Here is a 144,179-nt window from a genome sequence, read left to right on the forward strand (position 1 = left end):
GATGCAACTGCCCAAGAAATTTGGGCTATTTTGGAAGATTGCTACAGGCCCGTTTCAATTGAATCTTCATATTTGCTCATGTCTGAGTTCCATGGTTCGAAGTTGAAACCTGGTGAACGAATTGGTGGACATTTGACCAAACTGAAAAGAATGAGAAGTGAATTGAGACAAAATGGCCATGTAATCGATGATATCCAAATGATTAGCATCATCATTAACTCATTGAATTATGAATGGAAAGATGCTGTTGCAAAGATTAACTACGTGCCTATTGCTCAACGCACAGTTAACCACGTTTGCAGACTTTTAGTGGAAGACGAAGCTATCAGGTTAGCTACACCACATCTGCAACGACCTCCAGCGTCGAAGGCTCCAGCCAGACGTCCCTTCCGAGGAAGAGGCTACGCTCCAAGGATGCCAAAATGCTACACCTGCAACCGTGTGGGACATGACACCCGGGATTGTCCCCAACGAGTTCCAGCTCCCGCCACGTACCAGCCCAGAGGAACAGATTCCAGAGGCAGAGGTAGAGGCGGAAGACAAGGTCGTCGTGGTCCAAGGCGTGATTCACAAGCTCCACTTGTGACACTGGCCATAACCAACGTTCCACAACCTGATCCAAAGTTCGACAGACGTCTTTTGTGGACTTTAGATAGTGGAGCAGCTGTGCACGTTACCCACAGAAGGGAACTTTTCACAGAGATGGGCGAACCAGAGCCCGAGTATCGAGAACTGTATTCCTTCACCAACCACACTTGCAAGGTCATGGGAAAAGGAACTGTTTACATTGAAGAGCTCGATACACACATCCCTGATGTTTATTACATACCTTCAGCAACCAGTAATTTGCTTAGTCAAAGTCACTTGTCTAGAGATTTAAAGTTCCAGGTTCACCACCTCGAAAAAGCAAGTTACTTAGTTAAAGATGGTGATATTGTTGCTGAAACCATGCTGATTGGTAGTGTTTATTACTTAAAGCCAAAGCCTAAAGGGCAAGCACAGGCAAGTATGCAAACTCCAAAAAGGCACAACGCAGACCCAGAGAGAGTTGTCCCAGAGAGAGAAAACGTTACTGTGCCAAAGGCTCCTAAAGCCAACACACAAAGAAAACAGAAACAGATTGCTCAGAGCAAGCCTGAGGGTCCTCATGAAACTGTTAATGTTGAGAATTCACTAACTGGTAAACCTTTACATTCCAGGTGTATTCACAAGTGGCACAGAAGATTGGGGCATGCCAGTTTCCGTGTTCTTAGAAAGATGCCGGAGTTCGCAAAAGGTTTGGATCTAAAGGGGTGTAAGGTGTTTTTGGATTGTGTGGTTTGCAAAAAGGCTAAATCCAAGGCGGCTCCAATTCCAAAACACGCTACACGCCGGTCAACACGCATTTTTGATTTGGTACACACTGACATAGTGGGTCCTTTCCCACCAACACTTGGTGGCAGAAAGTATTTTTTAACAATTGTAGATAATCATTCTAGATATGGATTTGTATATCCTATGAGAGAGAAATTTGAGACCTTTCAGATCTTTAAAGACTTTGCAGCTTTTGTTTCTACACAATACCAAGTTCGCATCGCCAGAATCCAGAGTGACCGTGGTGCAGAATTCATGTCTCAGAGTTTCCAGGACTGGATGCGTAAGAATGGAATTCTTCATCAGACATCTGCTCCATATACACCGGCTCATAACGGAGTTGTAGAAAGAAGACAAGGGGTTCTACAAACCATGATGCGTTGTCTTCTAGAAGATGCCAATCTCAGTAACGCATACTGGGGTGAAGCAATCAAATATGCAAATTACATTGTCAACCGTACTTGGAGCAGTGTAATCAATCAAACTCCTTTCTACATGCTGTATGGCTACAAGCCCGATCTCAAGAACCTCCATATTTTTGGTTCATATGCTATGGTGAACACTCCCTTAAGTCAAAGAAGAAAGGGAGGTACAGTAGCAAAGAGACTGAGATTTATGGGTATTGATGATAATTCAAAATGGTACAAATTCATTGATACTAAACATGTGATTGTCATTTCACAATCTGCTAATTTTGAGGAAGATATTGACTGGTCCAGGATTCATTCCAATGATCCTGAAGTTTATTTTCCTAGAGATGGTGTTCCAGATGCCACGCAGCCTGATGACAATTCACAGGCAGATATTCCTTCTACCAGTTCTTCACAACCTGATGTTCCGTCTTCGCGAGCCGCGGATACTGATGCTAGCGACGAACGTGAGGACGAGGATGATGATGATGAAGAAGAAGAAGACTGGACTGTTGCTCCTAGACGCTCCAAGAGGGTCACAAAAGGAATCCCTCCACAACGATATTCATGGCAACTGACAAAAACACCAGTACCTTTGATTTGCAACGTTACTCTTCCTCCAGAGACATTCACACAAATCAAACAGCTTCCTGATTCAGAACAAGACAAGTGGTATGATGCAATGCAGGATGAAATGGACAGTTTAAAGAAACTTAATGTATTCACACCTGCAAAACCTCCAGCAAACAAGAAAGTCATTGGCACCCGATGGGTCTACAGAATCAAGAAGAAACCGAATGGTGAGTCTTTATACAAAGCCAGACTTGTAGCTCAGGGTTTCGCTCAACGTTATCCTGAGGACTACACAAACACTTACTCACCAACAGTCAGAACTGAAAGTGTAAAAATTGCCTTAACCACTGCAACTATTCTTGGTTTAGAAGTTTTTCAATTTGATGTAGACACAGCTTATCTACATGCAGACCTAGATGAAGAGATCTACGTGAGAAGCCCTCCAGGATTCCGAAGGCAAGAAGGGGATACCTGGTTCCTGAACAAAAGTCTTTATGGTCTGAAACAGTCAGGTTTAATGTGGTATTTATGTCTTACTGACAAACTAAATTCAATGGGCTTTATTAAGTCCGAAACTGATGAATGCGTGTTCACAAAAAGATCTAACAATGCATATGAGATAATTCTTGTTTATGTTGATGATATTGTTTATATTGGTCCAAATAAGAAAATGAGTGAGATTTTTGCTAAAAGTTTGCAGAGATACTTCACACTAAAATCTTTAGGACACATTAGCACTTATTTAGGTGTTCAAATTGAAAAGACACAGAAGGGGTTTAGTCTTTCACAAGAAGAGAAAATTGACCACATTCTACATCATTGCAACATGAAAGATGCTAGCACAACAAAGACACCCATGCAAACAGATTTTCACAACTTAACACATGAACCAAGTCCTGAGTTCGAGGATCAAACACTTTATCGTTCAGTCATTGGTTCACTATTATACATTAGTAGTTGGACCAGACCTGACATCGCACTTAGTGTTAATCTTTTATCACGACACGTAGGTAAGGCAACACAATTTCATTGGTCATGCATTAAGAAGTTATTGAAATACCTAAAACACACTAAACACATGAAGTTATTGCTAGAACCAACACACGCTGATCAACCAAAGTTGATTTGTTTTGCTGACGCCGACTGGGCGAGCGACAAGAAGTCACGCAAAAGCACTTCTGGTTACATGATGTTCCTAAATGGTTGTCCTGTTTACTGGCAAGTGAGAAAACAGAGTTTTGTTTCATGTTCATCTACTGAAGCTGAATATGCTTGTGTTTCAGATGCTTGTAATTCTCTAACGTGGTTTGATGCTTTGATCACAGATATCTGGACACGTCCGATTCGACCAATCACCGTGATGGAAGATAATGTATCTGTGGTTTATATTTCTGAGTCACATTTTACAGGTTCTAGGTCCAGACACATTGACATTCGTTATCAAAACACAAAGCAATTAGTTAAGCAAGGTTTTGTTAAATTGCAATATGTTTCTACACATGATCAGATCGCAGACATGCTTAACAAACCACTTGCCGCAAATCAACACGAGTATCTGCGAAAGAAGATGTGCCTTAATTGATGATTTGATGACGTCAGCCCAGACTAGCAAAAGAAGGGGTGTCACGATGTTAAAAAGTTTGCTAGGCCTGAACTGAATGAATTGACACTCAAGAGTTAAACTAAGAAAGAGTTATTGCGCAGGTCATAAAAGTTCTTATCTGAAAGTGATTTATTGCGCATGCGTTACACATTCCAGAACTAAATTCCTTTCTTCTTTGTTCGGCTGCCAACTTGGCAACCGGAGATTTTTCATTATCAAAATGTAACAATTAGTTATTTTCTGTTTTATTTTATTATTAAAGTTTGTTTATTAATTAGAATATTTGTCAAAGACTTTTATTTTATTTTTTTAATATCTCAAAAGATATGCGGAAGGGAATCAGCCTCGGTCCATAGACCTCATTTTCTACAGGGTGTTTTTCCCCTGACACCCCCCTCCCCCAATCCTGTCCCCACCCTCCCCATCTGTAATTGGATTGTAGCATCTGCAGATGTTAATTGGTTTGTGTGTGTGTGTGTGTGTGTGTGTTTTGTTACAAGCTGCCCGGAGTTACGGTGTGATAAAATGGACAGCTAATTAAGAAAAAGGAAGGAAGGAAGGAAGACCACAGCATTTGTTTTACGACTGCTGCAGAAAAGATAAAATTGGGCACAGTTGTGATGACCCATTTAATAACTGGCACAATTTCTGAACTCAATTACGGTCATAAGTCGAGGACTATCTATAGATGTAGACTTATTAGACATGTATAAGGAAATATGGGACTCATACAAAATACAGTAATTTAAAAAAAGATGTATAAATGTATTATAAATATACATACTTGACTAATATTTGCATTAAATATAATATATATAGAATTGTAACTTACATATTTTTCTCTCATTTTTTCACTTTTTATTAGAGCACTTTCTGTTTTGTTTTCTCTTTTTGATAGTATACGTACTTCTATCATTATCTTTACCTTTTGCTCTTTTTCTTTCTGTCATTAATTAATTAATTATAAATACATAAATAAATATCAATCAGAAGTCCAGTTTTTCAGCAGTCATAACTTTGAACTGTCATTGAATGAATAGACATTAAGTGAGGAGTATCTTAAAAACCACTCTAGATAGCTTCAGCAACAGACCGGGGATGATATGGAGCAGCAGACTGAGTGGGATATCATGGGGACTTGTCCTTCAAAAATAGTAGTGTCTTCAGACTGCAGCAAGCAGGATGTGAGAGGTATTCTCAGAGAGACAAGTGAGGCAAAAGATAATACATGGATAATGATGTAGTCATGCAAATGCCAAAACTTATGTATCTGCATGCAACATCTTCAATTACCTATTGCTGGTGTAGTAGAATTTTGTAGGGAACAAAATACCAGGATACATTACATTGAAGCATTAATTCACTTATTGAAGTACTGGAGGCAAAGACAAGCCAAAAGAGGATGCGGTTAAAGCCTCAGCTTATTAGCATTCTTTGGGCTTCTAATGTTATTGTGATTGAGTTGAATTTTAGTTGCCCTAGGAAATTGCTTTTTTGTAATTGCTTTATTTTTTTCAGGAAGATGCATTTGGGTTAGGTGGCTTTTAGTCTGGACCTCTAAATTCTCCTTCAGTTACAGTCATGTTATTATGTAGTCATGCACATGTTATTATATTTGTGTTATTGTGGTTTCCTGCAGAATACATTAACTAATTGTGACAATTGAATTGAGTTCATGAACATAGTATAGCAGTGGTTAAATGTCAAACAGTCCAGAGCAATGAGTTGTGCTTGGCTTACCTGTACTAATTGTATGTCCCATGTCACCTGAAGACAATCTATCTATCTATCATCTATCTATCTATCTATCTATCTATCTATCTATCTATCTATCTATCTATCATCTATCTATCTATCTATCTATCTATCTATCTATCTATCTATCTATCTATCTATCATCTATCTATCTATCATCTATCTATCTATCTATCTATCTATCATCTATCTATCTATCTATCTATCTATCTATCTATCTATCTATCTATCTATCATCTATCTACCTACCTACCTACCTACCTACCCACCTACCCATCCACCCACCTACCTAATTTATATGTTGCTCACCTTACTGTGCAAGATAACACTCAGTGGCTTAAACATAATAAAACATATGGAAGTAAAAACAAATATAAATATAAAAATGATTGAAATGACAAGAGATCAAAACAAACTAAAAAACCATGGGTCTGGAGCAGAGAGGTGGTGGCGGCTTCTCTGTTACTATACTAGCCATCTCCAGCCAACATCTTCCTCCTTCAGGGCCCCATGTTAGCCAGCATAGATAGCCAAGTTTTAAGGCATTTCCTGAAGCCAGAAGAGTGGGGATAGACTTTATTTCTTCCATCAAGATGAAATGGTGAAGACATTTCACTGTCTTCAGTACTGACAATGCATATTGACAACACTGAAGCTCAGTGTTATAAGTCAAGTTATGATTTGTTGTTCCAGATTGTTAACCACCAAGTGTGTGCAGCAAAGTACCAGCACTTTATTTCAGACAGCATTGTGATTTTTTTTCTTCACCTGCTATAGGATAAAAAAACAGGTGTCATGAATCTCCCATACCACCAACTTGGTATTAAAATAAAAGAACAAGGTATCTTACATATTGTGCATTTAAAGGCATGACTGCTATCATGCTATGCTTCTGTATAACTATTCATCTTACATCCATCTTACAACAACTTGCAGCCATTTGCTTAACAACTTTCAAAGGTACAAGAGCACTGAAAAAAGTGAGTTATGTGGTCCTTACACTTATAACCATAACAACATCCCCTGTGATCACCTGATTAAAATTCTGGTGCTTGGCAACCAGCATGTACTTATGATGGTTGCAGTGTCCCAGGGTCACATTATTGCCATTTGAGACCTTCCCAGACAGTTTCCAATAAGCAAAGTCAATGGAGGAAACCAGATTCACTGAATGATGATTCATTTGAGAACCACAGTGATTTGCTTAATGACCATGGCAAAAAATGTAGTAAAATCAACCATGACTATAACCACCTTGTTAGTGATTGGTTCCAATTGTGGCCGTAAGTCAAGGACTGCCTATACGTGATTTTAAATTAGAAAATTGATGCCAAAGTGTAGGACCTCTCATTCAATGTGGAAAGTCTGTTTAACTTTAATAAATGACACCCTGAATTAAATGCGGAAACTGAGGACTCGTGTTAAAAGAATGAGCTTTTATCATTCTCTTTAGGAGTTTGATAACAACTGTTGTCCAGCTCACTGCTAAATTGCAGCTCCCATTCTTCATATGTCCAGTTATGAACACAGTATTAAAGGCCAAAACACTCAGATTTGAAATCAACACTGAGTTGTGCAGAAAGGCTATGGGTGTAGCACCTTTGACTTCAGAATGCCTAATACAGACAGTCCTTGTTTAACAACTGTTCACAGTTACGATGTTGAGTAAAAAGTAACTTTGTTTACTTGGCAAATTTGTATATAGCCACCCAAGGTAAAAAGATACTTTGGATGGCTTGCAAGGAAAATAATAATTCAAACCATATTACTATGAAAATCAGACATGAATTAAAAAAAAAAAATAACAATGTAAAAGAACCCCAAAATGGCAAGGAGACAGCCGTCATTTAGCGTCACTGAATCAGTTTGTAGGCTCGCCATGTGATTCTCAGGTTAATGGAAAAATCATGTTGTCAAGGTTTTACGGATGGTTAACGGATGGCCTAATCTCATCTCAGGGTGGGGGATGGTGTTCCAGAGGGCAGGAACTATAATAAAAAAGGCACATCTCCTGGGTTCTGTCAGATGGAACCTCCTTCACTGACAGGACTAGGTGGGAGCATGCCTTTCTATTGTACTTGATGGGGCGTGTAAATGTAACCAGGAAGAGATAGTCCATCAGATAATTTGGTCCCATGCCGAGCTTTAAAGATCAAAATCTGATGATTTTGATCTTTAAAGCACCTTGAATTGCGTCTAGAAGCAAACTAGTAACCAGCGCAATTTGCAGAACAGAGATTAACATGCGCCATTCTAGAAGCACACATAACTGTCTGGGCAACTGCATTCCGCACCAGTTGAAGCTCCTGGATGTTCTTCAAAGGCAGTCCCAGGTTGAGTGCATTACAACAATCCATTAAACTCTATGATCAGTCCTTGCATTTATGATCTTTGCAGGTCTGTAAAGCAAAGAAAAGCTGAAGAACGGTCAGAAGTACAGTTGCAGTTTCACTTAGCAACTGCTTTGCTTAACAACTAAGCACTGGCCTCAATTGTGGTTGCTAAATAAGGACTAGCTGTATATTGCCATTTGGGAACTGCTTCACTTTTTTTCACGTGTCAGTCTTTATCATCATGGGTGATGTTGATAATCTTTGGTGAATAATGTTCTTCCCTTCCCCTCCAGACCAATTCTCTATCATTCACTACCATTTTTCATAAAAGCATATTTTCTAAATGGGAGCAACTGAGCCTTTTCCACAGATGAAGATGAATGTTTTTTACTTCCACTTGACTGAAATGGAGCCTGAGGCCAATTCAGGCTTTGAGAAATCTAAGTTTCATTTGAGAGTTTTGTATAGTAGTCATGACAACTTTATTTACATATACTCATGTGATGATTGCAAATATCTGCAATTCAGAGTAGGATCTGAGGTTTCTCAATTTAATAAGTGCATGTAAATAGTCACCTATTGCCTCTTCTCTGTTGATGCAGCTCTAATTTTTTTCCCTTTTAATGGTTAAAAACATGTAAAGATTGGGGACAAGGAAATAAAAACTTTTTTTTTACTTCTCTAGCAATTCCTCTTTAAGATTTTCATTTTATTTATATATTGATTAATACTAAGTTCCAATTCGCTGAGGGGTAACTTTTACAACATTATTTAGTTAATACTGTTGGTTTTGCAACCTTTGGGATTGTTGTAAATTAATACCAGGTTTATAACTGAGGCATCACCCTCGCAGTTTATTCAGACCCCTACCTGCTTCTTCAAATTAGAACTTACATGGGCCATTTTGCTGCCATAAATTTCCCATCTCATCCATTGTATCAATACTTTTACTGACAAAATGTATTTTTCCAATTCTTTTGTTTTCTTTGCTATCTATTTTGGGCTTTAACAAATTGCAAGAAAATAGGTTCTAATAGGTCACATTCTCAATAAAATATTTTTTTTCTTGTTGCTAGAAAATCAAAGTTCAGGTTGATAATCTAGGAAATCATTTAGTAATCAACCTTGTGGCTATTTCGTTTAGTAGTTTAATTGCTGGTCTTAGATGTGACGTTAAAGTAGGGGCTAATGTTGTGCAAGACAAATTGCGTAGCATGCTGTCATTGTATGTGAAGTCATCAAGCAGGTAATACATGTTTTTCTTGACAACTGTAGGCATGTGTTAAAAATGCAAAAGAACATATAGGATTCAAAAGGGCAATTCAGAATTGCTAAACAAAGTAATGTATCTTAAAATATCAAACAGAACCACCATTCTAAGAGTTTCAGGAATGACATTTAGGTCTGTAATCTTGATATGTATGTATTTAAGACAAATAGACAAATTGAAATAGACTGAAATGTTTATCGAGAAAGCTTTATCACAGGAAAGGGAGACAATGTAAGATTGGTATTGATTTTAAAATAAAAGTTGTAATAAGAAACTCCACAAATTATTAAGCCATCTATAACTTAACAAAATAACATGGAAATTAGCAGCTACAATATTGTTCTTATCTTTTAGCAACTATTCAGATATTGGGTAGGTAAATTGGTAGGGATTTCAAGCCACAAAAGTAGATTTTGTGGTTTAAAAGACTTTAAATTTTTTCTCATTTCAAAGTGGAAGGCACACATTTTTCTGCCCCGTGGCAGTTTTTCTGAAGCGTGATTTTCCCACTAAAAGTAAGCAAAATGCCCTTTTAATCAAGATTTATTACATACTGTCTTCATCAATAACATGAATAGCATTATTATTAATTAATGGCAGTGCAACTGTTTTGGAATTGGATACTAGATCGACTACTTATAAGCAGGCTTGGTATTCAGTAGACTATATTAATTTCTAATAATTGTTATGTCAGAAGACAGTGTTGCCCTAATATTTTAAGGCTGAATAGGGGTATTCGTGTGTGTGTGTGTTGACATGTATATCTTAAGACTATAATAGCTCTCTTGGATCAGATCTATGGCTTATCTAGCACAGCGTTCTGTCTCTAGCAATCACCAATCAGATGCCTCTGAGAAGCCAATAAATACAATAATGCAAATAAGTTTCCTTCTCTGATAATGGTTCCCTAGTGATAGCTTATGGCCATGATGGCTAACCTATGGCATGCATTCCAGAGGTGGCACACAGAGCCCTCTCTGTGGGCATGCGTACCATGGCCAGCTGGTCTTCCGGTTTACGGCACTCTGGCACACATGCGCGTTCCAATTCGGGCACTCAGTGCCGAAAAGGTTTGCCCTCACTGGCTTATGGGACTGAAGCTGCTTTATGGCTTAATGATATCTATTGATACATTTCCAATGAATTTGTGTTAAAAAGTAGTCTAAACTACTCTCACTGTGTCTTGTGATAGCAAATTTTATAAATTATCGTATGTTGTTTCTATCTTCAATTTCCTGCAAATCAGCTTCAATGGAAGTGCCTAGGTTCTAGTTTTATAAGAGAAGGAGAACAAAAAAAAAATTCACTTTCTCTGTACCATGCACAATTATCTTCCTTACTTTCTTTCTATCAGGTTCTAAGCCATAAATGTTATAATCTTTCAGAAAAGGTATTTCTGTCCTTTGACTATTTTCTCTACATGTTTTCTACCGTTACGGTTTGTTTTTTTAAATCTTGTGCAGAATAGAGTTCTGGTTCAAGTATGACTGCACAATAGAGATGGATATAATATTGGCAGTTCAATTTTAAGACCTCTAGCTTATTCATCTAGGGTGAAAACAATATACCTGCTTAAGGGGCTTGTTCAGCACTTCCAATGGATGTTCCATTTTAGTTACTGATTTGCTTATACTTCAATTTTGAAAAAAAAACCCACTAAAGTTGTATTAGTTTGTAAGAAGCAACATCCGCCACTTCCCTTAGACATTACAGTTATGCTCTTCTCAAAGCCTTGAAAGGTCAGCAATGTGGACACTTGGCCCATTGAAAACTACCTTGTTCTCAGAAAAGCACTGGATAACTGCTCCCCCTCTTGACCTATGAACTAAGTGGAAGCAGAAAAACAGCTACCATCAAGAATTGGCTTTATTCATGGAGATGGGTAGCCGCATCACTGGCAGCAACCCAGGATTGCACATACAGCGACAGTGGGAGGTATATATATATCCCTGCCACAGTCAAAATATACAGAGCGCTGGGGGCAGGAAAGGAAAAATGCTCCTTTTGTTTAGGATACATAGACACAACTTCTGCACCGTTAAAATCAGGAAGTCTCTTTTACATGACCAGGACGGAGATATATTTTTTTAAAAAGTTCCAATGATAATGGAACGGAGTTGGCATGATTCACGTGCAAGCAAATGTACAGTGGGCCTAGTGCAAGGTCCCAGTCAAGGACATGGAATGCTCTGTTTAAAAACAGAGAAGATACAACATGCTGCTTACAGACACATGAAGTCTGGCCCTACTGCACTGGGAGGGAGACAGGCAGTAAGGCTGGGCTTTGAAATGTACACATGTACACAAACCACTGCGGCCAGGGTTTGTCTTCAGTATTCTTTCTCTTTAACGCTAAAGACCACAATACACAAAACACTGATCCTGATGAGGTCTCTTGGAGCAGAATTGGAGGAAGAACTCATGACAGGACGGGGTATGGGGGGTTCTCTCCATTACCATCTGCATCAAGGCCTTCCTTTGGAGAGATGGATGTGGATAGGGAAGAAGAAATTATTGTTATTGTGCTGCTGGTGGAAGTGTCGGGAACAGCTGTGGCCATTATGCTTCTGGCTCATATTCCTGATATTCCTCCTGGAAAGAAAGGGAAAACATTAATTGTATTAGATGATAGAAGGACATGAGGCAAAATAACCCAGCTCTAGAGCAGAGAACAGAAAAGCTTATCCTACAGATCCACTCTTCTACTTTTTACTTGCCGTCTTTATCCTATCAACTATAATTATTTACTAAACAAAACTGCCTACTTACAAAAGCCCCTGCATTTAAACATGGCGGGTAAAGTGACCGGTTGTTTGTATTTCTCAAAACTAATTTTTATTGAAAAATGTAATTATAATAGAATAAGCCAATACAAACTAAAAGAGAAAAAAGAGAGCTGGAAGAAGAGATTCAAGAGAAGGAAAAGGAAAATGTAAGAAAAAAAAGATTAAAAATATATTTAAAGAAATTACTTTTTCTTTAATCTCCACCACAAGTATAAACAAACATAATAATTTTTCATTTGTTTGTTGGAACATTGACATCTCATAAGGTTAGAAATAAATATCTATTTTTCCCAACCCATCTTTATCTATATGCTAATGCATAAATTGTCTTGCTTATCATTTGTGTTTCCATTTCAGTTTCTTCTCTGTTTTATAATCCATGCTTTTTGGGGTGGGATTTGTTTTTTATTTTTCAGTATTTCTAGTTCTAATATTTCTCCATCAGGCAAAATTTTCTCCACCTCTTTATCCTAAACTTATCTCAGCAGGTTTCTCTTTTACCTCTGCCATTCCTTTATTAACTTCTTTGAGAAACAGTCTGTCCCTAGAAGCAGACACCATTGCTGACATTGTAGGTGCTAATGTCTGACCCCTCTTCAAAAATCTGGATTATTTCAAATGTCATTTTGTAAATTCCGGTACTAACCAAGATTAAAAGCAAACTTTCACTTTTTTTCCTCTCCCTTTTCTGCCTGGAAACTTTAGTTCCCTTTAGTGTCCCAATTTCTGAAATTGTAGAGTCTCAAATTTCTATTACAACTCAGGAAAGACCAAACAATTTTCTCCACAATTATTTATATAATTATTCCCAAAACCTTATTATAAAAGTCTTAATATTCCAATTTTCTCTCATCCCTTAATTTGTTTATAACTTTCTTGGCTTAAAGTTTTATTTAGCTTTTTGCCTTTTGTAGCAATTCCTAATGTTCTTGAAAATGGTGAGCTGAAAATCATATTGTTGAAGCTGGTTGGCTTTGTTCTTCCCTGTGGAATTTGCACAAGAGAGTTTGTGATCTGTTCCATGCATTAAGGTGTCAATTTGTTTAAACAATGTGTTACCAATAAAGACATTATTGGATGCCATAAATTGGTAAATCATTCTCCTTAATTTCTATTTTCTAACTCCAGCCACATTTTCCTTACTAATTCAAATTTTGGCATTTCAGTCTCCCGTCAAACAAGCACATCTTGTTTACACGTTTGATCAATTTCAAATTCAATTTGACCATAAAACTCATCAGTCTTCTCTTTTTCTGCCTCAATAGTTGGAACATAAATTTGGAGAATCATTACATTAAAGAGTTGTTCATAAAGTCTACTTTGTATTCTTTGATCATTTACTCATTATACCTCAATACTGTCTCTGCTATGTATATCCTTCATAATTATGAAAGCAATACCTTTTTTTCATGTCCCGAATAGTAAACATGAAGTACTGATTGAAAATTCCCAATTCCACTCTGTTTCAGTTTTGTGATATCTAAGATGTCACTGTTAATTAATTTCATCTTTCACTGTTCAACTTTTCCATGTTTATGTTTCATATATTTTTTTCATATCATTTTCCCCCCCAAGATGGCGGCGCGCTTAGACGCTGCGGCTTTGAGCTCCTGGTGCCACAGTAGAGTTAGGCAAAAACTATATACCCGCAGGGAGTTATTAAAGATTGATCTTCTAGTTGACTAGATATTACCAGCGACTTCCAGCAGTCTCATAATATACCGAGTAACATAGTAGGACTGCCAGGTTCTCCATCGATCGTTGTTGGGCTTAGGAGGTGGCGAAGAAAGCGAAAGCAGAAGCGGGGATGCAGAGCTGGTTTGCTAGTTCGGTTATGGAAGCAGCCTCACAGACCAGCATTACCAAGCATTTTTCTAACCAACTCTAGATACTTTGTCCACAAAACTGATGAACTACAGCTATGGATGGCAGCGAATAAGCTAATTTGTGACTGCTGTGTGATGATCATCACAGAGACCTGGCTTCATCCACTTGTACCGGATGTGTCAATGGAGCTAACTAACCGCACCACACACCGCTTTGACAGAAACAGCAACTCTGGTAAAAGCAAAGGTGGAGGACTTTGTATTTACACACATAATAACTGATGTACTAACAGTAGAGTTGCTTATACTCACTGTTCTGCAGATGTGGAATTCTTAACTGTCATTTGTCGGCCATTTTATTTACCTAGAGAGATTTCTGTTATAGTTATCACTGCTGTCTATATTCCACCTGATGCAAATGTTAGCGCAGCGCTCTCTAAGTTACATGACGCCATCGAGAGGCAGCAGCAAACTTACCCTGAGGGCGCTTTTATCGTGGCTGGGGATTTTAATCAAGCCAGTCTAAAGTATGTTCTCCCTAAGTTTGTGCAGTATGTGCAGTGTACCACCAGAGGTAAGAATACTCTAGATCATATGTACTCAAACTTAAGACAGGCATATACAGCAATCCCCTCTCCCATCTGGGTACGTCTGACCACATCTCTCTGCTACTGTGCCCAAAGTATATCCCCCTTAGGAAAAGGATACGACCAGTCTTGAAAACTGTGAAAATCTGGCCGGAGGGAGCACTCTGCCAGTTGCAGGATTGCTTTGAGACTACCGAGTGGAGTATATTTGAACATTTGGAACTGCAAGAATTCACTGACACTGTACTCTCATACATTAAAATATGCACAGACAATGTAACAGTGAATAAGCGCATCAGAGTTTACAGTAATCGTAAACCCTGGATGTCAGCAGAGGTACAATCACTTCTGAGAGCCCAAAACTCCACCTTCAAGGCAGGAAACAAATACAAATACAATGAAGCCAGGGCAAACTTGAGAAGAGGCATTAAGGCGGCTAAACAGAAATACAAACAAAAGGTAGAGAAGTATCTGGAAGATAATAACTCAAGACAGGTGTGGCAGGGGCTACAATACCTAACCAACTATAAGGGCAATACGAAAAAAATAGCTAATGCTAATGCCCTGCTAGTAGGGGAGCTAAATAGCCTCTTCACCCGCTTTGAGGTCAAAATATCAGTCTCTGTGGCTCTAGCCCAAAGGCCCTCTGACCTACAGCCACTCACCCTGGATGAACATCAAGTGAGAGCTGAGCTGAAGGCTGTAAATCCCAACAAAGCTGCAGGTCCAGACGGGATGTTGGGGAAAGTCTTAAAAACCTGTGCTGACCAATTAACAGGGGTCCTGACAAGGATTTTTAACCTCTCCCTGCAACAGGCTAGATAGTCCCCTCATGCTTGAAAGCAACCACAATTATCCCAGTTCTGAAGAAAGCCATAAAAAGCTTGAATGACTATAGACCCATTGCACTGATGTCTATAGTGATGAAGTGCTTTGAGAGTCTGGTCCTACAACACCTCAGGTCCTGTTTTCCACCAAATTTTGATCAACACCAGTTTGCTTATAGAAGCAACAGGTCGACAGGGGACACCATGACCACTGCTCTACAAATTGCACTGAGCCACCTTGAGAAATCTGGGAATTATGTCAGAATGCTTTTTATAAACTATAGCTCGGCCTTTAACACCATCTTACCAGGAATTCTCATTGAAAAGTTGACTGACCTGAATTTCCCTCCCCTCACTAGTGAATGGATCAAAGACTTCCTGACGGATCGTCCATCTTCCATGCTGAAGCTCAGCACAGGCTCCCCTCATGGCTGTGTGCTCAGCCCATACCTGTACTCGCTGTATACATATGACTGCATATCCTCTGATCCATCCAACATCATAATAAAGTTTGCAGACGACACAACAGTGCTGGTCTCATAACTGGAGGGGACGAATCAGCATACAGGGAAGAAGTCCAGAAGGTATCCACATGGTGCTCAAGAAACAACTTACATCTAAATACTATTAAAACAAAGGAGATGGTGCTAGATTTCCGGAAGCACAGAGAGGAACCTGCCCCACTGTATATTGAGGGGGGCTGTGTGGAGAGGGTTTCCTCTTTTAAATTCTTGGGAGTGCTTATTAGTCAAGATCTCATCTGGAGAAACAACACGTCTCTGGTGATTGAAAAGGCCCAACAGAGACTTCATTTCCTTAGAGTCCTGCGAAAAAATCAGGTGGAACAACGGCTGATGACCTCTTTCTATTGGTCCACCATAGAAAGTGTCCTCACAAATTGTATTAGAGTATGGTATGCTGGTTTAACAGCTGCGGACAGGAAGGCACTACAGAGAGAGATCAATTCGGCACAAGAAACCATTGGTTGTCGCTGCTTTAGCAGAGTAAGGAAGGTACTCAGAGATGATTCACACCCTGGTCAGTGTCTCTTTGCCCTTCTACCATTAGGCAGAAGGCATCAAAGCATAGCCAGCCGAACAAACAGGTTTAAAGATAGTTTCTATCCTTGGCCTGTGAGACTTTTAAATACAACCACAATCATTCCATGCACACGCTAGGTTTTTTTTCTTTTTCTTTCTTTTTTCGTTTCTGTTATAATGTTGCACCAGTGAGATTAAAACCAATTTCGTTGTATTTAAGTACAATGACAATAAAGATTATACTTATGCCTATATATGCCATGTTCCCACTGTAATTCTGTCTTTGTAGCTTTGGGTTCCTCTCCCCCCTCCCTTTATGGCAGTATCAGCAACTAAATGCCTGGAAACCTTTAATCCACATCAAAAACATTATTAGTACTCCAAAAAGAGCTTCAACCCTTCTTCAGTAGTGAGTTGAGTACATCTAATCAGTCTGGTATATCATCAGTCATTTTATCTTGTCAACACATGTGATTTTCTTGGTAAAACATAGGAGTGGTTTACCAGTGCCTTCTTCTGCACTTTATGAAATGATTGTTATTACTGCTTCCAGTAACTTCCTATATTGCTTCTGCCCGACATAGGTGCCTGCTTGCTTTAGCTTTAGGATGATCTTCATACTCTTAGCATACACACCCAGCATTCCTGATTCAAATCTCCCAGGAAGTCCCACTGCCATGATGAAGCAGACAGCAGGACTCAGGGAGTGGGGAGATAGAAGGCTAAACTCCTTTATTCCCCAGAATTTCTCATTCCCATTTTGTAATCAGTTTGCCTTAATTCTGCTTCACTCACCTGCGGTGGCTCTTCATAATTCTCACTCTCGGGTTCTAACAGTGGCTCTATCAGTGGCTCCTCCACTGCTTCCTGACCAACCTCTTCAGGCTACAAATGAAAAATGACAGCCAATATTACTTATTTCTGCAAGAGCATTTCCAATACGTCCTCTGAAGGTTTCTATAAAAAAAATAAACTTATGAAGTCTAAATAATTGGCAAATTATTTAGGAACAAACATCACATGGATTTCAGAAAGGTATTTTTCATTGCTACATTGGGGCAAAAACATAATCTTTAAAACCATAAGAGTAAATGCCCAGGCAAAGTTATAATCAGCCTTTTTGAAACTCTTGCTTCTCACAGTACCCACTCCTGGATTGCCTCTTTTCCCATAAGCTACACTCTCATGAAAATTTCATAGACAACATATATTTTACAGGAATGTTTTAAAAATACTTAGCAACTAAAAGACTAGGTAATGAGGAATAATGACACCGGGAAAGTAATGGCTGCATTTGCACAACATACCAAACATGGTTAACAATGGTTTGCTGGAAATGTTTAGATTCCTACATGAATTATACATTAACATCCCTGGTTGGGTTTACAGTATCTAATTCACAAGTTGGCCGATCACATAGCTTAACATGTAATGCAAACCCAGCCATTGTTTGATAGATCTCCTCTGTAGTTCTATATGTTATTGTATGATGGAAGATCATTTAGAGCAGAGTTAATAGTAATCAGCAGGTATTCCACTTATCTTATGAATTGGCATTGTTAGCCAGTCACATCCTTCTTTTCACTGGGATGTTCAAGGAAGGTATAAGATTGCATGAATCTGGAATGAATGAATGAATGCTTTGCATTTGTTTTTGCTAAAAAAAAAGTTATAGAACTGATATCTTTGTTATGCAATTAAGCTTTATTAATTTCCTGAACCATGGGCAGGAAGGACAATAAAAGAAAAAACAACTGAGCCCTGCTGAAAAAAAATTAGTATGGATTCTACAAAGGTAAATTGTGCTTCATTGATATTTTAGAGTTTTGTTTAAAGTGCCAGTGGGTACATGGAAGTAAACCTATCAACAATATAATTCCTCATCAAAGGGTGTATTTAATGGGAATGGGGTGAGAGTAGGAATAAATGATCTTTTTTTTTTCAATTGGAGTCCTTCAAGGATCTGAATTAAGATCAATGCTGATTTAACTTGTTCTTAAATTATCTTTATTTAGCAGTAGAGCAGGGAACAGACTAAATTTTCAGATATGTGGTGGATAAAAACCAAAAATGACTTGAAAACAGTTCCTGAAGGATCTTTTTAAACTATGCGAGTGGTTAACCAAGTAGTAAATACTGTTAGTACATTGGACAAGCCACACCATCCCTATGCAAATTTCACATAACCTATGTGAACTAAACAGAAAAAAACAGTATGGGCTCTAGTTCAAGGGAGATGTGCAGAAGCTGTTGAAAAGGGCAAATTCTATGGTAGGGATCAGTGGGAAATGAACTGAAAATATATTTCAACATTTTAATAATCTTATATGGTTCAGTCACATATTGAATATCATAGAACATTCTAGTTGCACTTTTAAAACGCAGAGAGAAAGCTTAAAAAGGACCGAAGATGTCAACCACAGTGATCAGGGGGCTCAAATGCTCTCTTTGTGATGAAAGGCTAGAATATTTAGGATTATTTAGAGAAATGGCAGTGACAAAGCACATGACCAAAGTACATAAAATTATGCTTGGCATATGGGCCAGAGGTTTCTCCCCCCGCTTTCAAACATTAGTTCTATGGGTTCGTCTATACTGTATATGAATGCCCAACAATTTGTTGTGAGGACAAGTTTTCCACTTCCTCTCATAGAGAGCCAAGCTGTTCCAGCTCGTTAGGAGTGTTTTCCAATTAACATGGTAAAAGACTTCTCTGCAGAGATGCCCATTGCACAGAAGAAATTCATTAGAAATAAACAATCTGCTGAGCTCCAGTTGGATTATTGCAGGGCCACCCTCTGCTCCATGCCTTCAAGGCCATTTCTCTTATACTGTAGCAGCCAACAAGATAGCTCTTGTTGTGTGCATGTGCAATTTGGATCAAGAAAATATTGGTCTTGTGAATGATCAAGTGCAGTTCTTCTACGAAGCCAGTATTCCCATTTGTAAGCTCTTTGCATATGTAAAGCACCAGTTATAGGAGGAAAAGTCAATTGTTTTTTACTTTTCCAGACAATCCCTGGTTTTATTGAATGGCACAATTCTTTGTTTGTTTACAAATCTATAAAAAGCTGCATTCATTTCTGTGTTACCTCAAGTGTTCATAGGTGGTCTGGAAAGCTACAGCCCCCACCTTGCCACTGTCTGTTCAATGAGGTAAATTTAAAACAGCTGCTGCACCTCCCACGCACTGATTGCAGCCTCTCTTGCCCTCTCCACGTCATCCTCCTTTGCCTGCCAGCTTCTCTATCCCTCACGGCTAAGCAATTGTTGTCCTGAAAGTAACCCTCATTGCTTCCTGTGACAGCAGAAATAACAGTCTCATTCCAAAGCTGTGGTAACAGGTAGGCTTGTGGGTCCACAATTTTTTAAATGACATTGTTTCTTCCCATCTCAAAGATGGAAGGAAAGCATCAACATGGCTGTTGGGAAGAGCCCTGTGATTGGCAGACTGACATCACTCTTCATAGGCTCCTTCCCCGCTTGCTGAGTAGAGCAGCGTGCCTCTTCCTGCCTGAATGCACTGGCCTCATTTCATCTTTAGCTGTTGCTATTTTAAGCTAAGCTGGAAGCAAATGGTTCACGGGCAGCTCAGCTGCAAGATTCGAGAGTTTTTTTCTCAGATTGGCAGTCCTGCAGCAGCCAGACAATTTCTGTAATACGGTTTGGTTTCCTCAGCCTCAAGATGCACGAAGTTGTGCTTCTGGGCACATGCCAGCCCAAATGTATACATTCATCAAGTAAGTTATAAAAATGAAGCATAAAAAACCCCATCATCAGCATGTGATGCTGAGATAAGCTAATAACACCGCCTTTAACAGTATGCACAAATGATGGGATACATATTTTCACACATATTGTATTAATATGTTACTGCACAACTGATGTATGCAAAAACACTTGTTCTTGTACACATGCACTCCCATGGCTGCACACCATGGTTATAGGTCCTCATCCCAAAGCATGAGATATCCTGTCATGCAAAATTATTGGAATGCCATTGCATTTTTTTTCCTGCTCATCCTAACAGGTCCTCATCCCAAAATAAGAATGCAGCCTAAAATCATAACATAGCCAACCTTCAGTTTTGGGGAAATTAAATTAACAAAAGATCTTACATCAATATCAAATGTCACTCAGATCCATTGGAGATCAGCTATGCTTTTTTTCTATGGTAGCTTTGAAATTCGTCTGCCCTAGATTGATTCTTAACAGCTCTTATAGCCACCTGAAGGGTGCAGGATACCTACTTTCACATCACTGGGGAAGTCTTCTTTCTTGACCAGCCCTGTGGCAGCTGCAATATTGCCAGCTCCTGAGAAGACAGCTCCACCCAGCTGTGATGCCTGCTCCTTTGTCTTCTCAGCAACTAAGAAAACCAAAAGACAGAAAGAAAAAAAGCTCTAAGTCTTATGAGACCATACAATTAGCTCATTATACTGGATGCACAATGTGTGGCCTTTCACAACTTGGCTAAAGAAAGATGTTGACTTGTAATATAATTTGGCAGTACTGTAGAAATGTACAATTACAATACAATGATACAGTCTTTTCGTCATAGATGGATAGAAGCAGAAGCATATGTATAAGGCCATGGAAGAAAAGCTATCACTGTTAAGTCCTTCCTGCAGCACATATGTCTTTTCTGGACTACGCGGTTTCAGCGTACACTCTGTCCCGTTTTAAGCAAGCCATTTATTTTGCTCTCCAGTTCAAGTCCACTTGGCCTGTTAGCAGGAAGGCAGGATGTCTCAAGTGAAAACTTTGCCCCAAGTGAGTGAAACCTGGGGTGGTGGTGTAGTTTTGGGTTAGGTTCAAAAGGTTTGGATGGGGTTTGGTTTTTTTTTTGTTTTTGTTTTTTTGCATTTTTGGAATTATAAATGTGCTATAAAACGAGTGCCTGAAGATTTGGTGTAATTTAAAGCAGCTATTCCATCTCTTAAAATTCCTGAAATTTCCCCTCAAAAATGTGTCCTAATTCTGTCCCAATTTGAAATGAATCCTTTGATAAGAGATAAGAGATGGGGTGTTTGTCAAGCTGAATCAAGTTGCACACTCACTGTATCTTAGCCAGTCTTTTTAGCCAGTTCTGCCAACAGGTGAGAAATAGATAGAACACTTTGTCCAGCTTCAGTTATGGGAAAGATTTTAACAATATCATTATTTTATTGGCTTGTCAATTTTTTAATACAACTGCCCACTCAGGATTAAGGTTGAGGGAGAAGAAAAACAGCAATAAACATTACCTGAGGCCACACCTTGCACCACACCTTCCCGAGTTTTACTTCCTAAAGAGACAGAAAGGATGAACAGTTAAAAGTTATGTCTGAAACGGTATAGGGTTTCCTGCCTAGGCAGGGGGTTGGACTAGAAGACCTCCAAGGTCCCTTCCAACTCTACTATTGTATTGTATTAAAATTAGACAAGTGTATGCCATTTCACTGGAAATAATGATAAGCAATTCATTTTATTTACTATCTTCAGGGGATAGTTTTCCTTTAAAAAAAAGTATAAGATATCACATTTATCCAGTTCCCGGAAGGGTAGCCGCATTAGTTTCTTACAGCGAAACACAAATCTTGTAGCATTTACAGGCAAATACTGTATATTAAATCCAGTTTGCATTTCATCCATTCTATGCACATTAGCGCCCCTATTCAAGTTGCCTTCTCAAGGAAACATGGAAAGGAATTTGGTATCCCAGTCCTTCAGGCAGAGACCCTTTTCAGAGGAAAGAGATTTCAGATTAAATATGTCTGGCCAACCCCCCACATTTTATAAATTGGATAACTAGTATCCATCAATCAATGAACCTATGCTTGCAATAATTCCCTCAAATATAGAAGCTGTCAGTTGCTTCTTTGTGGATTGCAACTATTCCAAGCAGCCAATTAGGACAAACATTCCTTTGTGGACAATTTATTATTGCATTTGGGAGGAGGTACTTAAAAGTGTCCATCACATTATAAAAGTGTTACATCTAAAGGGGGGGTAGTGAAAAAAGGTGAGGCAAGGGCAACATAAGGCCTTGGGTTATATGAAAACGTTAGAGTTAAGGATGAAAGGAAGAGTTGCTCAATTCTTCTGTGCTTCTGGATAATCTAAGGCAATGTTTCCCAACCTTGGCAACTTTCCTATGTGTGAACCTTAACTCCCAGAATTTCCCAGCCAACCTCTCTTCCTACTGTAAATGGATTGCCGGAACCTGGGGCTTCAAAGCTATAGTACTAGTCTGTTTGAGTGTCCAGTTGAATTCAACGGCACTTCTAGCACCTTAAGACCCATTTATATTCCCACAGCTTGCTTATGTAAGAATGCACATCTTGCCATTCTGCTCCACCCCCATGTGACTCTTTAACCAAGATTTATCATGGTTTATTGTGTCCAAGCCTAAGACAACAATTGCATTGGATTTGTGAAAACTGAGATTTATTTGTATGCCATCCATTTTGTCTGAGGGCAACTTATACTCAAGGTCTGAATAACATATAAGCCATAATATTGGTTTTAAATTTGTGTGTGTCAGGTGAGAAAAGGGTAATGTCGGGTTGCTAATTATGCTTGCTAGGCAATTTTGTTTTAGTTTTAGAGTGTCATGTGAAGTTACTGTAAAAACACAGTCATTGGCTATTATGAAATGAGGTAGGAAGAGACGGCATGAGGTGTTACATATTCTAACAGCACAGTTACCAGTATTTTGTTTCATAAATTAACAACTTACTCAAAGCTAAAATTCAAACAGTAAGATCATGAAGATAATTTAGATTATGCCATTTCAAACTTCTTTACACATTTTTTTCACTTTTAATCTTAGCATGTGAGAGGGCTACATCAGAACACTTTTCCTCCAAGCATATAGTTCTTTGCATGAAGTAGAACAGGGGTGTCCAAACTTGGGAACTTTAAGACTTGTGGACTTCAACTTCCAGAACTCCCCAAGCCAGCCATGCTGGCTGGGGAATTCTGGGAGTTGATGTCCACAAGTCTTAAAGTTCCCAAGTTTGGACACCCCTGAAGTAGAATTACTGTGAGTGCTGTAAAGAAAATCCACTCACCTGCCTCAGTCTGCAATATAACATAGTTTAATCCAAATACAGAATTGCCATCTCAGCAACAGTTATACAGGCACTGACCAAATTCTCTCTTAAGAGTAACAAAATTGATTTTTTTCAAAAACAAACATACAAAAAGAGCTAAGTCAGTTGGCATCTTCTTCAGTGCTTTAGGGGTTGTATCATCATGAGTCATCAATTGATGCAACTGCACCTGTTGAATGTGTGTCTTTTTTTTCCCCAAAGAATTTTTTATTTTTTTTATTCTTTTACATACCATTTTAAGTATACATTCACGTGATTGTTATTCTTCTTTACATTTATCATTCTTATACATTTATTATTTCATTTAATAGGTTATGATATACACTTTTTGTTGCTTTATTTACCTCCTGTTGTAACACCTTATTTTCCCTTTCTTTTCTCCCTCCCTCCCTTCTCTACTTTTTCCTTCCTCCTCTCCTTCCCCTTCCTTCTTCCTTTACCTTTCTCCTACTCCTACTCTTCCTCTTCCCCTTCCTGCCCTCTCTCCTCTTTCTCTCCCTTTCATCCTCCTCTCACCTTTTTCTTCTCCCCCCTCATCTTCCTTTCATTCTCTCATCCTCTCTCCCTTTCTTTTTCTATTGTTGTTGGTGTATATTTCAAAACTCAGTTTTTATTTCCTTGGGATGGTATTTCCGCCAACCCAGATATAATTTAGTATCATTTCTTATTCCCTTACCTTCTCTAGTCTACCCTAGATATGTTCCCCCCTTTATATCTCGCTCTTGAATATATACTTATATATTTAATATTTTCTTTACTGTTTTCACCTTCTCCCCCCCCCCCACTTTTCCATTTAAGTGTGTCATCTTGGTACTTTATCTTCTCCCTACTTTCTTTTCTAGCTTGCTTTCTCTAGCCAATCATAAAACCCTCCCCATGTCTTGAAGTACTCTGATTCCTCTTTATCCTTGATTTTCATTGTCAACCTATTGCACAATCTAATACCTTTTTTATTATCTCTTCGTCTGTTGGTAGCTTATTTAATTTCCAATTTTGTGCAAATACAATTCTCGCTGCTGTAGTTAGAAATATCTCTGGTCTAAATTCTATTTCTTGATATAACATTTTCTTTAACCATACTCTTATTTTAGTCCAATATTTCCTTGCTTCTGCGCATGTCCACTACATATGATAGTATGAACCTATTGCTTGTTGACATTTCCAACATTTCGCTCACTTGTCTTTAAACATCTTTGCTAATTTTCCTGGTGTCATGTGCCATCTGTAAAACATTTTGTATAAGTTTTCTTTGTAAGCTGTTGACATGGTTAATTTATAATTCCTTTCCCATAGTTGTTGCCACTTTTCTAGTTCAATGGTGTAGCCAAAATCCTTTGCCCAAGTTAACATTGCATCTTTAACCACTTCTTCTTCTAGAATAGTTCTTAATAGGTAGCTATATAGTTTCTTGATTATTCTTTCTTCCGTTCCCATAAGTATCTTATCCAACTCTGAACTTCCTAAGTTAAAACCATACTCCCTTTTATCTTTTTCATATCTTGATTGTATTTGCAATTTTGAAAACCATCCTATATCAATTCCTTGTTTTTCTAATTCTTGTTTTTGTTTTAGTTCCCCCCTTTCTGTTAAGATATCTTTATATCTAATAATATTTTTCATACTACTAATATTTGGATGTGTCAATGTTTCTATTGGTGAAAGCCACATTGGTATTCTAAATAATGTTTCCCTTTCACTCTTTCCCATATTGTTAATAATCCATTCTTTACATAATGTCTTTGAAAATAGCCATGTGCCCTACTTTTATCATACCACAAAAAAGTATGCAAACCCAGTTGCAGATCATGACCCTCCAATGTCAATAATCTTGTATTTCTCAGTAATATCCATTCTTTCATCCAAGCTAGTCCCGCTGCTTGATACCGTGTTTCCCTGAAAATAAGACAGGGCTTATTTTCTTTTTACCCCCTGAAATAAGTACTTGGTCTTATTTTCGGGGAGGTCTTATTATTTTTGAGGTGCAGGAGGTGGCGAGCATAGTCACCTCATGGCTGCTGCTTTCAGGGAGGGCTTATTTTCAGGGGAGGGCTTATTTTAGCGCATGCGCTCAAAACCCCGATTGGGCTTATTATCTGGGGAAGTCTTATTTTCGGGGAAACAGGGTAGTACAATTCCCAGTTTGGCAAATCAAATCCACTTCGAATCCTTGCATATTGCAACATTTTAATATTAATTATTGCTTTTCCCCCCTGCCACATATATTTCCCCACTATTTTATTCATACTTTCAAAGAATTTTTACTCTAATTTTATCGGTATTGTTTGGAACAGGTATAGCAATCTTGGAAATATATTCATTTTTACCACTGCTATTCTTCCCATCAATGATAATTGTAGGTTTTTCCATCTTTCCAGATTTATTTGTTTTTCTCACCTTATAATAGTTGTCCTCCTTTAGTATTACACACCTTGATGTCAATTGAATACCCAAATATTTCACTTTTTTCACCACCTGTATGTCCAGTTTCCCCATCAACTCTCTTTTCTGTTTTTCAGTCATATTCTTCACCAGAATTTTTGTTTTATCTTTATTAATCTTCAAGCCTGCTATTTTTCCATATTATTCTATTATTTTAACTAGTTTTGGCCCTGTTTCTATTGGATCCTCCATAAACACCAAATCATCCGCAAACGCTTGTAATTTATATTCTTCTTTCTTGACCCTCATACCTTTTACCTCTTTATTTTGTTGTATTTCTCTATTGTCAGTATAAATAATAATGGCGATAGTGGACATCCTTGTCTAGTTCCCTTCGTAATCGCTATCTTTCCTATCATATCACCATTTACCATTACCTTTGCTGATTGGTTATTATATATCGTTTTAATCATATTTATAAATCCCTCACCAAATCCCTGTCAGCCCTTGGGCTGCCATTCAGGGGGGAACCAGTCCATCGCCACACCTGCTCAGCCATGCTTACATGCCACCAATGCTGCCACGTTGATGTTGATGTTGTTGCCTCCTCAGAAGTAACTCTTCTACTCGAGTGCAACTGCCTACTCTGACGTAACTCTTCTGCTCGGATGCAGGAAGGCGGCTATGATGACACTGAGTGGGGGTGTGGCTGAGGGTGTCGGTCATGGTGATTGGTGATGGTGGTTGGGTGTCATCTGGGTGAAGTTGTGGGTGGAGCTGGGTGGGGTAATGGTATATAAATGAGTGATGGTGTTAACTTGGTTAGAACTGACTTGGATTTTCTTATCTTTGTATCATTGTCATTAGTGCTGGTTATCACGTAATATTAGATAGAGATAAAGTTTTTCACCAAACAAACTGACTCTCTGTTTGTATTCAACGTGAACGTTGGAACGTGACAGAAAGTCAGTTCTCTACCATTAATTCTTCACTTCGCATAGTTCCTGTTTGGTCTGAATGGTTGTCCAAAGGAGCCGAGGCAGCAGCAGTGGTCCTACCTGAGGCCACTCCTTTGGTTGTTCCAACACAGGATGAGAAAATAGAGGTAGCTGTTTCACTAAGTTAGATCTGAGGGAGGCTTATTACCGTGTCAGGATCTGAGAAGGGGATGAGTGGAAGACAGCCTTTAACTGTCCCCTGGGGAGCTACCAATATCAAGGGATGCCATTCGGGTTACAGGGGGCACTGGTGTTCATGCAGTTAATATACGAGGTACTGCATGAACATCTCTATAAAGGTGTACTTGTTTACCTGGACAATATTTTAATTTACACGAAGACCATGGATCAGCACGTAAGATTGGAAAGGCACGTTCTGACCAAATTGTTAAAAGCCCAATTGTATGTCAAAGTATCTAAATGTGAGTTTCACCAGACCCGTTTGGACTACTTAGGCTATAAAGTTTCCCAGGCGGGAATAGAAATGGATCCGGAAAAGGTACAGGTGGTAATGGACTGGCAGGCTCCAAGAACTCGGAAACAATTACAGAGCTCCTTGGGGTTTGCCAACTTCTACCATCAGTTCATACCATCATTTGCCAGGGTGGCTTTATCCCTTACTGATTTATTAAAAACAAGACACCTTACAGAAAAGCCTCGTCCAAGTCAACCCTTACAGTGGGATCTGGTTTGCCAAAAACCATTTGAAACATTGAAGGGATTGTTCACACCTGAGCCAATATTGAGATATCCTGATTCTGCCAGGAAATTTATAGTGCAGGCAGATGCGAGCAATGTAGCAGTGGGAGCTGTCTTACTCCAACTAAATGAAAAAGGAGAGCTGCAGCCATGTCCCTATACCTCCCGCAAACTAAGTGACACAGAACAACAATGGGCTATATGGGAAAAGGAGGCTTTTGCGGTGCGATGGGCACTGCTTACATGGAGGCATTTACTCGAGGGGGCTATGGCCCCCTTCGAGGTATGGACTGACCATAAGAACCTGGAGGCTCTACAATCTCCCCAGAAGTTGTCGCCCAAGCAGGTACGATGGCACTCTACTTCCATAGGTTTAACTTCCAGCTGAAATATATTCTCGGTGGGCAAAATTTTATGGCAGACGCTTTGTCATGGAAGCCACAATTTAATAGTGATCGAGAGCAGACCTTCCAGCCTATGTTTCTCCAGTCGGCAAATATAGTTTTAGTGGCCAACATCCAAGGCAGAAAGCCTCCAGCTGATATCACACAGTCAATTAGAGATGCACTTCCACTAGACCAGTGGCTTTCAAAGGGGGCGGTGGGATGACTTAGGGGGCGCTAAGAGGCAAGGGGGGCGGCAGGGGGACGCTAAGAGGCAAGGGAGGTGGCAGAGGAGTGCTGGAGGTGGCCTCTTTGTTAGAGTGTTGTTTTTGCGCATTTCAAGTGCTGGGTGTCGTCTTGCTTCCTCCACAAAGTCACTGGCGGTCCGATTCCGATGTGCAAAGGCAGAAGAAATGAGTTGGCTTGTTCCATAACCCAAAGTCCAGAAATGGTATCACCCCACCGGGCGGGGGGAAGCCCCTTCCCACTAACCATGATTCGTGCTGACCCGAGAGCCTATCTATCTATCTATCTATCTATCTATCTATCTATCTATCTATCTATCTATCTATCATCTATCTATCTATCTATTTATCTATCATCTATCTATCATCTATCTATCTATCTATCTATCTATCTATCTATCATCTATCTATCTATCTATCTATCTATCTATCTATCTATCTATCATCTATCTATCTCTATCTATCTAGATTTGTGGTACCTTGCTCAATAGTAGTAACTGTGAGAGGGATCTTGGAGTCCCAGTGGACAACCATTTAAATAGGAGCCAACACAGTTCTAGGTTGCATCAACAGAGGGTGGGTGACGTCTTGCTTCCTCCACAAAGTCACTGGCGGTCCGATTCCGATGTGCGAAGGCAGAAGAAATGAGTTGGCTTGTTCCATAACCCAAAGTCCAGAAATGGTATCGCCCCACCGGGCGGGGGGAAGCCCCTTCCCACTAACCATGATTCGTGCTGACCCGAGAGCCTTCCCGTGGTGCATGTGCTGCTTTGGGGGAGGATGGGGGGTTCCATGCAGGTGATTTAAGCGAGTGGTGTGGGAATGTAGCCCAGGAGGGGGGGAATGAGAGGTAGCGATCCACCCTCCAAAGAACGCCCTCCCCCTCTGGGCTGGGATTTTATAGGGAAGCGACGTAGGGCAGGTAAATCTGGGTCAACAACCCGCAGCTCCGCATCGGAGGGTTACAGAGGGGACACGGCCCAGGGCAAGAGATCTACAGATTTCTCTTTGGAGGCTTGCTCATGCACGCACACACACACACACACACACACACAGAGGGGGAGAGAGGGAGAGAGAAGCTGCATTGGGGGTGGGGGGAGGAGAGGAACAGGAGGGGGGGCAGATTTTCTGGGTGACGTGGGAAAGAAGCACCGCCAACCTCCTTGTAGACCTGGCTGGCCTCGGTTCGTCCCACACACGCCCACGGGGCTGCCCAAGTGAACTCCCAGCCAGCATCTAAGCGGCTGTGAGGACTTGCCTGGCCCCACCTCGGCAGCTCCAGGGGCTCCGCTCCAAAGCCTTGGAACCTCGGATGCTCCGCGATCCCCAAAGCCTCGGAAGCCGGTGCCTTTCAAGTGGGCGGCCGGAGCCGAAACACTCTGTGGGGCGGTGCTCTCAGCATGCTCTTTCACCCAGAGGAAGTGCCCATGACAGTGCCTCTCTCTCAAAAGCCAAGACTTTTGGCTTCTCTTTACAAAGTTTCTCCGGATGCAACTTCTCTGACACCCCCCCACCCCGGGAGGAGATCCCGGGAGAACCAGTGAGTCTGCTTGTTCCCACGCGTCATGGGAACTTCGCCACACATTCCAAATTTGGGGAGGGGGGCTCTCTGGATCGAAGCTGGAGGGCGCTAAATTCTGCCTTGATTTTCCCTTCCTGCCTGGGGGTTGCTCCTTTCTACCTTTTCTTGAAAATTCCCTCCCTCCCTCCGCTTCCTGGTCAGTGGCCCTTCCCCTCCCTCTCCCTGATTCATCCTTCTCTGAAGATTGGGGGAAGGAGGGAAGGAAGGAGGAGAAGCAGGGAAGGGGGTCAGGAGAGTCGTAGATAGCCCCCCTTTTTTGTTTAAACAGTCTTGGTTGCTGGATGCGAAATTCCGCTTCCCGCCCCCTCCCCACCTCCCCATGCGAGGAGAGCTTTCCAAGTGGAAGGGGGAGAACCCCCTGCGAGGGGTGGAAGGGGGAGTGATGCAAGATTTGGGGCGAGAGAAGCCCATATCAAAGCAAAGGCTTGGGAACATACGTATGTGGGAGGGGGGAATTATGGTGGGTGGTAAGCAGCAGCAAGGTAGCTTGCTGCTGCTTGAACCTTCACGGTTCTGCCTCCCCCCCAACTCCCTGCTGCACATTAAACGCCCTCCCTTCCCCTCTGCCCCAGGGACAGGCTTGTAAGTCAAACCTGCTATACCAGCTCTGAACAGAAACTTTGAACATTTCCAGATTTGGAGGGGTGGTGAGGGTGGGAGAAGGAGGGAACAGAGGAGGAGATGGGGGGTCCAGGAGTTCAAGAGCCCCTCCATAACGCCTTCATTCAGATGGGCAAAAAGGATTCCGGGGGAGGGGAGGCGCAGTCCCAGAAGGTAAGAATTAAGATTTTAATCTTCCAGAAATGCGACTCCCAAGTTTGCTGGTCCAGTGAATTTCTCTGTGGGGCTGGGAAGGTTTTGTAGAGGGGGGAAGCCCCTTAAAACAGACCTCTTTTTAAAAGGCTCCGCTCCCGACAAATTGAGCGATTCTTCAGGTGGATCTTAACAGAGTGGGAAGGGACTTCGTATATCTATGACTAGATATAAAGAAATCGACTCCAGATTACTGAACATGGTGATTTAAGACTCCTGCTAAGTGACTTAAAACCAGACATTGGCAAACTGGTATCACTTCATCAAGCCCATCCATCACATTAAGAATTTATTGAACAGTGAAGTAGTTACTAAATTTTACTGAGTTTATTAAGTTACTAGTTACTAAGGTTCTTGATAAATGACTATCAGAATTTGAAAACCTGGTATCACTGGATCATGTTCAACAATTTTGTTGAATTAACATTAACTAAAAAGGTTTTTAAATTGGATTTTGAATAAATGTGAAATTAATTGTTACAGTTTTGAATTTTACTGTTAGTATCTTCCTTCCTTCGTGCAAACCGCCCAGTCACATGACCCCCAGCCACACACCCCAAGCCACGCCCACGGAACCGGTAGTAAAAAAATTGAATTCCACTACTAGGTAGGGGGCACTGAGGATCAGTTTGTAGCACCAAGGGGGCGGTGGACTGAAAATGTTTGGGAACCACTGCACTAGACCCTTGGTTCCAGGTGAATCAGCAGACTCTAACCAAAAGAGACGGTTTAGCCTGGAAAGGGTCAAAAATATATGTTCCAACGGAACAACGGACAGCAGTTTTACAGTGTTGTCATGATGCACGGGTAGCAGGACATTATGGATTCCTGAAGACACTGCACTTGACAAATCGGCAGTTTTGGTGGCCAAAGATGAAGCGGGATATTGAGGAATATGTTCGGGGTTGTAACATTTGTGCAACTATGAAAAGTAGGCCAGGAAAGCCTCCTGGCTTGTTACAACAAGTAGCAAAGCCCACTCGGCCCTGGGAAGACATAGCGATGGATTTCATTGTGAAACGGCCAGAGAGCAGGGGAATACCATTATCTGGACAATAGTTGATTTGTTCTCGAAACAGGCTCATTTCATTGCCTGTCCAGGGCTCCTGTCAGCTAAAAAATTGGCCAAACTATTCCTAGTACATATTTACCATTTGCATGGTGTACCTAAATGTATAATTTCAGATTGTGGGGTACAGCTTAATGCTCAATTTTGGCGCAGTTTCCTGAGGAGGGTAGGGTCCTCTCGGGGTTTGAGTTCTGCATTCCTTCCGGCTACCAATGGCACAGCAGAGAGGGATAACACTGCAGTGAATGGTACCTCCATTGTTATGTGCAATATCAGCAAACTGACTGGGCGGATCTATTGCCATTTGCTGAAGTTGCACATAACAATGCAGTACATAGTAGTACTGTGTATACCCCATACCGGATTGTGAATGGGTTTGATTTCATGGCTATACCTGAATGTCCCCAAGCTACTGCTGATCACGGAAGCATAAAGGAATGGATAGACTACATGCATCCAGTGTGGGAAAATGTCCGAAAAGCATTGCAAGTAGCAGCAGAAACATACAAGAGACACGCCGAGAAGAAACGTAGTCCACAACTAATGTTTCGGGTTGGGAATAAGGTATTTTTATCTACCAAGTACATACGCCTTAAAGTGCCCTGTCGTAAGCTGGGTCCCAAGTTCATAGGTCCATTCCCAATCATCAGAATAATTAATCTGGTCACTGTAGAACTAAAGCTGACTCCCCTGTTGGGGAAAACCCACCCGGTGTTTCACAGCAGTTTACTCAAACCGGTGACCACCACTGGGCTACGTAATCTTCCGATGGTGAACACCATTATGAAATCGAACAGATAGTAGATTCCTGTCGTCGTCATGGCACTTAACAATATTTAGTAGTTTGGAAGGGATATCTGGTTAAAGACGCATCGTGGGTGAGGTCATCTGAGGTGCGCACACCACGCCTGATCGCCCGGTTCCACCGTTGATACCCTGATAAACCTATAGAGGATACCGCTAATAGTGCTTTTTGTTTTCCAGAGTCCTCTCCAGTGGTAGGGGGGTGGCATGTCAGCCCTCAGGCTGCCATTCAGGGTGGAGCCAGTCCATCGCCATACCCGCTCAGCCATGCTTACATACCACCAACGCTGCCACATTGATGTTGACTCTCTGATGTTGGCGGAGCCTGTAGCTGCATGTGGCTCTGCAAGGCTTCCCTCACTATTCTGCAGAGTAACTCTTCTACTTGGGTGCAACTACCTCCTCAGAAGTAACTCTTCTACTTGAGTGCAACTGCCTACTCTGACGTAACTCTTCTACTTGGGTACGGCTAACCAGGAAGGAGGGATGTGGCTGAGGGTGTCGGTCATGGTGATTGGTGATGGTGGTTGGGTGTCATCAGGGTGAAGTTGTGGGTGGAGCTGGGTGGGGTAATGGTATATATATGAGTGATGGTGTTAACTTGGTTAGAACTGACTTGGATTTTCTTATCTTTGTATCATTGTCATTTAGTGCTCTGTTATCACGTAATATTAGATAGAGATAAAGTTTTTCACCAAACAAACTGACTCTCTGTTTGTATTCAATGTGAATGCCGGAACATGACAATCCCATCATTTGAAGTTATATTATCATAAATTGCCAGTTCACATTATCAAAGGCCTTTTGAGGGTCCAGAAACAACACCATTTGCTTTTCTGGGTGGGCTTCATAGTACTCTAGCGCATTCAATACAATTCGCATATTGTCTCTGATCTGTCTCTTGGGGAGAAATTCATTTTGGTCTATGTGCATAAATTTATTTAAAAGTCTCTTCATTCTTTCTGCCATTATTGATGCAAAAATTTTATAATCCACATTTAATAGTGAAATAGGTCTATAGTTCTTTACTTGTTGTGGATCTGACTCTTCTTTTAGTATAAGCGCTATATATGCCTCCGTCCATGTTTCTGGCATCTTTGCCTCCCTTAGTAAGTGGTTGAATAGTTCCAACATTACATTGCTTAATACTTCTTGTAATGTTTGATACAGTTCTGCCGGTAAGCCATCTGGTCCTGGTGTTTTCCCCTTCTTTTGCCTTTTGATGCCTTCTGTTACCTCCATCATTGTAATTCTTTCTTCTAGTGCCTTCTTAAATTTTTCTGGGATTTTGGTTATTGAATGTTGGTCTTAAACAGGGTAATTTGTGTAGATAGATACCTGACATTATAGCTAGCTCAGAGACAAGGTCAAATACAACTGAACTAACAGGAAATCAGAACTCCAAGTAGGAACACTATTGACTTATTAAATAAGATGATAGAATAGTGATCTAGACAGACTACCAGAAAAGGAAGACCTAGCTTGTGTCACTAGTTCACTAGTTCAATATATTCAGTACATTGTGCAAACTCAAAAAATTAATTTCATATTAAGCAATCTAGTCTAGCAATTCAGATATAGTTTAGAAGCAAAGAAATCTGAGTTTTAATCTTGCTTTAGGCATAAAAGCCAGATGGGTAATTTTGGTCCACTCCCACCCTCTGAGCTTGGTTGTTTTCTTGCAGATGTTTGATTACCCAAACTAGATAACACCATCAGGGCGCTGACGATATTAGCTAGTTTGGTAACGAAACTTCTTCAAGAAAACAATCAAGCTCAGAGAGCACCAAGGACCCCTCATTTCAACCCTGAGCTAGAAATATTCTCCTCTGTCATCATTCCTACCCTCTCAGCCTTAGGAAGGCGGCAGTGACAAAGCACTTCTGAATATGCCACCTAGGAAACTGCATGAACTTCCCATGCAGGCAGCAGTAGTCAAATTGACTCAAAGCTATCATTATATATGGCCATGATTTACTACAGTTGTGCACAGAAGATACTCAACAATGAACCTCTTTAGTGTGTATCAGTTTCTGTGGTCTTGAAATTGTCAAGTATTATATAACAAAGACCTCCTAATGACTTTATTTAGGTTAGCTATTCCTAGACCCTCATGGATGGAATTAAGAATATTCCAGACATCTCTGTGTCTGTACCCATGTGTATGCATGTATCACAAAATGTGCATAAATATGAATCATTTTGAGCTGGAATCCCTGTTGTCTGTCTTCAGATAATATGCCTCTTAATTACTGAATGCCACCTAGAAATATTGTCTCTGAGGGAAGGCATATAAATATTTAAAAATGAAGAAATACATTGCATTTTTCTTACTCATAGATTGTAATATTTTATCCCTGGAACACTATTTCATCCCCCCTAGGTAGAGCAGCCAGTGGCACTATGAGTGTTTATGCAAGCACGCTAAACTCTGTGACATTATTAGGAATCAATGACAAAATCTTCCTAACCATAAATTAATTTCCAAATCTCAAGGCATGGACTATGGACATAACACAGCCATTCTGCTTTTGAGCTAAAAGCAAAGCACAGATATCCCGAGTAACTAACTCTCCTCCACCCTTCTTTAGTTCTCCATTCTTGAGACATGAGGCCCTTCTGTAGTTACTTAGGACTCTTTGAAAAATCAGCAAAAGCCAAGAATGTTTCTCTAATATTCCAAAGAGAATATCATTTGAAGTTTGTGTGCTATGCCTTTCCAATAGTATAGCACACGTCCTTCATGATTTTTAAAATGCTGAACAGGGATTCTGCTTTTCTATCCTCAAACAAGCTTTGTCCATTTCAAGTCTATTAAGGAAGGGATACTGAGCTCTGGCATTAAATCACTGTTAGTGTTGAATAATAGCAAAACACAGATTCTGTTATTTTTCTGGAAGGTCTAGCTGCAAATTACCCATGATGCTGAGGAGAGGAGAGAAGCAATGCCCTGTTAATATGCCTTTCATAGCATACAGCTTTTTCTTTTTTCCTTTTTTTGGAAACATTTTTTTATTATTTTAATTAAACAAAAACCCACAAAAAAGTATCATTCTTCATTACATCTTGCAGAAAGCATGTCGATTGGTTACAAATAAATTTCGTGCCTTACTACCACAATAATTCTTTATACATCTTTCATATTTTTGATTTACATTTTAAATCGAAAATTTTTATGTATTTTGCCATCAATGTACCATTATTCTCATTTAGCTATAATTATTTAAACGTGCTGGAATCATTTGTATTTAAAGACACAACCACCTACTGGCATTCTTTAGCTATTCCTATTAACCTCCAATAATTACCCTTTTATAGCATAAATATCATTAAACATTATCCATTAACATTTCCTTATTATTATTGTAGTCATCTAAAGAAAAAAGAAAAATTATTTTAACCATTTATATCACATCTCCTCTCCTCCGACACAAGAAAAATTACATCTTTATAATAAAATCTAAACAAAAGTTTGCTAGTAAAGTTTATAAGTAGCCAAGAGAAATTACATCTTTATAACAAAATCTAAGCAAAAATGTATTAGTAAAATTGATAAATCTTTTTCCCAGGTCTCGATTTACAATTTATATCCATTGTTTTTACTAATTAAGATTACTATTTCATTATTATTATCATAATGAGTTATTAATTAACAAATAAACATTTTAGAGAAAACATTCTAAAAGTGTCTACAAAATCCTACTTATTAATCCCCAAAGGTTAGCTAAATTTTGGATTATCAAACTTCATTATCAACCTGTGTCTTTCCAGTAAGAAAACAACCTTATCTCTTTCGCCAGTTGTTGCGTCAATTCTCTTATGAACTTCTTTATAAAGTTTTTAAAAACTTCTCTCCGCACTTTTTTGCTTGAAAGATCTCTCATATAGTCTCGTTGCCCTTGAAGTGGTATTAAAATTAACATATCTTTGATTTTCAAAGCATACAGCTTTTTCTATAGTATTAAAAGCTTCCACGGAATTCTTGTCAAGAGACTTCCAAGAGACTTCGTGTGGCCTAAAAATTGTCACTTGCACCATCCAAGTATCCAAAAGAGTTAAATGGAGCTTATTTTATGTCACATTTTCCAAGATGAGTCAGAAGTTCCTCACTGTGAGATGTTAACAAATGCCAGGTGAAAGACAAAAATGGCAAAATATGTGATTCTATCAGGACTGACAATCTCTGTCAGAATCTGTATTGAGGATTGGTAACTTATACTGAAGTCATGAGTCATGAGGGTGTGCAGAATTGAGGTAGGAACCAAACAATGGGCAACATTGGGAACCAGCTAAATGTTTTACATTACAACTCCTATAAGCTGTAGTCACTGTGGCCAACAATCAGGATTTGTGGGTATTGTAATAGAAATATCTGGAGAGTTCCAGGTTGCCTATTCCTGGCCAAAGTATTATATTTCATCTTCTAGCTACAATGTGTTAATATGCACAAACAGCATGCTATTAATATTCACATTAATATTAATATTTATTAATATTAATATTCCCTCACAATGAGGAAAGGTGTGGAAAGATACTCCTACTTAAAAACCATATGAAACATTCCATTCGTGTATTAAGAGTTTTCATCATTAACTGCTATGTGGGAAATACAGTGAAACACTCCTCTATGAGGAGTGAAACCTTCCTCTATGAGGGGCCACCATTTTGGGCACAACTTCAATCATCTACTAATCTACATGACATTTACAATACAATACAATAGTAGAGTTGGAAGGGACCTTGGAGGTCTTCTAGTCCAACCCCCTGCCTAGGCAGGAAACCCTATACTGTTCCAGACAAATGGCTATCCAACATCTTCTTAAAGACTTCCAGTGTTGGGGCATTCACAACTTCTGGAGGCAAGCTGTTCCACTGATTAATTGTTCTCACTGTCAGGAAATTTCTCCTCAGTTCTAAGTTGCTTCTCTCCTTGATTAGTTTCCACCAATTGCTTCTTGTTCTACCCTCAGGTACCTTGGAGAATAGTTTGACTCCCTCTTCTTTGTGGCAACCCCTGAGATACTGGAACACTGCTATCATGTCTCCCCTAGTCCTTCTTTTCATTAAACTAGACCTACTCAGTTCCTGCAACCGTTCTTCATATGTTTTAGTCTCCAGTCCCCTAATCATCTTTCTTCCTCTTCTCCCCACTCTTTCTAGAGTCTCCACATCTTTTTTACATCATGGCGACCAGAACTGAATGCAGTATTCCAAGTGTGGCCTTACCAAGGCATTATAAAGTGGTATTAACACTTCACGTGATCTTGATTCTATCCCTCTGTTGATGCAGCCTAGAACTGTGTTGGCTTTTTTTTAAACATAGATCTTTTTAACATTTACACTTTATTGTGTTTATTCATCTAGATGAAATATTAATATATATTGCTTATGTATGACATGACATACCCTAAATTAATAAATAATTTAAAAAGGACTAATAATAATATACAAACACCAAACTGAGGCCCTGTTCCAAAGGTGTGTTTGAGATACTTCGATTGTGCAAATATTATCTCTGCAGTCCCTAATTCCACACTTTAATAGTTTGAACATCAAGACTGAAGTGGGTGAGGGACAATAGGCTTTGTACAGGAGTCCCCATTTTAATGTTCTTTGCTAAAATACCCTGTTTGGACAATTCTGAGGCTGCAACTAGCTAGAATAAACTTATCTAGCCAGTTTTAGGAGCAGATTTTACAAGGAGAGGACTTGAGACCACCCATAAATGCTCCAGACAGCTGCTCTTTCTATATAAAATTTATATATTTTAAATAGTTATAATACTTTCAATCATTCTTTTTAGATTTTTTTTATAATGATTGTTCTCATCTGTGATTTTGTTCAATGGTTATACACTATTCAGAGTCATGTTTAGTGAGATTGGCAGCTATTTAAATGTGCAAAATAAATGAACTCACATCAACACTTTTAAGAGGACACTAAGTTCACATACTTCCTTTTCTATTCACTTTTGGAAATTGCTTGTTAACTGCTTTTCAGCAATTGGGAACTTTTGGATCAACAAGGTGGATAGCCCTGGGTAAGTTTCCTAAATCCTTAGCGAAATAATGTTTTAAGTACAACTTTAAGAATGAAATAATAATAATTTGGAATAATCAGCCAAAGATTAAAACTTTGATTTTAGAATGTTGCAAATGGACTAGGGACCCAGATATATTTGAAATGCATTTTTTAAATTAATTACCAAGAATTCTCCCCACAGGAAAGTGCTTTTATTTTTATTTTTTAAATGTTAAGGTAAGACTTTAAAACTTGAACACCAGAGGGAACTGGAGGAACTAAATATTGCAATTAAAGAAGAACACTCAAATTCAACTTTCAATTATAGAATGAAGCAAGATAAATATATTTTTGGATATTGGAATAATATTGGAAATAGTCAATTATATTTTTAAACAACGAATCCATAAATTAAAGAGTGGTTGCTTGTATGGACAGATTGTTGAAAAGATGTTATGAAAGAGGAACAAGTTTTATCTGACAAGATTGAGACGGATTTGAAACAATAATAGGCTATGAGAATGACACAGGAAACATGTTGCATTGAACATACAAAATAAACCAGCTGATGTCTTAAAGATTAGAAGAGAGATACAGATAACAAACCAAGAGAATGGCAAGGATAATTTTTCTAGTATATTGGTTTTACAAAAGAAGCTTGTTAAAGTTTTGAATTTTTAGAAAAGATCAACAAATGAAAAGAACTCAACTTCTAGGACATTATTTGGACTAAATAATGTCCAAATCAAGATTATTAGAAGTAAAAGGAAGGAATATAAAGTTGATTTATTTGATCAAGCAAATAATATGTTGTTTTCTCTATATCTCCCCCAATGGACAACAGGACAGAAATTACTAGGTTTTATGGATACAAATAAAAGATGGGATGGGAAGAAAAAAAACATTTGTTGTATTTTAACAGGTGATGAGTTACTAAAATTGATTATATTTGTGATACAGGTCAGAAGTCATTTATATATTCCTTTTTTTCTATTTCTATTTCTCTTATTTTCTTTTTTTACTATACCTTCTATTTTTTCTTTTTCAGTTTGCATTGGTTTCTACCATTGTATTTGCAATCTTTAGCAAAATTATTATTTTAAAAAAGGTATAAAGCTATCTCAACAGCATAATAAACGGCATAATACTGACTTTCAACAGGCAGCAAAATGTCTTGAGCTGCTGTGGGTTTCCACTGGCCTTCTTCAAATCAGTTGATGTTTTCTTCCAATATGATCATATTTCACTGGTCAGTGAGCCATCCAAAAATGGAAGCTCTCCTCCATCAGTTTTCTTGCAGCATGTGGCAGCAAAGTGTGATATACCCCAAATCACCTCTAGTTCTTTCCCTCTTGCCAAGCTCCCTTGCATTTACATGGACTACAAGAAATGTGTGCCAGTTTTACGAAGTCAGTTTTATTTTGCTGGCAGCACAGCTTTCCAATTGGCCCTTGAAAATTCAGTTAACACCAAAAGGATAGGGGTATTAATTACATGCATAGTCTGTGATGATCAAAACCATTACAGGAAGCCATATTTTTGGCAGACTAAACAACTATGAATTCACTCAACACACCCTATGGGGGAAAGCCTGGATGCAGTGATGCTCCAAAGTATCACTGACTTGAGCAGTTTTTTCCATCTCTTGTTTTAAAGGGGGGGGGGAATTAGATTCTAGAGCAGTGGTTCTCAACCTTTCCAATACTGTGACCCTTTAATACACTTTCCTCATGTTGTGGTGACCCCCAACCATAAAATTGATGTCTCGGTTCCTAAGACCATCGAAAATATCTGTTTTCCGATGGTCTTAGGCGACCCCTGTGAAAGGGTCGTTCGACCCCCAAAGGAGTCCCGACCCACAGGTTGAGAACCACTGTTCTAGAGATTTTATCTACTAGCAGTGCTTCCATTCAATGATACAATTAGTGAAAAAAATGTGTTTTGGAAGCTTTCTTTTCTTTTTGCTTTGGAAACTTGCCAGTGATCCCCTGGAGAAGCAGAAACTATTTTTGGCACAGAACAAACATGCAACTGCTCAGAGGCCAAGCAATTGGCATGGAATTCACACACCTTCTCTGCGTGCCAAAAGGGGTGAGCTGGGATCAGGTAAACAACCTCCATTCCAAAGAGATTCTCCTGGGGCCTGTCTCATTTATGCAGATTTTATTCCTCAAGATCAGTAGATATTTTTCCTGTTGCAAAACAAACCTGGTGAACTATTTAGCAGACTAAGCCAATAGAAATCCATTCCCATATCCTTTTGTTTGAGATTACAGCAAGAACAAGCTGCCATTCCATTGTGTGTGTCTCTGTTCTCCATTGCAGAGCTATCTGTGATTGGGAAAATTATCTGACTATTCAGTACAGAAAAACCTCTGTGTTTTGTTTTTCTGCTCTGTCTACTTGGCACAACAGGAGAAATTTGTTAGACATCTCATCTCCTAATACTGATGCTTCCCTACCTGTTCATCTGCCAGCTGTTCTTTGAACACACAGATAAGTTCAGAAGGGTAATGTAATTATTATAACTGAGTGCTTTAAGAGATCCCACTTGCTTTCTTGGAGCATTCCAGTTAAGGAAATAGCACCATCATGATCAATAAACTACAATTCAGTTATTAAGCATGCAGAAAGCAGAAGTACTTATATTAAAATCCCAGAGTGATCCGTTGCAGGCCCAGTGGCCTTCAGTGTTTTTCTTTAATTAGTGATCTGGAAAAAGATATAAAGATGCTTGCCAATAAAATATGCCAAAACTACAAAATGGCCATAGTGATAATTAATGAAAAGGGCCCAAGACTTCCAGCATTGTGGATTGCTTGCTCTGCTGGGCCTGTTCCAAGAAACATGTTGGTGCAGCCAATTGCAAGGTCAAACATCGAGGAAAAAAATGTAAAGCAGATCTCAGCAATGGGAAACTGTCTTCAAAAGCAGTAGAGTGCAGTTTTTGTTTCCCTATTTTTCATGGCATCTACCAGCCTCCCATTTAAATCTTGGACTCACCGTGTTTGTTAGCTATCCAGTCAAGCACACTTTCACAGTCTACATGGATTAATTAAACCCCAAGTCTATTTAAGCAACCTTTTCTTCATACAGTCAGCAAAATAAAGGTGTGGCAAAATGTTGTCTCTACTATTCTGCTTGCATGCAGATGTTAATTATAATAATTAATTACTGGCAAGCAGGATAGATTTTCTGCTGTAAACCAACAAAAGATTCTCTTGTTAATCAGAGTCTTTAAACAACTTAATTCCACCCCTTAACCCATTTTCCATGTCTCACTATGCCACGTGCTGGAGGACAAACATCTGCAGTATATTATCTCCACGTGCAATTCAGAACCCGGCATTCTCTTATACAGCTTTCCTGTACTGTAGAATGAACACCTACAGTGAGGAATGTTCAAATAGTACAAGGCATTAGAAAAAGCAGAGAGCAAGCATACCTTATGCTCTCTAGCCAAGGTCTAGGGCAACTCACCACAGCCAACTTGCTATGGCCAACTTACCATGATCAACTTGCCACGGCCAACTCACCATGGCCAACTCACAGTGGGACAAGAGTTACACTAACATCAATGAAATTGTGGGAAAGAATCATTAAAGAAAAAATGCAAAATGAAATGTGAATGACAAAAATTAAAATAATGTTTACATTATTTTAAATAATTAAATTGAATTGTTCAGTTATCCGGCAGCGAGTTGTCTCATGGCAAGCCTGCAGTAGCAAATTGTCCCATTCCTTTCTAAGCACACATCACTGTCATAGAAGACCTCCAAAGGGTGATGGAGAAAATACTAATTGCAGAACAGATGCAGCCTGATCTTATGCATCTGTAATTAGAAGCCCCACTGTATTCAATGGGAATTATTCCTATAGATAATCCTAAACATACAATCACAACTGAGATCACAACTTCCATCAGTAAGTGAGGTGATTGTCAATTGAGTTGCACCTGATTTCAGACTTTTTTTGCTGCAGTTGTTAAATGAATTGCTTGGTTATTAAGTGAATTTGACTTTCCCTGTTGATTTTGCTTCTTGGAAGCCTGCTGGGAAAGTCACATATAGTGATCATGTGACCCGGGAACAACGCAACCATCATAAATACATGCCAATTGCCAAGTGTCTGTATTTTCATCATATAACAATGTGGATATTGCAAAAGTGGTAAGTGCAAGGTCTGCCCATAAATACTTTTTTCACTTGTAAGATGGAATGGTTACTAAATGAATGGTTGTAAGTTAAGAACTATCTGTATAAATGGTCACAAGATTATAGCAATAGTTCCTTCTGGGACAAATACCTGAGAAAGGCCTGGACTCGCCTATAGCTGAAAAGAAACAGAAGAATGACTTAATAGGTGGGAATACCGATATAAGTTCCTTGAGTATAGAAAGGTAGCATTTCAAGGAAAATGAAATAATTCAGTATGCTAAATTATTACATGAAGGGAAGTTTGTTTATTCTATAAAGAGGGGCATTCTAAAAAAATATTTACAGTTGCAAGTGGCATAATCACATTTACAGTTGTAAGGGGCACAGTCCAACATCTCATCAATCTACTTACATAAATATGAAATCCTTAAACCAATGTCCTGCAGTCACCCAGATACAAAATATATTTTTCACAGGTGAGTCTATACAGGTGAATCCCATTCCACATGTGAAAACAGCCTCTGCATGCAAAGACAGAAACATTTTTCTGCCTCTCCCCTGCTAACCTTATTTCTCTCTACCATCCCTTGCCTTAGCCATATTGGGAGGAAAGTTCCATCAGTCTGATCATTTCCTCTCTTCCTCTTGGAACTCCACATGGTCTCTGCAATTCTTCCTACAATTTGAAAATATATGAACTAGGCTATTATGGCTGAGTGTTGTGGATTTAAGATCTGCTGCTTGTAAATGGAACTGGGAATGGTAGAAGAGAAATGTTTTGGATCAAGTCCTGTAAGTATGATGTCCTGTATCAGAGTACTGTAAGATCTGTTGTCCAAAACATTAGCAAGTCATGAGTTGGTCAGTTTGCTATATCATTCCACTAGATAATTACTGTTCATAACCTGCTAAAGAAGCTAGGACTTCTCAGTTCCTTTATAAATACTGTTTAAAAGACTTCAAGAAAGACATCAATATCTAATATTTTTTTTAGAAGAAATATTTCTTCTTTCACAAAACAGCAGATAAATAAATTGGCTGCGACATATGTTGAATTACAATATCAATTATCGAATCCATGAATAATCTGAATATTCTAATTTCCTTTTAAAACGGGTAAGGCGGTGGAAGTATAGCAATTTTATCAAGAATACAAAAACGAATTTATTATCATGTGACTTGCCAACTACACACATCCATCTAAATTGGATCATTTTTCCAGTCAATGAATCTCCATTTTGTTATTGGACTGTAACTTTAAAAATGAAAATATGGCATTCTAAAACCTTTAGCAGTTTTCTTTGGCTGGATTCACAAGCCATAGTTTGTTTCAACATGAGTTTGTTGGATCAGCCTAAGTGGCTATTTTTTCCCCTTCCATTCAATCTTGTCCAATTCTCAGACTGCCCTGGACAAGTCCCTGCAATTTTCTTGGCAAGGTTTTCAAAGTGCTTTGCCAATGCCTCCTTCCTAGGGCTGAAAGTGACTAGCTCAAGGTCACTCATATGGCTTTGTGCCTCAAGCGGGACTAGAACTCCCGGTCTCCTGGCTTCTAGCCTGATGTCTTTACTTACTAAAAAGTAAAAAGAATTTTAAGGGATGACAGAGATGGGTGAGGGCAAAAAGGCAATAGCAATTAGATCTTTTTTTAAGGCATTGTTAACAAGTCCAATGGGGGAGAGAAAGAAACAAGAAGTAATTATTCCAGAACAGGGATATGTGGTTTATTTTCCATTTTTTAATTTTTGCTATGACAATAATTTTTGGTTTACCTTATGCCAAGATTATCTGATCACTTAGAGTTGGTACCAGGCATTACCAATGTCTGGCAGGAAATACAAAATACAAAACGCACAGTAATGTCGTTTTCCTGTTTTGTCCTGAGTGAGGAACCTACCTACCTACCTACCTACCTACCTATCATCCATCCAACCATCCATCTATCTATTTATCTATGATCTATAAGGCTCCCTAACTCAGTGGTATAGAGCACAAACACAAACAGTAAACCAAAAAAAAAAACCAAGCACCAATCAATATAGCACCCATACAGAGAAAAGAAAGAAATAGAATAGGTACTGTCTGGATACACTTTGTTGGCATCTCCTCAGAAATGGGTTGGATATGTGGTGGCATGTGTAAACCCACTTAGGCTTTAAAAACTCTAATAGTTGGATTCAAAATAATGCAAGATAAGGTGTAAAAAAAAACCTACATTATGCTTAAAGTCACAAGTGCAAAGGCACAGCAGAAGAGCAACTCTTATGGGGAAATGGGAAGTTACTTAATCTCTGGTTCTCCCAGTAGGGAGAATAAGATGAAGAATGAGAAAGAGCCAGGAGGCAGGACAAATATGGAATTGTTGCTATACTGGCTACATTCATAAGACAGACTAAACTAAGGTGCAATTTGGCCCTCTGTTTTCTTCACTTCTTTTGAGGTCAGATGGGCCACAGAGATGACTTTGAAGAAGATATGTGGAAACCATTAGCAAAACATGAACATAACCTAAGAAACCAGAAAGCATTGAGGAAACTCAAGACTGTGTATCTTGACAGATTTCCATAGACAAACGTAAAGATGTACTGGTTGGTTCATCGTATTGTATGAATCCTGAAGGGAGGCTCATTCTAAAATTAATCCTCTCTTCAGACCTCTCTTTCTTTTTTTTCAATTTTTCATTTTCATTGCACATGGACATGTAAAGAAATGAAACATGGGCAGCAAGGAGAGGCCACTTGTCATGACTCATGATCCAATATGGATTTAACTTATTTTTTTAAAAAAATAAAATAAAATAGAAGTCAAATTTCCTTTGATCAGAGCTCAAGATCTGGTTACTTTATCCAGACATATCCAGTTAGTTGTCTTGGCAACTGTGCAGAAATGGGTGGGCACTGCATTCTTTCAAGGTGCCTTTTGGACTTCACAGCCAGCACTTGGTTTCGGGCTTTTTGGTGGTCTCTCCTTCCAGCACTACTCAGGACAACAGATCCTCCTGTTTGACTAAGACTATGAAAACTAAAACCCAGTGAGTGTTGATGAGCAAGTCATATAAAACAGCCAGAATATGGATCAAAAAGGGTGCAAATCTGCAAATGTGGTTGCTTGCTTAATTGTATTGCCTGACATTTGCTAGTGAAGATGAAGCTAAGCTGGAATAGCATTAAATGGGGCTTAGCCTTTTGCTAAGAAATGTTCCTTGAGTGTGGCTCTTCTCAACAAGACACACCATGATATTTCTAATCATTTTTGGGTGTCTCCTTTATCCTTAACCCTTTTTAAATACAGGGCGCAGATTAATGTATCTTTTCTATAGTAGAACAGGAATTTATAAAAATCCCACAGATTGAAAAAATAAAGAGATCACACTCAAGAAGATATGAGGAAGAGAAATTGGGCAAGATACAGGGAACTGCTATGTATGCCTAGCACACTGAACCCCCAAATACCCCCCCCTTTTCACCCAACCATATTGCTGGAATTCATCCCAGTTGGTTAATTTGGTGTTCAGCAGTTCATGCAAAGCCAGAGAATTAAATCACTTTCACAACATGCTTAGTTAGTTCCTGGAAAGCATGTTTTGTGGACAAAGCAAAAGAATGATGGCTTAACTAAAGAAAAAAAATAAGGTTCATACAGACCTAGTTTCAAGATAACTACAATCACAAATTCTCTAATCACAAGATCTGGAAGCCTTGTTGGCAGGAAATATGGGAATTGTAGTCTAATTTATTTATAGACCACCAGGATGGAAAAAGATTACAGGACAACACCATTAGGTATTCTCATTTTTATTGTATGTGTAAATAATATACAAGATATTTGTTCTCTCTTTCTCTGTGTAATTTGATGGTACAGCTGATTATGTACCATCAAATCATAGTAAACTCATAGATAGATCTTCTCCAGGATAAGCTGTCCCAATTTGATTATCATTCTCAGTTCGTATTTAAGGTTTGGTGCTTGCAATTCAAGAGATATTATACCGTTTCAAAGACTAAAAGCCATTGCTAGTCTATAGTGCTACAGTTCAACCAGCATTTCTCTTAAATTGTGCCTGGCAATCCCCATGATGGCAGATCACAGTTGGAGACTTTTTATGATTTGATTTGGCAAAACATAGAGATTCTGGGGGAAAAGACCTGGATTCATATATAGCTCAAATCAACTTTATTGTCTGCCTTTGATGTTTGGATTGAGAGCTGATCAATTTAAGGCTCAGACTGGCTGAGGAAGACAAATTAAGAAAAGAGTTGAATTGAATGTGTCCAGGCTAATGGATAGTAGAGTCTACATCATGTTGCTTTTTCATCACAATTGTCTTTTCCCCTAAGAGTTGATTTTCAGCATTAGGTTCATTCACATCTCCCTCTCTCTCATTATTTTTTTCTGTAAATATATCTAAGAAATATCTGTTATAAATTACTATTTCAAATCCCTTCCCTTTGATCTTGGTTCAGGTAAGTCCTTGACTTACAGTCACAACAACCCAAAATGTCCATCACTAAGCAAGACAATTGTTAAGTGAGTTTTGCCTCAATTTATGACCCTTCTTGCCATAATTGTTAAGTGAATCACTGAAGATGTTAAGTTAGTTAACATCGGTGTTGAGTGACTCTGGCTTTGCCATTGACTTTGCTTGTCAGAATTCACAAAAGGTGATCACATGACCCTAGGACACTGCAACTGTCATAAATACATACCAGTTGCCAGATGTCCAAATTTTGATCACGTGACCATGAAGATGCTGCAATGATTGTGTGAAAAATGATCATGTCACTTTGTTCAGTGCTGTTGTAACTGCGAATGGAACCAAATAAATGGTTGTAAGTCGAGAACTACCTATACTTTATGGTGTTGCTGAAGATTTTTGTTGCCTTGTTTTTTGCAAATGGTATCACAATTATAATTAGTTACAACTGCACTCATTCAGTGATTATTTTATTTATATTGAGTTTACAGTTTTACAAGGAAGAGCAATTGTACGGGAAGATTGTGAATCAGCACTAGGATGATGAATGACAAAATGGAATGATGATGAGAAGTTGATAGATGATTCTCAGGAGTGAAGAATTTGGGAGTGGGTTTCATCATTTCAAAAAAGAGTGTAATATTAGTGGAGGCATGATTTATTCAAGTGTTGGTAGAATGGTTGTTCACTGATGAATTTATAAAACTGGATGAAATTAAACATTTAACATAAATCCATAATCTGTCACATCCCTGCTTTTTCCCAAGGGACTATACCCTTGGAGTTTGTGGTAGGAAAACGGCTTTGAGAGATCCCAATGTTCCCCCCTCCCCAATGAAAACATTCCATCTCATGTCTGGAGTAGCAGAAAGACTCCAGTACACTCACCTCATGAGTTGGAATTGCATCTTTACAGAAAGGAAATCACATCTCGGAACTGAAGCGGTCTCAAATCATGAAGGAAAAGGTCGAGAGGCTTTTATAATGGTTGGGTTCACACAACATACTAAACCAAAATTAAATAAACCAGTGCATTCAACCAGTGTTCTCTTAATTGGATTTGAAATCTGATCTACCACAGAGGAAAGGAGACATGATAATTGCTTGAAAATCAAACATAATCTCATAGGTAAAGGTGAGCCCTAGAAGATGAAATCTTTTGGATACTGAAGGCAATCAGAAAGCGCAGAAAGGAATCCTGCCATTGGATTCTCTCTCTCTCTTTTGTTTCTTATCTAGAATCATTGCATAGACAGAAATAATTATTGAGGAAGGGAAGCCATTGTCACTTTGGAGGAATCAACTAGAATAATGATAAAACCCTAACCAATGGAAGCCTGCCTGCCTCCTCCTTCTCTTTTAATCCTTCCTCTCTTTGCTTGGCAGATTTGTTTCCCTGCAAGGGGGGGGGCATGGTGAGAGGGGCAGCTCTGCAGCTTTGCCTGCAGCAACCTTACCAACATACAGCACGCCTTCCTTGGTCTTCTCGGCTGCCACTGCTACCCCTTCCTTGGTCTTCTCTGCTGCAGCCACAACCCCTTCCTTTGCCTTGGACAAGCCCTTCATAAACACATCCATCCCGGCACTGAGCTCTGCATGGAGACAAGACAAGGGGGGAAGATGGCTTCAGCTGCTCCTAGCCAGGATAAGATTATTGGGGGTGGGGATGAGTCAGGTTTTAAAGAGATGGGGAGTAGCTCAGACTATACTTCACAGTACAGTAGTCACAAAAATACCTCCATATTCTCCAGCAGTATCTCGTTGCAAGCCCTGCCTTCCCGCCAGCTAAGTGTGCTGGAACAGGCAGGAGACCGTCTCTCTTGGGTCTCCAAAGGAAGAGCGGAAGGGAGGGTGGGGATGTCTGGGCGCCTCCATAGCCATCGTTGGAGTCCAGGTTGGGTCCCTCAGGGAAAGGTAACCTTCGGCCCCCAATTCAACAAGTCTGGGCATAGTTATTACTGCTGCAACAGCTGGTCCCCCTCGCCCTGATCTGCCATCCCAGCCCGGGCCTACCTCGCTTGACTCAGGGGTTGCAGCCGCGGGGGCGGAAAGCAACACCTTCCGAGCCCGGGTTTTCCTCAAAAGCATCGCTCACGGTCGCGGGGAGTGCGAGAGCGCGCGCGCCAGGATGCTTTTTTTCCACCCACGAAGAAGACGAAGGGTGAAAACGAGGGTGACTCCGCGTCCTTGAAACCAGAGGAGGAAATGGGGAGGGACGCCGTGGTGGTGGGGATGGTGGTGGGGAGAGTCAAAGGAGTGGCCGTAGATTTTTTGGTGGGCAGAATACCCGCGAATAAGAGCCATCTCCTTTTCTCCATTCTGCTCCGCTTTCCAAAGGAAACGCCTGAGGAGAGATTGCAACCCTTGCGCAGACCTGAGGGCTTCACCTTCAGGGCAGCGTTATGACCGACTGCCCTTCTCCCCCCACCCCCACCCCGGCATCCTTTTCCCCGTCCGAGCGGACGCCCAGGATCTTGGGGGGGGGGGAGAGGAAGCGTGCCGAGGCGCCACTCACCTGCGATCGGCGATTGCGCTGGACTCGGGTGCGTGTCTGTCGGAAGGTTCAGATCATTCCGGGCCGGAGCGGGTTGGGCGGGCGGGGCTGCTGGCGGGCAGGCGGCGCGGTGCAGCGGGGGAGTCAGGGCAGCTCTGCCATGGAGCGGCTGGGGGAGGAGGCGGAGGAGAGGAGGCGGAGAGGAGCGAGCAGGCGAAAGACGGTGCCTCCGTTGCTACCGCTGCTGAATATTGCAATGAGCCGCCGTCTCCCTATACCCGCCGGCGAGGGGATTTCATCATAGCACGCAGATCTGGGCTCCCCGCCCCTCGGTCCTGCCCAGATGCAGCAGCAAGACCCCCCCCCCCCCGGCCTAGCTTACAGCCTGACGACTTGGCCCCCGGGTACCTGAAAGAACGCAATACACCTTCCTGCCCCTTAGCGGAGAAGGAGCTCGAGCAACGATGAGGCGAGGGCTGGGTGGGGCACCATGAAGAGTTTAGCGGGAGTGGGGGGCTCTTAGCTCAATCTGCATAAATAGAGGGAGGCAGGGAGACCCTGAGCTCAGAAGGCAGCCCCGGGTGCAAAACCATAGGCCTGGTCTTTAGAGCAGACCTCCTACCTTTCTGATTGCCAAAATATGCATTGATTTAGCTCAGGAGGAGGTTTTAGCAGATGGCCCTGCCTTACCTTACCTTTACCTTTATTTCGATTTTTATACCGCCCCCTCTCCCCAAAGGGACTCGGGGCGGTGTACAGTCAAGCCAGCCTTTTTCTCGGCTCTGAAGCCAAGTAGATTCAAGCCTGGCTAAGAAGCGGTAGGCTAGTCTGGACTGAAAGGCTGCCCTTTCACTTGGAAGAAGGTGAGAGTAAAAACAGTTGGTTGATAGAGACAGGTGACATAGTTAAGCCTACATAGGCTTCAGGGGGTGGTTGACCTTCGGGATTGAAGCATCTGATTGGCCTATGGGAACAAGCAAATTGTGTCAGCAGCTGGATTGTTGGTCTCATATGAAGATCTTTCACAATGCAACCAGAAAAGTCATGTTGATTTTCATAGGATTTACTAAGTAAAAATATATAGTTGTGTGTGTGTGTGTGTGTGTGTGTGTGTGTGTGTGTATGTATGTATGTATATGTATGTATATGCTTATGCACTGGAGACAAATTCCTTATGTGTGCTATCACACTTGGCCAATAAAGAATTCTATGCTATGTTATGCTATGATTTGCTATGCTATGCTATGCTTTGCTATGCTATGCTATGCTATGCTATGTATAACCCTCCCCTCAAACCCAATAATTTAAACCTATCATACCATGCAAGTGTGAGAAAAAGACTAAGTACAGTAAATCAATAAACTTTGATTTCACTGTAAATAAGGTTTGCACATAACACATAGCAGCCACTGGATTTATTTTATAGTGCCTTCAGATCTAGAGTTGATGAGAGTTACCTTACATTATGCATACAAATATGTATATTCACATAAAAATATAAGGCCAGAAATCTATGGTTAGTATTTTTTAAGGCAATTTATATGATTATAACTTTATGTACTTCCATGTGGTTTTCATGGCTGGAGCTGGTTGCCATTTCCTTCTCCAGTGGATCACGTTTTGTCAGAGCTCTCTGCTATGACCTGTCCATCTTGAAGAACTATGGAAGGAGGTTCACAACATTGTACAAGAGATAGCAACTAAAACCATCCCAGAGAAAAAGAAATGCAAGAAAGCAAAATGGCTGTCTGAGGAAGCCTTACAAATTGAGGAAAGAAGGGAAGAGAAAGGCTAGAGAGAAAGAGAAATATACACCCAAATGAATGCAGAATTCTAGAGAATAGCTAGAAGAGATGCCTTCTTAAATGAACAGTGCAAAGAAATAGAAGAAAACAATAGGATAGGAAGGACCAGAGATCTCTTCAAGAAAATTGGAGAGATGAAGGGAATGTTTCATGCAAAGATGGGCATGATAAAGGACCAAAATGGCAGGGACCTAACAGAGGCAGAAGAGATTAAGAAGAAGTAGCAAAATTACACAGAAGAATTATACAAGAACAAGCTTAATGTCCCTGATAACCATGATGGGGTGGTCACTGACCTTGAGCCAGACATCCTGGAATGTGAAGTCAAATGGGCCTTAGGAAGTCTGAGCAACAACAAAGCTAGTGGAGTTGACAGTATTCCAGCTGAGCTATTCAAAATCTTAAAATCTGATGCAGAACAAGTGCTACACTCAATTTGCCAGTAAATTTGGAAAACTCAACAGTGGCCACAGGATTGGAAAAGGTCAGTTTACATTCCAATCCCAAAGAAGGGCAATGCCAAAGAATGTTCAAGCTACCGCATCATTGCACTCATATCACATGCTAGCAAAGTTATGCTCAAAATCCTACAAGCTAGGCTCCAGCAGTATGTGGACCAAGAACTACCAGAAGTATAGGCAGGATTTCAAAGAGGCAGAGGAACTAGAGATCAAATTGCTAACATACACTGGATCATGGAGAAAGTTAGGGAGTTCCAGAAAAACATCTGCTTCATTGACTATGCTAAAGCCTTTGATTGTGGGGATCACAACAAATTGTGGCAAGTTCTTAAAGAGATGGGAATACCAGACCATCTTATTTGTCTCTTGAGAAACCTATAGGTGGGTCAAGAAACAACAGTGAGAACTGGACACGGAACCACTGATTGGTTCAAAATTGAGAAAGGAGTTCAGCAAGGCTGTATACTGTTGTCCTGCCTATTTAACTTACATGCAGAGCACATCATGAGAAAGGTGGAGCTAGATGAATTACAAATTGGAATTAAGATTGCCGGGAGAAATATCAACAACATCAGATATGCAGAATGGCAGAACATGAAGAGGAACTAAAGAATCTCTTGATGCGGGTGAAGGAGGAAAGTGCAAAAGTTGGTTTGAAACTCAACATTAAGAAAACTAAGATCATAGCATCCGGCCCTTTCAATTCCTGGCAAATAGATGGGGAAGAAATGGAGGTAGTGACAGATTTTATTTTCCTGGGCTCCAAGATAACTGCAAACGGGGACTACAGCCAAGAAATTAAAAGATGCTTGCTCCTGGGGAGGAAAGCTATGGCAAATCTAGACAGCATACTAAAAAGCAGAGACATCACCCTGCCAACAAAAGTGTGTATAGTCAAGCTATGGTTTCCCGTTACAATGTATGGCTGTGAAGGTTGGACCATAAGGAAGGCTGAGCGCCAAAGAAGTGAGGCCTTTGAACTCTGGTGCTGGAGAAGACTCCTGTGAGTCCCTTGGATTGCAAGGCGATCAAACCGGTCAGTCCTAGAGGAGATCAACCCTGACTGCTCTTTAGAAGGCCAGATCCTGAAGATGAAACTCAAATACTCTGGCCACCTAATGAGAAGGAAGGACTCACTGGAGAAGAGCTTAATGCTGGGAACGATTGAGGGGGAAAAAAAAGGGAACGACAGAGAATGAGGTGGCTGGATGGAGTCACCAAAGCAGTAGGTGTAAGCTTAAATAAACTCCAGAGGATGGTAGAGGACAGGAAGGCCTGGAGGAACATTGTCCATGGGGTCGCAATGGGTCAGACACGACTTTGTGACTAATAACAACAAAACAATGTAAAATTTAAAAGGTTATACTCCATTGAGTAGATGTAATATATTACATTGTAGGAGTACATTTTATAATAAATGAATTACACAATTCATGTATTTTGGAATTTGTTTTTCCGCCTGTGCTCTGCATTATGTATTTGTACCATATTGGATTGCAGATGACATGATTGACAGGAGAATGAGTTACTGTTCCATGGAGAAAAGAGTGGAAAACAAGTTAACGTTGAGTCTCCATCTGTAGGGAAAATTTTACTTCTTGAATTACAAAAAGCAGATATTATTAAGAGGGGGTTTGCACTGATTTTTCTCCTGAAGAAACTGAGATTAGATCATGGCTCACCTGAATCAATACAAATGTCAGTGAATACAGATAAAACCTATAAGACTTTCAAGTAAAGGACACAGGAATGAAACATTATTATAGGAATAAACATTTAGATTCATGAAACATTTTGGAGCTTTGCATCCAATTGGGGCAATGTACAATGTATGTAAGAACTGCAAGTTCATGGAAAATGTACACAAATAAGTCTTAGTCCTAACAACTGCAATGTTGTCATATTGGCTTAGAATGGTCAAAGCTGTTCTCTGCTTCCTCAGGCATCCCTCTGTGCGATGGTTATTATAAGGATTTCTGAAACTAGATACATATTGTGAGCTTTTTGAAAAACTTGTATATTGATTTCTGTTCCACTCTGGTGTGGTGAAGCTGGGCTAGATGCACTGCAAATCCTTAGTGACAATTCTGCTTCATCAGTCTGAATGTATGAATTCCAGAAATTCAGAGACAATAATAACACCTCTTCTGAATCTCCAGATACCACTGTTTGGTACTTTTAAACAAAGCAGATATTTTGGAGAAATGAGTCGTGAGGGGGGGGGTTCTTGGTCTCCATTTTGACCCCCAAAAAGAAATTTCTGGACAGGCAGGAAAGAGCTGCAGACAATATTGGTAAGAGACCAACATGCTTGATTATGAGGACAGACATTTAAAATGAAAGCAACTTACTAAATATATGGATAGATAGATACATCAAACATTAGTATTATAGTACTGTTGTCCACCTGAGCAAAAGAGATGTGAGCCATTAATTTGTTTGATTCATCCATAAAAGTGTTCTGCAAATTGATTAGGTATATATCTACTTCGATTTATTCACAGCAAACATGTTAGAAATGGGCTATCTTTGAAGGAGTCATTTTCTTTTCTGGACATTTCTTTTTTTCTCTTTTTAGATCTAAAAGATCTGCTCTTTCTACTATCTTTGCTATCCAAATGTAATTTAAACTTGCGTTTTCATTCATCTCAAGATGTTATAACAGTGTTTCTCAATTTTGGCAACTGTAAGATGTGGGGGTTTAGGGATGCGGTAGCTCAGTAGCTAAGACACTGAGCTTGTCGATCAGAAAGGTCAGTGGTTTGAATCCCAAGTGCTGCGTAAAGGAGTGAGCTCCTGTTACTTGTCCCAGCTTCTGCCAACCTAGCAGTTCGAAAACATATAAAAATGCAAGTAGAAAAATAGGGACCACCTTTGGTGGGAAGGTAAGAGTGTTCTGTGCATCTTCAGCGTTTAGTTATGCCGGCCACATGACCACGGAGACAGCTTCAGACAGCGCTGACTCTTCGGCTTTGAAACGGAGATGAGCACCGCCCCCTAGAGTCAGGAACAACTAATACATATGTGTGAGGGGAACCTTTACCTTTACTAAGATGTGGGGACTTCAACTCCCAGAATTCCCTAGGCAGCATGAGAAACACTGGGCTAGAGCAATGATTTATTTTCTGTCCCATCATGATGTTTGGACTTCCTAGATGCTCATATCTTCAGATGGATTCACTCCTGCAACAACTTTGAGTTCCAAGCATTTACAATTTAAGGCTTCTTCTCCACCTATCTGTTTAATCTTTTCTTACTATCTTATTCTCTTTACTCCTATATATTTGAATGCTTTATCTACCTTTCTGTTTTGCTTTCTATTACATAATCCTATGTCCTTTCTTTTCTGTATATTAAGCTGACTGCTCCGTCTCAAATATTTCCTGGGGTGTTTATTTGAGAAAGCTTGTATGAATCTCATTGTTTCTGCATTTCCTGTCATTGGTTCAGTTTCAGCCCTAAATCTGCCACTCTGTATTCTCTCTGCATAAATGGGTTACCGAGGCCTAGGCTTGTCAGGGGTCACCTGTAATAATATTCCTGTGTTTCCTTAACTATAATTTGTTGAATAAGTTCAAGTGACTGGGTTGATGAGGTGTGATGGTGCAGTGGCTAGAATGCAGCATTTCAAGCTAATTCTGCTGACTGCCAGGAATTCAATCCTGACCAACTCAAGGTTGACTCAGCCTTACATCCTTTCATGATTGGTAAAATGAGGACCCAGATTGTTGGGGGCAGTATATTGACTCTGTAAACTGCTTAGAGGATGCTGTAAAGCACTATAAAGTGGTATATAAGTCTAAGTGCTATTGCCATTGATACAAACCACTCTAAAAGTCGTGTGTGTGTGTGTGTGTGTGTGTGTGTGTGTGTGTTGTATTTGTGCTGATAAATAAATAAAGGGAGACTAGTATAGAGTATAGACTAGTATAGCTCCCTCCCATATTTGGGCATACCAGGGGTTGTAACACAAATACACACACACACACACACACACACACATATATTTATATATATAAAATTACGAAACACAATGCCAAATTCACACAACATGCCAAACAAAAGCATAGCATAGCAACACAGTGTGTGAATCTAGTCATTGTAGTTAAGAGCTAGTTCTCATAAAATCAAAAGAAATCAACCTAAAGTTATATTTGTTGGCTATGAAAACAAAACAAAGTGGAAACTTTTTAAAGATTATTTCCTGCTGTGTAAACAAATTACAATAAAGCCTTATATTTTTAAGCATGTTATTTCTGTATTAAATTTATCAGTGAAGAGTTTAGGGTGTTTGGGATTTAACAGCTTTTGAAAAAAAATGCTTTTTCTCTATTTTTGAAAACAGGAATGCACTTTTTTCCTGGCAAAGAATATATGAAGAAAGATGCAGGACATGCAAGAAATGAATGAAGCTTACCCTTTCTGCCAGTTGAATTATTGCCTTTCATGCAGTTTATAAATAATTTCAAGCACTCTGCCCATATCAAAGAAGTGCCAAATCAAAACACTAAACAGTGTTTTTTCTAATAAATATTTCTATTTATTCTATTTATTTAAATAGAATAATAATACCTATATACATATAAATATTATGCATTTCTGTTCAGAAACCTGAATATCAGATTAATCAGTTCATTGCTGGACTTTATTGATTACATAATTGAAAGGTCTATTTTACTTTTGAAAACTATTAACCATTTATTTGTTATATATTTATTTACATTTTTATGTAATCACTTGCCATCACTTTACTAAACAAATCATTCCCTCAACACTGTCAAACTATTCACTAAGTCTGCATTACTATTGTTCCTATCACCCATCATCTCCCACTTATGACTGTATGACTGTAACATTCTATTCAATTCTATTCTTATCCCACCTTTATTACTTCATAAGTACCCGCAATATTAGTGATAAATTACTTTATAAGTAATAAGCAATACCATTTTCCTCACAACAATCCTGTGAGGTAAGTTGAACTGAGAGAGAGAGAGAGAGAGAGAGAGAGAGAGCAACTGATTCAAGGTCATCCAGTCGACTTTCATGCCTAAGCATTTAAGCCATTGTCTTCCCCACTACATCAACCTGGCTATACATATGTAGAAATTCATACTCTCCTGGTTTCCAGTCCAGGCACCTTCACCACTATGCCAAACTGGATGGATAGTGGGGAGGGGGGAGGGACACATTGTTCTCTATACATAGTTACATGGTTCCAGGTTTTACTCAAAACACAGTACAAAATCTGTAGCTCCTTTTCTCAGCCCACCAAACGTATTTTGGGGGAGTACAGATCTGCTAGCTGCTGCATCGGCATTTCTAATGGGCACCAAACAGGGAAGGCACTGCAAACCCCAGGACAGAAACTATCATATTCCTTCCAAAGAATGAAAAATAGATCACCAAATCCATGAGATGCTGAGAAATAACAAGGAAAATCTGGAAGGAAAAAAGAGAGAACATCGCCAGTTCTCCAATAAAAACTACTGCCATCATCAGTGACTTACAGGTCCATAGTACTTTTCTCTCACAGTTTTAAATAATAGGCATATTATTTCCTGTAATATGTACAGTATTACATACATACCAGAGGTGGGTTCCTACTGGTTCGGCCCAGTTTGGCCAAACCGATAGTGGTATCACGGCAGTGATGTGCAGTCAGGTGAGGCAAGTGAGGCACAGTCTCACCGCTCTCATCATGAAAAGAAAAAAAATGTAAAAGGAAAAAGCTGAGCTAGTTGCTGCCTCACCGTGGATGACTCTGCTTAACTGTTTAAAAAAAGCCTCTAAAAAAGCGCCCTCTATGGAGAACGAGCCAGATGTCCCGACACAACGTGCGGTCTCGATAGTCCAAGACCGCCGTTGATTCTTTTACCAGCTGCATGGTCCGTATGGACCTAAACCGTCCCGGAGAGATGGTGACAGGGAGACAAATCCTTGCTGGTCTCAGCGACACTGCAAAGTCTCTGATCGACCCAAGGGAAGTTCTCCAAGCCAGCAGTAAACAGACAGCCCCCAGGCTGACAAAGTCAGAGACGGCTCCGGAAAGAAGACAGTGAAAGTGAGTCCAGCTGGTGAGATTTTTTTCTTTGAGAATGTTTGCCCAAAGAAATTTTTTTTAAAGATAAATTAGTCCTTTAAGCAAAAGAATAAAGCGGCAAAATTTATCTTTATTGGACTGCCTTAGAAAGTTTTTTTTCCCTCTTCTATGTAACAGCGTTTTATAATAATAATAATAATAAATTTGGATTTATTAGCCGCTCCCTTTCCAAGTAGGACTCGGGGCGGCGTACAATGGAGCATAAAACATAAAAAATACATAACAACACCAAACGTACATACATACACAACACACATACGTACACGGAGGAGGAAACAAATTACATCAATAGACAGTTAAAAATCAGCTTTAAAATACCCCAATTGTAAAAACCCAAAAAATTAATATTTAAGGACAATTTAAAAAACAGTTTGGAGGAATGGGAAAATTACGATTGCGATTGAGCCAGGCCGGATAATTGAAAGAGGTGGGTCTTCAGCTGAACACGGAAGGAGCGGAGATCGGAAGTAATCCTGATGTCACGGGGGAGGTCATTCCACAGGGCTGGGCCCATCACAGAGAAGGCTCTGCTCCTGGGTGTCGCCCCCCGACACTGTTTGGCGGACGGCACCCGGAGAAGTCCCTCTCTGTGTGCGCGAATTGGTCGTAGGGATGTGTGGGGCAGGATGCGATCCTGCATATAACTAGGCCCTGTGCCATGGAGCGCTTTAAAGATCATAATCAAAACCTTGAAACGCACTCGGTAGACCACAGGCAGCCAGTGCAGCTCGCGCAGGAGAGGTGTTACAGGGGAGTATCTAGTCCTCCCCATAATCACCCGCGCGGCCGCGTTCTGGACCAACTGTAGTCTCCGAGTGCATCTCAAGGGAAGCCCCATGTAGAGAGCATTGCAGTAATCCAGGCGAGACGTCACTAGCGCATGGGTGACTGTGCGTAGGGCATCCCGGTCCAATAAGGGGCGCAATTGGCGCATCAGGCGGACCTGATGGAACGCCCCCCTTGCCACGGCTGTTACATGGTTGTCCATGGACAGCCGGGCATCCAGGAGGACGCCCAAATTGCGCACCTGTTCCATGGGGGCTAGTTGGACGCCCCCGATGGCCAGAGATGGAAGCACCTGGTTGAACCGGGAGGCCGGAAGCCACAGCCACTCCGTCTTGGAAGGGTTGAGTTTTAGTCGGTTGCCATCCATCCAGACCCGTACGGCCTCCAGACACCGGGACATCATTTCGACGGCCTCATTGGGGTGGTTCGGAGTGGAAATGTATAGCTGAGTATCATCAGCATACAGATGATATCCCACTCCAAAACCACGGATGATCTCGCCCAGCGGTTTCATATATGTGTTGAACAGGAGAGGCGAGAGCACCGATCCCTGTGGCACTCCACATGTGAGTGGCCTCCGGGTCGAACTCTGCTCCCCTGTCAACACACGTTGCGTCCGCCCAGAGAGGTAGGAGCCAAACCACCGTAAAACGGTGCCCCTGACTCCCAGCCCCTCTAGCCGGTGCAACAGGATACCATGGTCGATGGTATCGAACGCCGCCGAGAGATCTAATAGGACCAGGATAGAGGAACAACCCCTATCTCTGGCCCTCCAGAGATCATCAACCAATGCGACCAAGGCCGTCTCCGTGCTGTGCCCGGGTCGGAAGCCGGACTGGCGCGGGTCTAGATAATCATTTTCCTCCAGGTGACGTGGGAACTGCTGTGCTACCACACTCTCTACAACCTTCGCTAAAAAAGGAAGGTTGGAGACTGGACGATAATTGACTAGGTCCGTTGGGTCCAGGGAAGGCTTCTTGAGCAGGGGCCTCACCACCGCCTCTTTCAAGGTGGCCGGTAGAGACCCCTCACCCAACGAGGCGTTCACCAGGCCCAGGAGCCAGTCGCGCGTAACCTCCCAGGATGCCAGTACAAGCCAGGAGGGACACGGGTCCAATAAACATGTGGTGGGTAGCAGACGTCCACGCAACCTGTCCAAATCCTCGATGGCAACCGAGTCAAACTCCTCCCAAAGCGGTCCCTCAAGACTCGCAACGGGCGTCTCTACTGAACCACTGAAAGGGGTCCATCCCATCCGGATTTGAGCGACTTTGTCCTGTAGATAATTCCCAAACTCCTCTGCTCTGCCCTGTAGTGGGGCTTCCCGTGGTCTCTCAAACAAGAGGGAACGGGTCACCCGAAACAGGGCGGCAGGGCGGTTATCTGCAGACGCAATAAGAGCGGCACAATGTTGACGTTTGGCCGCTCTTAATGCCACAAGGTACGTCTTCAAATAGGCTCGTGCCTGTGCTCGGTCAAATTCGGAGCGGGAGGATCTCCAACGACTCTCTAGGCGTCTCTTGTGGCGTTTCATCACCCTTAGCTCCTCGGTAAACCAAGGTGCCAGGGTGGTTCGTCGCCGCAGGAGAGGCCGCAAAGGCGCCACCCGGTCTAGGGCCCCGGTAGTCGCACTATTCCATGCGACTACCAGGTCCTCCACTCGGGGGCGGGTCAGGTCCACAGGAGGTGGCCCAAGTTCCGTCTGGAACCTATCCGGTTCCATCAGGCGCTTGGGGCGGAACCATCTAATACCTTCCAGTTCCGCCTCCTCGCGGCGGGGGGTAGCACCAGGGAAGTCCAGCCGGAGAAGTGAGTGATCCGACCATGACAGGGGAATAGTGTCTAGATCCCCTATTCCCAGATCACTCGTCCACTGGCCAGAGACAAAAACAAGGTCCAGGGTGTGGCCTCCCTCGTGAGTAGGGCCCTGAATTAACTGGGTCAGGTCCATGGCTGTCATGGAAGCCATGAACTCCCGAACCCCCTCAGACGCTTCTCCCATCGACGGCAGATTAAAATCCCCCATCACTAAAAGTTTGGGGGTCTCAACCGCCACCGATGAGATCAGCTCAAGGAGTTCGGGCAGGGCCGCTGAAGTTTTGTGGATTGAAGTGATTGGAATGCTTCCCGTTTCTCCTCTTAAGTGAATGAATTGATTTTTTCACCTAATCTGTGCTATCTTTATGTTTTGGCTGATCTAAAACTTTTTTCACTTTAATAATCCTTCCTCTTACTGATTATTAAATTTTATTAAAGACACTTAGAGATTTTTGTTCTCCTTAAGCTTGATACGAATAAGAGAAAGTTGAATCTGCCATTCAGAAGCCAGAACTTGTTTTTTTTTCTCTTTTTGAAACAAAGTATCCTTTGCTCTATTTTCTCTGAGTTTGTTGACATTGTAAGTAGAGGGTTTGCAGCTTGTCTATAGAAACTGATACCGGCTCAAGGACACGAACTGTTTTCTTGCAGGTGTCCTTGTGGAATATTTTGGACAAGGGAAGGGAAAGAAAAGAAAAGATAGAACCCTCATTTTTTTCCTTCTTGAAAAAATTAAAAGGATCTTATGTTTAAGCAAATTTAAAACAAAAATATTTTTATACATAAAAGAGATATTTAAGGCGAGAGTGGCAGTGGATTTTAAACTTTTTCTTCTCTTCTGGGAAATATGCATTCATATACAGATGAAGAAACCCTAAGCTACCAGGATTTTTTGGATGGAATTCTAAAGATATTGGAAGGATTTGAGAGGTTTGATAAGAAGTTAGATAGATTATTGTCTGGCTCAACAAAAGATGAAGGGACTGGAGCCTCAAAAATTAAAGAAGAGAGTGAAGATATAGAAGATAAATATAAGATAACAGATGAACCTAATAATGGAGCACCTATGAGTGAAAGTGGAAAGGAGGGAACATGGAAAAGTGAATCTGATTATTATTATATACTTGATGATCTGGAGCTCTACCCCACCTGTCAAGATATGGATTTGATGATGGAATTAAGAAGAGAAACAGCTTTAGAAAGACATCGGATAATTAAAGACATGCCAATTTTAATACCAATTCAAGGGCAACAAGACTATATGAGAGATCTTTCAAGCAAAAAAGTGCGGAGAGACGTTTTTAAAAACTTTATAAAGAAGTTTATAAGAGAATTGACACAACAGCAGGCTAAAGAGACAAGACAGTTTTGTTCCTGGAAAGACATAGGCTGATGATGAAGATTGATAACTCAAAACTTAGTTAACCTTTGTTGATTAATAAGTAGGATTTCTTAGACACTTTTAGAATGTTTTCTTTAAAATGTTTATTTGTTAATTAATAACTCATTATGTTAATAATAATGAAGTAATAATCTCAATTAGTAAAAAATAATTTGGATATAAACTGTAAATTGCGACCTGGGGAAAAGATTTATCAATTTCACTAATATATTTTTGTTTAGATTTTATTATAAAGATGTAATTTTTCTTGGGCACTTATAAACTTTACTAACAAACTTTTGTTTAGACTTTATTATAAAGATGTAATTTTTCTTGGGTCGGTGGGGAGGAGATGTGATATAAATGACCCCAAAAAATTCTGTTTTTTTTTTCTTTAGATAACTATAATAACAATAAGAAAATGTTAATGGATAATGTTTAAGGATTTTTATATGTCTTGGCATTGGTAAAAGCAATTAGATATAAGCCTTAGATAGTGAGTTGGAAAAAAAAGGGAATAAGCTATAAAAGGGTAATTATTGGAGGTTTATAGGAATAGCTAATGAATGCCAGTAGATGGTTGTGTCTCCAAGTGCAAATGATTCTAGATAAAAGCATATTTAAATAATTATAGCTAAATGAGAATGATGGTATATTGATGGTAAAATACATAAAGATCTTCGACTTTAAAATGTAAATTAAAAATATGAAGGATGTATAGTAACGCACGAAATTCATTTGTAACCAATTGACATGCTTTCTACAAGATGTAATGAAGAATGGGTTTTTTTGGTATTTTTGTTTAATTAAAACAATAAAAAAAATTCTATAAAAAAGTGCCCTCTACTATGAGGCAGGAGAACTGCATGCCTCATCTAGTCTGACTTTAGGCGTTTTATGATCACTCGAGCAGAGTTAAGCAAGGGTTAAAAGCCTAAAAATTCCTGACGTAGGTGAGGCACGCAGTTCTCCTGCCTCATAGTAGAGGGCGCTTTTTTAAGAGGCTTTTTTTAACAGTTAAGCAGAGTCATCCACAGAAGCCAGGCAAAGAGCCATGCTGTAGCACACACACTTTCCCCCAGCCTCTTTCTTTTGGAAGGCTCGGATCAGCTCCCCTCCGGCTTCTCTGCCTCTCCTCTCACCCCAGCCTGCCAGCAGGAGGTGAGTGGGTGGGCTTTATTGCATTCCAGGCATTTCCCACCCAGACAGCAGGCTACATTTGCAATGGTGGAGGTCTTTGGGGAAGGCAGCAGGGAAATGGGGGGGATGGCAGAGGAGCTTCTTTCAAGCCACTGGAAAAGATATCCAATCAACTTTTGTGTGTCTGTGTGTGTTCGTTTGAGAGTGAGTGAGAGAGGGAAGGGGGTAGGAGAGATAGTCCAATCCAACTTCTGTGTGTGTGTGTGAGAGAGTGAGAGAGAGAGGGGGGGGAGGAAGGGAGAGAGGGAGGAAGGGGGGGAAGGGAAAAGAAAAAGAAAATGAAAAAAGGAAATTTATTTCGCAAAGGAGAAAAACAAATGCTGTCGTTTTAAATCGAAATTGAGCATGCCTGGCTGTGGAATTCTGGAAGTTGAAGTCCACCACTGTGTCAGTGCCTCACCAGCCATAAACCTCACCGCACGTCATTGTATCACGGCATGAGTCACTGGAACCGGCAGCCACGCCCCCCGAACTGGTTCTCCGGTCAGCACTGTCAGTGCCGCCATCTTTTTTTTAAGTTCAGCGCATGTGGAAAACAATTTTAATTGAATTATGCATGCGCGTGCAGCACGCATCCAGCTAACTGGCAGTAACTGGCTGGAACCCACCCCTGATATGTACATATGTACAATATTATTGTAACTGTACCCCTATAAGAACTGCTTATCAGCATAAACAGAATGTGTAATAAAAAGACATCAATACAGATAGTCCTCAACTTAGAACAGTTGGTTGAGTTACTGTTCGAAATTACAATGGCACTGAAAAAAAAGTGACTTATGACTATTTTTCACACTTATGACCATTGCGGTTTCCCTATGGTCACCTAATCAAAATTCAGCCGCTTGGCAACTGACTCATATTTATGACCGTTGCAGTGCCCAGAGTCATGTGATTTCCTTTTGTGACCATCTGACAAGCAAAGTCAATGGGGAAGCCAGATTCATTTCACAATCATGTTACTAACTTAACAATTGCAGTGATTCACTTAACCAATGTGGCAAGAAAAGCTGTAAAATGGGGAAAAGTTCATTTAACAATTGTCTTGCTTAGCAACAGCAATTTTGGGCTCAACTATGATCATAAATCGAGGATTACCAGTATTGGGACCACAGCCTATCACAAAACTAGATGCCAATCTTACCCTGAATCTTTTCAGGTACATAATGCTAATGCTTAATAATATCAGCCACCTTCTCATCTTTCAGGAGGATACTATTACCAGGAAATACTTACTGCATTAAATGCACATAGGATAAAGTTCCCTCTCTATACACAGGGTGAAGAAAAGCAGAAAACAAAACACCTAGCATAAACCTGACATCAGAAAACTTGAGAAAGTAGAACGATTTTGTCTGCAGGATATGGTAATCCTATAGTGATCATTCTTGAATAGGGAGCTATAAATGGAAACTCCAGCATAAAATCACAGAAGTACATCTTATTAATTGGAATTCTATTGCTTATGGCCTAAATGTGGTGGAATATAACCTGGATTTCCAGGAGGGAGGGGCTGCATTCCAAAGGACCAAGAGATAGCAAAGTTTAGAGATCAAGATAGCTTCTTCCAGTGGTGGGTTGCCAAATGTTTTACTATTGGTTCGGGAGCGCTCATGCGCAGAAGAGTCCAGACAGGTGAGCGAAGCCTCCCACCGCCACTACTACCAGTTCGCCCGATCTGGGCCAAACTGGCAGCAACCCACCTCTGGCTTCTTCCTAGGAGTTCTTGGAGTATACTTTTAATGATGTAAATACTTGCTTTAGTTAGCTGTCTACAGGAGAGGAATAATAAAGGAAACTACTTAGAAGTAACTCTGCAACATATTTTTCTTGGTTTTTGGAGCCTGACCCTAAGTGAAAGAATGGGTAAATTAGTTTACCAGTGAAAAAATGTTTGTGTGTTATCCCAGTCTTCTGGTTTAAGAATTATAGGTGCTGACGGTCAACACATCTGAAGGACACCAAGCTAGGGAAGATTGATGAAGACCATTTTTCAATAGTCACTTGAAGTACTGACATAATATTAAAAGCTTTTTAAAATCTGATTTAGCTGCTTATCAAGTTTACCAATACACTCATGGATATGTGCAAACTTAGATAGATATTATGTACATGATGAAGTGGACTGTGGGCTACAAGGATTTATACCGCAATAAGTTAATTTAAGGTGCCACTGGATTCTTTATTGTTACCCTTTGGAAATTGCAATGCTACTTTCAGTCAGACTGCTTTGAGACAGCTACAGACATACAGCTGAATGCTAGTATCTGTGGTTGCTCCCACCCCATCCAAAAAGGAGGACATTCATTCCTGATGGCTACCTGTTCAATCATTTGTCTAAGCAAGCAAGCAAACAGCATTAATAGCCCCCACCCACCCTATTAGGCCATTGCCTTGAGAAGCAATACCTGAAACAAATGACAGCTATCAGAACTGTTTGGGCCAAGTGGCCAGCCCTGTAAAAGCTCAATGAAGCTAGCTGGCCAAATGAACAGGGATCAGTATCGTGTATCAGTCAGGGGGTTCTCTAGGCAGAATGAGGACAGGAGAATTGTTCTCTTGGCCTAAACAGGAAAATGTCCCAAGCTTTTTCTAGGCACAGCATGCAGTTATTTTTCCCTCTCTTATGGGATGGGCCCACACCAAATGAGCAGACAAGGACAGGCTGATAGATGACAACTGGCCTCAGGATGCTCAAGAGCTTCCTAAAACCTTGATGGAATCTCATGTAATTTGACTTAGGAAAGTGGCCAGTTCTTCAAATGCTAGCCTCTTTTTTTAAAAAAAAATAAACCCACATCCATTTTCTACTCTACAATTGCTGTCTTTCAGCATTTCTCTTGTTTTCAGTTTCACAGCGACTCTCCCTCTCGCCTGCCCAGATCTCTGCTTCGTTTTTTGTTCTAATTTTATCATAGAGAAATGGACTCAGGTCCTTTAACATTCAAGGCATTCTAATGACCTTGTTTTGCCATGCATGTCATGCTCCACCCACTAAAGGGAGTTAACAGGTTCTACAAATGAAATACACTTAACTCTATTGTCTTTCGAAGAAGAGCCTGTTTGGTTTGGGGAGTTAAAGAGATTCCCCAAGTACCTTCTTGGTAAAAAGAATTGGAAAAAAAATATTGTGTAAAATATGGCAGCAGCAAAGATGGTAGGTAATATCAAATTTAGTCATTTTTACTGAGCTTTCTCTCCTTTTTTCTCAAGTTGCAAGCTGCAGAGATAGTATTCACCAAAATGGGGTCTTAATTATTCAACTCCATGCTTAACTTCTTGAGGACTCATTTTGGTTGGGGGAGAAATATAGCAAGGCTGATTCATCTGTTGGAAGTGAGGTTCTGCTTTGTATCATGCAGGACTTAAATTCAATTGAATACAATGGGATACAATATACTTTCAAGCAAATACACACAGTGTATCCTTATAACCTGGCATGTATTCCAAACCATGATCTTACGCTGCTTAGATAAATCGGAAGACCTACACTATATGGCATAAACTGCATGGAAAACGTTTCTATGACTTAGCTAGCAAAGTTCCTGTATTCCTAACTATAATGGGGGATTTTCTGTATCTTTAAATATAACAAAAGAAAGTCTGCATGTTGGGGAAATCTCATTTCTTGTTACTGTAGTTGTGATAGTAGGCCTACTAAAGGTGCTGAATCTATGCTAGGAGAACATATAAACTGTGTCTACCATGCTATACTGATTCTACAACACTAAATGAGGGAACAGGAAAATAAAATTTCTGCTTATGAAAACAATTTTCAAGCTGTTGCTTGAAGAAAACACAAGCAGGCCCAAGATAACTTGCCTAAACCACTTGCCTAAACCACAAGCAGGCCCAAGATAACTTGCCTAATACCACTTTATAATGCCTTGGTAAGGCCACACTTGGAATACTGCATTCAGTTCTGGTCGCCACGATGTAAAAAAGATGTGGAGACTCTAGAAAGAGTGCAGAGAAGAGCAACAAAGATGATTAGGGGACTGGAGACTAAAACATATGAAGAACGGTTGCAGGAACTGGGTATGTTTAGCTTAAGAGAAAGAAGGACTAGGGGAGACATGATAGCATTATTCCAATATCTCAGAGGTTGCCACAAAGAAGAGGGAGTCAAACTATTCTCCAAAGCACCTGAGGGTAGAACAAGAAGCAATGGGTGGAAACTAATCAAGGAGAGAAGCAATTTAGAACTGAGGAGGAATTTCCTGACTGAGAACAATTAATCAGTGGAACAGCTTGCCTCCAGAAGTTGTGAATGCCCCAACACTGGAAGTCTTTAAGAAGATGTTGGATAGCTATTTGTCTGAAACGGTATAGGGTTTCCTGCCTAGGCAGGGGGTTGGACTAGAAGACCTCCAAGGTCCCTTCCAACTCTACTATTGTATTGTATTATTGTAAACCAGCTAATATGAAACGGAGGCCATCAGCTCGTTGGGCAGTAAGTCTTCCTTCCTAGATCTATTTACTCTCCTTAGCTCTTAAGTATAATCTTTATTGTCATTGTACTTAAATACAATGAAATTGGTTTTTAAGCAAAACCTGCAAAATCTACAATGACACCTTTCTTCTCTGTTTGCCTTAGGGATTGTTGTGTAAAATGAAGATGACACTAAAGTCTGGGGCATCAAACTGTTCTCCTGTTACTTTGACTAAAGATTTGGAAAAAAGTTTTGGGAGCTTGTAATTTTGCTAATACAGTTTAAGCCAATAATTGTTTATTCACTCTGTTTCCAATCCTTTGAGATGGTGGCTCTCAGACTTTTCCAGGAGATGTTTCATGCCGCATGAGCTATGTCTGCTTGGGATCATAAATACTTGAAACTAGTCTAGTTTTTCCTTGGGGCTAGAACAGGTCTTGGGGGGGTGGGGGAATCTTAGTATGCCTGGGAATATGAAACTTTCTAAACTTTGAGAAATAATTTGCTTCTCCAGTTCTGGAAAAAAGCACATAGATAGGTTTTATCTCTTAAAGCTGTATTTCTAGATAAAAACTTTTTAGTTTTGGATTTGCTCTTGAGAAAGAACATAGGCCTGAAATGTATGGGCTTCTCAATTTCTGAAAAACCTGTTGGCTTTTATTTAATCTGCAATGCCTTATTGTTAACAGGAGTTATCATCTTTAGCTTGTGTTATTGTTTAGTAAAGATTTCAGGAAAAAATTGGGAGAAATGACTATCCTGTCAATTGCCATAGCATTGCCCATTTGTTCAAACATTAGGGAAGCACACGTGAAGAACATCAGAAGCACAAGACTAAGAGAGGGGAGACAGTTGTGGAGCACATCACCAAGCACCCCCTGCAGAACAGGTATTAGCAATAAAATGGGGTATACCATTTTATTTTGTTATGTCCAATGTTCAGTTCTTGGGCCTCAATATTCTTTCTTCTTACTTGCTATTCCTTTTATGAACTATAAGTATCCTGAACACATACATTTAAATATCGCTAAAGAAAGCATTTAATTATACTAGAACAGATATACAGTATATATTTTCAAGAAATGTTTGGTGGTTTGTTTGTTCTCAAAAAGCAGTTACGAAACTTCTGTACACCTGCGGGTTTTATAGATATCACATAAGAAAATGCTCTCAGCTTACAGGTGTATTAAACTGTCCTAGATACTTTTTCTCTTATGAGCAGGAATCACATTCTCCAAACAATGTATTTGTTCATTATCAAACACTTAAGATTAGTGGTGGGTTATAAATATTTTTACTACCAGTTCAGGCATGCTACTATGCACGCACAATCCAGGTGGGTGGGCGGGGCCTCCCGTTGCCACTACTACCAGTTCAGCCAAACTGGGCCGAACCAGGAGCAACCCACCCAGTGGTGGGTTTCAAAAATTTTTAGAACCTCTTCTGTAGCGGTGGCCTGCTTTGTGGGAGTGGCTTGCCAGCCATGTGACTGGGTGGGAGTGACTTGCTGGCCATGTGACCGGTGGGAGTGGCTTGCCAGCCATGTCACTGAGTGGGAGTGGCTTGGCAGTCATGTGACTGGGTGGGCGTGGCAACTTGAAAAATGTGGTGAAACTCACTTAACAATGCTCTTGCTTAGCAACCAAAATGTTGGCTCAGAAACTCTGGCATTTGAAGCACGCAAGTCTTAAAGCTGTCAAGTTACAAGACCCTTGCATCCCTAACCCTTTAGAAAAAAAAAACCCAGGGGTGTTCAAACCTGACAGCTTTAAGACTTGTGGACTTCAACTCCCAGAATTCCTCCTCTCGTTCTTCATCTTGATGATGTGCGGACGGGTGGGGGGAGGGAGCTGGAACCGGTTCTAAACGGCACTGTAGATTTGTGGAACCTCTTCTATAGAAGAGGGTAGAACTGGCAGGAACCCACGCCTGAACCCACCACTGCTTAAGATACTCTAATTTCCATTTTTACTGTACAAAAAAAGGTGAAAGAGAAAAGCCTGATTTTTTTTCAGGTATTCTAAACTGAAAATTTAGTATGTATTGTCTATAAAATATCAATTATGATTACACTTAGACTGACCTGAGCATGGAACACTTATTGGTTCCCCAAAACAAGCATTAAGAAGCATGAGGATAATTTGGCTTGGCTTCCAAAGAGCACTTCCCTGACTTTGTTCTGGTTAGTAACTTCGCTGTACCTTCCTTTAATTCATAGATGGGCCTTGTGGTTCTTCAAAAATGACAAGAGCAAAACCTGGCAAAATAACTTGCGGCTTGTTACCAAGTTTGATACTGTGGAAGATTTCTGGGCGTGAGTTTATACTTATCCTATTCTGTGAATGTTAATATTTCAATCATATAATCCTGAAGAAGTATGATGGTAGGTTATGTCATTTGGCATGTGGATCAAACAGGAATATGTCCACAATTATAAACACTGCAAATGCCACCTTGCTATATTCCCCCACCCCCACCCCACTGGCAACAAATAGAGGGACTTGTTATAATATAGTTTACTGATATAGAGAAGTATCTTCTTGAGGTATCTGTAGCTCACTAAGTAACTCAGTGAATAAAAAAGGTATTCCTAAACAAATCAGTTATGGAAAGCAGCTCTTTCCTAAATGGCATTTAGATCAATACAGGTAGCCCTTGACTTATGACCACAATGGATCCCAAAGTTTTTGTTGCTAAGTGAGATATGTGTCAAATGAATGTTGCCCCATTTGACAACCTTTCTACCCTCAGTTGTTACGTGAATCACTGTAGTTGATAAGTTAGTCACCCGGTTGTTAAGTGAATCTGGCTTCCGCATTGACTTTGCTCCTTGAAAGGTGACACTGCAATGGTCGTAAGTATGAACCAGTTGCCAAGCATCTGAATTTTGATCACATGATCACGGGGATGCTGGAAAGATCGTAAGTGTGAAAAACTGTCATAAGTCGCTTTTTCAGTGCCGGTGTAACTTTGAATGGTCACTAAACGAACAGTTGTAAGCCAAGGACCACCTGTATTAGTTTCCTGTTAAAGAATTCTTGACATACATCTGCATTTGAGATGCAGAGTGGATCCTTATTTTCAGGAGAGTAACTACCTGAGCCTACAGTACTGTAGCAAAAACAGTCCTATACCGTATCTCCCAAGTGAACTGCAGTCTACAAAATTTGATGTCAGTTCTGTGGCAATTCCAATAGCACCCTTCTTGAAAATTCCTCCATACTCTGCAATACAGGAACTCAGTGAAGCAACCAGTGGACTTCTAGCTAATAAATAGCAGTGTGTTATTATTGTTGTTTAATGATATTTATCCAGTTTCCTATCCCAAGCTACTAATTGTCCTGGAGCAATAAAAATATCCTACCTCTCCTACTTCACACAAAAGGCAAAAATACATTGTCTTTTCCATCCATGTTTTCAGAAAACTAGCATGCATTTGCTGCTGTTTGAAAGAAAGAAAGAAAGAAAGAAAGAAAGAAAGAAAGAAAGAAAGAAAGAAAGAAAGAAAGAAAGAAAGAAAGAAAGAAAGAAATCTGAGCAGTTACTATAAAAAAAGAAATCACTGGGAAGTTACTACTCTTCTAATGCATTTAAAATAACTGCTAAAAGTACAGCTGATTGTAATCTCACAATCAGGTGCTTTCCCCAGTAGCTATAGGTGTATTTTCATGTAATTTTAATGGAGGAGAAAGGGAAGATATGTTCTCTAAGAGCTACGTGCAAACAGGCACTAAGAACAGGGTGTTGAAGGTTGGTAGTGATGAGGAAAAGGAGAGATAGTCCTGGAGTAGCAAACCACCACCACTTTGCACACAAGAGAAAGAAAAACTGGAGACAACTTCCGGTCCCCGAAGGCGACGGACGTTCGCGTCCGCTGCTCGTCTTCTCGGTGGGCTCCCTCTAAGCTTAGGGGGAGCATAGGAAGCCTTGGAGGGGCTCCCTGCCGTAGGGTGGCTTGTTGGGGCCCCCTGGATCGGTGGTGGCCACGGGGGTGTGTGTCTCCAGCTTCGCCCCAGGAGCCGGGGAGCGTGGGTGGTGCACAACAGTGCGCCTTCGCTGAGCAGAGCCTGGAAGGAAACAACTAATGGGACATTACAGCTGAAATGCGGTGAGGTGGGAAGCTTCCCTCAATCTCCTTTTTAACTACTTAATTGACGAACAGCAGCTTAAACTGTGCTTTCAATCCTTTGAAGTGTTAAGACTGGAGGGGGGAGGTTTCTCACCCCCCTCGGAAAAGCGGCAATTGGAAAATCCCTCTCTCGGAAGAGAGAGAGGGGGAGTTAAAAGTTACTTTCTCTTCCTTTAAGCAATGGGAGGATGATTTCTTGTTACAATTGCAAAGGAGGCCTGCTGAGTTGATTCTTAAACTATTTTATGGAAACTTTGGACGTTGCTTTCTGATCTCCTGTGAAGGCGGAGCCAAGATGGCCAACTTCCTCCTTCTTGCACTTATGAATGAAGTTTCCCTTTTGAAAGAATTTCTGGCTTTGTATTATACCACACCCTAGAGATCTCCAGGAGCCTCTCCATGCACGTATCTCCCTTGGATTTGGAACACTTGATTTATATCACCTGGCTTGGAGCTGTATAGAGACCAACGCTCTCCTCTGGACTTGTCTGCCTTGTGACTTCTCCCGGTTGTGTCTTCCCACAGATGCCATTTCTTTGTGCAGATTTATAGCTATCTCTGAACTTAATATGGGTCCTAAAAAATTTCCACCTGGTAAGCCATCCTTGGCCCCAACATCTTCTACATCCAGCCCGGTCATTCAAAAGACACCACTGCCTTCATTTTTACTACCTAAAGCGACTGAAGAGAGCTCAAAAGAAGTATCCATTGAGCAAATGTTTCAAACTATTATAAAGGGAGAGGACGAACTGAAAAAACAACTGACAGATTTAACTGATGAACTCAGAGAAACGCAACAACAAACAACACAAAATAAACAGAGAATAGGTGTGCTGGAGGAAGACGCGACTGGGCTGAGGGAAGAGGTTAAGACAATCCAGAAGGGGAATGTAGAATTTGAAAATCATATGATAAAGGTGGAATTTGAGAGAATGTCTTTTTTTCTTAGATTTCAAAACTTGCCAGAAGCAGAGAATGAAGATCTCAAGGAAATCATGACTACAATTTAGCAGATTATATTAAAATAGATAAACAACAGTTATGGTGGGATATTGATTTGATCTATAGGATTAACTCAGCATACGCTAGAACACACAATGTGCCAAGGGAAATACATGTTAAATTTCTTAGAAAGACTACGAGAGATGAGGTTTTAGGAGCTCAAAGGGTGGGACCATTAAAATATAAAGACAAAGAAATAACCATTCTTAAACAGATTCCAAAGAAAGTAAGAGATAAGAGGAAGAAATATTCCTCCTTAGCAAAGAAATTATATAATAATGGAATCTGGTTTAGATGGTTATTGCCAGAAGGAATGCTGATTTTCTGGGAGGGCAGCAGAATTAGAATCAACACAGTTGTGGAGGCGGAGGCCTTTATTAAGAAACATAGTGCCCTTCTAGATGAAACGGGACAGCACACAAGATATGAAGGAGGGAGGGGCCACGGCGCTGCCAGAAGACTGGGGGGAGGATGCAACACTCAGAAGACTCAGGTCACAAAAATGAGTTGAAACATTATTGCAATTGTTGCTACAATGTAATTATTGGAAGTGATACAAAAGATGATTGAATATATTGATGATTGAATGTAAAAACAAAAAGCTGCCAATGTTTATTCAAATTTTGATGCCTTCTTTTTCTTTTTTGTAAAAGTTGAGAGATTTGGGGAGATTTCTACTTTCCGCATGATTTAGCTGTCAAAATATTCTAAACCTATGTACCCTTTTCCTCAAAACATTTGTAAAAATCAATAAAAATTTTACAATAATAAGAGAAAGAAAAACTGGTAGCCTCCACGTAGAAAGGGAAAAAAAGAACAAGTCTTGCTATCTACTGTGGAAGAAAGGGGGCAGATGAATCTATTTTTTGTCCATTTCACCATGGCTTCTTTTGTCTGGGAAGAATCTGCAGATTCAAAATACTGTAGCCTGCATTAATCCTGTCTGAATATTAAAATGGAATCAGAAGATAGTGTATATTTGTCTCATCATATGCGCCCACCCTCCCAATTCAGGGCAATTGCTGTGATGGAGTATCTGTGAAGCCATTGAGCCAACTCTCCCCTTTAAGGGCCTGTAAAAACAATGTTTAGTCACCTAAAACACCTACAGAGTGTTGGGGGGGGGGGAAAACTCCCTCCCTCCCTCTTTCTTATTGGTTCATGCTATACAGAAAATTCTAAGCATCGAGTACTTTATCTTAATTTAACTATTCCTTAAATAATTATGAAGGTAAAATAAATAGCAGTGACATTAATTCTTGGAAAATGAATTGTATAGTAGTCTTTATTGTCATTGTATAAAATAAATACAACGAAATTAGTTAGCTCCTTGCTAAAAATGCCATTTGAAATATGTAAAATATAGCTAGGCCAAATAGGTAGGAAGTTAAGATTGCTTTTCTGTGATGTGGATCTGGATTTAGTGAAAAAAGTTGGAGTTTTGGAGATACCTATGCAATTGGTTTCTTATTGAAATAACATCCATCAATTATATTGAATAACATCTCTCTCCTGTTCTTGAAATTGCAGACTGTATAGCCATATCCAACTAGCTAGCAAGCTGACGTCTGGCTGTGACTACTCTCTTTTCAAAGTAAGTTTTCTCCAGAACTTGTTAAGTCCTGACAACATGACCCCAAACCTATTGAATTGTGACACAAGGGTCTCTTATATGAAGGTAAATAGAGAGATGATACTTTGGATCCCTTTATTATAAAGCTTAACTCTTTCAACTTGTGCATTGTCCTAATACAGGACTTTTATCTGCAATAAATATGCTGGCTGGGAAGTCAGCATATTTGGAAGTTGTCCATATTAGGAATAATGATTTAATTTTATGCTTTGCTTGCTGGCATAAAACCAGTGCTTCCCATCTTAATGTATCTGTAGCCTAACACATAGTGAGAATGTGTATGACTCATATGTATGATTCATACAAGGTGGTATTAGCTCCATTAGGTAGGCCAGACCAAGAAATCAACAGCAAGAATCCTAAAATTACTTTTATTGAGACTGGCTATAAATCTGACTGTGTGGTCCTCCTTCTAGCTCAGTGAGTTAGGATGATGCCTATCTGAATCTCTTCCAAATGTTATCTGGACATTCTGGACTTAAAACATGTTTCATCTTTTGTTGCTTTGGCAACAGAACCTCAATTTCTTCATCTAGATCACCTTCCTTATTCTGTACATGGCAAGCAATTATTATCTTTGACATTTTTCTACCAGGATGGTATTGAACCCATGTGGGAAGATAACTGGAACAAGCATGGTGGTCGTTGGCTTATCACTTTGGCTAAGCAGCAGCGGCGTACAGACCTTGACCGGTTCTGGTTAGAGACTGTAAGTAAGCAGAATTCAGCTTCTATTTTCCCCTCAGCTCCATTAATTTTGCAAACCGGGTGGTTCTTTGGATTGTGGCCATATTTCTGTAATGGATCCAAAAGCTCATAATACAATATAATACAATAGTAGAGTTGGAAGGGACCTTGGAGGTCTTCTAGTCCAACCCCCTGCCTAGGCAAGAAACCCTATACCGTTTCAGACAAATAGCTATCCAACATCTTCTTAAAGACTTCCAGTGTTGGGGCATTCACAACTTCTGGAGGTAAGCTGTTCCACTGATTAATTGTTCTAACTGTCAGGAAATTTCTACTCAGTTCTAAGTTGCTTCTCTCCTTGATTAGTTTCCACCCATTGCTTCTTGTTCTACCCTCAGGTGCCTTGGAGAATAGTTTGACTCCCTCTTCTTTGTGGCAACCCCTGAGATATTGGAACACTGCTATCATGTCTCCCCGTGTCCTTCTTTTCATTAAACTAGACATGCCCAGTTCCTGCAACCGTTCTTTAGTCTCCAGTCCCCTAATCATCTTTGTTGCTCTTCTCTGCACTCTTTCTAGAGTCTCCACATCTTTTCTACATCGTGGCGACCAGAACTGAATGCAGTATTCCAAGTGTGGCCTTACCAAGGCATTTTAAAGTGGTATTAACACTTCATGTGATCTTGATTCTATCCCTCTATTTATGTAGCCTAGAACTGTGTTGGCTTTTTTGGCAGCTGCTGCAAACTGCTGGCTCATCTCTGTGTCCCTTTAGTACAGCGATGGCGAACCTTTTTTGGCTCGCGTGCCACAAGTTGGGGGAGCGAAGGGGGGTCGTGTGCGCGCAAAACTCGCGACCCCCCCATTTTTACATGCTTTTTTGCCCTCCCCAGGCTCCAGAAGCTTTATAGGAGCCTGGGGAGGGCAAAAAGAGCCTCCCCTATGCCCCCGGAGGCCCTCCGGAGGCTTCAGGGACTGTCCGGAGGCTTCCCTGACGCCTTCGGAACGCTTAAAACGACCATCTGAGCAAACCGGAAGTGACTTCCGGTTTGCTCGGAGGGTGGTTTTAAGCATTCCGAAGGCTTCAGGGAAGCCTCCAGACAGTCCCTGAAGCCTCCAGGGGGGGGGGCAAGGCTCTTTTCGCCCTCCCCAGACTCCTATAAAGCCTCTGGAGCCTGGGGAGGGCAAAAAAGCATGTAAAAATGGGGGGGGTCGCGAGTTTTGCGACCCCCCTAGCTTTTAAAAAGGTGAACTCAGCTGGCCAGCGCACGCATGCGCACTGGCCAGCTGACAAGGCAGTGCCTCGCGTGCCCTGACAAATGGCTCCACGTGCCACTTGTGGCACGCGTGCCATAGGTTCGCCATCACTGCTTTAGTAGATAAGGCTACTTACATAATTGTTCTGTTTCAGTAATTCCTTCCATAAAGGAGGCCACGCTAGCTTATTCTGAGATGGGCAATATGCCTTCAGACTAATTTTAAAGGTGTTTGAAAGCCATCAGTTTAGAAATCTGGTGTGCTTTCCTTCCCCCTCTTTTCCAGCAGCTACCTGGACAGAAGAAGAAAAGCATATTGTAAAAGAGAGAAAAGAAGATGTCGAACAGAGATTGTATAACCCTGAACACAGGACGGTTACCAGATATGGGTTGCACAAATCCAGACCTTCAGTAGGCAACTTAAGAGAACTAACTAACTACATAGAGAAAGCTCTATTTTTTTGTTAATGTTGTGTGGGTCACTTGGATTCTTTTTTTAAAGTTTTTTTTTATTTTTATTTTTCAAGACAAACACAACATATCCTCCTTTACATACTGTAGAAAGTGTATCAGTTGGTTGCAAAAAAGCTTACGTACATCTCTTCCACAGTCAACAAACATACTTCATATTAACTCAAGTATTTTAAACTCAGATATTTATACGTTACCGTCATCATACCTCCATTTTCATTTGACTATAATTGTTTAAACGTCCTTCATCATAGAATATACCAAGATTTAATACATAACCACATACTGGCATTTCATTTACTATTTCTAAAATCCTCCAATAACACTGAATCTTTATATCCTATTCTAGTTAAACATCCATAATATTCAATAACAAAATTTTCTAATCCTTCTTTCCAAATCATTATTTACAATTTACATCCAATTTCCTTATGTTGTACCCAAACCTATATATACATTATTATCATTATCCCTCCTTTATTTAACTATATCCTGTATCATAACATTTCCCCCCTAATATTCAAAACTTAACTATATCTAACTTAGTTCTTTTTTTATTAACTTTTATATATAATCCAAAATAATTTCTAATCTTCCTTTCATGGGTACCATTCAATATTCATATCCCATTATTGCTTATCATGACATTACACATTGCATACATTATTATCATTATCAGTTATTTCTTTTACTATATCTATTGTCACTAAATTTCACTAAGTTTAACTAGTTTTAAATTATACTCTTCCATCTATCAACCTGTATCTTTCCAGTAGCAAAACAGTCTCATATCTTCTGCTATTTGTGGTATCAGTCCTCTAATCTTCTCTTTAATCAACTTTGTATAGACTCCTCTTAGCAACTCTTTGCTTATAAAATCTCTCATGTAATTTCGATGCCCTTCTTCTGTTTCCTTAATCAGTTTATCTTTGATTGTCGGTGGTGTTATCAAAACTATTGCTAATAAGATTTCTCTCTTTAAATCCATAAATTCTTTTATTTTTTCTTCTTCTGTATCTTGCCATCTGGGGTAGATTTTCCCTCCATTTAATTCCTCTTCCAGTATTCCACTCTTTCCATTTTCAGAGACAAACCAATCACCATAATTATCAGCAATTTTAATTTCTTTATATTCATTTTCCTCTTCGATTTTTAGGATTTTAACCTCCACTTTATCCATTTGATGAACATTTTCAACTTCTCCGTCATATTTTGCTGTTAAATGCACTAAGTCATCCAACTTCTTCTCTATCCTCTCACGTGTATTTGATAATTTATGTATTTCTGAGAATATCTTTTGCAGACTTAAAACTTCTTTCTCCTGTTGAAATTGCGCCATTATCTCCAACTAATAAACACTGCTATTCTAGCTTAGAAGGTTTTAACAAATATTAAGCATCGATTCACAATAATCATTTCATTTTCACCTTTCTCTGGTTAGAAATACTTCAAAGGAACATCTGTGTGATTTTCTTATCATCACTCTCTATAAACAAGCAGTAAGACTTTGAAGTGCCAAGCCAAGATAATCAGTGAAAGAAAATAAAGTGTTTCGTTTCCAATACACAAAACTCTAGCCTCCGAAGTAGCAGTGTTATTGTTACAATGTTGCAATTTTAAAAAATATCTTTTTGTATTTCAAGTTGAAAAGAAAGTCCAATTCTTAAATGAGTTAGAAAAACACCCATAGTAATGAAAGAGGAGAATTTTAGTCCATAGGTTACAAAGAATAGTAACAGAAAAAAAATAGAAGAAAACTTAATCCATTCATTTTAAAAGGCTTGCATAAATTCCATCCGTGAAAATAGCATTTAAAAAGTAAGATAACCCACTGTCCAAAACCATTGCAAATTTAATTCCGCTGCTTATTTCTTCTGTTTTCCAATTTGAATTAATTTTAAATTTTTTATAGGCAGTCACTTTTAAAACAGTAAAAATTCCTCACCAGCTGGAAACACTTTCTCTTTCCATATCCTTCCGTTTTGGAGCCGCCCCGACTTCATCAGCCAAATGGCTGGATTTTTTGTCACCGGCTTGAAGACTTTCTCTTGGATCGATCAGGGACTTTGTGATGTCCCTGCGATCAGCAAGACGTAGTCTTCCTGTTCACCATCTCTGCGGGACGGTTTAGGTCCATTTGGACCACCCAGTGGCAAAAGTGTTGACTGCGATCTCAGAACATTAAGATCGCACGTCGTGTCGTTGCGACTTCAGCTCCTCCTCGGGTCACTTGGATTCTTGCAGTCCAAGAATTTAGCCCCGGTTTTGATTTAAATATTTTTCACTTAATTAAATTTACAATGTGTAGAAAAGATTAGTTCTTATTTATCTCTCAAGATTCTACTCTTTTCCCTCCAGTATCTATACTATCTTTGGGACAGGAAAAGCCTGATGCATCACACAAATGCTGACATCTGGTTCCCTGTATATTCATGTGGATTTTCTTCATGCCCCCTTTTTGTAGTTGCTGTGCCTGATTGGAGAGATGTTCTGTGACTACAGTGATGATGTCTGTGGGGCAGTCATCAATATTCGTGCCAAAGGGGACAAAATTGCCATTTGGACCCGAGAGGCAGAGAACCGGGATGGAGTAATTCATATTGGGTGAGTGTCACCTTCAGAGGGCCCTCCCAGATTGAGGTATGGTGAGTGCTTATCTGAGAGATGGCCTTTTCAGTGGCCATGTCCCATGGGCTTTAGAAAGCCTGATGTCATGCTTCCTGCCCTTTTGGCACCTAGAAAAGACAGATTAATTTCCTAGGCACACCCTCACTCTCTCTTTCTCTCTCTCAATTTATATGGCAGCTCATCTCAAATTTATAACTCTGGACAGCTAATGTTTTTTAAAAAAAATCATAAATCACACAACTGTAAAAACACAACAAACATATAATCAACTGACATTAAAAAAAAGCAAGCAAGCAAACAATGAACCAGCATCATACATTAGAAAGTGGCCATGATGTTAACTTGTTGCTTTTACATTTTCTTCACATTTTCATGTATCTTATAGATTTCACTTTGTATTTTGTATTTTACAAAATGTCTTAATGTATCCTTTTATTGTTTTTCCTTGTTCACAGCAATTCTTTTATTGTAAACGGCTCTAGATTTCTTAAATGGGATTTCTTTAAAAGGAGCCATAAGAAATGTGTGAAGTAAAAACCAATGGGGATTGATATCTTTAATGGCCCTCACACAAAATTGCTTTCTTCTGGCTTTCAGGCGTGTGTATAAGGAACACCTGGGCCTCTCTTCAAAAGTGGTCATTGGTTATCAGGCTCATGCAGACACAGCTACCAAGAGTGGCTCCCTTATGAAGAACAGATTTATCGTGTGACCTCACTGGGCTTAAACTCAACCCTTGGCAGGATGGCTAAAGATGAGCTACATGAAGATTTAGCATCTCTCTGCTCTTCCCATTAAAATGTTGTAACCAAGCATTCTGGATTTTTGACTGGACTGGCGTTACATGGAAAATATTTATACTTGGGGCAAAATGGTTCCTGTTACCCTCAATCTTAAGGCACATTTAAGCTAAGACAGTGTCACTTAAAGCAGAATGTGCTTTGTGTAACTTTCTGGTTCTGTAATCAGAAAAGACTTAGACAATGAGGTTAAAAGGATTGTGAGAACTACTTGGTACCAAGGTAGCAGAATAGTTTGCCAAGAAACAGAACTTGCCTCTTTGCTTCTATTCTGATTCCTAAAACTAGGCTCCCTTCAAGATTTACATGGCCTCAAGTTGAGGTGCTACATAAAAAATATACTTTATTTTCAATAAAAAGATACGATGTTTTGCTATTTTCAAAATTTTGTGAAAAGTGGTTCAATCATGCAGTTTTTTTCCTGTTGAAAATCTATGTACTGGGCTTAAAGGAACTCAGCCTTATAGAGAACCAGTTCTTAAGGACGGAATCTGGGTAGCACATAGACATACTTTGGTCTTGTTAACTTCAGCCACCAGTGTTTAAAGTCTTCCTCTGCCAGATACCGAATGAACTGGGCGCAAGAGCCATTGAACCGAAAGAGGCAATGATAGCAGTCTATCCTGAAGCAGCTTGCGTAGCTGTGAAGAATGTTACGCAGTTGATTTGAAGGGCAATGAGCTGACTTCCTACGATTAGCCTCTGCAATCCAGATGACACCAGGTTTGTGCTGAGCAATTCAACACTGCTATTCATTAACTACTATGAATAATGCAAGCAACAGGATGTTTGCCTGCAATAACTAGCTCTGGAATGCCTACATAAATATGGCCACATGCAGGGGGAAAAGTACAGCCTAAGCTAAACAATTCTATAGGATGTATGCACATATGTGTGCACATGTGCATATAAATGTACATCTGTAGGGGTCGGAATGATAATTGATGTGTTCCAGACCTTATATGTTCTAAGTTATGAAGAACAGACTGAAATCAAAACCCACTTTTTTCTCTGCTAGATCAGCCATCAGCAGCACTGTTACTCTCTTTGATATGGAATCTAACTTGATCTATATGTGCTACCCATCTCACATCTATTCAGAGACAAAGATATAGTAACTTTCAAGACACAGTATAAGTTCCCAAGGCTTTAGATGCACCTAAAATTAATTGATACCATTCTCTCCAGATAAAGGGCCCTTCTGTGTTATTCTACTAACACACATAAAAACCAAAGCATTTGCAGCTTGTAACAGATGGGATTTTTTTGCTCAGGTCTTTTGGGCCTTGGCTCAGGCAAGTTAAATAACTTGGATAATAGATTTTAATGATTAATAAGAACATCAATGATTGTACATCAGAAGTCTCTAACTTTCATTTTTTTAATGCTTAAAATATTGATATATGGGGACTGCCTGATTGGATTAGGTTAAATAGGGGTTAATTATGAAAAAAAACATCCTATTTGGAGAATGACCACTGCAGCTTTAATTCCTATGTTCAGAATTTGGTACATAAAGTTTATATGGGTTGCTAATGGATAACATTATTACTCAGATATGTAGGTGGGAAGCTTTTTTAAATGAGTACATTCCTGTTTCATATTAAATAACACTTGTGCTAACATAATAGATGAAGAAAGAGGAAAAGTAAATTATTAATAAATGCTAAGTGGCAAAGAAATGACAAAATAGGGCCTTAATGATTTGTCTACTGAAATAGCTGTCAGGAGGAAAACTCACTTAGGGACTGGGTAGCTAAACTGACTGGATGAATATAGTAAGGATGGGGGGGGAACCTTTTTGTGGAAGACAAGAAGTAGCCAAAGTTACTATGGATAAGAAAGATGTGAAGTAGTATTGCATTTAAATATAATGTAGTAGTAGTCCATCATTAATCATTTTAGGGAGGGGTTTGAATGATGTTTTATCCTTTCTTTGAACATCTCCCCCCACTTGCTTTCTTATTCAAAGGCAATGATATTCATATGATTACGGAACACACTTACAAAATAGCATTGGAAGGGACCTTGGAGGTCTTTGTCCAACCAAGCAGGTGACCCTACACCATTCCAGAGAAATTGCTGTCCAATCTCTTCTTATAAACTTTCAATGATTGCCAGAAAATTTCTCCTAGGTTGGGTCTCTCTTTGATATGTTTCCATTTGTTACTTCTTGTCTTGCCTTCAGGTGTTTGGAGAATAGGTTGACCCCCTTCTTCTTTATCACAGCGATTCAAATATTGAAAGACTGCTACATTGGCTTGCACTTACGACGGTTGCAGTATCTTGTGGTGATGTGATCTGATTTGCAACCTTTCCAGCCAGCTTCCAAAACCAGTGTCAATTGGGGAAGCTAAAATTGGATTAATCTAATGACAGTGTGATTTGCGTAATGACCACAGTAAAAATGGTCATAAAACCAGGTCCAGTCTGTGATGATTCATTTATTATTATTAATTTCATTCATCACCAAATTCTGGTCCCAATTGTCGTACGTTTTGACTACTTGATTATTTTTTTAGACTTAATTGAATGTCTTTTTTCCAGGAGATTAAGAGAGTAACATCACTTCTATTATTACCCAAAACTCTATGATGGGCCGAGAAAAGGTTTGCCCTAAGTCACCCAGTAAGCCTCCATGGCTCGAGTGGTCTCAGCATCTAGGTCTCCTGTGCCCCCCTCCAATATCTAAACTAATATTATTAACTGTTTATTAACATAAAGATCTCTGGATTTTTTTAAATGGAAAGAATGTGACAATTTTTCAGCAGTTGGTCTTAGATGTCACGAAGAGCAGCAATGTTTGCTCTATTCTGCTCTCTACTCTCACGATAGAAGCTCATGGTCATTTCCCTTTTAGTACTTGTTTAAAGGGGTGTAGTTTTCTGTGTATATAGTGTGCATTTTTGCACAGGGCTCCCCAGAAGGGAGAGGTCTCTAGAATAACAGCAGGTTGACTGGAATTTTTGGTGCTGCTAAAAGGGTCTTTTTCTGAGAGGGCGACATATGATAATGGAAAGCAGAAAAGCATAACGGTAGTCTAACTGGAGCATTAAGTGCAATATGTATACCTTCCCCTATGTCCCATTTCTCGGGGTGGGGGGGACCCTAACTTTTAAATATGTTTCATTTATTTAAATAATTAGATTTGTGTGTCACCTTTCTCCCCACAAGACCAATACATATACATATGTGTATGTATGTACGTATACATGTATGTGTATAAAAGTGCAATAAAATACAAATTATAACTAATATGTGAAGGAAGGGGACATTAAAATGCAAATAAACGTAATTTCTTCACAGTTGCACTACGTCTTGGAAGGAAGTGCTTCTATTTCGGGCCTCAGCAGACATTTGGAGATGGGCCAGTCGAAATCTGTTAGAGGATCCTGCAGCTGTGCGCTCCCGAGTGCCCATACGGTGCACGTTTTCTGAGAATCCAGCGGAGAGCAGCGACGGCAGCGTGGGAAAGAGCGCGGGAACTGGGGCTCTGCCGAAGTCCGGATAGTAGAGGGGGCGTGCACGCGCGTGCCGCTGCAGCAGCTCCCCCTCAATTCCACCAGGGGGCGGGCTAGACGAGGCGGTCCCGCGGCGGCGCTGGGCCTCGGCTGAGGGGCAGCATGGGGCTGCTGTGAACTCAGGCCCCGCGCTCGCCATGCCAGGGAAAGCCCAGCACTTCCAGGGTCCTCAGGTCAGCTGCTGCGCCAAATACCTGCTCTTCGCCTCCAATGTGCTCTTCTGGGTGGGTGAGCGCCAGCAAGCGAGTGAGTCGCGTCCCGCGGAAGCGGTCGGTCGGTCGGAGTGGCGCTTGCACCGCTTCTAACCTGGGCGGAGGGGAGGAGGCCGGGACGGATGGAGCGACTGGGCTTCGGTTGTTCCCACGCCCCTGGCGTTTGCAGTGAAGTCCGGGGTCTGGAGAGGGTGGCGGGTGGGAGGGAGGGAGGTCGCTGTCTTCCTGGGAAGAGAGGAGGGGAAACCCCCCCCCCCCGCCTTAGTTGCGGAATCCTTTGCAAAGGCTCGCCACGCCAGGCGGGTGCTCGCGGCGTCCGGATGGTCCCGCGCCGCGTTGAGCGTGACGGATTCGCCGCTGGAAAGTTTTGGGGGAAGGACGTCCTTGGTTCCCACCAAGCCTCTCGCTGCGCCCGGTCTGTATCTGAAGACCGGCCGCTGTCTTGCTCCGAGTCTAGCGCCTGTCCCTGCTTCGATTTCTCGGCAATTTCCAGCAGCAGCAGCAGGAGGAAAGGTTTTCCTAAAATCAAACATGTAACCCCTTTGCCTGTCTGTTTCTGACACAGCGTTGTTTTCTCCTATCACCCTCCTCTGGGGGCAAAAGTTATGACTGCATTTAGCAGTGTGTTGGCTTCGAGTCACTGCCGGCATACTTTCCATCTTATGCTGAAAAGCCAGCTCCTGTAATAGGCATGCACTCCGAAGTTCCTTAATCCCTTTGTTTTGAGGAAATTCATACTGCGAAAACAGTACAGCTGCCCTACCTCATTCTTTCTGGCACGTATTTTACATAATGTTTATTGTAAATCCCAGTACTGTATGTATCTTAACTTGGGTTCATCCCAAATTAACACCTGGTGTTAAGGTGTGATGTGGTTGTCACATATTGCCTGAACTCAGACAAAGTCACTGTGCTTTGTAAATAATGGATGATGGCAGCATGACTTGTTCAACAAACTGTGGTTAAACAAGCTATGACTTAGCACATTGTGTAACTCCCAATCTATCCTTTGTAGGTTGTTGGACTGAGATCCTGGCTGCATAAATATTTAATAAATTATTACCTATTGTGATAGTGAACTATTATTATATAATAATAAATGTGTGGGTATTCTGCAGTTACATTCATAGTCCTACGTAGTGGAAATTTAATAGTTCAAGTCCTAATCAAGCACTTAAGTATTATTAAGGTGACAATTAAGGAAACTTTATAGCCTTTTTGGCACCAGGGACTGGTTTCGTGGAAAACAATTTTTCCATGAATTTGCGGGGGGGGGGGGGGGGAGCACACAATCTAGATCACTCGCGCACACAGTTTACAGTAAGGTTTGCATTCCTATGAGAATCTAATGCCGGATGATCTGAGGTGGAACTGAGGCGGCTGCAAATACAGATGAAGCTTTGCTCTCTGACCCACCGCTCACCTCCAGCTGTATGATCTGGTTCCTAACAGGCCACGGACCGGTACCTGTCTGTGGCTCCAGGGGTGGGGACTTCTACTGCATAGGTAATTTCAAGCAGAGTGGAGTATTTCTTATAAATGTAAGAGTGTTTTTATATAAAACGAGGATGTTCAGGTCTGATAAATTCAGTAGATTAATAATTTAATTAAATAATAGTATCATAAATTATTATGGTTCGTTGCATAGTTAGCAAGATATAAAAACTGGATTTGGCACTTTCACCCACTTATTGGGACCTTCTCAAGGACTTGGGATAGGAGATGCTGATGTTTGATGGGGCTAAAGAAAATGTCTCAGGATTTAAGCTGTTCCGAGTAAAGCTGCCTTTTGCAATTGACTGAATTGAATTTGTCAATGCTGATGGTGTTTGAGCCGTGCTTCAGTTGTTTTGGTATTGCACCTGTGGCGCCTATTACTATTGGTATTATCTTTGTTTTCTTTTGCACTTGTGTATTTGTATACCGGATTGCCTACTCATGACTTTCATTGCATGCTTAGTTTGTCCCTAAAGGACAATTATGATGCATGGTAATTGTGTTAGAGTTGAAGGACATTTGAGAACAGTAGTTGATGGTAGTAGTTTTGATTTTTCCTTATTTTGCTGGTCTCGTTTGAATCAGAATTCTCTCGTCTTGAAGTAGATGCCTATATTCATTTAGCAAACAGATTAATTTGAGACATTTCCACATTATATCTCCTATTTAATAGATACTAGGCCATGCACATCTTATCCCATATACAGTATGCTTCTCTATCTTCTGTTTATTTTACAGTATATACTTATAAATATTTAACTTATGCATAAATATGTATTTTGCATAGAAAATAAGTAGTACTAGAAATTAGTAATGAATTATTTTACTACTTACTTATAAATGCTTTACTGTGAAGATTAAACAACAAAATCAGCAAAAGATAAACACTCAGAAACTAGCAATTGTCAACAGCACCTGGAAATTAACAGAAATTAAAACTGTTAGATCAAAATCCTCATTATCAAGGTAAAACAGTGTTAACTTTATTGCTTCTGTAAAAAACAAATTACATATTTTTTTCACAATTGAACAACTTTTGTTGAGCTTTATTTGGGTGCTACGGAGAGTTCCAGCAGGGAAGACTATCTGAAGTGGCCAAAATACAAATAATATACAAATAAAGCTTTAATCTGCATGGTGTATTTATGAAACATAGAATTGTTTTATTACTAATTTGCATCATTGATGGATTACTTACCAAATCAATTTGGTTTTAATTTATTTGTAGAGAGGATTAGTTTCGATTCGAATGTAAGTAAAAAAACTGCTATGGCTGTCTTCTAGAATGACTTTTGTTAAGAAATGAGTAAATAGGGAGCAAATAACCAAGTGATTCTTGTAGGTAATCTCTCCTACATATGATCCATCCCCACCCCTTCCCAGATCAGAGATGGGAGACACTGACCTGTTTTTGTGACACCAGGCCATTGCTTTCAGTATGTATTCCTCATCGTATGCCTTCTTACTCTCTTATAATCCCTTCGTCTCCAATGAATATAAATACAAACATTAATTAGTTAATTAAGAGCCAGTTTGGTCAAGTGGTTAAAGTGTTAGCCTAGAAACCAGGAGACTGTGAATTCTAGTCCTGCCTTGGGGATGAAAGATGGCTAGGTGAACCTGAGTCAGTCATTCTCTCTTATTCCAACCCACCTCACGGAGGAGTTGTTATGGGGAAAATAGGAAAAGGAGTATTATGTATGTTTGCCACCTTGAATTACTTATAAAGTAATAATGGCTGGGATAAAAATCTAACAGATAAATACATATTTTCCTTCTTGTTAATTATCCTAGTGCCAGAGTGAGCAGGGAGTGGTCAGGAGGCCAACAAAAGCAGAAGGTATGAAACTGAATAGTCTCGTCAGTTTTGAGCCAGAAAGAACAGTTGTGATCATGTGATTCACTGAGTAACCACTTTGCTTAGCAATGAATATGCTGGTCCTAATTGTGGTTACTATGCAAGGGCTACCTGTATATGGGGGTGTGGGGAATATAGCAAATTACATTCCAACTTTGGGGCCATTTTCAGGACTCCAAGTGGGTTAATAATTGAGAGCTGAGTGATCAGATGGAATGTCTAATTCTGTATTGAAGCGTCATATTCTGTTTTAGGAAGGAAATGCTATTGTTTCTATACTATGTGTGAGCCTAAAAATTTTAGTGACAGAATAGAAGCTCCTTATTTATTATGCAGAATATTTATCTTTCCTCTAGAGCAGGGGTGTCCAAACTTGGGAACTTTAAGACTTGTGGACTTCAACTCCCAGAATTCCCCAGCCAGCTGGGAATTCTGGGAGTTGAAGTCCATAAGTCTTAAAGTTCCCAAGTTTGGACACCCCTGCTCTAGACGATTTACTGGTTTTGTACAACATACACCTACTTTCCTCTCTTTTTCGTGCTTCCTCCTACTCTTAAAGAACTGTGCCCAGTTTGAACACTTACAGGTAGATGGAGAAACCAAAGGCGAAAAATAAATCACAAAGACATAAATATCAATACTTTGTATACATCAAGGACACGATCAGAACAAGTTGGCAAGAAAATATGTTAAAACAATGTTTGCCAAATAAAAATTAAATTCCGCCAGATACTGAAACTTACCAGAAAATGAGAAATTAATATTGAGAGAAATGTCGGTTCAGCTTCTCCAAGATCCATTTGAGAGAATCATTGCCAAGCGGAGTCTTCCAGATGTGTAGGGACAGCAGTTTCCAGAACTCCTAATCAGTGTTGGGGGATGCAAAGCTAGGAAAGATTAATAAGTGAACTTTATATTGGCTATGAGTTGGCAGGAACTATTATTTAGATGCAGAATACAGAATAACAGAATTGGAAGAGATCTTCGAAGTCCTCTAGACCAACCCGCTGCTCAAGCAGGAGACCCTATATACCAGTGATGGTGAATCTATGGCACGTGTGCCAGAGGTGGCAGGCAGAGCCCTCTCTGTGGGCACATGCACCATTGCCAGCTGCTCTTCTGGTTTTCAATGTGCGCATGCGCAACGGCTAGCTGATCTTCGTGCATGCTGGAGTGCCGGAAACCCGAAGACCAGCTGGATGGTGCACATGGTGGTCTTCAAGTTTCCGGGGTTCTGGTGTGTGCACACATGCATTCCAGTTTGGACACTTGGTGCTGAAAAGGTTCGCCATCACTGCTATAAACCACAAATGGTTATCCATTCTCTTCTTAAAAACCTCCAGTGAGGGAGTACTCACAATTTTTGGAGGCGAGCCACTCCACTGATGTTCTGTCAGGAAATTAGTTCTTCATTTTAGATTGCTGCATGATGTGATGGCATTAGACAGGGATGTCAAACTCGTGATGACACATCATCATGTGACATATCGCAACTTTCCCCCTTCGCTAAAATGGGGGTGGGGGTGGCCAGCGCGTGACGCATCTGGCCAACGGGCCCCAGGTTTGGCACCCCCGGCATAAGGAGAAAAAAAATGTTAAAAGTCAGAAAGAGATTCTAAAATTGATGGGCAATAAGAAGAGCCCAAATAACATTTCCAGCTTTTTCTTGACTGTAACCTGGGACTTTTATGTTTTTTTTTTACAAGAAAAAGCTACAGAGTCAATTTTATATTTTTAGTTTTGCACAATATAGATTGTATTTGTGTGCGTCGGCAAGAGTTGCTAACTGGCATTATTGAATTGGAATGAATTTTTGTAGAAGTGCATAAGTTTCATGTGAGAAAATCACCTAAGAATATTTGCTTATTTGTTTATTAGATTTTTGTTCCTGCCTTTATTACTTTACTGTATCAAATCAAGTAAGTGAAGAACCAGGATTTGAGGTTTGGCGTTCTTCTGATATTAGACTTGTATTTTAATCTTATATTACTAAGGTGAATGTGAAGTGCACTGAAATATGATTCTGATTTTGTATCCAGAGTTAATAAGCTGAAATAAAACATAGTTTTCCCATGTTCATGTTCGGGGAGATTGCGGTCTAAGCTGAGAGAATCACTGAGGATTCTTATTATTACCTTAATGATTTCTTATTAAACCAATATAATTATGTCTACATTGGTCCTATTTTTAAAAATATTCTGCACATTGTATATTGTTTCTTTGTTTCCTGGGGTAGATTGGCCTTGTATAAGGCCTATTTCTGAATTCTTCACATTCCACCTATTGAGATAGCCTTTCACAAAGCCCCATAGGCAATGACAAACAAATAGCAATTGACATTGAAAGTGGGCAGGGGAAGAACGCTGATCAATGCTGCTGCTGTTTTAGAAATGTTCCATTCTTACCATGGGAACAGTATAGCCATTGTCTATGTACAGTGCTAAGCTTGCAACTGCTCCAGATGATGTGTTTTCAGCCTTCTGTTTTCCAAGGCTCTCAAGTTAGACTCCATATCCAAGGGATGGGTCATCCTGCTATTGCTAATGGGGTTGGCAAATGACAAGGGTTTAGTTTGATCCAGCCTACGTACACAACCATAAAGTTGTCCTTGCTTGGTTGGAGAAAGTTAAGATTCATACTCAGGCATTGACTCTATGGAGGCAGGCAAAATCAGTTGTTAAGTGAGTTTTGCCCCATTTTATGACGCCTCTCGCCACGGTTAAGTGAATCACCGCGGTTATTAGTAACACGGTTGTAAAGTGAATCTGGATTCCCCATTGGCTTTGCTTGTAAAGGGGATCACATGACCCTGGGACATTGCAACCGTCATAAAAATGAGTCAGTTGCCAAGCTTTAAGATTTTGATCACGTGACCACGTGGGGATGCTGAAAGTCGTAAGTGTGAAAAACAGTCACAAAGCACTTTTTTCAGTGCAGTATAACCTTGAATGGTCACTAAATGAATGGTTATAAGTCAAGGATGTCAGGGGAAATTTCACCCTGAACTAATGAGGTCTTGGAATCGACGGCTTTTCCAAACAGCATATTATCAAGAAGCGAAAAATAAAATAAAACCCGAGAACGTGTTCTAGTGAAAACAAACTTTAATACAAAAATAAGAAAATAGAAATAAAACAAATCTATCTAATTGTTACATTTTGGCAAGAACAAATGTTGTCCGCCTTCTTGAAGACGAACAAAGATCAAAAGGAAAGAAGTCTCTGGAATGTGTGATGTATTAGAAAGCATGCGCAGTAAATCATTGTCAGATAAGAAACACTTCTCTACAGTATAACTTATAATAGAGGCTCAAGTAGACAAACAAAATAACGTAGTGACAAAGGACTTACCTCGACATATATTGATAGAATGGAGTGCAAATAATTGGCAATTTCTTTGTGCCAAAATAGGTTTTTTGTTTAATTTGTCTTTAAACTTCCAGTTTTTGTTTTAATTCATACCCTGGCAAACTAGAATATCTCCTCTGAAGAATTAGACCTCATCTGAGTCTAGAACCTTCAGTATCCAACCCAGTTACATTATTTCTTAAATCTTATTTTTCCCTTATCCTGTGAATAGAAGATGAGTCAGCATAAGAGGCAAACATTGGGGTGAATCATGGCCTGTCTTTCTGCAGAAAACGCTATAAAATGAGGAAGGCGTTGTGCCATTCTTTATCAGACCAGGTCTATACATGAAGGTTTCATTAAGCTGATTTATTGCCAACTGCCTATGCACAAGAATCTTCTTACGTAACAGTCGGCATCTGCTTAAAGTTAGAGGGTCCACAGCACTTAAGGGGGGTTGGAATGTGTGGCTATGTAGGGATTTTAAGCTAATCCCTCTTTTGGCCCCTGCCCATGGCTCTGCAGTTCTCTACATTCTTAGTATAGAGCTAAATTGATCCCTGTTGTTATCCTATGCATGATGGTGGCCTTTTCTCTTTTGCAGTTGCTGGGGGCAGCTTTCCTAGCCATTGGTTTGTGGGCTTGGGCAGAAAAGGTAAGTGTGGCCAGAAAGGGAATGTTTTTCTGATTGCTGTATTTGATCCCGTCTTGTATCCAGGTAATAAATTGTTCTGGTATGAGTATATGAACCATACCTGGATTATGTGAATTGGACAAATTATTCACATGTTGTCTGAGCCCTTTGAGGATATCATTTTCCTGCTGGTTTCTTACCGTAAATTGATTGAAATTTCTTTTCGCCTTACTGTTGTTTTTAAAACACATAGTCATTAACATTTATTAATATTTATTTTACTTATTTTATGAAAAGAATAGTTAAGATTCAAATTTGGAATAAAAAGATGAGAGAAAGAATGCTGTAGTCCTAAACACACACACACACATATGGCTGGGTTTTGGTTACAACACAAAACAACAACGGACACACAGCCAGCATCAATCAGCACCAATCTACCAATCATGATACAACCACACAGCCAATCAATCCACTTACTGAAACAAAGCCAGCACTCCACACACACACACCAAGATTTATAGAAAGACGGCAGCTCCGACCAAGCTTTAAGCGGAAAACACCACCCTGAAGATGGCGAGTGAGACCTCACCGAAACGTTGCCAAGTAAATTGTTCTTAATTTCTGGGATTTAAGCAGTGGTGGATTCCTACCGGTTTGGACCAGTTCGACAGAACTGTTAGTGGTTTGGTGGCCTGGGTCGTTGGAGCCGTCAGCAACCCAGGCCTGCCACGTCCCCGAACTGGTTCTCCAAGCGGTGCCATCGGCGGCACCATCTTGTTTTTAGCTTCTGTGCATATGCAGAACAATTTTTATTGCACTGCGCATGCACAGGCGAAAGCGCACAAACAAACACAGCTCGCCCACAAGGAAACTGGCAGTATTGCCCGCCGGAACCCACCCCTGGACTTAAGCCTTTATTAATCATTTGATGAGGGGGATTTTTGCCCCCATCAGAGTTCTAGAAACATAAATGAATATTTTTTTTGATAACCCATTATCAACCTAGATATAACTGTAGATATATGTTTCTTTTTTACCCAAGCGCTACATTTGGTTCTACAGTGGAATGCTGTGGACTAGCCTTCAGAAAATTGTGGGTGGCTCCAGGAAAATGTTAAGTTTTATTTAAATTCAATTACAAATATGCATAATTAATTCGGTAGTTCAGTTACATGTAGGAATTGAAATTTGCTAACCATTTTGGGGAATTTTACTCAAAGGCTTTGAGTTTGCACAAAACCTGGCAAGCTGGCTAAAAATGCACATTTGAATGAAGTGTGTAGATTATACTACTGGATCAAATAATGAGTCCTTCTGGTCCAACATTATTTACAATCAGCCAGCTAAGTGCCCTTGAGGAGCTAAGGAGCAAATTCTTTTGGATATAAGAAGTTTTCAGTTGCTTTCTATATACTCGTTTTTCAGAGTTTTACTATGTCTGTACATATAAATTTCATTCATTCGGGTGCCTTTTATTTTCCCACCTTCCATTTGCTCAGTCTTTCTATAGCCTAGAATGCAATGAACTCTGCTGAGACAGGTCTTTGAAAACATATGCTGAGCAAATAGCTGGTGAGCATCATCATGTGATATCTTTTGTGTCCTGTCATTTCACATACTACCAGCATACTTTGATTTTCTGAAACCAAATGTAAAATATCATTTGCATATATTCTCCCTCCCCCATCCCTGGCCATTTTTATTTTGTGGAAAAAAAAGCAATGTAGTTTGTGGGCACTGGAATGATTTCCTCTTGAGAATGGCTCACCTTCCCATTTGTCACCAACAGGGTTGCTTGACGCAGTTTTCATGACAAACAGCAGCCTAGAGGTGGAAGATTTTCATTTGGAAACTGGCACTGAGCCCAGATAAGAAGGACATTTTAGTTTGTTTATTTACTTATTTACAGAAAAGCATATATTGCTCCCTTCATAGTACTCCAGGTGGATTACGTAATTTAAAAAATCATATTCAAATAAAATAAAGTAACAACTATATGCTGTTCCTCTCTCCCCCCTCCCAATAGCTGCCCAATCATTATAACTTCCCCAAATCGACCACCAAACACCCAATTACCACTTTGCAAAATGTCGCCGAAGAGGATGCTAGGTGTAGCACAGGTGTACCACTATCTTTAGCTTCGTGTCCTTGTCCTCTGATGCAGAGAATGGAACAGCTGGACCCCGATGGCCTCTGGGAGCCAAAACTATGTGGTTTTATAGAACAAAATCGGCCCTTAAAATTGGAAAGCTGTCAGTAACCACTGCAGCAACTAAGGATGGGATGATTTTGCCTGGTAGAATTCTGGCTGCTTAAAAGGAGCCTGCTTAAAACCTCTGCTTAACTATGTGCATAATAAAAAACAGCTTATTTTCCTTTCCCCACCTGTTCACCTTTTCTTTCTTATTACTTTGTTTATACAGTACACACACACACACACACACACACACACACCACATTTTTTAAAAAAATCATTTGCAATGTAAATAATAAATATAGGAGAGTACATGCGTGGTTTAAAAACTATGCAAATTTTTCTGGGTAAGCTAAAGTTTTAGGGTTCCTTGGTGCTTCCTTGAGCTTGAATGTTTTCTTGCAGACGTTTCATTGCCCAAACTAGGTAACATCATCAGTGCTAGTCCAAGCTATAAGGTTTGCTCGGTTAATTCCCTTTCTGGCTTTCTGTTTAATGTACCCCTTCCTTCTCCAGCCAATCTGTAGAGCCGGAAATTATTCTTAGAATTTCCAGTCAGGAATCTGCATATATTTGAAGGGTACCAAGTTGGGGGAGACTAGTATAAATATATAGTTTACCCTTCACTCACTATCAGGCAGTTGGTCTAGTAACTATGGTGTGCATAACCTCAACAATGGAAATTCTACGCCATTGGGGTTTTTCCCCCCACCATCCATGTATAGGAAAACTGATTTTTGCTGGAGGGAATTTGGCTGTGGTGTCAACTTCAGCTCTGCATTCTTGTCTTTCTCTATCTCTATCCAGGGTGTACTTTCCAATCTATCATCCATCACAGACCTCGGTGGCTTTGACCCAGTCTGGCTTTTCCTCGTGGTTGGAGTGGTGATGTTCGTTCTGGGTTTTGCTGGCTGTATTGGGGCACTGAGGGAGAATACGTTGCTCCTCAAATTTGTATGTCTTTTTCTCTTCTTGGTTTTTTTTTCCCCTTGTTGGTATAGTTTAATGTAAACTGGGCTTTTGAAGATCAGATCATGAGTTGACCAAGAACTCCCTAGGTGACATTGGCAAGCAGTTCTTTTTCCTACTCTTAGTCCACTTCTTTTTTCAGGAGAAAATGGTCATATTAGTACAGGTTCTCGATTTACAACCTCAATTGAGTCCAAAATTTCTGTTGTTAAGCAAGACAGCTGTTAAGTCAATTTTAACCCATTTTACATCTTTTCTTGCCACAGGTGTAGGTGAATTACTGCAGTTCTTTAGTTAGTAATATGGTTGCTAAGTGAATCTGACTTCCCCATTGACTTTATTTATTTATTTATTTAATTTGATTTCTTAGTCGCCCCCTCTCCCCCCATGGACTCGGGGCGACGTACAATAGCAACAATCACAACAATATAATATGGAGGAGGTAGAAAATAAATAAATAAATTACAGTACTTTGAGACAATTAAAACCCCAATGACAGTTAAAATTTAAAAATTAAAATTAACAATTAAAAATGCCCAAGAGGTGGAGAAGCTCTAAATTTAAGCCAGGCCGGCTAGTCGGAACAGGTGGGTCTTCAGTTTCATACGGAAGGAGCGGAGATCAGTTGTTGTCCTAATGTCTGGGGGGAGGTCATTCCAAAGGGTAGGGCCCATCACAGAGAAGGCCCTACTCCTGGGCGCCGCCCTCTGACACTCTCTGGAGGACGGCACCCGGAGAAGTCCCTCTCTGTGCGAGCGAATAGGTCGCAGGGATGTGTGGGGCAGGACGCGATCCCGCAGGTAACTAGGCCCTGTGCCATGGAGCGCTTTAAAGATGGTGACTAACACCTTGAAGCGCACCCGGTAGGCCACAGGAAGCCAGTGCAGCTCGCGCAGGAGAGGTGTTATATGGGAGAACCTCGTTCTCCCCATAATTACCCGCGCGGCTGCATTCTGGACCAACTGCAGTCTCCGGGCACACCTCAAGGGGAGCCCCATGTAGAGAGCATTGTAGTAGTCCAGGCGAGATGTCACCAGCGCGTGAGTGACTGTGCGCAGGGCCTCCCGGTCCAAAAGGGGTCGCAATTGGCGCACCAGGCGGACCTGGTGGAACGCCCCCCTCGCCACGGCTGCCACATGGTCATCCATAGCCAGCCGGGCATCTAGGAGGACGCCCAAATTGCGCGCCTGTTCCACCGGGGCTAATTGCTCGTCCCCGATGGCCAGAGATGGGATGTACTGGTTGAACCGGGAAGCCGGGAGCCACAGCCACTCTGTCTTGGAGGGGTTGAGCTTAAGCCTGTTGTCCCCCATCCAGACCCGCACGGCTTCCAGACACCGGGACATCACTTCGACGGCCTCGTTGGGGTGGTTTGGGGTGGAAATGTACAGCTGCGTGTCGTCAGCGTACAGATGGTATCCCACCCCAAAACCACGGATGATCTCGCCCAGCGGCTTCATATATGTGTTGAACAGGAGAGGCGAGAGGACCGACCCCTGTGGGACCCCACAAGTAAGGGGCCTCGGGGTCGGCCTCTGCTCCCCTGCCAACACGCATTGCGTCTGGCCAAAGAGGTAGGAGCGGAACCACCGCAACACGGTGCCTCCGACCCCTAACCCCTCCAGACGGCGCAATAGGATACCATGGTCGATGGTATCGAAAGCCACCGAGAGGTCTAATAGGACAAGGATAGAGGAACAACCCCTATCCTTTGCCCTCCAGAGATCATCCACCAACGCGACCAAGGCCGTCTCCATGCTGTGGCCGGGTCGGAAGCCGGACTGGCGCGGGTCTAGATAATCAGATTCCTCCAGGTGACGCGGGAACTGCTGAGCCACCACACTCTCAACAACCTTCGCTAAAAAAGGAAGGTTGGAGACAGGACGATAATTTGCTAGCTCCTTTGGGTCCAGAGAAGGCTTCTTGAGCAGGGGCCTCACCACCGCCTCTTTGTTTGTCAGAAGGTTGCAAAAGGTGATCACATGACCCCAGGACATTGCAGCCGTCATAAATATGAACCAGGTATCAAGCATCCGAATTTTGATCATATGACTATGGGTTTGCTGCAATGGTCATATGTGAAAAATGGTCATAAGTCACTTTTTTTAGTACTATTGTAACTTCAAACAGTCACTAAATGAACTTTTGTAAGTTGAGGACTACCTGTATATATTACAGGATTATGGAGAAAATTCACATGTAGCTCTTTGAGCACTTTACAAAACATAATGTGGTAATTCTTAGTGTAGCATTATTCTGCCACTGGACTTTGGAAACTAGGCAAGGACCTAGTAAGTTTTATGAAGGCTTTGCTGTATGGGGAGCATAATAGAAATTGAGTTTTATTTTGGCACTGGAAGGAAAACAAGACATAATGCTTCGAATTGGTGTATTATATGCAGGAGAGATACGTTTATCTTTGAGAAATGAATAGGATATACAAGTTGGAACAAGGGGCATAATGCAAGTTGAAATGATAGCATTAGGAAAATAATACACCAATGTTATTGGTGGATATTATATTTTTCCTGGGAGATCCGAAGAAAAGTAAAGTATTAACTCAATTTCCTTCTACTGCCATGGCAGGAAAACAATATAGGGCTATGCAGCCATACAGCCATATGAATTGAACTTTAAAAAAATAGCTTACTAACATAAAAATTAGCTTACCAACACATTTGTTTTATTTTGTCCTTCAGTGCATCAGCTATCATCTGACAAAATTTTAAGCAAAGCTTCCTTTCCTTCAACTTGTGCTTATATAGTCAATGTGAGAGTGCGCCTTACCCTGAAGCAGGATATTATACTCCCACACTGGTGGGAGATCTTTTGGCCTTGCGCACTAATGATGTACCTCTCTTTTGGCACCAGTTCTCTGTGTTCCTGGGGCTCATCTTTTTCCTGGAGCTGACAGCTGGTATCCTGGCCTTCATTTTCAAGGACTGGATCAAGGATCAGCTCAACCTCTTTATTAACAATAATGTCAAGGCATATCGTGATGACATAGATCTCCAGAACCTCATAGACTTTGTTCAGGAATATGTGAGTTATGTAAATTACCTAGAGCAATATGTCCGTTTATAATGTTCGTGTCTGCTCAGGTGATAGGGTGCTTCTTTGGAAAAATCCTGGTAGTAACATGACAGCTTTTGAAATATTAACCTGTCCCCAATACCCTGGGTTTACAAAGCCATCCCTAAAGATCTCTTCATGTTATGTCTGTCTGTCTGTCTCTCTCTCTCCCTCCCTCCCTCCCTCCCTCCCTCCCTCCCTCCCTCCCTCCCTCTCTCTCTCTCTCTCTCTCTCTCTCTCTCTCTCTCTCACACACACACACACGTCTCTATCTTTTGAGGAAATATTCCCCCCGATATTCAGTTTCCACTTCTCACTTAGATACAGGAGATATCATTTGTATAAATTATTGTGCAGAGTTTCAATATAGAAATGCAAGAGGCTGTTATTGTTACTTGATCTTAAGCCCAATTTTTGGTGTGTTTATTCAAACATTGTTCTGTTTTAAACTAAGTGAGGTATTGTAGTAGATTCTAATTCTTCTGGATTATGTTCCTTATTTTAAACATGCTGCAGTAATGAGTACTGCATAGTTATGTAGATGAGAAGGGAAATTTCCAGCGCTGCATTAAATCCCTTGTAGGCGCAAGAACAATTATTTTCATAGGTCCTTGTTGTGGTAATAATCCAGATGCTTAGCATTATACATATATTGCCTGAAGCTACATTATTCAATAAGTCACAAGGGATAAGACACAGTAAGTATCTGCATAATAAAGTAGGAATAATGCCTTAAATACACTTAACTTTAGGATATATGATTTTTGACTTTACTGTCACTTTCCTACTTTGAGATTTTCTTTTTAAATTAAAGTAGTTTCGTGGGACTTTTGTAAGTCTTAGGCAAGACCTACTTAGGTTTTAGGCCTGTTGTCCCCATTGGATAATTTACTTAATAATTATTTTTTACTCCTAAATTTGAGAAAAAGTCTGTTTTGTTAAGCATTCAGAAACTTTACTTCCATAGTCTTTTTTTACCTAGAGAAAGGTGAGCAAAAATGTGTTTTGGTGTTAATTATATAATCAACAATATTGTAAAAAAACAACAACACAATGCTAAGATGATTTTGATCAGAAAGGCAAGATGTTGTTGTTTAATCAGTGTTTAAAACAGTGTTAAAAAGCTTTTCTTTTCAAGTGCTTTTGCATTAATGTCTATAATTTTTGAGAATGTCAAAACTGTGTTCTAGTGCAAATTAAAACATAAATTATAAAATAAGTGAAAATCACTGTGCTAACATGGCAATGATAAGAAAGTATGCACCACAATTTATCCAGTGTGTGTGTGTGTATGTCTGTCTGTCTGTCTGTCTGTCTGATTGTCTGTCTATCTATCTATCTATCTATTTATTTATTAGATTTCTAGACCGCCCCCTCTCCCCGGAGGGTCGGTCTATCTGTCTGTCTGTCTATCTATCTATCTATCTATCTATCTATCTATCTATCTATCTATCTATCTATCTATCTATCTATCTATCTATTTTATATATGTGTGCTTATTGCACACTGAGTATTTATTCTGAATAAATATTCATCTGACCAGATCCTACTATCTTATTTTCTGTCCTTAAAAAGGACAAAGCAAATATGGATCATATTTTTTTTCTATTCCAGAAGAGATTGAATGCGTAAATCAGAAATTGGATAACAGTACCATGCAAATACCTCATTAAAATATTTAATAATAATATTTTTAATGTATCCAGTGAAATAGTGGATATATCTTCACAACTTTATTTCAGCATGCTGTAACCCAGCAGCCCCCCAACCTTTTGGGCACCAGGGACCACCTCCATGGATAGAGATTTTTCCACGGGCCAGAGGCAGTGTGGTTTCGCATGCTGCCTGCATCCCGCGGATGGGGTTTCACTTCCTTGCGTGGCCCGGTTGCTGGCATACCACGACCCGGTGCCAGTCCACGGCCTGGGGTTTGGGGACCCCTGTTGCAATCGATCTTTCCTGATGCCATTCTTAAATCATTTAAATATGTGTGTTTCAGTTTTATAATTTGAACTGAACGTTTCTTCCTACGTTATTTTTTTAAAGAAATGTAATTGCATTATTTACACAATGGAATGGAATGTTTACAGCTCTAAAAAGCCAATACGCCAGCATGATTTTAACTGTGGGGTTTGGGGTGTGTGGGCGTGGGTGTCAAATTCTTTTCATCAGTACTAAAACGCTTTCAAAAACTCCTTTCAAAAAGCTACAAATACAATCATGAGATTTTGCACAAGAAATTTAAGATTAAAATGGATTTTTAAAAACCCTGCACAGACTTGTCATCCCTTTCATTTACTTGACTGTGTCACAAACACCCATAATAGAAGGGGCTTGCTGATCGCAACACACTATATTGCTCCGGGTGAATCAGATGCTTCTTGAAAATAAGACAGAAGAGTGATTTTAGGTATGTTGTTTCCCACACGCATCAGGTTATTGTTATATAAAAGAGAGGGAAGAACAATAAGGAAAATACAGCAGAGCAGCAATTTGAAAAGCATGGCTGCAGACAAACCTCACCAAGTGACTTAACAGTGCAGAGCAAATAATGAGTGTGGAAGTTCTCCTGTTTTCTGTGGGGACTCATCATTAGACAATTAAAAGGTGTGAAGGGCACTCCAGGGGTGAACATGCCATCTCTTGGCTGATAATGAACCTGCAAAATTGCTCCCTGTATTAAACCTTACACGTTCTTAAATCATTTCTCCATTTCCTATTTTTATTTTCTAAACGTCCCCTCTGGCCAAAGTGCATTCATTCTTTTTTGCTCAGTGCTGCAGAGTGCTGCAGTTTTCTGTGCACTCCTTCCAGCCTAACCCTCTCTCCCTCTGCAGTGGTCGTGCTGTGGGGCTCATGGACCTAATGACTGGAACCTCAACATTTATTTCAACTGCACTGACTCCAACCCCAGCAGGGAGCGCTGTGGGGTACCCTTTTCCTGCTGCGTCAAGGATCCTGCGGTAAGGAGTTGAAATATGGAAATGAGTGAGATGGATTCTCCCTTTGCTCGTCCCCTGTAGCCCTAAATAATGTCTGAGCAGTTTTATTGTAAGGTCCTCCTATTAACTTAGGAATCTAATTGTGTGAATTGTTAGGAAAATAGTACGTAGATTAAATACAGCCTTATCCAAAATGATAATGTTAATTTGGAGAACAAGCGTGGTGTAGGGATTGAGCTGTTAGACTAGGAGCATGGAAGCCCAGGTTGCAGGTAAGGAGGTAGCAGTATGTATGATGCTTTGAGCTCCTGTTGGAAAAGGTGGGATGCAAATTTAAAACATAAATAAATAAGAAAACGAGTGTCATCCATATATTTGTCATTCCATGGAATTCCTTCACCATGATAGGCCAGAATGGAAAAGAGGGGAAGAGCTGAAGCTGAAGGTAGAAGTTGCAAATTATTTGAAAGCGTGTGGAATGAAAAGCAAATGCTGAAGATATTTAGGGGTAAAGGCAGTGATCTTCTTTTCTGGGTTCCAAGGATGATTTCAGTTAGGTTTTGTGTCTGTTCTTTTGACAGGAGGACGTTCTCAATACACAGTGTGGCTATGATGTGCGCCTTAAACTGGTGAGGGTCAGGTTGGTGCGGTGCGGACGTTGAGTGGAAAGAACAAGGTGTCTGTCTGTCCGGAAAAAAAGACGGTGCCGGCATAAGCGTAAAGGAATGGCCTGGCAACAGTACAGGCCACTGAAAAGGGTCTGCATGGGAGTATTAGAATGCCACTGGTTGCAGCAGAGCACATGCATGGGAAAGCCTCCAACTAGGCTATAAAAAAATTATACTGGATTTTCTGCATTTGGGCTCGGGGGGGGGGGAGAGTGATTACTGCACTTTGTGCTGCTTTTAGGGTTCTTCAGGTGCTCTTCTGTACCTTTTTTGCAGGAGCTGGAGCAGCAGAGCTTCATTCACACTAAAGGGTGTGCTGGTCAGTTTGAGAAGTGGCTCCAGGACAATTACATTGTAGTGGCAGGGACCTTTGTAGGTGTGGCACTTCTACAGGTATGAGCTTCCATGTTACTGAGAATTCCCTCTTCAAGTAACCCCCACTTGGAAATTCTATCCATCCATCCATCCATCCATCCATCCTTGATAGGCAACTTTCCTAGGACTCTAGGCTGCAATTTCATCCATTGGCCAGGAGAACCACCAGAAGTTATCAGAAATACAGTGATCTTACAGAAGGGGAAAAGGACCAATTTTGGAGTGGAAGTAGGAGGTTTTTAGGTAGTAAACTGTTCCCATTGTTGCTTTTAAGAACCTTTTAATTCCCTCCAACCTCAAAATGATAACTACCACCATACTATGGTGCCTAAGTTTGATAACTAGTTTAATCCTATTTAGAGCATTTTACTGGAAGATTAACTCTGTTCTCCTGCCACATACTCTGTCAGAGCAAGTACTTAGTCCAAATGAAATTCTTTTGCACACATGTTCGGGGTGGATGTGTGTTTCTTTTCTTTACAAGGTTATTATTTTTGATACCCCACTGCAATCAAGTATGGAAAGGGCCAGTTTTTAGGGGAGTCAGTTGCCTAGTTTTTTATGTTCCACCCAGGTCATAATAGTGAATGCATAATACTAATGAAAATAATAGTAATAGCATATTTTTATCTCTCTTTCTCTCAGTTTAGCACGGCAAACATATCTAATTCTCCTGCCTCCTATTTGTTTCAGTGTTAGTTTTGTGATGGGAGTGAGATTAGATCCAAGATACGTAGATTCCCGTCATTCATGAATCTTGCAAGATGGTTCATTTCATAGGACTATGTTGATAAAGGAGGTGGAAAGAATCGCAAAAGCTGCTTTTCGGGGATAGTAAATAGTTGTATTAATTGCAAGTGCATAAATGTGACTTCATCTTAGGCACGATTGAATAGCCTATTTGTGTTTGGGTGCAATCAAAGGTAAGGAACTTCAAAGTCAACAAAATGGAAAGGATATCTGCATTCGTATATCTTTGTTCTGTTCAGATGACTCCAATTCATACCCGATCCATTCATTTCAATTGGATTGCAAAGGAAAAATTCCTGGTGGAAGTCTAACCCATAATAACCAGGGGAACAGGTGCTGTAGATTAGATTAGGTTACAGGGAAAAGAAACCTGACTCTACGTGTTGAGGCTGCCTTTCTATAGCTTTGAAATAGGCTGTTCACTGGCAGAGCAAAGCAGGCCAGGCTTTTCTGCCACTTGTCTTGCAGTAATAATGATTTGAGTGCTCCAAGCACGAGAGTGAAATAAATACCTTCTTACTGCACCATTTCATCGTACAGAGGTGCTAAGACTGCATCCCCCAAACTTCCTGGCTGGAGGTTCTAGAACTGCAAATACGCCTGGAAGATCAGGAAGGCTGGTGTATTGGGTAATCTGTGCGCCACAATAGCAAGCATTTCACAAGCATGCCTTTGATTTGTATTTCAGATATTTGGTATCTGCCTGGCACAGAACCTAGTGAGTGACATCAATGCTGTGAAAGCCAACTGGTGACACCAGAAGAGAGATTTTGCTGTCTCCTACAGATTCCCAGATCTCTTGAAGGACTGAAGCCAAGTCTTCAAGCCACAACCACTGGGTGCTGCTAAGCCATCAACAGGCTCCCATTGGGGGTCACCAGTATTAATAACTACCTGAGGCCTTTCCATAGCTTTCTCTTCCTGACGGGGGCACATATGTCATGTAAATAGTATTTATGTCAGGCTTCTGGAGACCCACTGCAAAAATTGCAGAATTAGAAGCATCTCTTATGCAAATAGCCTAGAAGCAGTTCTTTGTGCGGCCACCAGAGGTCCCCATTGATGAGGTAGCATGGCTCATGTGGTTTCCACTGAGGGAGCTAGTGGAAACAGTGCCCTAATCCTGCTACCTGGAGCAGCCTCACACCTGTACCTGTCCTAGGCCTCTACTTGAATTCTCTACACTCTACTCCCCATCTTCTCTGCTCTCCTGCTTAACCGGGGAGATTAAAGTAGGGGTAACTCAAGTCTGAGTTCCCTTCGTTCAAATTAGAGTTACATCTTATTTTGTGGATTGTACTGTTGGTTTCTGCTATTGTCTTAAGAGGTCAGAAACAAGCTGTTGGGAAGACGCTGTCATATCTCGCTGCTTTTTAACGCTTAAATTCTGGGAGATGTGGATTCCAGCCTGTCAGAACCAAGCAGGTCAATTCAGTCCAATCCACAAATAGTAATGGTAAACTAAAAATCTTCTCTTGTTAGTTTAGAAAAACATGACACTGTAACAGAAATGAATCTGTTCTGAGCATTTGATTGCACCCGTTTATACATTACAGAATATTACAAGTGACTTGAACTTAAAAGGTAAATTTGGATATGTGTGATCAGCCCCATTATTTGTGTGACAAATGTTCAGTCTTTTGTATGCAATACCTATTTCTCTGGAAGGGCCCACAAAGAGAATTCTAGACCTCTTGAACCAAGTTTTGTCCGTGGCTGGATATAATGCATCCTTTTGTTCCAGTTGTTGGCTCACAGCCTTGCGGAGTATTGTGTTTCATGGAATAGCACACTACTGAGAAAGAGTTTGCACTGATACATCTCTCTGCACTGCTATAATGTAGTAGGTTCCACTACTTCCTTTCTTTTTGATAGGGGTTTATTTTCATCTCCCTGGACTCTGTTGCTAGCAAGATTGTTCACCTATGTTGCCCTACTCTTCTCCATAAAGTACTTGTTAGCAAATGTTTTTCGGGGACTTTTTTTTTACCTTATTGAGCCTGGCTGACCATTCTGTTGAAGAGGACCAATTTGATTTGGGACCAGTTTGTGTCATGGATGTGAATTAGATGCAGTGGCATTCCTTATGGGGACGACGGGGATTGAATTTCTAATCTCCCATTTTGTACTAGGAACTTACAGGTTCATCTTCACATGCCCCCAGCCACGGCTTAAGCCTGCCCCAGTAACTCTTTTTATGTGATTTACCCTTGTGAAGTTGTTCCTGCATAATCACCAGCACGCAGCTGAGCACCTTAAATTTGTCCTTAGTTTTCCAGTTCTAAAATAGGGTTTTCCCTATTTTCCCAAGGCAGTTTTTGCTACAGCAGAAACTGGCTCACTTCAAATGTGGTTGCTGATGTTGTCAGGAAGGAGATCTGTCCAGCTTCTACCTGCCTTCTTGTTGCTGGGAATTGCCCTCCCTACCATTTTAGCTGCTGCAGAAGGAACTGGGCATCTGCAGAAATATCTGAGTGCACAATGCCCAACAGGTTCTTTCTGTGATGCTGGTCAGGTTTTACGTAGGATCCTTTGTACCCAAGCCTAGAGCTTTTGAAACAACTAGACTTGTGTTTGGAAAATGGGACTCGTATCTTCACAAAGAAGTGCTGGATCTGCATTGCACCAAAGGCCTTTTATACTGAGAAAGAATGGGTTTCAGCACTGTTCAGTAAGCAAATGAGTGCATTACATGCTTTCTGTTGCATTTGTACATAAACACTGCTGCTTTCTCCCCACAAACTTAGTAGAGTTTTCTGTATTTGGTGGGAAGGAGACAGTAGTGTTGTTTATATCAGTTGTACTTTTCTCCCAGGCCAGGGATTTGCAGATTGAACTTTAATGCAACCCCCTCTGGCTGTGCACCAAAACTACTGCATGCTCTGACTGCAGTGGCAGCTTTTCTCCACGTGAGGATGCTCTTGGCTAGCATTCCTCCGTTTTACAGTTTTACCTGAAAGGAAGACTTTCCTCTAAATAATGCAAGTTCTAAATGTGGCGGATTCACTGAGTATTTGAAACAGATGATGTCTAATCTTTTCGGGGATATGTTCTAAAATTCAGGGTTTTTGTTAGAACATCCTATGAGGCTCTGCTTCTGTTTGTGTGGGTGGGTGGTGGTGGTTTTTTGGTGCTGAATTGTGGGGAGATGCACTCTGTGAGGATGGCTGTGACCGCATGCATGCGAGGAGGGAGGGTGGTGGAATGAGAAAGCTTAGCGGATTCCCATTTGCTCCGGGTCTCCTATTTCCTGTCATCTCTGACAGCTGAAACCCGTGGGATGATGTACTTCGCAGCAGCATCCTTTCCCCATCCACAAAAGAAGAGAAAGCCATTATGAAGCTGTCAACATGTATGAAAATGAAGCCCACTGCATATGCAAAAGTTATAACCTATCTACGATATGTTAATCAGAGACCAAAGGATAACTTGCTAAGCAGATTTACTTTTACGTCTTCCAGACTTCACTGTTGTAAACGTTCTTGGGCTTAGTAATAAGATGCACATGCAATGAAGCTACAGGCTGTCTTGGCAGCTAACATCTGCTGCTATTTCTTCTTCTTCTTTAATTCCATTCATTTGCATCTTGCTGGTTTTCTTGCCGGACTTTCTTCCTGTGTTTGACTTGATAGTCTTTTTTTTTTTTTCAGTTTAACTCTCTCACTTCCTTCGCATCCTCTTGCTGCTGTGTGTTTTACAGTACAATACTAAAACTATTGTCCCAAAATTGTAAACGAGTTTTTAAAACGTAAAGCCTCTCTTTAATCACTGTAATGGGTGTTTCGAGTTGGGTGATCAGGCTTCTGCTATTGATCCCTTTTCAAGACTCAGGTTTGTGTATCACTGATCTTACTGCAGCATCTTTTTCAGTTTGAAATGCTGCCAATCATACCTTAGTTTAGTTTTATATATTTCCTTGGTAGAAGAAAGTCAGATTTTTAATTTAAAAAATGGTGTGTGGTGATCTTGTGCTCTTTTTCTACTGTCAGAAGCTTTTTTTCTTAAATTTTCTTTTCCATCCGAGCTGCTAAATATTAACAGGTGACAATTACAAGATTATCAGCACATTTTCAACTGATTTTATGTTAAACCTGTCCAGATAATTTGAAAATAGAGCAAACGGCCCCCCTGAAATAAAAGAAATAAGAACACCTATAGTAGCCATTCTGAAGTTATGACTATGAGATGATTTAATACAAGGAAAATTGTATAAGAACAAAATAATTAATTGAAAGAAGTGCTTTGGTTACTGTTGGGGCAAAAGAAGGTCGTTTTGTGTCACCATTTAAAATCAACATTTTTAACTATTGGTGTTTATGGACTGGAATGTGCTTGATTGAGTGCAAAAGGTGTTGGCACTGATGTATTTCTTTTGGATGTAGATTGAAAAAAAAACACAAATCAAATGCAAATAAAATTTAAACAGTCTGGAATGATGGTTCACCTGTATACAAAAAGTGCAGTTATCAAGCGCAAAATAATCAGCAGCAACGGGTGGTCATTTACCTGCTTATGTTATGATTGAATGAATAGACAGCACTATCAATACTTTTTATATAAAACCCTCCTTTTACATCTCCGCCTAAGAGCAAGCAAATGCCGCTACCACACACTATAAAATTCAAACCAAATTAGGTAAAAAGTAAAAAAGATGAAATAACACAAATACGTACACAAAAGTTCCAACAGTGGAAATTTGGATGAGTTTTCTGTACCTGAAAAATGACAGAACATTGTGGGAGAATCTGCCACCTGGAAGCCCATCAAGAAAGAATTTCAATTATGTTTAGCACCACTTAGACAATATAAATCAATAAGAAATAAATGCTTTTTAATTATTTGAATTTTGCTTAAAGGCAATTGTTCAGCTAAAATTTAATATCTTCTGGTAATGTGCACCATCCCGACTGTAAATTGCTGCCTAGGTATTGATAATGCATTAATATTTCAGGCCAATATTTCAGGCAGCAGTTAGCACTAAACAAGTATTTTACAAGCATCTAATGCCAAACATACATACAACTTGAGTCTTGTGCACATGGAGGAGATACCGGTAGGTACAGCATTTGGGGTAACAATATTTCAAAATCCATAACTGAAGTCTGCAAAAGATTGGGGGAGACTTTTTTCAGCCTTGTTAATCTGTGGGTTTCACTACAGACAATGGTTTCAGCTGTCATGGTTAATCACCAAATGTAGTTTGGTAAAATTATTCAAATGAAAGCATAGCATGTCCCTTGGTGAATTGCAGCACGGGGTGTCCCCAAAATAAGAACTAAATCCAGTGTAGATCAGGTGTAGTCTGAAATATACCAATAGGTCTCTTTGATTTGTAAAAGATACTAATGACTCTCAGCTAGTCTTTCTCATACACGAGATTATTTCTTTGGGGTTTGGCAGGAGTAATGAGGATGTTGGCAAGACACCATATAATGGAGCTTGAGATTCTGACAATCATCAGGATAACTGCTGCTGTTACACTTAAAGCTCTACAGGACTTGGGTCAATTTTTATTTTGCAGGACCAGCTCTTTCTGAGGTCTTCTGCACACCTTATCAGGTCAGACGCAATGGGTGCACTCCAGGTGTCTTCCCTTAAATTTTGCCATCTGGCAGGATTGCAAAGACACATCTTTTCTGTGGCTGTTTCAAACCTTCCTAAACATCTCCCATCCTCTGAGATTCGGAGGGTCCTCACTCTACTAGCTAGAGGTTGGTTTCTGCTGTTTGTCCTGGATCGGGCGAACTGGTAATGGCGGCAGTGGGAGGCTATGCCCAGCCACCTGGATGCTTCTGCGCATGCACGAGCAAAACGGTAGTAAAATAAATTGAAACCCACCACTGCTATTAGCTGTTATGGCCTGTCAACAGCCAGCGAAGCTGACAGCAGATTCAGACAGGAGGTTGGGGAGGAACATGGGCCAGTCCTGGAGTCTGGGGAAGGCTCTGATGAGGACTGTGTTGGAATCAGAGAGGAGACCGGAACCGTATACCAGTTATTAGCTGCCTTCAGAGTCAGACATCAGTGAGGCAGACGAACAGCTGGAGCCTGTTCCCAGTGTGCGCATGAACAGAGTTGCCAGATGAAGGGAACAGCTAAAGAAAGAGTCGACTTGGGAGTAAGGCCACTGGTGGACGATGAATGGTCCCTCCCAGAGGAAATAAAAGAGGAGCGAAAGGGGAGTGGAGTTTGCACTAGTTCACTTAATTGGTTCGTGACTCTCTGAGACTCCTTGCCAAGTTTTGCAGATAAGGTCTGTGACTGTAAATCTTCCCTTGAAAGACTTTGCTAGATGTGAATGAGCAGAATTCCCAGTAAGTTAATAAAAGGGCTTTTTGTTTGGACAAGGAGTTTGCTTCATGCTCTTGGGAAGCCTGGGTCAGAACACTAGTTTTCTGGAAGGTGATGCAGACCTTGTTCTTCATTTGGGCATTGGGTTGGGATGGAAGAGAAACCCAACAAAAGTAGAGGTAGTGTGATGTTACGGCACGTTGATGGTGTATGTCACTGATGGCGAACTTTCTTTGGCTCCCGTGCCAAAAGCAGGGGGAGCGCAGGGGGGTCGTGTGGAGGTATGCCACACCCATAATGCTATGCGCTCAACACCCCTCCCCCGCGTGCATGCGCACGTGACCAGCAACACTCCCCCCTGCTTTTGGCGCAGTTTTTCCTCCCTCCCCAGGCTCCAGAGGCTTTCTAAAAGACTGGGGAGGGCGAAAACTGCCTCCCCCCCTGAAGGCTCCGGAGGCTCCGGAGGGCAAAAAATGGACCTATGGACAAACCAGAAGTCAATTCTGGTTTGCTCATAAGGCCGTTTTTTGCCCTCCAGAGCCTTCAGGGAAGCCTCCTGAAGGCTCCGGAGGACGAAAAACAGACCTACGGGGAACCCAGAAGTTCGGGAATGCTATTGCAAGGTTTACGGGTTATACAGGTAATCCTCAAATTAGGACCACAATTGAGCCCCAAATTTCTGTTGCTAAGTGAGACGTTTGTTAAATGAATTTTGCCCCAGTTTGGGACCTTTCTTGCCAGAGTTGTTAAGTGAATCACCGCAGGTGTTAAGTTGTCATATGGTTGTTAAGTGAATCTGGCTTCCCCATTGACTTTGCTTGTCCGAAGGTCGCAAAAGATTATTGCATGACCCTGACCCTGGGACACGGCAACCGTCATAAATATGAGTCAGTTGCCAATTGTTTGAATGTTGATCCCATGCCATGGGGGTGCTGGAAGGGTGGTAACTGTGAAAAATGGTCATAACTCATGTTTTTTCTGTGCCGTTGTAACTTCAAACAGTCACTAAATGTATTTTTGTAAGTCAAGGGGCTACCTGTATTCTGATCTAATGGAATATTGTGTGATGCCTAAGGTTATCAAGTATATAGTAGATTGCCATATAGCCTAAACCTGATCAGGACCACTTGTGGTAGGGTGAGAGAAGTAGACCACTGCTGGTAAAGATCTTCCAGAAGCCATGCTCTGCATGCATTTCTTTTTTGATAGTTTTTTCCAGTGAAATACTGGAAATAAATTATGTAAAAAAGGGGGAAGACTGTCATAAGAATGGAAACTCTTGGAACAGGACCAAGATTAGTGTGTGTGTGTATTTGTGTATGCGTGTGTGGGTAGGAAGAAGCTGGCAGAAAACCCTACTATGTTTGAAAATGGGTCAGATCTGGTGAAGAAAAACATTCCAGAAAAAGAAACACCCACCCAAATGCTTCTCCTTGGGCAAGGCAGTTAAGTGGCAGCATGAAATGCTTCTGACTGCTGTATTCTATGTCCTTTCCCATTCATGTTTTTGTTTTATTTATAGGGCCACTCTGGCAAGCTACCTAATTTACCAAATGAAGGGGTGGGTGGACCCAAGCCCCCCAAAAATATATAACCAAACAAAGATAAACTAGTCCAATACAGAAGGGGGGGGGAATCAAAGGCACCATATACTAACTCACAAAAGAGATAAATCTGAATTGGGCTCATTTAACATCCTGGTTCCAGCATCTGGAGAAAAGACCACCTGTTAACGGCCTTCCAGGGGTGCCCCAAGTGTTGGGCCCTCTGAATCTCAGTAGGGAAGCTGAGCAGAAAGTAGACCTCTATCCTCAATCTGATAAGATGCTGCTGCTTAATAGAGAGTGTCTAGAGCAGGGGTGTCAAACTCAAGGCCCACGGGCTGGATCTGGCCTGTGATGTGGTCAGATCTGGCCCGCGGGGCCGTCCTGGTCTACCCAGTGTGAAGAGGAAAGATCAGGCCAGTGTGGCTTCGGCCCGGTGTACCCAATCCAACGAGGAAACATGCCAGCAGTTTGGGGGTGATGGCATCCAGCTCCCTTCCCCCCCGAGGTCAACCACAGTCCTGATGCAGCCCTCAATGAAATTGAGTTTGATATCCCTGGTCTAGGGATAGATGTTCTTCAAGTAAAGGGGTGCCGTGCCATAAAGGACTTTGTAATGAAATGTGAGAAAGATCTCAGGGTATGGGCGAAGAGATGCTGCCAAGGGATGATGGCAGCATAGCCTGCCGCTACATAATTGGAAAGGCAAGAAGTCCAGAAGAGACCTTTCCTAGTTTCTCAGCCAATAAAGGAGCAGGGGGGTGGGGAGGTTGTACTTTGAGACTTGCAAGAGTCAACCAGACGGGCTAATTCTACTTTATTGTAATGCTACATTGACAGAATCTTATCTGGCTGTTCCCTTGGTAGAATGTCTTTGCCCAGCCCCTCCTAAGGTTTTTCCACAATACATTATTTCACCAGCACAACCAATGGTGCCTATTCTATAACCCAGCCAAAAGGGATCTAGGTAATTTGCTTCTTCCAGGTCCCCTTGATGCTGTTCACCTATCACCTTCTCAGCAACCTGCCCTAAAAAAGAGAGATTGGATATTGGATAAAAATTATCCAATGCTATTGGGCCCAAGGAAGGCTCCTTGAGATGCTAGACCACCACCACTTTAATTGCAGGTAGAAATATCCGTCTCACAACAATGCATTTATTATCACTTGGACCCAAGCGCATGTCGCCTCCTGGCTGGCTTTGCTCAACCAGGAGGGAGGTGAGCTTAAAACAGGTGGCAGAACTTATAGCCCCAGGGACCCCATGTGCTTAGCACCAGCTGGCTGGAATTCATCCCAGATAACCTTGCAACACTACATCTCAATCACCTCTGTAGGATCTGTAGAGTCCATCTCTCTGCGGATGCAAACAACTTAGTTGAATAGATGCCTGGAATAGTCCTTGCGGCAACCTTGCTTGCGAGGCCTCCCTTGTTCCCTGTTTATAGAAGGGGTCTGGTTACCAAAAATAGGACTGCAGCCTGACTTTGTGGACCCCAAAGAGATTCAGAAAATAAGCCTATTTCATCAGGAAAATCCTAATAAATGCTTGGTTAGAGTAATTCCTTATCTTCCTCTGAGGCTAAAGGTGTGATATGTCAGCTCCTTAAGCTCCTTGTAAAATTGAGAAGCTCCACAATTGCAGAGAACCTGCACAATTCTGATCTCATCCAAGGCTGTTGTCACCTGCTCATTTCAGGCAATGACTAAGGCCGTAGCTGGATGTAGCTTAAGTTCCCACAGGAAGACTATTGGGTCAACCAGTCACTTGAGATTGCCCAATCAAATAAGTCCTTTCCTGCAGTGTGGGGCAGCTAAAGAGAATCCAGAAGTTTAGGCAGGGAAGCTGCTATACAGGATGATGGCTAGTATATGAACAGTAATCTCATCTGATTCTCCTTATGGCCCAGTTTCGCAAAGAAGATTTCACATCTTCCAAGCAATGTGCCTGAAAGCCATCAAGAGTTTTCTGGTTGACAGCAGCCACATCCCCCATATTTGGTCCAAAGTGATGGAGGGTATCAGTAAAAACCCAGGACAGCATGCATCCTAGAAGGGGAACTCTCTCCCTCTTTTGCATCCTACCAGCTTTCAGTAATGAATACTAGTTCAGCCCTCTCATTTAAGACATGGTGGGACTTATGATAAGCTAACATTGCATTAAGTCGCGACAGATAACTAGGCCCTTGCAGGTGAAAAACCAGGCCTTGGGGTTGAGCACAGGGATGTGGGATGCAGTGTCGGTATTAAACAAAAGTCCAGAAAGGACCTATGCCGCCCACTGCATGCTTCCCAGTGCATACAGATGCAGAAATACACTAGGACCATTAAAAGTATTTTTAAAATTGGATAGAATTGCAGAAGCCATGTTCTATACATATTCTTTACCTTGTTTCTAAATGTGGGGCTGCCAAACTGAGATGTCTACTGAGCAAGCTAATGAAAAAAGGATTAGCCCTTATATCCTCCCACATCTTTATAGACACAGATCTTCTGTGCCTATGAAAGCACTCGATTTTTTCTGATTACTTTCCCTTCCTAGAGGTCAGCACTTCCAGCACCAAAGAGAATTGCATTCTGTTTTACTTGAAGTGGATATATATTCTAATATCTCCTACCGCCTGATTTTCCCAAGGAGTGCCATCACCCTTTGATATGTTGCAGATGGTATTTAGATGAGCATGAAAGGCATTTGCTGCTGTTGGGAATTCAGGATAATGGCTTTTGCATGCGCACGCTGGATCTCCCTGGAGAATATCACTCAGTGGTCGATAAATGCATTACATGTATGAAGTGCCAGGCCTGTCCCCCGTGTCCCCACTTATCAGATTTTGGAGACAAAGCTGCAAAGAACCATTGACGGGGCCTCCGGGGAACTGCTGCCAGTCCTGATTGATTGATCCACTTGACTTAATGTAATCATTCTGAGTTAATATAAGGCAGTGTCTTCTTTCTTTAATCCCATCTTCTATTATAGAACATCTCTCACATCCCTCGGCATCTCTTTACGTCAAATGTAAGCACTGAAGACCAGGATATTAAAAGCACAAACCAAACTGCTGCTGTTCCCGCCGTTAAGCCTATGAGCTAGTTATTGGGGGAGTGGAGCAGGTAGCAAATACTCAGGTATGAGAAATGCCCACCTAGACTTTTAGTCCCTCTTGCCTCCCCCCCCCCAAACTGGACTTTTGCCTGTAATAGAAATGTCTGCCTCTCCCCCATTTTGCTAAAAGAAAATAAAGCTAAGGTATACAAAATGTGGCCTCAGCATGATCCCTGGGCCCCTGAAAAATTTCCATTAAATCATATTTTAATAAGATCAAAGGAGAAAATTATTAGTTCTGTGAGTAGGAGTCATACCAAGTTCTATATTTATCCAGGGGAGGAAGTTCCCTAATTTAAGTTAACTGAAAAACAATATATACACAGAGAGAAAAATCCTGCTTGTTACCCAGTTTTTCCAGCCTATCTTTATAGGATTGCCAAATTCAGTTGAAAATAGTCTGGAGATTCTCAGCAAACAATAAATGTGTAAAATTATCTGCACACATATATGCCTCCTTATCAGACAAACAGTTCCTCCCTAGCAGCAGCTAACCTTCAAATGCGCCACACTTTGAAAAGCGATGCCTGCATTTGGGAAATACCTGGTGTTAATTGACATTTAAATCAGATTTAGTTTTCACCATGCTCCTGCTCGCAGGGACCTCCCTGACATGTTATTCAAAGGCAGAATGTGACCTTTGACAGGAAAAAGATTTGATTTGATTAAGGGGAAGAAACGTTTTAACTGAAAACTGGTCAGATCTGCAAAAGAGAAGATCATTTGAAACGATCTGCTGAAAAGTGAACATGGGTGGTTAGCCACAGGTCCGCAGCACAGGACTGCTATTCTCCAGTTTTACAAAAGTCACATAAAGTGTGCAAAAGGGAGCTTTGACAAGCCTAGAATATTTTGGAACTATGGGCTTTTGGCTAACGAGGAAACAAAAATGGACTTGTTCAGCCACAAACATTACGATACATTTGGATCAAAAGGAAGGTGCCCTTGAAGAAAAATAACACCTTGTCAATCATTAAGCATGGGGGTGGCTCTATTGTGCTTTAGAATTTGTGTGGCAGCCAATACCATAGGAAATATTGTGTGGGTGGAAAAGAAAATGAGTTCAACTAAGTATCAACATGCTCAAGAATCACACACCACCTCTACCCTTGCAACTTTTGGATAGCCCTAACTCTATCTGTCCTTCAAGAGAGCCCCGAAGACCTGGCTTTTCTGCATGCCTTTGGCTAGTGTAGGACATGTATCCACTATGGAAGAAATGTCCTTTCCCACTCCCCCCCCCACCCCTAATACGACTGTCTTTTATCTGTAGTTTTAATATATTCATTTTTTTCTGCTTCAGAAAGTAGAAATAGATTAAAATGTCCCACAGTCAGTGAATAATTTGAATATGAAAGAAGATTGGATGTTTCATCAAGACAATGATCCCCCTCCAAAAAATACTTCTGAATGAACCATGAAGTACTTATAGGAGCTTTAAAATGGTCTTCACGTCCTCCAAACTTGAATCTTATTTAAAATCTGTGAGAAGTTCCTTAAACATGCATTGCCTGCCAGAGACCTCAATATTTCTGAGCTGGAAGAGTACTGCAAGGAAGAGTGGGGGGAGGGGGGGGTCCAGAAAGAATATTAAGTGGATCCAGGAAATGTTGGGAAAGTGTTATTTCTGCCAAAGGAGATGCTCCAAAGGATGGAAAGATGTCCAAACATCTTCGCCTGCCATAATGACTGTGATTTTATTCCAAATCTGTATCCATAACTGCTAAGTATGCTTTTACATTTGCAGAAAGATGTTGTGTTTAACGTGGTGCCGTGTAGGGATTGTGTCATCTTAAGGAGTCATTGAAGCCTTTGAGCAGGGTGCCTAGACTTTTCTGGAATTGTACAAGCCAGTGGTTAGCTACAGTCCTGCTTCTGAACCCTGGATCTCATTTAACTCTGCAGTTAGAAGAGAAATCTCTTTCCTTGTGCCATGTTGGGATTGCAATGTCCTGCTAAATCTGACAGTATGAGCCAAGCAATGCGACTCCGTCTCATGGCAACAGCTTTTAACCACCCTTTTTATAGATATGAACCTTCGCTTGTGTTCCTTACAATTTCAAAGACTGTAATTATTTTCATAATCTTAGTTCTGTTTGCCACATCATACTCGTTGCCTTGAAACCTGAACATTGTTGTGTTTTGGAACTGAAATAGTACATCCTGCAGCATTCTAAAATAGCTGTCATGCACCGCCTAAGCCTTTGCATTATTTTTTGCAGATATCCATGCTACAATCAAAGGGAGACATTACCAGCAAAAGCCCCTGACTCCTTTTTTGTTTGTTTGTGTTATCACTGCTCAGTAAGGAAGAACAATAGGTGTAGTTGAGAGAGGGAGACTTTTGAACTGGACCACATAGCTGCATAATATTGACAGGAGAAAGATTACATCAGAAAAACCTGACAAAAAAAACTGGAACGTAGTGTAACAGAAGCTCGAAGATATGTGTTTGATTGGTGCTAAATTTAATGGAGACAATCTGTATACTACTAAATCTCTCCTGCCTTGTTATATGTTTGTTCCTTCCAATTAGCCCAAATGACGCGTTGTTCTGGAACAGTTTTTGAATCAAGTTAGCTCAAGTCTGCTCATTTAAAAGAAGGCATAAAAATATTCCTCGACCCATCTACTCCCGTGGAATTGAAATTTTTACAACGTTCACATCACTTCCATTTGAAAATTTCCAGCCATTGCTGCATCCCCCGGGTCATGTGATCATGATGTCTCTGCCAGCTTCCCACAAGTGAAATCAAAGAGGAAGCTGGCAGAAAGTCGAAGTTGCTCCTGCTCCTGGTGCCTTAGAGCATAACAAGTTTTGAACAAAGGTATATTTTCAAACCAAACCAATAACAATACGATTCAGGGAAATTGAATGTTCATTCTAGTCACATCAGACTGCACTAGCTTTCTCTCAAGGATGATCCAGCAGGACTTGGTTTGCCTAGTAGCTTCATAAATATGCCAGCGTAGCATGTATCTATATCCTCCCCATTCCACACTTGTATTCTCCAGAGATGTTTGGACTAAAAGATCCGTAACTTCCACCTGTACTGGCTCTGTGCAGTTTCCTCTTCTGTTCCAGCACTTCTAGAGATCACTAACTGCAGAAGCCCACTGTACTGGCTTAATCCCATAATTAAGTCAATGGATTTGACTGAATCACTGCTGCCTTTGACCCATCAATTATAGACTGCAAGAGCAAAACTTTGGGCTGTCTAATTTTACCTCTAGATCCACAGGCAATAGAACATGGCAAGAATGTTCACCGCCTGTCCACATGGAAAAGTATTGAGAATTCTAGGGAGCAAACATGTATAGGCTCGAAAACTACCTCAATAAAACAATTGGCAATGACAGGAAGGAACAAAAGACATATAGAAAGTTCTGTTTAGAAATTAAAAGCATTAAATTGAACTGGCCATTAGCCAAAATGAGATGATTCTCTAATACTGAAAATGATTTTTATTTCGAATGTTTCAACCTCTAAAATAGTATTTCAAAGTACCTCTTTGCTCCCTTACAAAGAACAGCTCCAGTCCAGGAAGGCTCCTTGACCACTGATATCCCAGAGGAAGAATCAGAATAAAAAATGTGTTCAGAAATCATGCTGCCCTAAGGCATAGCTGGCACATTTGTGTAACACACCCAAGACTGGATGGAACCATGTGGAATTCACATCTTGCCCTTGAGAAAGAGATTGATTGTACAGCCAAAAGCAACCCATGCCTTGTTTATGGCCATTGCAACCCATAAGAAGTAGCCTGTAGTACTGCACTCTAACCACTGCGCCACTGGTGCGCAGTGGTTAGAGTGCAGTACTGCAGCTACTGCTGCTGATCACTGGCTACCAGCAGTTTGGCAGATCGAATCTCACCAGGCTCAAAACTGACTCAGCCTTCCATCCTTCCGCGGTTGGTAAAATGAGGACCCAGATTGTTGGGGGCAATATGCTGACTCTGTAAACTGCTTAGAGAGGGCTGTAAAAGCACCATGAAAGGGTATGTAAATCTAAGTGCTATTGCTATGCTGGAGCGTTCTCAAGAAATCAATTGGAATGGTTTCTGTTGTACTTTGTGACTGCTCAACTGCCTTCCTCTTTGACAAATCCACAACAGGCAGGGTTTACACTATCCAAGCCACTGAAAAGCATGGAATTCAACAAGCAACAAAGCTGGGAACCAATTTTGCTTGTTCCTTTGGGAAAAGAAAAACGTTGGTTTTAACCTCAAGCCCAGGTTAGAATTGTTAAATAGGCAATGGGTGTGAAAATGGTGGTAAGCAGGAGCAGATTTTAACAAAGCCATGTGCTCAGCCAATCAAGACACAATGCAAACAAATCAACCAAGGGAAAATAAAACAGACCTCCTTCATCCTGTGCAACTGTAGTTAGTAACAGGTCAAAAGCAGCAGCAAACATTCAGACTGAAGGTACAGCCATGGACCTGCCTTCTGTCCAACTGCAGGTAGTCCTCAACTTACAATGGTTCATTTAGTAACCGTTCAATAGCACTGAAAAGAATGACTTATGACCATTTTTCACATTTATGACCTTTGTAGCATCCCCACGATCCTGTGATCAAAATTCAGATGCTTGGCAACTAGTCCATATTTGTGACTGTTGCTGTGTCCCAAAATCACAAGATCACATGTTGTGATCTTCTGACAAGCAAAGTCAATGAGGAGGCCAGAATCACTTAACAACCAGGTTACTAACATATCAGCTGCAGAGATCCACTTAACAATTAGGACAACAAAGGTTGTAAAATTGAGCAAAACTCACTTAACAAATGTCTCATTTAACAACAGAAATGTTGGGCTCAATGGGGGTCATAAGTCGAGGACTACCTGTAGTAAGTTACAAGACAATTTTTGATTGGTAAATAGTTTGAAAGAAGACGGAGTTTGCCTTGGGTTACCAGATATTTCAACAGGCAAAGAAAGACCCAGACAATGGAGGAGAACAGCCTAACTCTTTGACTTTCTTGGCATCTGTGACAGCAGAGGTAAGATGGACCTTTTTTTCCATACCAAAAAAAAAACACCCTCTGACAAATGCTCCATCTCCCAAGTCTGTGTGCACATTTGACATGGCAAAGTAGGGTGATCAATATCCCTTTCTTCCAAATCCTACACCGATGGTCCTACTTTTCCTTAGATTGAAGTGTTAAACATTTAACATATTACAGTGATTAGACTGGTAATATTCCTACTACCCTTGACAAAAATATAATGGTAATTCTCAAGGTAGGTGTGTGTGTGTTTGTTTGTTTGTTCTCTCACCTACACTGTGTACTGTCACTATTTGGCTGAATGCCCTCCTCCCATCACCAATATCAGTGAAAAGTAAATAATCTAGATTAAAAAATGCTTCAGTGACTCGTACCTACAAATAAAAGAACAAAACAAAAATGGCTGGAAAAGAGCGAAGAGAAGCAAGAAGGGAAAGCTAAAATCTTGTAAGGAACAAATGATCTGGGCTGGCTCCCCATCGTGACATGTGCAAGAGTAAGCCAGATTATGACACTAAGAGCATTACTGCAGAGCATACAGCAGATGGGACTGTGCTCACATCATGCTAAACTCTAGATTACTTAACAAGACGCCAAGTAAAAGGAATCGCACTCTATGACTTTGCACGAGGGGCACATCTTGCTTGGTGTGAAAGAGACAGGAAACGTATGAGGTATCAGGAAGAGGAAGGAAGGAAGACTCCAACCCCAGAGTGTCAGGGAAAGCTAGCAAGGAGCAGGCCTCAAGAGAGCATCTGATTCGCATCAGGCTCCCATGGCCAAATCCAGGCTACTGACTTTTTGCTTGCAGATTTTCGGTCCAGCAGCTTCCTTTCTTCCAAATACCTTTTCTCCTCCTTTGTTAGCCCCTGATTGCTGGAGTGACTTTATTGCAGTTCGGCATTTTCATGGTTTGGTGTCAGGAAACGGATCGGTCTGGTGGTGTCAGGAAGCTGCATGTTTGTGCATTAAAAAAAAAAAATAACAGAGGTAACTGTTCCTGCCAAAAGCTCACATGAAAATAGGAACTGCCACTTGGAGGCGCACATGGTTCAATCATGAGAACAGTCTCCCCCCCCCCTTCTCCCTCCCCCCCCCCGCACTTTATTTCCCCCTCCCAATCCTTATTCCCCATTTTAGGAGTCTGGCATAGTGCCCATTTCTTAGATGTTTTAGGCACACACCAAATGCCAAGGCCAGTAGCCCTTTGCCTTCCATGCCGTTTCTCCCCTGAGCTTTTCATAACAATATTTACTTCAGCGCTCATATTGATGTGTTCCCCAAATGAATGTTGTTTTCTTATTTCATCATTCTCCCTCGCCTTTTGCAGGAGCTGCGGTGTGTTGCGTTTCACAGAATTAGTGCTGCACCTGAACTCTGAGGAACACTGCCAGAGAAAACGTGGGCTGGGAAGAGCTCTTGAGTGGGACCTCTCCAGCGTTTCCTTGGCATGGCATGTTGCTTCAGTGAAGAGCAGCAGGCTTAATTGGGAAATTGCCTCTGGAATTGTTGGCATTTAAGAGGAAATCACTTTTTGCCTGGCATTTTCCTATACACTCCAACTCCATATGCAGCACATATTCACATTGAATAAGCACACCATGTTTCGCAACCAAAGCCCTGCTCTGCCATGGTTGTCTTCATTCAACTCTTTCTCCTCCAAGAGTGGGGCACACATATATTCAGGGGTGAAATTCAGCAGGTTCTGACAGGTTCTGGAGAACTGGTAGCAGAAAGAGAGGGACTTCTCTCTCTTTCTCGCTCACACAGAGAGGGACTTCTCCAGGTGCCGTCCACCAGACAATGTCAGGGGGCGACGCCTAGGAGCAGAGCCTTCTCTGTGATGGGCCCAGCCCTGTGGAATGACCTCCCCCCTGATATCAGGACCACCTCTGACCTCCGCTCCTTCCGCGTAAAGCTTAAGACCCACCTCTTCCAAGTAGCTGGCCTGGCTCAACCATAGTTTTATCATATCGCTCCTGACGGGTTTTTTAATTGTGTATTTTGTATTGTAATTGAGGGATTTTAAATTGAAATTTTAATGCTATTTTATTCATTTGTTTACCTCCTCCTTGCACATGCATATGTATATGTTTATGTATTGTTATATTTGTATATTTTTATGTGTTTTAATTGTACGCTGCCCCGAGTCCTTCTGGAGAGGGTGCGGCTAATCAAATAAAATTTGATTGAATTTGATTGATTGATTGATTGAGTTCAAAGAACCAGCAAATACCACCTCTGGCTGGCCCCAGAGTGAGGCGGGAATGGAGATTTTGCAATATCCTTCCCCTGCCATGCCTACCAAGCTACGCCCACAGAACCGGTAGTAAAAAAAAAAAAAGAATTTCAACACTGCGTACATTGTACAACGAGAGAAAGGAAGTTTTCTGAACCAGGGCAGGCTTCGTGGGCTGGGCTGCAATTCCCATGGCTGAAGGTCACAATCATGGGAGTTGGAATCCAACCTTTTTGGTTCCCCTGATGATTCATGCCGTGATTTCTTCTGGGCACTTGGCATGCAAAATGTCTTCTAAGATCAACATAGCAAAGCTCAGAAAGAACCTGGCCCACTTGAAGGTGGCAGGCGGGGTCTTGGCAAGTGGGACTGCATGCTGTCATTCTTAGATTCCCTCTTCCCACCTGCCTCCTCTGTTCATAATGCCAGCTCTGTCACAACTGACCCTGGTGAGTGAGTTTGGCGCTGTCAGAGCTCATTTGCAACCAGCCCTTCTCAGAGTACATGAAGGAATTGCTATTTTTTTCCCCACTTTGCCTTCCATTTCTTTGTCCCAACTATCAGCCTTTAGAGTCAGCCTTCATGTCAAGTTGTTTATGCAAGCACTGCAGCAGGTGGATTTGGGCAGCAGTGACAGGTTCCTTGCCTGTAGGAAGGGACATTGGCAGAATTCCCACGCAGTCCAAAGAGCTCCTTCCATGAAAAAGGATGGCTGTCATATTCTAAGATGCAGTGAAAAGGAGATAAGAGCATCGAGGCACAAATCCATTTGGGCACAGCACAAAACGCTCAATCCTCAAACACAATATCCCAGTCCTGCAAAGTCATCTCCCACCGCCAAGCAAGGAGAACATCTACTAAAGGTCCACCTTCAGTTTTTCTATTAAGAATGACTTCAGACAGCAGAACACCCTTGACCCATAGCTTCTGGGGATTGAACTAATCCAAATGGGAGTGAAATGTCAGAATGTTTGGTTATTTAAAATAATAGATATGAGATGAAAGGAAGGTTATTTAACTTATCTCCAGGAGAAATGCTATTCTCTGGCTCAGTCAGCATCCTTACTTTGGCTCAGTAGACCAACTGCTCATGCAAATATGCCAGTCCCACACAGGTGAGCGGGGAACTCCTCTTCTGAGAGCACTGCAGCTACTTCGCCCCACTTCTCTTCACCACTCAGTGCTGATGCTGCACTGGGTACCCAAGGGAGAACAGTTGCATCAGTCCAATCTCACCCATGTCCTGTTGACATACATCAGTGGCGTTGGTGGCACAGTGGTTAGAGTGCAGTACTGCAGGTTACTTCTTCTGACTGCCGGCTTTGACAGTTCAAACCCCACCAGGCTCAAGATTGATTCAGCCTTCCATCCTTCCGACGTGGGTAAAACGTGGACCCAGATTATTGGGGGCAAGAGGCTGACTCTGTAAACCATTTAGAGAGGGCTGTAAAGCAATGTAATGTGGTATATAAGTGCTATTGCTATCAGTTCAACCGCTTCATGCACAATTCAGTCATGGCCAATAGAGGTTTTATTCTGAATCGGCCCAGAGCTAACTAACATCATCCTTGGAACACAGGCGAGAAGGGTTAGGTGAGTGAAAGAGTTTCAGAAACATCCTTGATAGCTTTCCCTGTGGGATTCCAGCACTTGTCACCCCTTGCCCACCATAATAGGTGACTCTTTTCCTGTCCATAAGGAGACCCAGGCATGTCACCATTAAGGGTAAAACAACCAAGTATACATTTTTACCAGCATTCTCATCTTATTATGATTTTGATTGTTTTTGTGTTACATGGTTTAATTGTAGATTGTTTCATATCCTTATTAATGCTATTTTCATAGATGGGTCATGGCACCATTGAAAAGAACAGCATAATACTACAACTACACTAGGAATCACAACAATATCGTATGTATGTATGTATGTATGTATGTATGTATGTATGTACATGTACATGTACATGTATATGTACAGTATGTGTGTGTGTGTATCCAAGCAGCCAAAATCTATAAATAAGCATGCACAAAAATACACACAAACAGACAAAAATAGAAACTAATAAAAAACGATCTTTTTTCCCTTTGGTCTTCCAATAGTATAGCTGAGTCTCAGTCAGAGCTTCACCACTTTCTGGATGGGGCTGTCTGAATGCAATGCACATTTAAAAAAACAAACCCTAAGCAAAGTTTCAATCGTACTGTGGGACCATCATCTTGACCTTTTTTTTAACCCCATCCTGCAGATCCCCTGTTCTTGACTTTCCTCTCTCCTTTTTGTGGCTAAGTTCAAACAACAAGCCTAACATCCTGACTCATTCAACTAGGCCAGGGGTGTCAAACTTGATTTCATTGAGGGCCGCATCAGGGTTGTGTTTGACTTTGGGCAGTCCGGTGGGTGTGGCCAGGTTGGGCATGGCCAGCTTGACCTCACTCATTTTGGGGATACCTGTGGCAGCCCGAGCACTCTGCCAGTGAAAAAGGGCTCCCCAGCTGCATTTTCGGCTGCGACAGCCTCCTGCAGCCCTCTGCCAGTGAAAATGGAGCTTCGGAGGGCTGCGTATGGCCCTTGTGGGCTCTGGCTTCAGATGCGATTGCCTCCTGCAACCCTCTGCCAGTGAAAACGGAGCTCGGGAGGGCCATATGCAGCTCTCACGGGTCCCGTTTTCAGTTGCAATGGCCTCCTACAACCCTCTGCCAGTGAAAATGACGCTCGGGAGGCCGTGTGTGGCCCTCTCGAGCTCCATTTTTCCTGGCAGAGGCACTGTTTCTAGGCCAGATCTAAGCACCTCACAGGCTGGCTCCGGCTCCCAGGCCTTGAGTTTGACACCCCTGAGCTAGGCAATCTGTTCCACATCAGGATCTCAACAACATTTGCCTCTTCTGAATGTGATAGTTGTAGCATCCGTTTGTCCTTGTGGCTGTGCTTTCTATAATGCAATAGTCCACCCTGCCCAGGCACCACCTTGAAGGAAAGATGATATGAATTGTATGGTCAGATATTAAGGATAAAGAAAACAGCAAACTCACCTTTCCAATTGACTCTTGGAAAACCCATAAATGAAGGAGTGCCCTCTAAGAACAGTGCAAAGCTACCACGGGATTACAATGATCTGCACCAGGGGTTGGCAAAGAGTAGATATTTCCCGCTACCATCTTGTTGTCACCAGGAAGGTTGCAACTCAGGTGGGGCAGCCCTAAAGAAGCCACTGCTGTAAATTATCCGCCTGACTCTTTATGGACACTTGAAAAACGGTGGCTTTCCAAACTCATCTCCATGGTGTGAGAACTCTCTGATAGGCCTAATCTATAAATAATACTAACCATCCCACAGCCTTTTATTTTTTTTTAGTATGACAGTGGCACCTGCCACAAACCACGAAAGGAACACAATGATTGCATGTAGATCAGAGGTAGGATTCACTTATTTTCCCTACCAGTTCGCAAATGTGAGCACATGCGCCGTGTCTACACATGCTCACCGCCTTCTGTGCATGCGCAGTGCTCACGCATTACTTTGGGGCAGGTGGGTGGAGCCTCCCGCAGCCGCTGCTACTGGTTTGCCCGAACCGGAGAGAACTGGCTGAATGCCACCTCTGATTTACCTGAAATTATTGCTGCAATTAAGGACTTGAGTTCCAGCATCTCTTAATAAGATGCAGCACTTGCATTGTTTCAGTTTCCCCCTTCTTTCCTTCCTCTCTGAATGTTTGGGTTTATGAGGCAGCCCAGGTATTCTATACCTGGACTGCCAAGATCTGGAGCCCCACTAGAGGGCAGCAAAGCATCCCTCCCCCCCCTCCATCTAGGGGTGGCCTGGTGTCGCCTACTGTTGCAGCCCCAACAAGTTTCCCTGTGGCTTCTCTGGCTTCTTCTGTGTGCTACATGCTTGTGCAACCATCATTATGGCAGAAACCATTTACACCTCCTCCAAAGCCATTAATACTTAATTAACACCAGTAGTTTCTGTGGCTTTATTCAAAATGCTTTAGAGTTTATTGAACAAATTGGAAGTACCTTGTCTGGTCATTTGTCGTAAACTGTCAGCAGGTGCAGCTGCTACTTTTTCATTTTCTCTTCTGTAAGAAATGTGTTGTTTTAAAAACAACAATTCTACTGAGTTTTTTCCCCCTCCACCTAAAATCATACCGAAAGAGCAGAAGGGAATGTGGCTGAGAAATTTCCCTAATCTCCCTTGTTCTGGTCAAAAATGCTACATTTAATGTAGTTGATGATATTCTTAGCTGTCATAAATCTAATAGTCTTTAATTAAAAAAAATTAGCAATAATGTAGGCCAGTCTTCTTCAATATGTTGCCCACTAGATATGTAGGAACGGAAGACTGATTCATGGGGATTTTATATATAATAAGCCCAACCCATTTGGAGCCTATTGGATTGTTGGTAGAAAGAGTGCACTGTATAAGCCAAATTGGATTGGTTTTTAATCAGTGCCATACTGATTAAATATGTCCATGTTTTAGTTGAGCACCATGCACAGGGATTATAATGTATTTTGATACGCGAAGATAGTATGCACAGGAACAATATTGCAAACTGGATACGGCTAGAATGTATTTGGTGTGTTGGGCGAAATATCCATCTGCTTCAGTTCCAAGCCGGGAGAAAGACACTGGAAACATGGTGGATGATTGGAAAGATGGTTTAATGATGAACAGAACCACCAACCACATAGTTCTGGTTCAGCTGACCACATGGAATTGAGATGGGGGGTTATACGGTCTCTGGGCTTTGCACTTGAACTTCCTGTTCCTGTGCAAGAACATGCATTCTATTGGCTTTTGTCAGACTCCCATGGTGCCGCGTAGGGGTTATGTAGGGGTCATAGCTGGCTCTGTAGGTTGTCTGAGCTCGCAGGTTTGGTTTAAGTTTGGACTGCTGATGCAATGAAGGGGCTTGTTGGGAAATTCCTATTGTGGCAGAGGGCTAACTTTGCTGCAGGGAATTTTTGCCTATGAATAGAGCTACCTAGTTACTTGGCTTCTTTCAATAAGCTCTTTATCTCTTAGGTGCTGACGTCTGCTGAGGGCTATTAAGAGAGGTGGGGCCTGCTTTTAAAAAAAACATGTTTCTCCATTTCTCATCCAGGGAAATATAATATTCTGCCTTTTTTATATTTCATCCTTCTAGGAAAGGGGCGGCTGCTATCTTTCAATAGGTGGATTGCAGTGTTGTGAGAGATTACACAATAAGCAATCTCCACACGAGAATGTGCACAAAAGTAATGATAGCAGATGCAAATTCGTATGATTTGGGATTTAGGCTGGCTGTTGGAATCTGGTCCCTGGTTGCACATAAATCCTCCTTGCCGATCACATCCTACTAGGGATTCAGTTCCCCCAATTTCCTCTTCTTTGGCACAGATGTCAATTGCAGAACCTTGGAGAGAGGAACATTCCCAGCCAAGTTCACCTTATGCTGGGACTGCAGAAGCTAGAGAGAGAATGCTGAATTGGCACTTCACAGGATTTTAGTGGTCCTGCTTAGGACACAGAAGAGTTGGAGAAGGGCCGGCATTGCAGCTCAAGGTCACCTTGCTATATCAGCAAAGGCTGCCACCGAGAAGAGCACTAGGTAATTCTTATTATCATTCAAATTAAATCATAGTCAGGCATTTTGTATGATTGGAAGAATAATAGTGGCCATTTATCTCCCATTTCCTGCTCCACCGTTGCTTTGTGTCTGTCGGTCACATGGCTGCAGAGAACCCACCCTTTCCCTCCCTCCTGACGGGCGTTGCTGTTCCCTGCAAGAGATTCTCTATGCCGGCCCCAATAATCAGAAGCAAAGCAATGTGCATTTCTCCTAGCCTATTGCAATTGCCCCTCAAAAAACACAGCAGTGAATCTTAGGGTGTATTTGCAGAGCACTTCAGGGTAATTTGCTTTACACCAGGGACAGGCAGACCTCAAGGTGATCTAGCATTAATTGTCATGAGATTCTGTTCCCAGTGGTTTAAGAATAGCGGCAACTATTTTATTTTTAAAGCAGCTGCTGCAACAAAGAAAGTTTGGGAGAGCGAGGGATGCTCGAGTATGACAGACTCAGTTCTGGTCACAAACACAAGATCTTGAGCAGATGCTCTGACCCTTAGTTCTTGGTCTACAAGCGTACATGTATATGTATATGTATGTATGTATATATCTATCTATCTATATATATACATACATATGGCTGGAGCGGCTGGGTGGGTGGGTGGGTAGGTGGTGCGTGTGTGTGTGTGTGGTACGCCTAATATGTAATACAGCCCAGGTTCAAATCCCAGTAAGGGTATGGCTAGTTGATGAGAGCTAAATAGCTTGAAATAGCTCTATACTAGTCTCCCTTTATTTATTTATCAGCACAAATACAACACAAATATAAAAAGGCAACATTAAAAATAAAAATATGGTTTTCTGCCTGGATGGTTTTCTGTAATGAGCCGAAGGACAGAAAGGGGGAGTAGTGAGCTCCCTCCCATATTTGGGCATACCAGGGGTTGTAACACAAATACATACCTATTTCCCTGTCTCAGCTGATAAGGAGGAGAGCCTGTGGCTTAGTGGCTAAGACTCCTGCCTAATATGTAATACAGCCCAGGTTCAAATCCCAGTAAGGCTATGGCTAGCTGATAAGAGCTAAATAGCTTGAAATAGATCTATACTAGTCTCCCTTTATTTATTGCTTTATTTATTGCTATATATACACGCACCCCCCCACCCACAGCCGCTCCAGCCATATGGAATTTTTGCAACGTTGAACATAGCTCCTGAGCCACTTCTAAAGTGCAAAATATGGGCTGAAGACTATAAAGATGAGCTGCATTGCAAGGTGCAATTACATCTGGAATAGGCACCTCAGAAAGTGATTCATCTTGAGCACATTTCCATTATCTGGGGACATCTTGTCTTCTGGATATGCTGAAGCTCTGTGCATGAATTGCCTTCGATCATTAGGCATTCCTATCTCACCGGCATCAGGCTTTAGTATGTTGTAAATGGCTTCCAAAGGTGCTTTATAAAATCACTTTGTGTGAACTGGTATTAAAGTACCTTCCGTTAAAACTAAAAATTTACCATTCCCCTGTTTAAAAAAAAAAAAAGCTCTTTTGTATCTTGCCCATTTCTGTCTACAAAAAGGAGGCTGGGATATCTTGTCTAGGTATTGCTAAGGCTGGCATTCCGACAGGGATAGGAGTATGTTGGTACTTCCTGGGTAGATTAGGGTTGCCCTCTTTAGCCTGACATGAGCATTGGGTTGTTGGAAGACATGTCCTTCTGGGTTCAGTTCCAAGTGGGGAAAAAGACACTGGAAACATGGAGGCTGCTTGGAAAGATGGTTTTTAATGGTGGACAGGACCACGTGGCTTGAGGTCCTAGGCAAAAAGGGGATCATGTGCTTCGAAGATGTTGAGTGAAGAAAAAGAAGGGAAAGGGCCTTGTGAGAGTCCCTGAGCTTTTTTTTTCTCTCTGTTCGGCTGCACCCCACAACTTCCGGTTCCTGTGTAAAAAATGCATCCAGATTGGTTGTCAAACACCCAGGGGGCGGGAGGGGTCTTAGCTAACTTTGTAGGTTGTGTGCTAAGTTTGGTTGAAACGTAGTGGGTGGTGCAATGAAGGGCAATGAGATGGGGTAGATCTTTATTATGTAGAATAGACTGGCTTGGGCCTTAATGGCCCATTCACAAAGGTGGGGGGAGCTATTAAGTCTGCTTCCTGCCTAAAAACATGCTTCTCTGACTCAGGCCTTAATGGCTCATTGACAAAGGTGGGGGGAATGAGTTTCTGCCTCCCCTTTAGGGGGAAATATTCTGCCCTTTTAATATTTCCTAAAATATTTCATTTTCTAGGAGAGGGGTGGGTGCTAACTTCCTACAGGATGACACTCAGTTGCTGGTTAGAGTCCTGCTTGACCTGCCCAAGACAAATGAAATGAGATTATAGTATCTGGCTGTAGTTCTCAGCTGATCCTGCTTTGAGTACCAAGTAACACAATGGTTCTTCTCTCTTTCTCTGTTTCTCTCTCTCCTTCTCTCAATTTCTCTCTCTCTGTGTCTGCACACAGTGCAATTGTTCTGTGACTCCCCTGTGCCCAGAAGGACTGCAGGGTGCAGTGGGCTAGAAGGTCCCATTATAATGTAGTTCATCAAAAAAAAAAAAAAAGCTGCCAGGCGTCATCTGTGGGCTGCTGAACATTGTCTGCCACGGTCTCTAGCTGGGCTAAGCATTGGGTGGAACTTCAAAGTAATGGGCCTGCCATACTCACACCCATAAATTTCCCAACCCCTTCCTGGGGAATAAAAAGTGCTGAGCATGAATGGAAGAGCCCATCCATCTCAGCCAGCTCTTGACATGGCAGAGAGCAGTGTGAGAGTTAGCAGAGAAGAGAAGGAAGGAAGGGAAGGAAGGAAAGAGAGAGAGAGGGGGGGGGAAGAGTGCAGGAGACGTTTCCAATCAAGCTCCTCTCCAGATCTGACTTTTGGATCTTTGCATTGTAGATCAGTCATAAAAGCTGCAGGGGCCCTTTATATCTGGGCCGCTGAGGCAGTAACAGGCAATCCTTAAGATGGGCAAAAATATATTATGCATTGTGATCCGAGGAAGGTTTTGGTTTTTATTTCATCTCAAGGCATTCTTACTTCATTGCTGATGTAAATTTCCAATTATTTAAATTGTTCTCAAACCTTCTATCTGCTTTCATGTTAGGGTTTTAACACACACTTTAGCCTGCATCAGCCCTTCTCACCTTGGCAGTCTCCAGAATGCAGCGTTCAGCTTTCATACCCATCACCACGTGGGCCATATGCTGCCTGCAGATGATTGGAGCTGCATAGGTAGCCCTCGACCTACGATAAGCAAAGCATTTGTTAAGTGAGTTTTGTTCCATTGTACGACCTTTCTTGCCACAGTTGTTAAGTTAGTCACACGGTTGTGAAGTGAATCTGGCTTCCCCATTGACTTTATTTGTCAGAAGGTCACAAAAGGAGATCACATGACCCCGGGACTCTGCAACCGTCATAAATATTAATCAGTCGCCAAGCCTCTGAATTCTGATACACACGATCATAGGCTTGCTGCAAAGATTGTAACCGTAAAAATGGTTGTAAGTCACTTTTTTCAGTGTCGTCGTAACTTTGAATGGTCACTAAATGAACTGTTGTAAGTCGAGGATTACCTGTAGCCCCAAACATCGGGAGGCTACCAAGTTTGGGAAGGTTAGCATACAGCAAGGGTGTCAAACTTACAGTCACGACAGCGTCACGTGACGTATCGGGACTTTTTCCCCCTTCACTAAACCAGGCGTGGCCATGGGCGTGGCCAGCATGTGATGCATTCAGACTGCGGGCCGGGAGTTTGACAGCCCTGGCATACAGATTTGCCCATATAGAGTCCAGTCTGCACCAACTGTCTTTACTGTAAGTCATCTGATCAGTGGCGGATTAAGGCTCACTGGGGCCCTAAGCACTGACAAATCTTGGTGCCCCCCTCCTTTGCACATCCTGTACAAATCTTCATTGGGTTCTTTTTCCTTTCTCAACTTAGTGGTACCCCCCTTGGTCCTGGTGCCCTAAGCATGTGCTTAGTCTGCTTAGGGGTTAATACATCATTGTATCTGATGCAGGAGTGGGTTGCTGCCAGTCTTACTACCGGTTTGCAACTCGAGCACGTCAAGCGCACACATGCATTATTCAATGTACATTGTTCTTCATGCATGCGCAGAACAATTTGCAGTGAAATGCGCACGGACAGTCACTAAAATCCAAAATGACAGCAGTCCAGCGGCGGTGAAGGAACCGGTTGGGGGGGGGGGTGCAGTAGGCCTGGGTCATTGCCGGTTCTGCCACCCAGGCCTGAATTCCACTATTGGTTCAGCCGAACTGGGCCAAACCGAGAGCAACCCACCTCTGATCTGATGTATGTGGGCTCCTCAGTAAAGAAAGCTTTGCGGCCAGGAGGATGAAAATCAAGAGTGAAGCTTGACTCTGTTGCTTCGTCTCAAGCTGAAGAGTAGGTAGCTTCAGTTCACCTTGGTGAAGCTGGCAAGAAGTTAATTTGGCCTCTGCCGTGGCCAGTAAGATTTGCTTTCACTCCTCTTCTGACACTTTGGGTAGGATGTGAACTCATGCCTGCTACGGAGGATCTTAATCACTAAGAAGCAGCTAGGGTGGTGAACATCTGCTTTGCCCTGGTTCCAGTTTTGCCTGGTCAACTTTCATTTGATATAAATGGGGAACTCATCAAATTTGCAGATGACACCAAGCTGGCAGGAATAGCCAACACTCCAGAAGATAGGCTAAAGATACAGAAGGATCTTGACAAACTTGAACATTGGGCACTATCTAATAAAATGAAATTCAATGGTGAAAAGAGTAAGGTTCTACATTTAGGCAACAAAAACGAAATGCACAGGTACAGTATAGATGATACCTTGCTCAGTAGTAGTAACTGTGAAAGGGATCTTGGAGTCCTAGTGGACAACCATTTAAACACGAGCCAGCAGTGTGCAGCAGCTGCCAAAAAAGCCAACACAGTTCTAGGCTACATCAACAGAGGGATAGAATCAAGATCACGTGAAGTGTTGATACCACTTTATAATGCCTTGGTAAGGCCACACCTGGAATACTGCATTCAGTTGTGGTCGCCACGATGTAAAAAAGATGTGGAGACTCTAGAAAGAGTGCAGAGAAGAGCAACAAAGATGATTAGGGGACTGGAGACTAAAACATATGAAGAACGGTTGCAGGAACCGGGTATGTGTAGTTTAATAGAAGGAAGGACTAGGGGAGACATGATAGCATTGTTCCAATATCTCAGGGGTTGCCACAAAGAAGAGGGAGTCAAACTATTCTCCAAGGCACCTGAGGGTAGAACAAGAAGCAATGGGTGGAGGAGGAGCTTCCGGAGGGAATGGAGGACTGCCTCTGAGCTCCGCTAAATGCGGAGGGCTTCCTGACGGGCGGGATGCTGCCGACCCTCATTTCCACCCTGAGGGTCGGGGTTTTTTGGCGCTAAACATCCTGGCACCTGCCTGGCCCCAAGCTGGCCTGTCGGGTCGGCCGGGCAGCCAGACAGGAGGAAGATAGCGCGCCGGTCGGCGCGGCGTGGCAGCGTGGCAGCTGGCGTTTTAAACCAGCATGGCGGCCGGCGCTCTCAGAATTGAAGTCAGGGCGGCAGAGCGGCAGAGCGGCGGCAGAACAACGGGGCGCCAGAGCCAGCGGAGCAGCGGAGCGGTAAAGATTGGATTGGAGGGGGGCGAGAAGGCTGGAGGAGGTGGAGGACAGCGGTGGAGGACAGCGGCGGTGGTCTGGGCGGTCTGCGTGATTGCGTGACTGTGCGACTGGGCGGTTTTTGGCCTGTGATATGAGAGTGATGGTGGCAACCCTGGAGAGCCGAGCGGCCCAAACTATGAACTATTACGAACTATGGATCACTGAAAGAACGAGGGAAGGGCTGCAGGGAGGCCGCAGGGAGGCCGATGCAGCCCTCCCGGGCCCAATAACAACACCTGGGTAGCCAAATGGACAGAGGATTTTTTTTTTCATCTAGAGCAGGCCATGGAATCGGAGGCCTGGAACATCAGAGGCCCACGCAGAAGGTCAGACCCGGTGTTTCGCTGAGCTCACTACTACCCCCCCCCCACTCACGCATTTACCATCTACTTACTACGGGCTATCTGCCCTACCATCTATTATGATTTACCATCCATTGCAAACTACCTCTTAGCTGCAATTTTTATCCACCAGCTGGCTACTTTATCATACTTCCATCAGCCAGCATTTACATCCAGATATGGACTATTTCCATCAGCCTATCCCCCTGCCTGGACTATCTTCTTGCCAAGACCACCCCCTTAATGGGAACTGTGGCCACTGATACATCTACAGCTCCCACTTGACGAACTTGGCCCTGTCTAATCATGTTATATACGAGGCTAGACCTACTACAGCTACGAGATTCCCCCCTCTCGCAGCTATGGCCTCCTGCCCTTTCAAGGGCCCACCTTGAGGACGGGTTCATTAACCCAGAGAGGTGGAGGAAGCGCACGTTAAGGGGTTTTTTAATTAAATGTTTTTTAAAAGTTGTAAGGGGTTATAAGGATGGGGGGGGAGGGGTTGTAGGGATGGGGGGGGGAACCGGTTAGGAGGGATGGAAGAGCCAGGCACCTAGGTGTGGTCGAAAGAGGAGGGAGCGAAGTGGGGGAGGAGAGGGAAGATAGCATTCCTGTGCAGGGCTCCTTAATACCAACGGTCGTGGGGAGGGGCAGGTGCGAAGACAGTTTAAGAGCGGGTAGTCGGTTGGGAGACAGGGGTTTTTGGTCATTCCCGGTCGTTTGTACCAACCCCTGCATACTAGGTGGTCAGGATCTACAGACCCAAGGCCTGAGACTGCTGTTATGCAACGCGAGGTCCGTTGTTAATAAGGCCCCCCTCATCCACGATCTAATTTTGGAGGGGGAGCCGGACCTCGCCGGAATAACCGAGACCTGGTTGGGCCACGAGGGAGGTCTACCCCTTGTGGAAATGTGCCCGCCAGGTTATCGAGCATTTCACCAGCCTCGGGCCCAGGGAAGGGGCGGCGGGGTAGCAGTGATTATCCGGGAAGACTTAGAGCCGAGAGAGTTCACCGTGCCGCAGACATCCGGGTGTGAGTCCCTCGTCGTGAGATGGGGCCCAGGGAGGCAGTTGGGCCTGCTGATAGTATACCTGGCTCCTCCCTATACTTCAGCGGCCCTGCCCGAACTCCTTGAGCTGATCTCATCGGTGGCGGTTGAGACCCCCAAACTTTTAGTGATGGGGGATTTTAATCTGCCGTCGATGGGAGAAGCGTCTGAGGGGGTTCGGGAGTTCATGGCTTCCATGACAGCCATGGACCTGACCCAGTTAATTCAGGGCCCTACTCACGAGGGAGGCCACACCCTGGACCTTGTTTTCGTCTCTGGCCAGTGGACGAGTGATCTGGGAAGAGGGGATCTAGACATTATTCCCCTGTCATGGTCGGATCACTCACTTCTCCGGCTGGACTTCCCTGGTGCTACCCCCCGCCGCGAGGAGGCGGAACTGGAAGGTATTAGATGGTTCCGCCCCAAGCGCCTGATGGAACCGGATAGGTTCCAGACGGAACTTGGGCCACCTCCTGTGGACCTGACCCGCCCCCGAGTGGAGGACCTGGTAGACGCATGGAATAGTACGACTACCGGGGCCCTAGACCGGGTGGCGCCTTTGCGGCCTCTCCTGCGGCGACGAACCACCCTGGCACCTTGGTTTACCGAGGAGCTAAGGGTGATGAAACGCCACAAGAGACGCCTAGAGAGTCGTTGGAGATCCTCCCGTTCCGAATTCGACCGAGCACAGGCACGAGCCTATTTGAAGACGTACCTTGTGGCATTAAGAGCGGCCAAACGTCAACATTGTGCCGCTCTTATTGCGTCTGCAGATAACCGCCCTGCCGCCCTGTTTCGGGTGACCCGCTCTCTCTTGTTTGAGAGACCACGGGAAGCCCCACTACAGGGCAGAGCAGAGGAGTTTGGGAAATATCTACAGGACAAAGTCGCTCAAATCCGGATGGGATGGGCCCCTTTCAGTGGTTCAGTAGAGACGCCCGTGGCGAGTCTTGAGGGACCGCTTTGGGAGGAGTTTGACTCGGTTGCCATCGAGGATTTGGACAGGTTGCGTGGACGTCTGCGACCCACCACATGTTTATTGGACCCGTGTCCCTCCTGGCTTGTACTGGCATCCTGGGAGGTTACGCGTGACTGGCTCCTTGGCCTGGTGAACGCCTCGCTGGGTGAGGGGTCTCTTCCGGCCGCCTTGAAAGAGGCGGTGGTGAGGCCCCTGCTCAAGAAGCCTTCCCTGGACCCAACGGACCTAGTCAATTATCGTCCAGTCTCCAACCTTCCTTTTTTAGCGAAGGTTGTAGAGAGTGTGGTGGTACAGCAGTTCCCACGTCACCTGGAGGAAAATGATTATCTAGACCTGCGCCAGTCCGGCTTCCGACCCGGGCACAGCACGGAGACGGCCTTGGTCACATTGGTTGATGATCTCTGGAGGGCCAGAGATAGGGGTTGTTCCTCTATCCTGGTCCTATTAGATCTCTCGGCGGCGTTCGATACCATCGACCATGGTATCCTGTTGCACCGGCTAGAGGGGCTAGGAGTCAGGGGCACCGTTTTACGGTGGTTTGGCTCCTACCTCTCTGATCGGATGCAACGTGTGTTGGCAGGGGAGCAGAGTTCGACCCGGAGGCCACTCACATGTGGAGTGCCACAGGGATCGGTGCTCTCGCCTCTCCTGTTCAACACATATATGAAACCGCTGGGCGAGATCATCCGTGGTTTTGGGGTGGGATATCATCTGTATGCTGATGATACTCAGCTATACATTTCCACCCCGAACCACCCCAATAAGGCCGTCGAAATGATGTCCCGGTGTCTGGAGGCCGTACGGGTCTGGATGGATGGCAACCGACTAAAACTCAACCCTTCCAAGACGGAGTGGCTGTGGCTTCCGGCCTCCCGGTTCAACCAGGTGCTTCCATCTCTGGCCATCGGGGGCGTCCAACTAGCCCCCATGGAACAGGTGCGCAATTTGGGCGTCCTCCTGGATGCCCGGCTGTCCATGGATGATCATGTAACAGCCGTGGCAAGGGGGGCGTTCCATCAGGTTCGCCTGATGCGCCAATTGCGCCCCTTATTGGACCGGGATGCCCTACGCACAGTCACCCATGCGCTAGTGACGTCTCGCCTGGATTACTGCAATGCTCTCTACATGGGGCTTCCCTTGAGATGCACTCGGAGACTACAGTTGGTCCAGAATGCGGCCGCGCGGGTGATTATGGGGAGGACTAGATACTCCCCTGTAACACCTCTCCTGCGCGAGCTGCACTGGCTTCCTGTGGTCTACCGAGTGCGTTTCAAGGTTTTGATTATGATCTTTAAAGCGCTTCATGGCACAGGGCCTAGTTATATGCAGGATCGCATCCTGCCCCACACATCCCTACGACCAATTCGCTCACACAGAGAGGGACTTCTCCGGGTGCCGTCCGCCAAACAGTGCCGGGGGGCGACACCCAGGAGCAGAGCCTTCTCTGTGATGGGCCCAGCCCTGTGGAATGACCTCCCCCGTGACATCAGGATCACTTCCGATCTCCGCTCCTTCCGTGTACAGCTGAAGACCCACCTCTTTCAATTATCTGGCCTGGCTCAATCGTAATTTTTCTCTTATTCCTCCTAACTGTTTTTTTAAATTGTCTTTAAATATTAATTCTTAATTGCATATTGGGTTTTTACAATTGGGGTATTTTAATGCTGATTTTTAACTGTCTAAATGATGAAATTTGCTACCTCCTCCGTGTATGTGTGTTGTGTATTTATGTACGTTTATGTGCTGTTACTTATCTTCTATGTTTTATGCTCCATTGTACGCCGCCCCGAGTCCTTCTTGGAAAGGGAGCGGCTAATAAATCCAAATTATTATTATTATTATTATTATAACTAATCAAGGAGAGAAGCAACTTAGAACTGAGGAGAATTTTCCTGACAGTTAGAACAATTAATCAGTGGAACAGCTTGCCTCCAGAAGTTGTGAATTCCCCAACACTGGAAGTCTTTAAGAAGATGTTGGATCGCTATTTGTCTGAAACGGTATAGGGTTTCCTGCCTTGGCAGGGGGTTGGACTAGAAGACCTCCAAGGTCCCTTCCAACTCTGCTATTGTATTGTATTGTATTGTATTGTATATTCTGTCTTGTCAATAACCATTGTAATGAAGATCTTATCCAAAGGAAAAAGTAAAGCAGATGGTGTTGTTTGTGGATAGCCTGGCACAGGAACTGAGGGGGGCGTGTGTAGGCACTTTTCATGGCAGGCAATCTACCAAGCCTTGACTCTGCTGCCTCTGCTCAGAAGGGAGGAACGACATCTTACAGAAGAAGGAGAAGAGGCAGTAAGTGGCGAGGAGGGAATTGTTTTCCTGCTGGATTTGATCCTCCTCCACACACATTGTAGAAACAGAAGTTATAAATAAGACTGGGCAAAGCTTTTGCAGATAATCTCTGGATGATAGTCCCCACCCCCACCCCAGCCGTAATTCCTGGGAATGACTGGCAGGGTCCAAGCAAGAGGTGTTTGTTGCCGTGCCAATCTGTTACTGAGCAACTGGACCCAAGAGCTACAATCTGCCACTTGGGACAGCAGAATTCTCTAAGCTAGCAAATTGGTATCTCCCAGGAGTGGAGTAGAGCTTAAGCTTGAAAAATGGGAACAGCCTGTACGGTGATTGTAAGAGTGATGAGAACAATGAGCATAGCACCATCCCTGCTCTTGGCAGTCTACAGAAGAATAGATTACAATTTATCACTTGCTGCTTGCATGTACACTGAGAGTTTATGCACCAGAGACAAATTCCTTGTGTCCCCAATCATACTTGGTCAATAAAGAATTCTATTCTACTGAGTAATACAAGCAGAACATTCTCCTTCCACAAGGACCTTACAGTTTTGTGGTACAGCACACTAAACCATCAGCTCTCAAAGAAACCACATTTTAGCTAAGTGTGTTGTGAGTACTCAGTCCCTTGGATTAGTTTATGTCATGCAAGCCCAGAATAGGAGGTTGGTGAAGTTAACCATAAGCAGGCATGTCATGCAAGCCACCTATATTTTCACTGCAGAAGAGAAAACAGAGGAAGAGGCATGGATTATAGGTGATAAATATCCATCAGCAACTATACATATTGTTGGAAGAAATTTCCTTCTGGGTTCAGCTCCAAGTGGGGAAAAAGACACTGGAAAAATGGAGGCTGCTTGGAAAGATGATTTTTAATGATAGACAGGACCATATGGTTTGAGATCCTGGGTAAAAAGGTCATCACATGCTTCAAGATGTTGAGTGAAGAAGAAAAAGAAGGGGCTTGCTGAGAGTTCCTGGGTTTTTTATACTCTCTGTTCAGTTCCACCTCTCTGTTTCCTGTTCCTGTGTAAGAAATGTATTCTGATTGGTTATCAGTCTTCCATGGGGCCATGCCGGGATAACTCTCTAAGCTGTGTTTTGAGTTCAAGTTAGGTTGAGCATTGCTTCTTCCCAGGTGCCCTGTGGTGAGATGGGTAAAGGGCTAATACTATCATGCCTTAATCCCATCACCCTGGAGCTGAAGGGGGGAAGTCTTTGTTATGTAGAATAAACTGGCTCACGGCATATCTATAACTACAGATCCTGGAGCACCAGGGAACTGCCAGAGGACTCGAAAAGAGCTGATGTGTCTTCAAAAAAGGAAAAAAAATAGATCAGGAAACCATAGACCTATCAGCCTGGCCTCAATACCAGGGAAGATTCTAGAAAAGATAATCAAGCAACAAATTAGCGAAAACCTAGAAGCAAACAAAGTGATAGCCAAAAGCCAACATGGGTTTGTCAAAAGCAGATCATGCCAGACAAATCTTATTGCATTCTTTGACAAAGTGACAAAATTAGTGGACCAGAGGAATGCCGTCGATATAATTTACTTGGACTTCAGTAAGACATTTGATAAAGTAGACCATAACCTACTACTAGATAAAGTAGAAGAATGTGGGTTAGACAGCATCACCATCAGATGGATTCGTAACTGGCTGACCAACCGCACTCAACGTGTAGTCCTCAATGGAACTGCATCTACATGGAGGGAAGTATGCAGTGGAGTTCCCCAAGGCTCTGTTTCAGCCCCAGTACTCTTCAACATCTTCATCAATGATTTGGATGAGGAAATAAATGGGGAACTCATCAAATTTGCAGATGACACCAAGCTGACAAGAATAGCCAACACCCCAGAAGATAGGCTTAAGAGACAGAAGGATCTTGACAAACTTGAACATTGGGCACTATCTAATAAAATGAAATTCAATGGTGAAAAGGGTAAGGTTCTACATTTAGGCAAGAAAAACAGAATGCGCAGGTACAGTATAGATGATACCTTGCTCAGTAGTAGTAACTGTGAAAGGGATCTTGGAGTCCTAGTGGACAACCATTTAAATATGAGCCAGCAGTGTGCAGCAGCTGCCAAAAAAGCCAACACAGTTCTAGGCTGCATCAACAGAGGGATAGAATCAAGATCACGTGAAGTGTTAATATCACTTTATAATGCCTTGGTAAGGCCACACTTGGAATACTGCATTCAGTTTTGGTCACCACGATGTAAAAAAGATGTGGAGACTCTAGAAAGAGTGCAGAGAAGAGCAACAAAGATGATTAGGGAACTGGAAACTAAAACATGAAGAACGGTTGCAGGAACTGGGTATGTCTAGTTTAATGAAAAGAAGGACTAGGGGAGACATGATAGCAGTGTTCCAATATCTCAGGGGTTGCCCCAAAGATGAGGGAGTCAAACTATTTTCCAGGGCACCTGAGGGCAGAACAAGAAGCAATGGGTGGAAACTAATCAAGGAGAGAAGCAACTTAGAACTGAGTAGAAATTTCCTGACAGTTAGAACAATTAATCAGTGGAACAGCTTGCCTCCAGAAGTTGTGAATGCCCCAACACTGGAAGTCTTTAAGAAGATGTTGGATAGCCATTTGTCTGGAACGGTATAGAGTTTCCTGCCTAGGCAGGGGGTTCAACTAGAAGACCTCCAAGGTCCCTTCCAACTCTGCTATTGTATTGTAGGGCCCCTAATGGCCCATTGAGGAAGGTGGGACTATTAAGAGTGAGTCTGTTTCCTGCCTAAAAACGTGTTTCTTCATTTCTGATCCAGGGGAATATAATATTCTGCCTTTTCAATATTTCCTAGGATATTTCATTTTTTTAAGAGAGGGGTGGGTGCTAACTTCCTACATTGGGGCTGTATATATTATACTATTTTTTGCTCTATTTGTATTCCATACCTTTCACATTGTAAACACCATTATTTTGCTGAGATAGGAACTACAGCCTAACAGCCCACCAGATGGGTGGATCCATCTCCCAGCATGCCAGCCAACCCACCAATGCTGAAAACTCTGTGAATTGAAGCACAAGGTGCCCAGCTTGGGGAAAGCTCGAAGAAGCTGTGGGGAACACAGAGAATTATGAAGATTTTTGAAAGGAAGGACAGGGAGCCCATCACAATGTCCTGGACATGGGAGCCTATATTTTTAGTATACTGAGGAACTCGGGCAAAATTAATTTGGGACTGAAATGAGGACGTGTGAAAGCTAGTGGTGTAGGCAGTTGTACCCAATTGTTGGCTGGGCCTCAGGTTGGCCTTAGTTCTAGAACTGCCAAGGATTTGCATTCATTTTTCCTTAGTACAGGTAGTCCTCGACTTACAACCACAATTGAGCCCAAAGTTTCTGTCAAGTGCGAATTTATTAAGGGATGACATTCCTTGCCACAGTTGTTAAGGGACAGTTGTTAAGTAACCTTAACCGGGTAAGTGAGCCCGGCTTCCCCATTGACTTTGCTTGTCAGAAAGTTGCAAAAGGGAATCACATGACCCTGGGACACAGCAATGGTCATAAGTATGAGCCAGTTGCCAAGCATGTGAATTTTGATCCCATGATCGTGGGGCTGCTACAAAGGTTGTAACTGTGAAAAATGGTCGTAAGTCACTTTTTTCAGTGCTGTTATAACTTTGAACGGTCACTAAATGCACTGCTGTAAGTCAAGGACTACCTGTAACCCAATTAGGTGGTGCAAAGCCAGTGCGTAGCTGAGAGCACCAGTCATTCTCTTGCCTCTTCCCACTCTAAAGGGTTGGTTATCAGCAGCCAATAAGAAGCTGGCATAAGGCCAAGACTGAAAGCGTTGTCTACCGCCCTGTGCCTATTTCCCTCCCCCCCCCCCCCGTCCAAATTCATGCCTTGCACATTTAATAGGAATGCTGCCAACAAACAAGCCCCCAATCCCTCCATTCCTTGGTTGAGGGTCATTGTTGTTGTTTGCCTCTGTGATTGATAGATGGAGAATGGAAGCATCTGTTTCTTTTTCTAGAGTTCCTCAATTAGCATGATGTAGGAAAGTGCCTGTTGCTTGTTCTGCTTTCCCTACCTTGGTACTCCCCAAACCACAATCCCCCATCATCCGTAGCAACCACTGCCCTTGGCCACGCTGGCTAGGCACTACTGTTCCACACAGCTTGTGGGCACCAGGTTGGGGAAAGTTGTCGGGCAGCATTCTGCTGCTCTTGAGTAGATTCAGTGTACAGTCAGCAGCTGAATATGAGATGATGAAGAGAAGGGTAGTTATAAGATGACATTTGGGCATAATAGGCTTAATGACAAAACCATAGTAACCAATGGGTAATAATAGCAGTTCCATTGCATGGGACCAGAGGGAAGGGAGCGCACCCTTAAATGGCCAGACTCTTATCAGTTTTGCTCGCACGTCTGCCACGGAATCAGAGACGTACCTACATAAGAGGAAAGGTGCTGGGATTGTGAGTCACTCTTTCCCATTCCGGCAACCAGAATGACCCTTGCTTATTGTTCAGTATGTTGCAAGCAGAGAAAAGCGTTCATGTTCCAAGTGGAAGAGGAATGGGAAACATCGCTCGGCAAAGCTGCTGATAGAGAGAGGGAGGGAGGGAGGGAGGGAAGGAAGGAGGGAGAGAGAGGTTGGATGACAGCAGCATCATGCGGACTAAGCAGTGGAATGCCGGCTCTGCATCTGCTATTTCTCCCGTTAAATAAGCAGCACATTCCCCACCCTCCCACCCCCAAGGAGGGGAAGGGTTGGGAGAAAGAAGAATCTGTCTAGTGGAGATTGCGGGCCAGGAGCCACATCTGCCTCTCCCAAATACGGCGATTCTATACAGAAAAGTTGAATGGCACAGAGACCTTTCTAAAACTGCAGAGTTCAGGGCAAGTTGTGCTCTCCAGGTGAGTCCCTACCGACTTTCCCAAGGCATGTGCTGCTGGAGATAATACGGGAAGCAAGCTCGGTGCACAGCATGCCTTAGCTCAAAACAGATTAAACATTCAGATGGAGCTTAATCTTTTTGAAGCTCTGCTTTGCTAAATCTGCCCAGGCCTTGTCTTTGACAGGATCAGCAGCACTGCCCACAAAGCCTGCAGACAACTGGCCCAACTGGACTTCTGCTGTCCCCTTAAGGCTGGTGACATCTTCCACTCCTCCAGACGCTTCACAGGGGAGCTCTTGTTTCTTTATCCTTTCACTTGCATCCCCTAATTTTCCCAACCACGGTGTGTCTGTGTGTGTGTGTTTGTGTGTGTGTGTCCACTACCCCCCACTCCCTTTGTTCAGAGCTGAGTTAGGGTTAGCAAATGAGCAGCTGCTTCATTTTGCCTGCACTCCATCAGGGGCGGCTGCTTACAAATGTCTATTGACAAACTTTGAGCAAATCCATTACACTAGCCACCCTGTAACAAGCCGACCCCCCAACCCCCGATAATTTGATTCTCCTCTCCCTTCTCTCCAAAGCTGGGGTGACACAATCAATTCTGCCACTTGCTGGCTGCCTCATTACAGCCGAGTCTAGTCGGGCTGAAGCCCTTGCTGACTCCAATCAACACACTCAGTACGGGAGCCGGTGGTGGCCTCGAGAAGGGCATGTGCCCAGCAGGAACCCTCCCCGAGCATTTTATCCAGAGGCATGAACACTGCCAAACAATACGCACACCTCCGAGCAGAACCCTTTCCCGCAGACAAAACGGATGCCGGCTTATACACATCCACGAATCCTTGCTGGGCGTTATCGTGATCTGCATAACTCTGAAGAGAAGGACACTCAATAAAATGCCCACAGCCTGTGCATTCTTGCCGTGTTACCTATCGCCTTGTTGAAAGATTTACCAGGATCTTCCTGTCACTTTGGAAAGAAGTGGGCTGTGTTCAAATGGAACTATTCTCTATAATTAGTTGTTGCAATTAGTTGATGTTTATCAAACAGACATATCTGGCAGAGGAGCTCGATCTTCTCCTTCTCCTCTTTTCTCCCATCAACTGGTTATTTGTAGTCATTAACGGGGGCTACCAAGCAGGAAGAATGTCACTTACTTAATCAAAGAAGTCATCTCTTCCCTCCATCTGTACGCTTTGGGGAGACTTGAGCCAGCTTCCGAAAGGATCCAACAGAGGTTGGAAGGTAATAGGAAGCAGTTTGGAGCTTGGAATAAGTTTTAACAACCCCCACAACTTTGGAACTTAGGGGACGTGTGCATCAACTTTGTGATACACACAAAAGCCCTGTAAGGTGAATCATCATTATTCTTCCCAGATCACATTCAGAGGACAGAGATGAGGGGGCAAGCTGAGATGGATTAGAAATGCTGCTAAGATCATAGTAGAAATAATAGAGCTAGAAAGACTCTCTGACTTTGCCACTAAGCTACCAGCGGCACTCTCCCGTTGTTTACTTGTTTTGGTGGTAAATACGGTCCTTTGTAAAATGCAGCAGTAAGTGTGGATCTAAATGGAGTCACTCTCTTTCTTGGTGACCTGAATGGCAGTAAAGCTGCTGTGGTTACCGTCTGTCAGCAAGAGCCACATCCTTGAAAGCTCCTTTCTGTGAATAAAGGCTATTCGGGGGCTTCTCAGAAGCTGCTGCTGAAACACTAAGCGAACATGTAATTTAAACAAGATTTGAGGAGACCTCCTACGGGATCATCTCAAGCCAGTCCAAGCTCCGGGAGGGCTGGCAATTAAGAGTTTCAGAGATGGAAGCAGGGAAAGAGGTGCCCTGCCTTCGTCGTACCTGCCCTGCACCTCCTTGGTCACAGAAGGGAAGAGGGACGGAGATGACGCAAAGCCCCAGGCATCCGCTCTGCCATTTAGAAATGTTAAGGTTGGCTTGCAAATGCCAGGTTACATGCCGATTCCGGTAAGTTATTGTAAGATGTACTTTGAGAGTGCTGAAGCAGGCAGGCAAGGCATTGTAATTATAGGGTTCAGTCTAGCATGCCAGTATGGGGAAAGACACCATTTTGTTATTGTGTGCCGGCTTCAGGGATAGCAGCTGCTATATTGCTCTGCCGTCTTTGGGGGAAAGGAAGCTGCCCTGTTTCAGCAGGAATTCCTCCAAATTGCTGTGAATCGCACGGTGCAGTTATTGCTGTGCCATTGGGGAAGGGTGTCGGTGTAATAATCTATAATTAAAGCGTATTCAGGGAGGGTATCCGGCAATATCGTCACTTTTTTTGCCATTTGCTCTTATCAATCATAATAGGGGAAAGTAAATCAGGATCTGCAGTTGACTAAAGGCTAACAATTGTAAGTAAAATTCAAGGGCTTTTTTTGTTGTTGTTTGAAAAAAAGAACAACTCCAAAATGGTTTTGTATTAATCTTTTATTTTATTTTTTAGCTTCAGTTATGACCATATATTGTTTGCACTTGACCAAGTTTTTGTGCAGCAGTACCAACCAAACAAGTTGATATTGGAATTCCTATATTTAGGCATATATTTGCAAGGGTGCTACAGAACATGGATTGCAATGGACCAATCTACTGTCCCTTCCTATTACATTGTCCCTAGAAGAGAATCTGGCAACATTGCAGGAAGAAACGGGTCCTGAGTCCAAACAGTCAATTAATAAAACCGGTACCTCGGGAGTGGGGTCTGGCAAAAGTTCTGGAAATGGGCAACGGCTGAGTGCATCTGCATGCCCTAGAGTGGAGCCCGGTCGATGTATCAGTTTGTAGGAATACGCAGCCAGGAAAACAGTCCACCTGGTCATGCGTGGCGAGAGTGAGGCTGGTGTGGGGCGGTTTCCCGCCAAAAGTCCCAACAGCGGTTTATGGTCCGTAATGAGGTCGAAATCGCGGCCGTAGAGGTACTTGTGGAAATGTTTGACTCCAGCCACAGCGGCTAACGC

The 144,179-nt window shown here is 41.8% G+C and overlaps 3 protein-coding genes across 10 annotated transcripts; 2 read left to right on the forward strand and 1 right to left on the reverse strand.

Moving 5' to 3' along the window:
- Positions 1–9,478: 9,478 nt before the first annotated feature.
- On the reverse strand, positions 9,479–50,038 carry SNCB (synuclein beta). 5 transcript variants are annotated; one of them, XM_081969406.1, is made up of 7 exons: positions 49,987–50,038; positions 49,600–49,747; positions 48,542–48,676; positions 21,610–21,651; positions 20,614–20,732; positions 17,159–17,248; positions 9,479–11,889 (listed from the first exon to the last, which is right to left on the reverse strand). In XM_081969406.1, exons 3-7 carry the CDS (start codon positions 48,660–48,662, stop codon positions 11,857–11,859), a joined length of 405 nt encoding a protein of 134 aa, XP_081825532.1. In that variant the 5' UTR covers positions 48,663–48,676; positions 49,600–49,747; positions 49,987–50,038; the 3' UTR covers positions 9,479–11,856. The 5 variants fall into 5 exon arrangements, with proteins under 5 accessions (XP_081825532.1, XP_081825531.1, XP_081825530.1 ...); XM_081969405.1 differs by lacking the exon at positions 49,987–50,038 and having other exon boundaries at positions 49,600–49,943; XM_081969404.1 differs by lacking the exons at positions 49,600–49,747; positions 49,987–50,038 and adding an exon at positions 49,372–49,457.
- Positions 50,039–66,031: 15,993 nt separating this feature from the next.
- Positions 66,032–80,556, forward strand: EIF4E1B (eukaryotic translation initiation factor 4E family member 1B). Its single transcript, XM_081969387.1, has 7 exons — positions 66,032–66,289; positions 68,366–68,454; positions 69,784–69,879; positions 74,227–74,290; positions 74,925–75,038; positions 79,208–79,347; positions 79,969–80,556. The coding sequence occupies exons 1-7, from the start codon at positions 66,272–66,274 to the stop codon at positions 80,081–80,083; spliced, it is 636 nt and encodes a 211-aa protein (XP_081825513.1). The 5' UTR covers positions 66,032–66,271; the 3' UTR covers positions 80,084–80,556.
- Positions 80,557–83,750: 3,194 nt separating this feature from the next.
- On the forward strand, positions 83,751–106,646 carry TSPAN17 (tetraspanin 17). Of its 4 annotated transcripts, none has more exons than XM_081938113.1 (8): positions 83,751–83,865; positions 91,211–91,261; positions 94,245–94,391; positions 97,278–97,448; positions 100,316–100,441; positions 101,002–101,049; positions 101,365–101,481; positions 102,902–106,646. In XM_081938113.1, the coding sequence occupies exons 1-8, from the start codon at positions 83,830–83,832 to the stop codon at positions 102,965–102,967; spliced, it is 762 nt and encodes a 253-aa protein (XP_081794239.1). In that variant the 5' UTR covers positions 83,751–83,829; the 3' UTR covers positions 102,968–106,646. The 4 variants fall into 4 exon arrangements, with proteins under 4 accessions (XP_081794239.1, XP_081794240.1, XP_081794241.1 ...); XM_081938112.1 differs by having other exon boundaries at positions 83,755–83,916; XM_081938114.1 differs by lacking the exon at positions 94,245–94,391 and having other exon boundaries at positions 83,751–83,916.
- Positions 106,647–144,179: the final 37,533 nt, after the last annotated feature.

Source organism: Natrix helvetica (assembly GCF_964273705.1).
Source record: "Natrix helvetica genome assembly, chromosome: 1".
Classification (NCBI taxonomy): Eukaryota; Metazoa; Chordata; class Lepidosauria; order Squamata; family Natricidae; genus Natrix; species Natrix helvetica.

Bases quoted from the DNA above. Each gene is read 5' to 3' on its own strand.
- SNCB (XM_081969404.1), bottom strand. From the start codon at position 49,402: ATGGAGAAAAGGAGATGGCTCTTATTCGCGG. The intron at 48,677-49,371 runs GTATTCTGCCCA...GTCTCCATGCAG, and splicing joins GAGATGGCTCTTATTCGCGG to AGCTCAGTGCCGGGATGGAT. The intron at 17,249-20,613 runs GTAGGTATCCTG...TTTCATTTGTAG, and splicing joins ACTTCCCCAGTGATGTGAAA to CCTGAAGAGGTTGGTCAGGA.
- EIF4E1B (XM_081969387.1), top strand. The intron at 74,291-74,924 runs GTAAGTTTTCTC...TTTTTCTACCAG, and splicing joins GTGACTACTCTCTTTTCAAA to GATGGTATTGAACCCATGTG. The intron at 79,348-79,968 runs GTGAGTGTCACC...TCTGGCTTTCAG, and splicing joins GATGGAGTAATTCATATTGG to GCGTGTGTATAAGGAACACC.
- TSPAN17 (XM_081938112.1), top strand. From the start codon at position 83,830: ATGCCAGGGAAAGCCCAGCACTTCCAGGGTCCTCAGGTCAGCTGCTGC. The intron at 97,449-100,315 runs GTGAGTTATGTA...CTCCCTCTGCAG, and splicing joins TAGACTTTGTTCAGGAATAT to TGGTCGTGCTGTGGGGCTCA. The intron at 100,442-101,001 runs GTAAGGAGTTGA...TTCTTTTGACAG, and splicing joins GCTGCGTCAAGGATCCTGCG to GAGGACGTTCTCAATACACA.